General features: G+C 46.3%; 1 protein-coding gene across 1 annotated transcript; it reads left to right on the top strand.

Annotated features, from left to right (window-relative positions):
- Positions 1-58,348: 58,348 nt before the first annotated feature.
- On the top strand, positions 58,349-119,608 carry DIPK2A (divergent protein kinase domain 2A). Its single transcript, XM_044289572.1, has 3 exons — positions 58,349-59,299; positions 98,325-98,628; positions 118,585-119,608. The coding sequence occupies exons 1-3, from the start codon at positions 58,646-58,648 to the stop codon at positions 118,914-118,916; spliced, it is 1,290 nt and encodes a 429-aa protein (XP_044145507.1). The 5' UTR covers positions 58,349-58,645; the 3' UTR covers positions 118,917-119,608.
- The last annotated feature ends 24,571 nt before the right edge of the window (positions 119,609-144,179 follow it).

The following is a 144,179-nucleotide window of genomic DNA, read 5'->3' as shown; positions in this document are numbered from 1 at the left end:
ACCTCCCAAAAAACAATGTTAATCAATCAAAAAGTCATATTCACCCCAAAATGGTAGCAATAAAAACGTCACCTCATCCCGCAAAAAATGACACCCCACACAGGACCATAGCCAGAAAAATAAAAAAAAATATGGCTCTAAGAAAATTGCAACACAAAAACATTTTTTTTTTCTAAAAATGCTCTTATCGTGTAAAATGTAAAAAATAAATAAAAAATAGAGATATTTGGTATCACCGCCTCCGTAACAATTGGCTCTACAAAAATATCACATGATCGACCCATCAAGTGAACGGTGTAAAAAAACAAATAAAAATTATGCTAAAACAGCTTTTTTTAGTCACCTCACAAAAAACATATCAATGAATCAAAAAGTCGTATGTACCCCAAAATGGTAGCAATAATGTCACCTCGACCCGCAAAAGCCCTCACATGAGACTATAGCCCGAAAAATGAAAGAAATATGGCTCTAAGAAAATGGCAACACAAAACATAATTATTTTTTTCTAAAACATAAAAATAAAAACTAGACATATTTGGTATTGTTGCATCCGTAATGACCAGATCTATAAAGATATCACATGATATACCCCATCAAGTAAACGGTAACAGTTTTTTGTGACTTCACCTCCCAATACATTTGATAAAAAGCAACCAGAAAGCCAAATGAATCCCAAAATGGTTCCAGTAAAAACTACAACTTGTCTTGCACAAAATAAGCCCTCACATAGCTAATTCAACCAAAAAATAAAAAAGTTATTGCTCTTAAAAGACCTGACAGAAAATTCCATGTTAGAAAATCCAAATGCCACTCCCTCCATTCTGAGCCCTGGCGTATCCCCAAATAACAGTTTACAACCACAGTTGGGTGGTTTCTGTATTCAGGAGAAAGTAGGTAGCAAATTGTGGGGGAATATTCTCCTATCTTTTGTGAAAAAGAAAGTATGGGCCTAAAGCACCATTTTATGGGGTGTTTCTGCAAACTGCAGAATCGGGGTAATAAATATTGGTTTGTTTTGTTGTTAAGCCTTGATGTGTTCCAGGAAAAAATTGATTAAAATGGAAAATCTGCTAAAAAAGGGAAATTTTTACATTTCACCTCTATTTTGCTTTAATTCCTATGGAATACCTAAAGGGTTAACAACATTTATAAAACCAGTTTTGAATAGTTTGAGAGGTGTCGTTTCTAAAATGAGGTCATTTGTGGGTTGGTTCTATTATGTAAGCCCCACAAAGTGACTTCAGAACTGAACTGGTGCTTAAAAAAGTTGACTTTTTCTAGAAATTTAAAAAATTGCTTCTAACATTCTAAACCTTCTAACATCCTAAAATAATACAATTACATTACAAAAAATAATGCCAACATAAAGTAGACATATGGGGAATGTTAATTAATGAATATTTTATGAGGCATCACTGTCTTAAAAGCAGAGAGATTAAAACTTTGAAAACAGTACATTTTTCAAAATTTTTGTTAACTTTTGTATTTTTTTATGAATAAAGGTAAAACATATTGACTCAAAATTACCATTAACATGAAGTACAATGTGTCACGAGAAAACAATCTCTGAATGGCTTACATAAGTAAAAGAATTCCAAAGTTATTACCACATAAAGTGACACATGTCAGATTTGGGCCTGGTCAGGAAGAAGGTAAGTGGCCCGGTCTGGAAGTGGTTAAAGAAACACTCCAGATTTATTTTTATTTTTTTGAGGCCATGTTTTAGAGGCCATGTTTATAACATTGCTAAGGGTTCGGTTAGCATACTGAAAGAACTTACTAGCCACTTTATTCTGCATACAATATATATCTGTTCCTGGTGCTGCAGAATCATGTAACCTGTAGTCTGACCATCGGAGATCTGAAGTATCTGCTGTGTCAGATGCAAGTCTATGAAACTCACACAGAGACTCTCAACAACTTGCATAGACAAATTTGCTACTGGTTCACACAGCAGACACTGTATCATTTAGATAATGTTTATCCAGCTCACCTAGTCGGGATGTTGTATCCCGTGTGCACAGAGTCAAGCCAGCAAGTTCCTGGACGTAGACAAAGTGAAGGTCATCGCCAGATCTCTGAGAAGCTCTGACAGACGTTCTTCAGTACCTCTTGCTTGAGGTTCTTTTGTTTTGGTTTCGTTTTGTCATCTCGTTTCCCTCTCTCAGCTGTCATCTAGTTGCACTGATTGCATCCCTTTATATCCCCTCCCATACTGCATCACTTTGCGGTTTATACAACTTCCTGGATTGTGCTCACTGCTAGATGCTGCAACTGCTGATTCCTCAGATAAGTCTTTTCCTTTGTGTTTTCCTGTTGGCTTGATTCTAGGTGACCCTGACTCCCTCTGTATTAAGTGCAGGGACCAGTGGTCGTGTCCCCTCACTATTGTAGGGTTTTCAGGTGTCACTCAGTCTAGGTATGAGGGCATGCAATTTTCTATCATTAAGATCTTTGCATGGGCTGAGCAGTCAGGGAGAGCTCTAGGGCTAAAAGTAATTTTTTTCCATTGAGCTTTATTAAAATGTATCAAGTTTTTCCTCTACAGTTCTGTTCCATAACCTCTACAGACTATTGATATCTGAGTCACACTGAATCCATTAAGGAATGGCTTGATCTGTAGACCTTATCACTTAACTTCTGACAGCTCAGAAACTCTCATTATAGCTAAATTCTTATCAAACTGATAATAGGATGATGATAGAAAGCACATAATGCTACCACCACTACAATTTTCATCTAGTCTTCGACCTCTTTCACATGAGCGAGTATTCCACGCGGGTGGAATACGTGATGCGAACGGATTGATCCCGCACGGAATCTGGACCCATTCATTTCAATGGAGCTGTGTACATGTGTGTTGGTTTTCATGCATCACTTGTGCGTTGCGTGAAAATCTCAGCATGTTCTATATTCTGGTATTTTCACACAACGCTGGCCCCATAGAAGTGAACGGAGCTGCGGGAAAATCGCAAGCAAGTGCAGATGAGTTGTGTTTTTCACGAATGGTTGTTAAGAGATGTTGTTTGTAAACATTCCGTTTTGTATCACGCGTGTGCAAAACGCATTCAATTGCATTGCACCCGCATGAAAAAAACTGAACTGAACGTGATCGCAAACAAAACTGAACAGTTTTCACTAAACTCCTAATCCGGACATGCTTGTCTGCAAGCGGCCTTAATTAGAAGTAGGACTGACTTTACTGACCATTTAATATTTGTCAATTTACTAATGAGGCACATCTACCACAAAGTTTTGGATGATCTATAACAGCCATTATAGTTCTGTGTCTCCTCTATGGCCCTACAGCACATTCCTTACAACTTTAGCTAACTCTCTGGTAGGTTTTGCCATACGTCACTTTTCTAAAATCCCTTGTATGTAATTTCGGATTGCAAGCACTCCAGCAATATTGATCCCAAATATTATTGCTGTTGACAAAGGAAAGCAGTAAAGTATAATATAAGAACGGCATAATACGTGAAAAACAACAACACAGTCATGATAATAAAGGAAAGAGGGTTTACCATATAGTGAACGTTCATTAAACAGCATTGCCACATGTGTGCTTCCTCATGGGGTGTCTGCCATTGCAGAATTAAGTAACTCAAGAAGTCTCAGAGACAATGGACTGGCACACTGACCATAAAACACTGATATGATTGATCACTGCAGGCTGCATAGCCAGCTTGAGAGGCACAGGTCAGCATTACTCAACCAGAGCCTAGGATTCAGGTTACCAAGTGAATAAACCACCTTGTGATTTTGATGCTCAGTATTGGAAAATAGAAACTAGAACCAGATGTTTCTCTGTTGAATAAAGCAAGGTATATTGTTAAAAAAAAAAAAAAAAATTTGGAACTGGGAAGAAACCTTACTGGTCAGAGATGAAATCTAAGAAGGGGTGCAGAATGTGAGGTCTATCTAGACTTAATTTATATGTAATTAAAAAAATTACTAGAGAATTAGCAAACTGATTGTAGTTGGCAAATTCACTTGTAACATCTACAGTAGTAATTCTGGTGGACATGTCTTACACCACATTTAGGAAAAGGATTTAGATCCATTGTATCTGAAAATGATCTGCTGGAAATGTTTTTGTCCCTTTATATCTAGGAAATCTTGATTATTCAAGAAGACCCGATTATCGTGAACTAAATACTTTTCATATATGGATCAGTTCTCTTATATAGTTAGTCAGCTTTTAAAACACTGTGTAGACCCATGCTTGCTTAATACATGAGGGCAAATTTGGACATAAACACTAAGAAAACCAAACCACACGGCTCACCCTCATCAACAATACATCGAAATGTTTTTGGGGATGTAGTTCAACCTTACAGAACAAGATTGGATCACTGCCCTTAGCTGCTTGCATGCAGGTTTGCATGTAATTAAATAACCATTAGAGAAAGGATGATAGTCAGAATCTACTTTTTAGCTTCTTCCAAGCGTAAAATAATAATATCGCCTTATTCACAACACCTCGGAACCTGAGAACAGGGAGAAACTAAGTAAAGCATGACTCCACAGTGGGGTTCCACCAGCATGAGGCCTGAAGTGCAGCTGGAGCTATAATGAGGCCTACGTTGAACAGTAGTCCTAATAAGTTAGTGCTGCATAGCTACAGGTACTGATAAAACATTAGCGTGGCACATAATACATAACCAACATCTTTTCAGAGATGCTTGCACAGCGATAAGCTAATAATTGTAACGTAAGGAGGATGACGCAACCTATTAGTGTTTTTAGCTGATGTACAGATCCATGAAACACACAAATAAAGATTTAGATAAAATGTATGGCAATTTACTGCAGAAGCTAAGTGCTGTTCATTGTTCATGAAACCGCTGCAACCAATCGCTGGCATCAGTGGTCAAGTACCTTTCATGCACACATGACGAATAATAGGCTGGTCAATAACCTCAAGGACCCCACCTATTGGCAGAATAAGGGCCACCTGATCCCTGTTTTGAAAGCCAAGGCTACTGGAGGAGGCAGTACCCAGAAAAAGACCAACTAGAGAGGTAGCCATATTCCACTAAAGTAGGACAGTCTAGCAGGAAAATCCCTATAAGCAACGCAATGGAATGTAAACCTGAGGGCTTTTCCAGGCTCCTGATACTGATGACCTATCCTCAGGGCAGGTCATCAATAATCGATCCGTGGAGGTCCAACACCCTGCACCCCCACTCATCAGCTGTTCCCTGCAGTCCCTGCTGCAGGAACTAGCACTTTAAGAGGAGGTGGAAGCACAGCTCCATTAAAAGTATAGTGGTTGTGCCAGGTTACTGCAGCTCTACTCCCATTTATGGCATAGCCACTACACTTTGAATGGAGCTGTGCTTCTGTCACCTTTCAAAGTGCTAGTTGTGGTGCCAGAGGCTGCGGATATGGATGACCTTTCCGGAGTATAGGATGACCTTTCCCTTTTAGTACCAGCAAAGTGGATGAGCTTTTAGCAATTCTCAGTCAAGCAGAAAAAAAAATCGGCAGCAGAAACTGACCTGTGGTGCAGATTTTATATCTACAGCAGGTCAATTTATACTGCGGATTTCACCCTTTCCGATGTAAAGAATGAAATTGCGTCTAATCTGCAGCTTTTTTCGCACCTTTGGTGCAGATCTTTCCATTATACCTTATCTCTGAGTAGGCTTCACTACAGCGTTTGGCTCCCATTAACTGATGGAAATAACTGACCAAATAACTGAAGTGTGAACTCAGCCTAATCAGTCATTTATGAACCCAGCCTAAATATCTAAAAGTATAATCATTGAAAAAAATAAAGCAGGAGGAAAAGGGAGCTATAATAAGGGTAATGCGGTCTTAAAGGGCTTCTGTGACCCCCAAAAGTCATATTATTTTTTTGGGCTAATTAAAATCTTTATACTGTGATTTTTCAATATATAGTGCTCTTACCCTTTTCTGTTGGCTAGTTTCTTTACAAACGGCACTTTTGTAATATGTAAATTACCTCTCTACCAGCAAGTAGGGCGTCTACTTGCTGGTAGCCGCCGCATCCTCCTTTAAAAAAAAAATCCCCCTCCTCCTGCTGATTGACAGGGCCAGGGAGCGCTCTCCTCCTCCGACTGGCCCTGTCTGCAATTCAAATCCCGCGCCTGCACCTCATTCGGCGCAGGCTCTCTGAGAGAAGGACGCTCACTTCCTCAGCACTTCCTCAGTGCGCCTGCGCCGACGATGTCACCTCTAAACCCGAAAGAGAAGACGTTATCGGCGCAGGCGCACTGAGGTAGTGCTGAGGAAGCGAGCGTCCTTCTCTCAGAGAGCCTGCGCCGAATGAGGTGCAGGCGCGGGATTTGAATTGCAGACAGGGCCAGTCGGAGGAGGAGAGCGCTCCCTGGCCCTGTCAATCAGCAGGAGGAGGGGGCATTTTTTTGAAAGGAGGATGCGGCGGCTACCAGCAAGTAGACGCCCTACTTGCTGGTAGAGAGGTAATTTACATATTACAAAAGTGCCGTTTTTAAAGAAACTAGCCAACAGAAAAGGGTAAGAGCACTATATATTGAAAAATAAGGATTTTAATTAGGCCCCCCCCCCCCCAAAAAAAAAGACTTTTGGGGGGTGACAGAAGCCCTTTAATCAAGGAGCGTCACTTTAGATTATTTTCCCTGCATATGTATCAAAACGCGCATATTCCCAAATAAATTATCTTATACGTAAAGTTAATTTATGTCTTCTGATTCAGACTCTAATGTTCTTTGTCATATTCCTGTTTTGATAATGGCTTAATCCTTAATCTGTTCTAGAAGCTTTCTGCTGTAGGGAAAGCATTCCCCATCTAGTGAATAACATCAGTGCTTGTAAATCTAGCTTGTTGTTTGCAATACTGGAATAATGTCTTACGGCTACAGCACATGTATGATTGGTTATTATATAGTCTATTCTTGAAAAATGGCATCCCATTTCACAGGATTCTTTACAGGCGTATCAGAGTTCGGATATAACCCTAGGTCAACCTCATTTCCTGGGTCTCCTAAGACTTAATCACTCAGACTGCAGAGTGACAACATTCATAACCTGGTTCGCTGCCTGTGTGGTCACCCTGCCTGCATGACGGTTGTATTCAGATACATGGCTGTTGTATGTCCTTCAGTGTAGACCAACTGGGGCCTTGGGGCAACAAGCAGCCATGGGAAGGTGACCTCATATGGTGCAGCCCATGGTCATGATAAGCAGAAGAACTAAACCATTGATGTAAATATATGCAGAAAACGTAGGCTGGAGAATACATCCGTGTACAAAGGTCATATATGTGTGCATGCTTACAGCCTGACCCGGCCCTGGCTGAATGTGACGTGTGGTTCTTTCATGAATGGCCCACAGCATGTTAGGATGACCACCACTGTTGACCCAACCAATCTCAGGGCTTTACAACTTTCAATGTGATATGGCATGATTGAATGTTATTTATTACCTCAACAAGCATAAGTTACATAGTAGTAAGCTATGCCTTTTGGAATTTAGATACAGCTTTAAGTGATGGTTTCAGGATAGGTCATCACTAGTTGATAAATGGAGATCCAGCACCCCTGATCAGCCGTTCTGTGTAGCTCTGTCCTGGGAAATTGGTGCCGATACTACACAGCACAGTCAGCATAGTAGTGGACAGCAATTGTCACTGAAGCACTGCTCCCACTGAAGTCTACACAAGCAGCGCCTCAGTGATGAGCGCTGTCCACTACAATGTTGACCGCGGCACTAACATCCAGCGATAGTGCTACACAGAACAGCTGATCGGCAGGGGTGCAGGGTCCTGAAACCCCATCGATCAACTAGTGATGGTCTATCCTGAGGCCATCACTTAAAAAAGGCTGGACAACCCCTTTAAGATGAAATGCTATTTTGTCAGAATTTAAGGTAAGAATTTATACTGGGGTAATAATTAAATACTAAAACTAGTAATAATACCCTGTATTGCATAGCTGCCAAAAGCTCTGACTGTCTTACATTTTCAGAGACAGTCTTCGCCAATTAAGTCTGTCCCAACTTTAAAATGGGCAGTGCCTATGCAAGTCCCATCCACAAGTGGGTGTTCCTGGGTAGGTTTGACTTACATGCCCTGAATTTATTGCATGTTGGAGAAAGCAATCTAAAGAATCAAATGGAAGCTCATTAGTAGAAAAAGAGAAGCTCCAATTGTCCCCAAACATTCACTTATAGCTCCTCCAGCGGCTTTAGTGCGTTTTCTGCTGAAAAAATAGATGCGTTATTTCTTCATTTTCTGATATGTGTATTGGAAATCCGTGGTAGAAAAATCCATGAGCACGTGAACTATCGTGTTTCCCAGAAAATAAGACTTACCCATAAAATAAGCCGTAGCAGGATTTCTAAGTATTTGCGCAATATAAGCCATACCCCGAAATAAGACATAGTGATAGGCGTGGCTAAGCGTATCGGCGCGGAGCGGTAAAGACGGGCAGCCCTTCTCATCTGGCCCATTGGGACAGATGCTATCTTGCAGGTGACCAGAGAGGTGCAGGCAGCCCCATCAACAAGGTCGGCTCCCCCTATCAGGTCCTGGTCCTTCTGTGTGTGCTGCAAGCTGAGGCATAGAGGGAGACAGAAAGTGAAAGTAAAAGTCTCCTCAGTGAAGTGAGGAGCAGGAAGTTCTGCTATAGGTATTGTGTGTCCTCAGGGGGAAGAATGAAGCTGTGGCTGCCGCTTTACTCAGCACTGTGGGTCTCTCTCACCCAGCACCAGTCTGTGGGTCTCTCTCACCCCCCACAAACACCAGTAAAGCTGCTGCTCCCCAACACTGACCAGCAACAGTCTGTGGGTCTCTCACCCCCCACAAACACTGAGAGATTGTTGTACCATACTTAATAAAAAATAAGTCATCCCCTGAATATAAGCCATAGTGTGTCTTCTTGAGGAAAAATAAATATAAGACAGTTTTCTTATTTTCGGGGAAACGGGTACTGCGTGCATTTCCCATTGAAATTAAGGAGGAGCGGTTTGTGGGTAAATGTCACGCATGCCCACCGAAATCCATGTGAAGAAAATATAGGACATACCCTAGGAGAGCTGCATGTCACTCTGAATGGGACTCGTCAGAAGAAGAAAGCAAACTTTTGTGAAGTTGTTTAAATGCTACAATTATGTAATTCCGAGTTATGCTGCGCAGGTCGCAGAACCGGGAACAGTCACCTGCTCATATCATTTTATAATTTGGTGATATTCAGTGGAAATACGTATCTTTAGGCGGCTGCCTTTCTGCTAGTCAGGCTGGTCTGACCCCTTGTAATTGGCCCATCTCTAGCAGTTCAGTGTTTGCTAAGAGCTTGTCAATGATATTTAAGAATCATGCTCGCAGTCTACGCGTGTGCATTGCATGTCTAATGGTAGAAAATTGTTCTTCAGCTGTTCTGACTAAAGCAAGCGACTTCCCTAACCTCTGCTAGTGCTGTACGGAGGTCACGTATAATGAACTTAGCAAATAGCGAGCGCACAGGCAGTTTGGAGACTGCTATGAATATATCGACCTCCTTTTTAGCAGACAATGTTTTCAGGGATGGTTCTGCCAAGATTTAGTGGTACGAGCGGAGTGTTTTCATTGGGGCACATTTATCGAGCTTGCCTGTTCTTAGATGTAAAATCCAACAGACGTATTTGATTAGTATGTATTAAAGATCACACAGCCATTGATGAATTAGGTAATTAGATTAGGAGTATTGGTATCAGAGCTCATGCAAACAATAGGGTGACCTCTGGCTCACCCCAGAAAGCTGGACCTCACTGACCATGCCCCCAAACTGCTAAAACATGCCCCCGGCTTTGTTAAGCCACACCCCATCACTGGCACTAAAAGGTGTGGGGGGGGGGGGGGGGGGGGGGGATTTCAGACAGAAGGGTGAGCTGGGGGCAGCCCGAAGTTCCTCTCTTATTCCGGTCTCAATACCGGGAAAAAATGCTTCAGTTTTGTCCCCAATCATTGTCAATGGGAACAAAACGTAACTGAACAGAACGGAGTGCTCCAAAATGCATTCCGTTCCATTCTCATACCGGAGAGCAAACCGCAGCATGCTGCAGTTTGCTTTCTGTCCTGGGATGCGGAGCAAGACGGATCCGTCATGTCCCACAATGCAAGTCAATGGGGTTGGATCTGTTTTCTCTGACACAATCGAAAACAGATCCTTCTCCATTGATTTTCAATGGAGTTCACGACAGCTCCGTTAAATGCGGTCTGTCTGAGTGCAGGGGTGTATCTATCACAAGGCAAACAAGGCATTTCCCTAGGGCGGCACTTGCCAATGGGGCGGCAAAATGCCTTGTTTGCTTAGTGATAGTTACACAATATGCTAAATATTTTTTTTGCCCCTTGTCCGATCCGATCCTTCACTATGCGAGCGGCATCGCCGGCGCTGCATAGTGAAGGAGTTGAAAGACTTACTTCCTCCTCCTCCTGACTTCCTCCTGACCTCCCCTGCCTTTTGCATCCGCACGTTGCCGTTGTGACGTCACACGGAGGTGGATTCACTGGCCGGCAACGCTAGGGTGAGCCTTATCTCCTCCAAGTGCAGAACGGATCCTGCACACGGTCACCGTGAAAACTGAGGCCAGGCCCCGGTCACTAATGCACTGATCCCTGAGCCTGCTGTCTTCAAAAACTGTAAGTACTTAAATTACAATAATTCACTAAACATGAATTACTTAGTTGTTTTATGGGGTAAGGGGGTTGGGACCCGTTGGGTGGTTAGAGGGGGGAGAATTAGGGAGGGGTTAATACTGTACTATCGCTAGCTCGAACAGGAAAGGGTGGAGCCTAAAGAGGAAGGGATGGGGTTTACAGAGGAAGGGGTTTGGCCTTGACAGGAAGGGGTGGGTCAACTTTTTATTAGGGGGGTGCCCAAGTTTAGTCTCGCCTAGGGCAGCACAAAACCAAGATACACCACTGTCTGAGTGTGAGCTACTGAAAAGGAAGACATCCCTGCATCTGTCCAGGCCCTGTGCCGGATGGAGGACAGGAAGCCAGAAAAAGCAGACTGTCCTGCCTAAAACCGGATGTCTGGCCACCCTAGCACATGAACATGTGCTGGACGGGCCTGTATTGTGGCCCACAAACAGAGGGTCCGCAACATATGGGCCCTGGAAAATTTTCTCTGCACCAGGCCATGCCTCTAACTCCGCCCAAAACATAGCTAAACACCTAACCCCACCCAGTCCCCTAAATGTAATTATTCCCCCTTTATGCCATCACACAGTAGTTATGTCAGCATTGTGCCTCCTTCACAGTAGTTATGACCAGTTATGTGCCCCTCACAGTAATGATGCCCTGATATATGCCCCCTCACAGTGATATGCCCAGATATGTGCCCCCTCTTAGTAAGTATGGCCAGACAGGTGCCCCCTCATAGTAGTTATGCCCAGTTATGTGCCTCCTCACAGTAATGTGCCCCCTCTCCGTAGTTATGGCCAGATATGTGCCCCCTCATAGTAGTTATGCTCAGTTATGTGCCCCCTCACAGTAATGTGCCCCCTCTCTGTAGTTATGGCCAGATATGTGCCCCCTCATAGTAGTTATGCCCAGTTATGTGCCTCCTCACAGTAATGTGCCCCCTCTCCGTAGTTATGGCCAGATATGTGCCCCCTCAGTAGTTATGCTCAGTTATGTGCCCCCTCACAGTAATGTGCCCCCTCTCCGTAGTTATGGCCAGATATGTGCCCCCTCAGTAGTTATGCTCAGTTATGTGCCCCCTCACAGTAATGTGCCCCCTCTCCGTAGTTATGGCCAGATATGTGCCCCCTCATAGTAGTTATGCTCAGTTATGTGCCCCCTCACAGTAATGTGCCCCCTCTCAGTAGTTATGGCCAGATAGGTGCCCCCTCATAGTAGTTATGGCCAGATAGGTGCCCCCTCATAGTAGGTATGGCCAGATAGGTGCCCCTGACAGTAATAGTTTAATTTCACTTAGTCCCTTGACTATAGAACATCTTTATATACTTGCTAAAATAATTAAGACGTAACTTTTATTTTTGTATTTCATTTAAACCTTAACAAATACACTATGTGAGACTAATTAAAACTCTCAGTAGGTGACAGCCTTATGCCTCTTGTTGTATTTGATACATATGATGTTGAGTTGGTTGCTGTTTGTTTCTCACCAGCAACATTAGTAATAGAGCAACAAAGTGGCCAGCTTGTTGCGCACCATCATTGGTTACATTTCTATCTCATTTCCTAATCTTGAGGATCGGGCTAGACTATGTCTCCTACTGCTCTAAGGCTGCTTTCACACTAGCGTTCGCTGGTCCGCTCGTGAGCTCCGTTTGAAGGAGCTCACGAGCGGACCCGAACGCAGCCGTCCAGCCCTGATGCAGTCTGAATGGAGCGGATCCGCTCAGACTGCATCAGTCTGGCGGCGTTCAGCCTCCGCTCCGCTCGCCTCCGCACGGACAGGCGCACAGCTGAACGCTGCTTGCAGCGTTCGGGTGTCCGCCTGGCCGTGCGGAGGCGTGCGGATCCGTCCAGACTTTCAATGTAAGTCAATGGGGACGGATCCGTTTGAAGATGCCACAATGTGGCTCAATCTTCAAGCGGATCCGTCCCCCATTGACTTTACATTGAAAGTCTGGACGGATCCGTACTAGGCTATTTTCACACTTAGCTGTTCTATGCTAAAAATAATGCAGACGGATCCGTTCTGAACGGAGCCTCCGTCTGCATTATTATGAGCGGATCCGTTCAGAACGGATCCGCCCGAACGCTAGTGTGAAAGTAGCCTTAAACACACAAACACGTTCTCCTCCCGACATGTTTCACCAGTAAACTGGCATCTTCAGGGGATCGGGCAGGCATGGTTACAGAAATGTAACCGATGATGGTGCGCAACAAGCTGGCCACTTTGTTGCTCTGTTACTAATGTTGCTGGTGCAGCAACCAACTCAACATCATATGTATCAGATACAACAAGAGGCATAATAAGGCTGTCACCTACTGAGAGTTTTAATTAGTCTTGCATAGTGTGTTTGTTAAGGTTTAAATGAAATACAAAAATAAAAGTTACGTCTTAATTATTTTATCAAGTGTATAGATGCAGTTTCCCACTATGTGCTATATGTGGTCACTTTAAACTTTTGCTGCTGTCATATTTAATGTATTGTATTTCCTAATAGCAGGCTGGCGTTGTAATTACATCTATTCACCCCTAGGTGGTGCTGTCATATATAGCCTGGGGTTTGTTAATTAGGTTAGTTTAGTGTGTAGAAAGGAAACAGAGGAGAAGGAAGTGTATGGAGGAGCAGAGCAGGCTCAGTCCAATATGTAGCTGCCTTTCTTTGCTCTGGGCCCTGATCAAGCCTGGAGAGGACAGACCAAGTAGTCACAGCAGCCCAGCACAAGTGAGTCTATGTACGAATATAAAGCAAGTCTACTGAAGATTAGAGCTGAGTCTAGCCAAGGGACTTCACAAGCACCAGTGAACAGGAGGAACCTAAATGTACCTGGACACAACTGGATGATTAATGCGCAGAATTATCCTTTTTCCACAACTGCCTTTTGGGACATAGTGGACATGAATATTTCAGGAGAGCATCCTGCAAGAAATAATGTAGCAGAGAGTTTGCCTGCCACGAAGGAGAACGCCCTTATTGGATTGCTCAACATAAGTAGGAAATCATTATATTCAGTACCCGAGTGCTAGAGATTGGACTTAGTGCAAAACTATTTAAGCAAGAATTGTCATTCTGCCTGTTAAAGCTAAAGTCTTGAGAGAACTCCTCATCAACTGACAATTGCCAGACCTGTTATAGGAATTCCAGTTAAACTTACATCTGGATTATTGCTTTTGCTATTTAAATGAACTGTACCTACTGCCCTGAGACGATTGATTCAGTAAATGTTCAACTGTTTCTACTACAACTGACTCCTCATCCTTTATACTACTCTCAACATTTTCACCTTACAGTGCTGGCGTCACGAACACAGGGGCCCAGCCACCAAAATACCTTATACACCTATACAATCAAGGGCACCTCAACTTCCATCTGGCTGGTGTTCCCTGCAATAGAGAGTGTCCCAGAGGATTTAGTGCGGTCTTCCCTTCCACTGCACGACGGCCCAGGGAGCTACAGAAAAGTGAGTGCAACTACTGCACACCGCCTCTCTCACTTACTCACTACACCCCTGTGGCCTGGTACACTGCATAAAGACGTTCTATAGTCAAGGGACGAAGGCTACTTTCACACTAGCGTTTCTATTTTCCTGTATTGAGATCCATCACAGGGTCTCAATACTAGAAAAAAAACGCTTCAGTTTTGTCTCCATTCATTGTCAATGGGGACAAAACATAACTGAACAGAACAGAAAGCTCCAAAATGCATTCCGTTCCGTTCTCATACCGGAGAGCAAACTGCAGCATGCTGTGGTTTGCTTTCCGTCCTGGGATGCGGAGCAAGACAGATCCGTCATGACCCACAATGCAAGTCAATGGGGACGGATCCATTTTCTCTGACACAATAGAAAACTGATCTGTCCCCCATTTACTTTCAATGGAGTTCATGACGGATCCGTCTTGGCAATGTTAAAGATAATACAACCGGATCCGTTCATAACCGTAATAGAAGTGGAATTAAACTAATATTGTAAATGTCATACACTTTGCTGAGAGGTCCCTGTATTTGTGTTAGTACATACCTGAAAGAAATATGCCCAGCTGTGCCCCTGAGAGTAATATGCCCAGTAAAGTGCCCCCTTCACAGGCAGTAAAAAAATAATAAACTCCACAAACCCACCTCTGTCCCCAGCAGCAGGATACACATGGAGCTTCCAGTCGGCCCCACCCCCTGCCCAGACCTACAATGTGGAGTGCAGACGGATGGCTCTTGCTTCATCATTACAGGCAGCTGTCTCTGCTTCCTATGGAGCCAAACTGATCCGTCCTGACTTACAATGTAAGTTAATGGGGCCGGATCCGTTCTTCACTGACACAATATGGTGCAATTGAAAACGGATTCGTCCCCCATTGACTTTCAATGTAAGTCAAGATGGATCCCTTTTGACTTAGACTTTTTTTTTTATGAATAAGGCTTTTCACACTACCATTTTTTTTTCCGTTTTGCGGCCCATTTTTTGCGTTCCGTATACGGTCCGTATAAGGAACCATTCATTTCAATGGTTCCGCAAAAAAAAATGAATGTACTCCGTATGCATTCCGTTTCCGTATTTCCGTTATTCTGTTCCGTTGAAAGATAGAATATGTCCTATTATTGCCCTCAAATCACGTTCCGTGGCTCTATTCAAGTCAATGGGTCTGCAAAAAAAGGGAACACATACGGAAATGCATCCATATGTCTTCCGTATCCGTTCCTTTTGCGGAACGATCTATTGAAAATGTTATGCCCAACCCAATTTTTTCTATGTAATTACTGTATACTGTATATGCCATACGGAAAACGGAACGGAAACGGAAACACAACGGAAACAAAATAATGGAACGGATCCGTGAAAAACGAACCACAAAACACTGAAATAGCCATACGGTAGTGTGAAAGAGCCCTAATGCAAACGGATCCGTTATGAACGGATACAAGCGTTTGCATTATCGGTGCAGATCCGTCTGTGCAGATACAAGACGGATACGCACTGAACGCCAGTGTGAAAGTAGCCTTAGTTTCCCATAGCAACCAATCAGATTTCACCTTTTATTTTTCAGAGCTTCCTTAGAAAATGTTTCATACGTTTTGATAAAGGTTTGATTAATCTCCCCCTTTGCGTTTTCATTCTATGCGGAAATTGACCTGACATGCAGATGTTGCAATCCGCAGCACGTCTATTCTTTGTGCAGATTTCACCCTTTTCAATGCATGGGTGAGATTTGTAGAAAAACGACATCAAATATGTTTAAAAAACACAAGTAACACATTCGGTTTTTGGAAATGCACAGAGATTTGTGCTAAATTTCTGCAGAATACCCCGCTTCAATGTGCAGGTACCCTTATAGTCAGAATTCACGTGTATAGCATGGTGAGACTTTGGCGGAATAGCTCGAGTTAGATCCAGGTGGTTCTAGGAAAAATTAGCTCTATGTAAGAGCTCCTTGCCCGTGCTGCAATGCACGGGCACCAACTGTGGGGCAGCCACATGCGAATTGTGGACCCATTCATTTGAATAGGGTCCGCGATCCGTCCGTTCCGCAAAAAGATAGAACAAGTATTAAGGCTGAGGTCAGCCTGTATTTGTGGGCAGGGCGTCAGCACCCTATATATACCTGCCTCCCCTGTTCTCTAGTGTTGTGACTCACTTACTTCAGTAGGAGGAGCCACATCTAGCTGCCGTCACAAGCAAGCCACCTTTCGTCTCCACGCAAGCCTCGCATCGCAGAGCGCTACCATTCCGGACAGATTTCTTCAGGCCCCAAGTAAGTACCGGGAGCTCGGAGCCCTCAGCTTCTTCCCCGTCCCATGCCAGGGATCTCTTCCCGCGAGAAGTCTGCACGCCTCGCATGCGGGCCACGGTGGAACGCACGCACGTACGTCCGCAAGCGCTCCAGGCACTTCCAGCAGAGCGCCGAGCGACTCCCCCCACACACGTCCGCCACCCACTCCTTCAGGGACGGAGCAAGCGACGGGGGACAGCATTCCGCAGCAGGGCACAGGTCCAGGGTTCCTCCCCCCCACCTCTGAAGCACTCAGGGGTGCCGCGCACCGCCCGCACAGCCGCCAGATCCTCTCCCCAAACATAGGAGCACGTGCTATACAGCAGAGGCGGCACGGTTAGGCAGCAGGGGCACATCAGGCACCGGCGGCGAGCCGGCAACGGGCAGCCCGGCTCCCAACCGGTATCAGGAGGCACATCTCACACAACAGATGCATACCCACACACCCATCACCCTGCCAAGTCGCGGGTCAGTCCAGGCCGGGGCTGCCGCATGACATGGAGGCGGGGCCCCACGGCAGCAGTAGGCACCGGGGGCCCCGATTGCGCTTCACAAGTGTCACCGCTTCATCGCATGTCCCAGCCAGGCGGAGGGGACAGCAATGAACGAACAGTCGAACAGGCCCATAGCTTATCCGGGCCATCCATATGCAGCCCCGCGGATACCGGCCACGTCGTTAGGTCTCCCATCTGGATCATCCAGGCAAAGTTTGAAATATCAGCTGTTTTGTTACCTGGATCGATATGTGCAATATCGCATGGCTCCGGGATCGTCCGGGCCAAGTGTTATATTGAAAATTACCTGGATCGCCCAGGCCAAGTTTTAAATGTTGCATGTCACCTGGATCGTCCAGGCCGAGTGTAATGCTGCATGTCACCTGGATCGCCCAGGCCGAGTTTTAAATGCTGCATGTCACCTGGATCGCCCAGGCCGAGTTTTAAATGTTGCATGTCACCTGGATCGTCCAGGCCGAGTTCAAATGTTGCATGTCACCTGGATCGTCCAGGCCGAGTTCAAATGTTGCATGTCACCTGGATCGTCCAGGCCGAGTTCAAATGTTGCATGTCACCTGGATCGTCCAGGCCGAGTTCAAATGCTGCATGCCACCTGGATCGTCCAGGCCGAGTTTTAAATTTTGCATGTCACCTGGATCGTCCAGGCCGAGTTTTAAATGTTGCATGTCACCTGGATCGTCCAGAACGAGTTTAAATGTTGCATGTCACCTGGATCGTCCGGGCCGAGTGTAATGCTGCATATCACCTGGATCGTCCAGGCCGAACCCAATGTTGCATGTCACCTGGATCGTCCAGGCCATGTGCAATGTCGCATGGCTCCCGGATCGTCCGGGCCAGGTGTAATATTGCATGTTACCTGGATCGCCCAGGCCGAATCCAATGTTGCACGTCACCTGGATCGTCCAGGCCAAGTTGAAATGTTGCACGTCACCTGGATCGTCCAGGCCAAGTTGAAATGTTGCATGTCACCTGGATCGTCCAGGCCGAATCCAATGTTGCATGTCACCTGGATCGTCCAGGCCGAGTGTAATGCTGCATGTTACCTGGATCGTCCAGGCCGAGTGTAATGCTGCATGTTACCTGGATCGTCCAGGCCGAGTTTTAAATGTTGCATGCCACCTGGATCGTCCAGGCCGAGTTTTAAATGTTGCATGCCACCTGGATCAGTCCAGGCCGAGTTCGACGTTGCATGTCGCCTGGACCCCGCCGGGCCAGCTGCTGCAGACCTCAACTATGTCAGTTGTTTGTTACCTGGATCGTCCATACCGAGTTTTGAATGTTGTATGTCACCTAATTCTCCCAGGTCTAGCCTCCAGATACCTGTGATGTTTTTGTTCGTTACCTGGATCATCCAGGCCACGTTAAATGTTGTACGTCACCTGGATCATCCAGGTTCAGCTACCGTTGACTCCGCCATGTCATTTATTTTGTCTCCCGGGTTCCCAAGACAAACTAACTGCTTGGCCAACAACTAGGCCACCAGGTCCAGCCGCCGCGGCTACCACACTATGTCAGGCAGAGCCCTCCACACTCCCGCACGCTATCCTGACCCGCCTTTAATTAAGAACCCCCCGGACGGCAAAGGGTCTCACGGTCCGCATCTTGCCTCCATGGCTACGTTATTCAGTCTACTTAATGTTCCCCCTCAGATTCCTAGAAGTGTCTACCGACCACCATCGTCTCCAATTCAGGCAAAGCCCGCAAGGTAAGAAATGCGCAATAAGGGTAAAAGCATCGGTAGGTCCTATCCAAGCATACCCCAGTCTGTATATACTTTGTTAGTTCTTATTGTTGGTTTTTCTGATAGTGGCAAGCCTCCGGCCAGGAGAGTTCACTGGCAGCTCGCTGGGCCATGGCTGTCTCCGCAAAGAACAGCTGTCTTGGCACAATAATCATTTCATACTCAGCAACCCGCTGACCAAGACAAGCCAGTGTCCTTGACTTTTTGCCCTCTCCAGGCCTACCCACGCCCGTGGCTCCAGGCACAACCCAGCCATATAGTTCAGGTTCGGCATGCCTTACCCACGACCAAGACGCGTTCAGCCCTGCCCATAAGTTCTATTTTTTTGTGCAATGGTAGCACCGAACTCCGTGGGGTTCCGTTCCGTGCTTTCGTTATCTTGCATGAAATCCCGTGCGCGGTGACGTATGATGGATCATATTTTGTAACAGGTTTGGTTCTGTGCATTTTTCATATCCTATAAAGTCTAAAAAAACACTAAAAGAAAACTTCATGCCTAAAGTAAGCTGCATTTCTTTGTTAACAAAAAGCGCTACTGCCAACCCCCCCTAAATAAAAGTGCAACAGAAAAGCACCACAAACAGAAAAAACATGTAGTGCACTTTCGATTTCATCTAACATGCAGCATTCTTAGTAATGAGGAATGGCAAAGCCCAGTTGTCAATTTATTCACACATTTTCAGGAGGAATAACAGAAGACCAGGTGCAGTAGTAAGACAAGATGTTTCAGCATTATTAGGGCTCACGACCCTATGTATTTTGCCGTCCGCAAAAAACATGGATGATGGAAAAAAAATATGTTTGTTTGCATGAGGCCTTATTTCGTAAGGAACAAAAGGAGTCATGGCAGGTCTGTAAAAATTCAAGCATCTTGGAGTAAAAGACGCATGCTTCACTCTGTCCACTATTTTCTTTGGATTTCACGGAAGGCAGATCTTCCGTTATGGACTATGTCGATGTCTCATTATTCTGGTGAACCTGTTGTTGCTGTAATTTACCATGAAAATTATTAAATCCAGCAGAGCAGCAAAGTCATTTAACACAATTTCCACAGACTTTGATAAATGGAGTACACGACTTAAACAAATGCAATTCACCTTTTATGTGTTTCTCATAAGTAATGTAAATAATGGTTACGACTGCGCCAGAACGTAATGAAAATGAGATGCGTTACAGACAATCTCTGTCTGAACTGTTAAATGTGATTTAGCTTTGTGTCACATTTTATGTGGCTGTGTCACTTTCAAATCCAAGATTTCAGTTTTATATTGGTTTCAAGGAAAAGCCAAAGTGAAATAACCAATGAACTAAGTTTATATTAAAATGGACATCGATCTCGTTTTATATATGTATTATTGCTGTCTTTCCTTTCTTCTATTATATGTCACTGCATTACCTTGCTGCTGTACCTTAAAGAGGACCCGTCCCATCTCCGGACATGTCTACATCTATTTTTAGGACTATTTTGTGCCATTCCTTTATTATTCCTACTAGAAGTTATGATTAAAATGCTAGCAGTCTGCAATGAAGGTCCAGATGGGTGTTACCAGTTGGGGTGTTTGTCCCTGCACAGCCTGTCACCTCATGTCTGTTTTATTAACTACTTGCATTCCCCATATTATAACAATTCTGGAGCATCTAATTTTATAACTATGCTGTGCCATTCCCTTATTATTCCTACTAGAAATGATGATTAAGGCCTCATGCACACGACCGTTGTGTGCATCCGTGGCCGTTGTGCCGTTTTCCGTTTTTTTTCGCGGACCCATTGACTTTCAATGGGTCCGTGGAAAAATCGGAAAATGCACTGTTTTGCAGCCGAGACCGTGATCCCTGTATCCTGTCCGTCAAAAAAATATGACCTGTCCTATTTTTTTGACGGACAACGGTTCAAAGACCCATTCAAGTCAATGGGTCCGTGAAAGAACACGGATGCACACAAGATTGGCATCCGTGTCCGTGATCCGTGGCCGTAGGTTACTTTCATACAGACGGATCCGAAGATCCGTCTGCATAAAAGCTTTCAGATCTAAGTTTTCACTTCGTGAAAACTCATATCCGACAGTATATTCTAACACAGAGGTGTTCCCATGGTGATAGGGACGCTTCTAGTTAGAATACACTACAAACTGTGTACAAGACTGCCCCCTGCTGCCTGGCAGCACCCGGTCTCTTACAGGGGGCCGTGATCAGCACAATTAACCCCTTCAGGTGCGGCACCTGAAGGGGTTAATTGTACTATCATATCCCCCTGTAACAGATCAGGGCTGCCAGGCAGCAGGGGGAAGACCCCCCCCCCCCCTCGAAAATGTCACGAGGGTGTCAAGAGCCACGAAGGGATGTTTCCTTACTGTAACTTTCTGGGTTTGCTTTGAAAACCCTTTTGGCTCACTCAGGGATCCGTAGCTCCTTCTCCTCAGCTGTTCCTTGTCCAGCACTCCCAATCCTCCTTATATTCCCCTCTCACACTTCTCTGGTTGCCAGATATAGAGCTTCCTGCCTGGACATCTATTCTGACCCACTGGAGCTGTGTTGCTGCGTTCTCTGATTGTTGATCCAGAACGCTACCCTCCGGATCCCTGTTGGACCTTTGTGGACAGTTGTTGTCGTCCACCTGGGTGTTTGTGTTTGTCTGTCCTCTCCCTGGTGTTTCCCTCTTAGTGCAGTGGAGGACTAGCGATCCCACCGGCCCGTTCATTATCTAGGGTTCATTTCAGGGAAAGCCAGGGTTTAGGCACATGATCGCCGCACGGGTGAAGAACCCGTCTAGGGACGTCAGGGCAGTCAGGTGCCAGCCGCAAGGAGAGTTAGGGGTCACCACCTTTCCCTCTCCCTTGGGCAGGACTTTCCCTTTTTCCTCCCTGTGCGTGTTGCCGGTCGCTACAGAATATCATTGGTGGCCAGTGCGGCCCCCCCCCTCCCTCTATTGTAATAATAGGTTGGTGGCACAGTTTGATCGGGAGGGGGGGAGGCCGCACACTGGCCACCAATGTTGTTAATGCTATAGAGGGAGGGGGGGCCTATAGAGGGAGGGGGGGCCGAGATCAGGGCTGCTGCCTGGCAGCCCTGATCTCTTACAGGGGGATATGATAGTACAATTAACCCCTTCAGGTGCGGCACCTGAGGGGTTAATTGTGCTGATCACGGCCCCCTGTAAGAGATCGGGTGCTGCCAGGCAGCATGGGGCAGTCATGTACACAGTTTGTAGTATATTCTAACTAGAAGCGTCCCCATCACCATGGGAACGCCTCTGTGTTAGAATATACTGTCGGAAATGAGTTTTCACGATCTAGCTCATATCCGACAGTATATTCTAACATAGAGGCGTTCCCATGGTGATGGGGACGCTTCAAGTTAAAATATACCATCGGATTGGAGAAAACTCTGATCCGATGGTATAAAAGGGACTCCAGACCCTACATTGAAAGTCAATGGGGACGGATCCGTTTGAAATGGCACCATATTGTGTCAACGTCAAACGGATCCATCCCCATTGACTTGCATTGTAATTCAGGACGGATCCGTTTGGCTCTGCACGGCCAGGCGGACACCAAAACGACTTTTTTTTCATGTCCGTGGATCCTCCAAAAATCAAGGAAGACCCACGGACGAAAAAACGGTCACGGATCACGGACCTAAGGACTCCGTTTTTGCGGACCGTGAAAAAATACTGTCCAGATGGGTGTTACCAGTAGGGGGCATGTCCCTGCACAGTGTGACACTGGACCTGTCACCTCTCCTAACATGTCTGTTTTAGTAACTACTTGCATTCCCCATATTATAACAATTCTGGAGCATCTATTCGTATAACTATGTTGTGCCATTTCTTTATTTTTCCTATTAGAAGTTATGATTTTTGCTAGCAGTTTGAAATGAAGGTCCAGATGGGTGCTACTAGTTGGGGGCATGTCTCTGCACAGTTTGACACTGGCAGCACTGATTGGATAGGGTCAGACTTTGCAGGGACACCCCCCCTCCCAAACTGATAACTCCCAGTTGTACATAAACTTCTAGCAGGAATAATAGAGGAATTGTACAACATATAGTTATAAGAAAACATGCAGATCTCACATTCATTGGCTGCATTTGTTAAATTCAGTAAAAGTAAGGCCCCTTTCACACGAGCGAGTATTCCGCGCGGGTGCAATGCGTGATGCGAACACATTGCACACACATGGAATCCAGACCCATTCATTTCAATTGGTTTGTGTACATGAGCGTTGGTTTTCAGCCATCACTTGCGCGTTGTGTGAAAATCCCAGCATATTCTATATTCAGCGATTTTTCACTCAACGCTGGCCCCATAGAAGTGAATGGGGCTGCGTGAAAAACACATTGCATCCAGAAGTGCAGGTGCGATGCGTTTTTCACTAATGGCTCCTAAGAGATGTTGTTTATCCTTCAGTTTTTTTTATCACGCGCGTGAAAAATGCATCAAAACGCAATGCACCCGTGTGGACAAAACTGAACAACTGAGCGCAATTGCAGACAAAACTGACTGAACTTGCTTGCGAAATGGTGCGAGTTTCACTGAACGCACTCTGAACGCATCCGGACCTAATCCGTCATGCTCGTGTGAAAGAGGCCTTAGGGGGAGGGGCATCTGCCTCGGCCTCCAGTAGGGCTCACATCTAAATGTTCTCTCACACACACACACTGGGGGTCATTTATAAAGAGACTAGCGACTATTTTAGTCATACAAAGTTGCAAGTGCCTTTTTTGACCGATCATGTGACAATATTTAGTCGCACAGCCGGTTTTATGCCTTGTCCAACAGTTGGGTGGAGCGGGGGCTGTCCCTGGCAAATGTATTAACTTTTACGCCTGGAAACAGGCATGAATGTTTGAAAAAGCCTACTCCAGCCAGGGGCTCTAGTAGTTTTTACGCCAGGTGCACGGACGTAGATGCTTCTAATTTATGATGAGGTGCGCGCCTAGTCAAAAATTAGCAGAATCTTATGGCATCGTAGGGGGGAATCTAAGACCGGTGTAAAAAGCCAGTCTTAGTAAATGCCCCCCCCTGAGACCAAGCTCTTAAACCCACCCAAACACCCCTACAGCATATAGAATCCATGAAGATGCTACCCTTTGTCAGAATTGAAAGCGGGACCCCAGCACTGCAAGGCAACAATGTTAACCACTGAGCCTTCATGTTTCCCATGATTGAAGAAGAACTCCCACGAAAATGTTTATTCTCTGACCTGTTAGAAAGGTACATGATGTAAACCAGTCTGTATTTGTGAGTTATAACCTCCCTTCTGATCCTCAGCTGCGTCATTTGACTGATGCTCTAACCTTCCAAATAACAGAGCATCTTATGTGCAGACAGGAAGTGAGTTTCTCTATGCATTCCTATGGAAGCCTCAATGTCAGTCTCATAGGAATGAATAGAGAAGTAACTGACTTCCTGTCCTCTGTCAGTTGGAGATCAGAAAGTTGGTCACATGACACAGCTAAGGATCAGAAAAGAAGGCTATCACTCACAGTCGCTGGTAAGTAGCATTGAGCGAAGCGAGCTTCGGATGCTTCATCTGAAGTCGCTATGTTCAAAACTTCGGAATAATACTGTACATAGATCTGTCTCTGTACAGTATTAAAATGTATGGGCTCCGATGAGCCAAAGTTAGTTATTCGCGAAGTTGCGCATGACTAGTACCTCAGAACCGAAGCGGAGTTCAGTTTCAAGTTGTAAAATGGTTTTCTACTTTTTCAAGTACCGAAGTTTAATGAAGTCACGCGCAACTTCGTGGATAAATAACTGCGGCTAATCTAATACTGTACGGAGACGGATCTCTGTACAGTATTATTCCGAAGTTTTGAATGAAGCTCGCTTCGCTCAACACTAGTTAGAACATTACCTTCTCTACAGTTTACATCGTGTACCTTTCTAACAGGTCAGAATACTTTTTTTTGGAACGCTACTTTAAATAAAATGCAAATCACTAAATTCCCTTTAAGCGTGCATTCAACGCCTAAGGCTACTTTCACACTGGCGTTTTGGTTTCCGTTTGTGAGATCTGTTCAGGGCTCTCCCAAGCGGTCCAAAATGGATCAGTTTTGCCCTTAATGCATTCTGAATGGATAAGGATCCACTCAGAATGCCTCATTTTGGATCCGTTCCGCCTCCATTCCGCTTTGGAGGCGGACACCAAAACGCTGCTTGTAGCGTTTTGGTGTCCGTCTGACGAAACTGAGCCAGATCCGTCCTGACACACAATGTAAGTCAATGGGGACGGATCCGTTTTCACTGACACAATAGAAAACGGATCCGACCCCTGTTGACTTTCAATGGTGTTCAAGATGGATCTGTTTTGGCTATGTTAAAGATAATAAAAACTGATCCGTTCTGAACGCATGCATGTGGTTGTATTATCTGAACGCATGCATTTGTGCAGAACCATGACGGATTCGCAGCAAACGCGAGTGTGAAAGTAGTCTAAACTAAGCAATCCGTTTCATTAGTCTCCAGCAGCTGAAGTGCGTTAGGATTATGTGGATTCTTACAACACAAACAGTAATACATAAAAAAACATAATACCACAGCCAAGAAAATGTTTTCTCTAGGGGGTTTCTTCAAAGGCTTCTGAATAGATGTTCAAAAAGACAGGAAAATGCATGTAAAAATAGCACACAAACGTGTGTAAAGTCACCATTAAGAACACTTTATTTTTTACCATTATTAATATTACAATTATTGCATGAGTTTCAAAGCACAGAGGGTGAGATTTACTAAGCTAAATGAGGCCTCTTCCACACGTCAGTGATTAACATATGTGTGCTGACCACTCGCGTATACATTGACTTTAATGTGTGTATTCATACATCAGTGGTGATGTGACACCATGGAGGCATGCCCCATTTTGTCCGTGATTACGGATCCCTCACACACATTATAGTCCATAGGTCCATGAAAACCACTGACGCAACACGGATGCCATCTGTGTTTGGGCCGTACTTTTCACTGATCATTGCTAGAAGATGCTCTGGAAAGTGAGTTTTGTGGAGCTGTGACACATAGTTTTGTGTTGTGTTTTTAGCCTTTAAAAAACACCTGACTTGGTCAGTATTTTTGTAGTGATTTTTAGACTTTTTTTTTGCCAAAGTGCCATTGAGCCCAAAAAAAAAAACTGAAGGTGGAAAAATGCTTAATATTTACCATAGACTCCCATTCAACATCTGGAGATGGCATTCTTTGACTGCAAGAAAATGGCAGCCAAAAAACACAGCAAAAAATGCAAAATCCCTCAAAATCACCAAAATAATAAATAAACAGTATGTATGATACCAGCCTTAGGCAAGGGGAGCTTAGAGGGAAGGAGAATTGCTTACAATGATAAAATGCATTAAAATAGCACCAGAATTTTTGTGCAAGCAAACCAATATGTAGGTGGTGTAAAGTTAGACAAAAGTGTCTAAAGATGCAGCAAATGTAACATCCAGACTCAGCCACTGTGATGAATCGGGTGCATCTTGGGCTACATTCACACGACCGTGCTGTGCTGTGCAGTCTGCAATTTGCGGAACGGAATGTGCAGCCCATAATAGAAATGTCTATTTTTGTCCACAAAACAAGAAAAGGACGTTTTTTTTTTTTGAGGGGCCACGGAACGGAGCTCCGTGTCCTGTCCGCGTCTTTTGCTGCCTCAAAAAATATGGCTCACATGCAGACCCACACAAGGTTCATGTGCATGAGGCCTTAAGGGTACGGCCACATGGTCAGGTTTCCTGAAAGGTTTTGGAAGCCAAAACCAGAAGTTATTTTAAAAAAAAATATGTTCTATACAGCACTTTCTTTTTATGATTCACTCCTGGTTTTGACATCCAAAATGGCCTCAGGAAACCTGACTGTGTGGTCGCACCCTTAAACTGCCTAAGTTTGCCCCGTAAGTATTAGACAGGATTAGTAAATCTGCACCAGAGCTTGTGAGGAAGGCCTGAAGGATACAAACTTAGATTTGGATTACAGCTTTTTTCTGGGGTGCATGGATCTGTACTAGTGTTGATCGAGCACCAAAGTGCTCGGGTAGAACACCTCGGGATGCTCGGGTCCTCTACCGAGCACAATGGAAGTCAATGGAAGAACCCGAACATTAAACCAGGCACCCCCTGCTCTGAAGAGGGGAGAGTGGTTCATAGAAAAAGTTTAGAAATTGATAGAAACACCACCGAAATGGTTCGGAAACAGCATGGGGAGGATGTCTGGATGAATCTTAGACTCCCAGGTCGCTGGGAACAATGTTGTCCGGGTAGTACGCCACTTTTATAGACTGACAATAATACGCACAAAACCGAAGATAAAATCGATTTTAGAGGAAAAACTGTTAGGAAACATTCTTTCCTGTATATTTACTTGTATATAAAGTGCAAGTGCTGCCAAAAATTACAAGGAAGAGGCACTCTGATACAACCTATATACCACATAATAAAGGGCCTCATTCACATTGTAGTACAATTGTTCAGGTAACATAGTAACATAGTATATAAGGCCGAAAAAAGACATCTGTCCATCCAGTTCGGCCTGTCATCCTGCAAGTTGATCCAGAGGAAGGTAGTTGGATTCCTACACTCATAATGCCTATGCACTAAGTGAAAGGGCTTCCAAAAATTACAAGGAACCGGCACTCCAATACACCCTTTGGTATACATAAAGGAGGGCATCATACACCCTTGAAAAATTATGATTGATGGCCTGCTGGTGACCCTCAAAAACATTAGGAGCAAGGGCCTGCTGGTGACCCTCCAAAACATTACGGACGAGGGCCTGCTGCTGAGCTGACCATCCAAAACATTAGGGGTGAGGGTCTGTTGCAGTGCTGACTCTCTAAAACATTAGAGGTGAGTGCTTGTTGCTGATCTGAGCATGTCTGGGCATGCTGGGAGTTGTAGTTTTGCAACAGCTGGAGAGCCGCAGGTTGGCCAGCCCTGCTCTAAAAGATTGTAGGTGAGGGCCTGCTGGCGAGTTGACCCTGTAAAACATTATGGTTGATGGTCTGCTGGTAAGCTGACCCTCTAAAACATTATATGCGAGGGCCTGCAGGTAAGATGGCCCTCTAAAATATTGTAGGTGAGGGCCTGCTGGTGATCTAACCCTCTAAAACATTATATGCGAGGGCCTGCTGGTGAGCTGACCCTGTAAAACATTATATGCAAGGGCCTGCAGGTGAGCTGAACCTCTACAACATTAGGAGCGAGGGCAGGCTAATAAGCTTGTTGATATGATGGAAGAGGAGGAGGGTGAGAAAAGGAAGATTGTACCATATACCCTTTTTTGTGGTGGAAGGGATGCATTGGAATACAGTGTATTCAGTACATTATACAAAAAACATTTAAAGTGCCTTTATATTCAGCTGATTACCTCTGGTTGAGTAGAAAAGTCATGGTCAATCCAGGCCTTGATCATTTTTATAAGAGTCAACCTGTCAGCATTTTCAGTTGACAGGCGGATGCGCTTATCAGTTACTATGCCCCCAGCAGCACTAAATACCCGCTCTGACAAAACGATGGCTGCAGGGCAGGCCAGCACCTCCAAGGCATAGAGCGCCAGTTTGTGCCACGTGTCCAGCTTAGACACCCAGTAGTTTTAAGGCACAGAGGGATCATTGAGGATGCTGACACGGTCTGCTACATACTCCTTCACCAGCCTCCAAAATATTTCCCTCCTTGTGACATTAGGCCACGCATCAAGGTGAGGGTGCTGGCGGGGTGTCATGAAACTGTCCCAGGCTTTGGAGAGTGTTGCCCTGCCTCTGTCGGGACTGCTGTGCGTTCCTCTTGTCTCCCCATCTCGGTTGCTCGAGGAACTACGTAGTCTGTCGCCAGAGTCGTCGGCTGGAAATTTTTGGAGCAATTTTTCCACAAGGACCTAATGGTATTGCACCATTTTGCTCATCCTCTCCACCACAGGAATTAGAGATGAGAAGTTCTCTTTGTAGCGGGGGTCGAGAAGAGTGAACAACCAGTAAATCGTTGTTGTCCAAAATGTGTAAAATGCGTGGGTCACGGGAAAAGCAGCCTAACAAAGTAAGCCATGTGTGCCAGAGTCCCAACAGGCAAGACTTTGCTATCATTATCAGAAGGATGACTCAATCTCCTTATCCTCTTCCTCCTCTTCTGCCCATCCACGCTGAACAGATGAAATTAAACATCCATGGGTACTACCCTCTGTAGCGGAGGCAACTGTCTCCTTCTCCTCCTCATCCAATTTGCGCTGAGAAGATGGTGGTGGTGAGGTTGGTAGTGTTCACGCCCCTGCTCATTTTTGTATGGCACAGGTTGCAAATTACAATTCTTTTGTCGTCCGCACTTTTCTCAAAAAAAAAACGCCAGACTGAGGAACACCTACCCCTTGGCAAGGGAGATTTCTGCAAGGGTGTGCTCCATGGAACAGTTGCTGGCCTGTTTGGTGTGGCCGGCCTTCTCCCTTTTTCCACCCTACTGCCTCTTCCAGCCTGTTGCGGTGCTGCAAATCCCTCCCCCTCTGTACTGCTGTCCTCGCTCAGCTTGCCACCTTCACAGGTTGGGTCAGTGACTTCATCGTCCACCACCTCCTCTTCCACTTCCTCACTCTGCTCATCCCCCTGACTTGTTGACCTAACAACAACAACCTCAGTTATTGAAAACTGTCTCATCCTCAACCTCGAGACACTAATTGCCGTTGACTTATTAGCAACTGTCTCTCATTATCATCATCCACCTCGTGAAACACTAATTTCCGTTCCCCACCGTCATCTTCTTGTGACTGTGGATGCTCAAGAGTTTGTGAATCAGGGCACAAGATCTCATGTCCCTCTTCAAGCGGGCTTGTCGAGAGGCCCAAATGAAGTAATGGTGCTGAAAATAGCTCCTCGGAATATCCGAGTGTGGGATCACTTGTTTGGCAAAACTCTCCATGGTGGGATGAAGGGAGGATCAGGGTGAGGATTGTGTTGACCAGACTCTTGGCTACTGAGACTGGACTTGGTGGAAGACAGGGTGGTGCTTAACCAACTGGAAGCATTATCTGCTGCAATCCAACCGACCAGCTGGTCACACTGGTCTGACTTCGAGAGAGTTGTCCTGCGCCGCCCTGAAAACTGGGACATTAAGCTAGGTATCGTGGATGATTGTGCCTGCTGCCAGAGCACAAGAAAAACTGTTTTAACGTGCCTAGGGCCACAGCCTCTGCGTGCACCATCAGCATCACAGCCACTTTCCTGTCTTATTGCTCGCCTTCTTCGTATTAAATATTATATATGCTTGAAAGTATGCTACATGTAGAGTAGCATAGAATATGTAAGTGTATGTTAAAAAATAAATTAAAAAAGGTATTTGGGATGTGGAAACGTCACACAGGAGAGATACCGCAGATAATGTCGCTGATGTCAGCAGCGGATAATATAAAATTACAGGGATTGTCACAGGTACTGTAATTTGGATGTGGAAACGTTACACAAAAGATGTACCCCAGGTAATGTCACTGTCCGCAGCGGACACAGTCTACAGAAAAAGTACACTGGATGTCACAAATATTTTTGGGATGCGCACACGTTACACAGAAGATGTAGCGCAGATAATGTTGCTGTCTGCAGCAGCCTATTGCTGATGTCAGCAGCGGCTAATAAAAAATTACAGGGAATGTCACAGGTATTTTTGATGTGGAAACGTTACACAGGAGAACTACCGCAGATAATATCACTGATGTCACCAGTGGGTAATAAAAAATTACAGGGAATGTCACAGGTATTTTGGATGTGGAAACGTTATACAGGAGATGTATCCCAGGTAATGTCACTGTGATGCAGCGGACACCGTATACGGAAAAAGTACATTGGATATCACTGATATTTTTTGGATGCGCACATGTTACACAGGAGATGTAGCGCAGCTAATGTTACTGTCTGCAGCGGACACCGTCTACGGAAAAAGTACACTGGATGCTACAGATATTTTTGGGATGCGCACACGTTACACAGGAGATGTAGCGCAGATAATGTCGCTGTCTGCAGTGGACTAACTATTGCACGCTATTTAGCACAGGATGCGCTAAAAATAGATATTGCTGCCACACACAACAGTCCTTAAAAGGACTTTTGGGTGTGTAAACTTTTACCAATTGAGGTCAGGTTGCGCTAAAAATATATATTGATGCTGCCACACACAATAGTCCTTAAAAGGACTTTTGGGTCTCTGAAAAAATTTCCCCCCAAAAAAATCTACACTATCTTTCCCTTCAGCACAGCTCTCCCAATACTGAGCCGAACACGTGTCACACGTTTCTGAAACGTTTTTGTACAAATTTTTTTTTTATTACACTCCCTACACTCTCTGTCCCTTCCTATGCTCAGCTCTCCCTGACTACGAATGAGCCGAACATGCGTCATCGGGTGCTATAAAGCACCCAATGAGGCGTTCTGGCCAGCCAATCACTGTAATGCCAGTAACCAACATGGCTACGGCATTACAGTGAAGGCAGCCAACAAACGTGAGGGGAGGAGACTCGAGCATATGCGGTATTCGGCTAAATATCGCCATGTGCCGAGCATCGAGATGCTCGAGCTGAACTGGTGTTCGGCCGAGCATGCTCGATCAACACTAATCTCTACATAGATTGCAGGGGCACCATAAATTTGCTTAGCAATAATTGACGTTGCCTTTGTATTCTCCGATTTCATGTTTTCTTTTAATCGACACCAAAAAATTGTGTTGGGTGTCATCGCAGGCCATTGCTTCTAGAGGAGAATATCGCTGTTACAAGGTTTGTAGATTATCTTCCTGACTGGACACCCTGCTGTTCAAATGACAAACAAGCAATGCTCATTTTTCGGCTGATAGAATCTTTTATGTAGCTGCAAAAAAAATAGTTTGATGTCAGCCCACTTCTTTGTGGGGGATGTGCTGCCGACAATATGCAAGTTCTGGAGGGGACAATTTTCACACAAACGATCATTTGTCCCCCGCACAGTTTACAGTGGACCATGTAGAGGCACTTTGACTTGCTATATCGCGAACTGGCACATGTAAAAATACTTCTAAAGTAACCCATGTTGCTCCGAAAACCTCTTTCCCACAAATCATGGATGTGTGCGGTCGTGTTCTCCATGGACAGCACACGTACCCATTGACTTTAATGTGCGTATTCACACATCAGTGGCTTTCCACGAACCATGGGTCCAAAGTAACACCATGGAAGCGTGCCCTATTTTTGTCTGTGATTACTGATCCCTCATGTACATTAACCCTTTCCAGACCTTCGCTGTACATGTATGGCAGAAGTCCAGTCTTTAAAGATAGCGCCCGCCATAACTGCCGGGTTTCTGATGTTTTACACAGCAGAGGCCCAGAGATAATGTCTAGGCATTGTGTGCATGAGCCTTACAGGATGATTGTTAGTATATTCCCATGCAGGCCTGTAAGTGGCAGCACTGCATTGGAACATACGGAATTCAGTATTCTATAAAGGCATAGATATGAATTATAGAATACAAAATGCAATCTAATGGTTGTATGTTATAGTTACAATCATAAAAAAAAAAAAATCACCCTCGACCTTTCTCTAGAATAAAAAAAATACATAAACAATAAAAAATTAAACATTATGGGCATCGCTACATCGGAAAACGCCAGTACTATTAAAATATTTATCCCATATGTTGAACAGCGTAAGGGAGAAGAAAATCAAAATGGCCAATTCAAGATTTTTTTTTGTCACTACCTCTCAGAATTTTTTTTATAAAAAGTGATCAAAAAGTTGTACACACTCCAAAATGGCATAAATAATAACTACAGATCATCCTGCAAAAAAAAATCTTCAACACACCTCTGTTAACATAAGTATAAAAAAGTTATGGGGGTCAGAATATATATTTAAAAAAAATTACATTTTTTCTAAAGTTATTTTTTTATCAGTATTAAAGCACAAGAAAAACTATGTAAATGTGGTATTCCCGTAATGCAGAATGAAGGTAACAGGTTATTTTTACCACATAAGGAACGTCTTAAAACAAAACACATAAAACGGTGGCAAAATTGCATTCACCCCCCCCCCCTCCCAATTTGACCCCATTTAGAATTTTTTTCAGCTTCCCACTACATTGTATGCAATATTACCGTAACTACAAGTCCTTATATGGCTATGTGAACAGAAAAAATAAAAAAGGGTCCTGTCTACACAAGGAGATGCGCTGATGACAAATACTAATTTTTGCAGTTGCATAAAAGATCCAATCAGCCGACAAACAAGCTGTGATCAGCCCGTGCACAAGCCTGTACTGTGAGGAAACAAACACCCAATGATGAATTACAATATATGCATCATATGCATTGTTATATGGTCTAAGGCTTGGTCTACATGACGACATTTGTCGCGCGACAATAAGGCACAACTACACTGCAACATTTGTAGCGCTACATTTTGTTGCACTAATGTCGCGCGACAATTTTTATAATGGCAGTCTATGGTGTCACACTGCAACATGCAACATGCTGCAACTGCGACGCAACTTGCGCAGAAAAATCCATCTCAAATGGATTTTCTGCGACTGTTGCGTCGCAGTTGCAGCATGTTAAATGTTGCAGTGCGACACCATAGACTGCCATTATAAAAATTGTTGCGCGACATTAGTGCAACAAAATTACGTGCAACAAATGTCGGCGTGTAGACCTGGCCTAAATCCAGGATGCCCAACCTGCGGCCCTCCAGCTGTTGCAAAACTACAACTCCCAGTATGCTATTAGGGAATGCTGGGAGTTATAGTTTTGCAACAGCTAGAGGGCTGCAGGCTAAGCATCCCTGGTCTAAATAATCAGTCTGTGGATCCTAAGGGTCCATTCACACGTCCGTAGTGTATTGCGGATTCACAATACACCCGGCCGGCACTCCCAATAGAACTGCCTATTCTTGTGCGCAATTGCGGACAAGAATAGGACATGTTCTATTTTTTTCCGGAGCCGCGGATCGGAAGTTCGGGGCCGCGCTCTGGAAATGCGGATGCGGACAGCATCTATTCCTGCCCCATAGAGAATGAATGGGTCCGCACCCGTTGTGGATAATTACGGAACGGGTACGGACACATTCTACAGACGTCTGAATGGACCCTAAGGATAAGGGCTCCTGCACACGACCGTATGTATTTTGCAGTTCGCATACTACAGATCTGCAAAAAATACATATGACGTCCATGTGCATTCCGTATTTTGCGGAACGGAACAGCAGGCCCCTAATAGAATAGTACTATCCATGTCTGTAATGCGGACAATAATAGGACATGTTCTATTATTTTGCGGAAAGGAAAAACAGACACAGAAACGGAATGCACACATTTTTTTCGAACCTATTGAAATGAAAGGTTCCACATATGGTCCACAAAAAAAACTGAACGGACACGGAAAGAAAATATTTTAGTGTGCATGAGCCCTAACAAAGGCAATATTTACACGTGACTTTGAGTCCCTGCAAACACAAATTTGCTCTAGTAATTTTTCCTCACTAAAACAAACAAAAAAAAATCATAAAAACTGTTTGCCTCCTTTGCATTCTGCATGTGGTTTTTATGGCATTTTTAGTGACTGTGTGTTTCTACCCTATATACAAGATGTCAAAATGCCCCAAAAAAATGCAAAAACTTGAACATGGTGCATTTAAAAAAAATAAGCTGGATACCTAAAAAACTCCACCTATCTAATATAAAAGCATTTTACAGGAAAAAAAGGTTTTGTGTCCTGCATTTCCTACAGATGTAGCAGGGGTAACACACCTTAACTCAAATTTCTTAACTCATTGCGTTATCTTGAAACAAAAGCCACTGAAAAGCAATTGCTTAACGCATTTAGTTTAGATAACATGTCTCATAAAGCATGTGTGTTAACCCTGCTACATCTGTAATTTCAATCGGCTGCTTTCAGACGAGCGAGTTGTACACTCCGGACTCGCAGGGTGAGTATAAAGCCTCATTAACACGTCAGTGTTTCACGGATGTGTGCTGCACGCGTCCCCATTCATTTTAATGTGTGCATTCACACATCAGTGTTTTGGCACGGTCCGTGGGTCTGTGTTTGTAGCACGGATGCATGCTCTATTTTGTCCATCTGTTTCGTTCCTTCAAAATAAGGAAATCACACGGATGTCCTTCGTATTTTTTGCTGATCCGTTTTTTGCGTACTACAAAATACATACGGTCGTGTGCATGAGGCCTAAGGGTTACATAGCATCATAAATCAATATACTGCTGGAGTTCAGGACAGGAGCTGGCGCACTCCGAATCCGAGTCTACAACTCGCTCGTCTGAAAGCAGACGTAGACTTTCAGCTAATATCTAGAGCTGGAGTTAATAAAAAAAAAAAGCACACCAAAATCTGCACGTACAAAAAAATACCACAAAAAAATATATGCCCAAAACTCCATTAAACCCCCCCCCCCGTTTTGCTGTATGAATATGAAACATGCGCTAGTCTCAGGGACTGATGTTTCTCTATAAAGAACCGTCTGTAGATCCTAATCCTCGGCATGTCCTGTATCCTAATGTATAATCGTCTCAGTAACGTCTTTGTTATTCCCAGGGATCTTACTGTAAACTTTAGGAACTGCTTTCATATCGTATTATAATGGGCGCAGCAGTTTCTAGACGCCAGGTGCAAACTCCCACCCAAGGAAGCTGGTAAATAAGATATGAAGACGCTTTTCATCCTGTGCAGTAAGGCCTCTAATCTCCGGCTTCTCCTGGCCAATCGGCAGGCAGAAGGCTGTGCCGCTCCCTTTGTGTGATTGTGAGCTCCTTGGGAAGGTTTTCCACGTGTTTGCATTGTGTCTGCTCGGTGAAGCCTGGACCTGTCATGTTCAACAAGGTTCCTGAACAGAACAGCATCAAAGAACAAAAGGCTCCAGAATGGATTGATGGCCTCGCAGTAAACAGACCATGGGCAAACAGGAGAAGCCATCCGCCGCCTCATCCTACAGAAACCATATTTCACTGTAAAAAACACCGGTGTAGCTTTAGAGGTTATTAGGCAAAAGATGTAAAGCTTTATTGGCTGCAACTACTGGTAATTACACTTTGTTGTTAATGGGCGAGCAAGGATATACTGGTGTAACGGCAAACGACCTGTCTATTAATTAGCGCTCTTAGTGAGATGAAACAGGGACAACAATTACTCTCCTCCATACAAGCAGTAAATTAATATAATTTATAATACTCTGCAAAGTAATTGTTTACTGCAAAACAAGCCAGAAGGAATGAAATAAGAACTAATTCAAGGTGGCTAATGAAATGCCGAGCTGACGCTTATGGGCTCGTCTCCATAGAAAGGGAATTAAAAGGTTTACCGGAAATTACTAACAAAAAGTTCGCCTTCTCTTCTGGAAACATTGGTGCCCTTGTCCGTGGGTTGTGCCTGGTATTGGAGAAAAATTCCTTCCAGGTGAATGGGGCTGCTTTGCCATACCAGATACAGCTGATAGACGTTGGGGGTCATTTATCAAACTGGTGTAAAGTAGAACTGACTTAGTTGCCCATAGCAACCAATCAGATTCCACCTTTCATTTTTCACAGCTCCTTTGGAAAATGAAAGGTGTGATCTGATTGGTTGCGATGGGCAACTAAGCCAGTTCTACTTTACACCAGTTTGATAAATCTCCCCCTTGGTGAAGATAAGGTGCTGTTCACATTTACGTCAAAGGCTCGCAGACGTGTGAAGCCTTTATTGTAGATTTCATCATATTTGGTAACGGGGCAAAACCTGGTCGACCACACTGTAAGGGCTCTTTCACATGACCGTTTTTTTTTTCCCCGTTTACGGGCCGTTTTTTGTGTTCCGTATACGGAACCATTCATTTCAATGGTTCCGCAAAAAAAAAAAAAACAGAATGTACTCCGTATGTATTCCGTTTCAGAATTTCCGTTCCGTTGAAAGATAGAACATGTCCTATTCAAGTCAATGAGTCTGCAAAAAAAATATGAACACATACGGAAACGCATCCGTATGTCTTCTGTATCCTCCCCGTTTTTGCGGAACCATCTATTGAAAATTTTATGCCCAGCCCAATTTTTTCTATACTGTATATGCCATACGGAAAAACGGAACAGAAGAACAGAAACGGAAACACAACGGAAACAATAAATGGAACAACGGATCTGTGAAAAATGGCCCACAAAACACTGAAAAAGCCATACGGTCGTGTTTAAGAGACCTAGGGCCTCTTTCACACAAGCGAGTTTTCCATCAGGGTGCGGTACGTGGAGCAATCACATTGCTTCCGGACTGAATCCTGACCCACTGATTTCAATGCGTCTGTGCACGTTTTTTTCACGCATCATTCCTGCGTTCAGAAAAAATTGCAGCATGTTCTATATACTGCATTTTTCATGCAGTTAGGGTTTTTCACTGATGGTTGCTAGGAGATGTAGATTGTTATTCTTCAGGGTTTTTTTCACACGCGTGAAAAATGCATCAAACACTGATTGCGCCTGCGTGGAAAATTTTTTATAATTGAACGCAATCGCAGACAAAACTGACTGAACTTGCGTGCAAAACCATCCGTTTTTTCCTGAACAGAGAGAATCCGTAACACTTGTGTGAAAAAGGCCTTAGCCAGTGGGGTCTGTTGGGCACAGGTGGCGTCTGCTGGTGGGACAGAACTGGCACTACGCTCTGGTTTCAGTTGCCAATGGAAACCAGGTTCTCGTTCATTTATTCCGTATGAGTCAGATGAAGAATCATTGTTCCTTGCTTCATTATGGAGGCACTCTCCTTAGAAGCATTGCTTTTAGCGGAGACTAGGGTGCCTACAGGTCAGTCATTTTATGGTGTCCTGGAGATGTCCGTGCCTTTGCAGCGTCTATGAACCCTCACTACAGACACGCAAATGTTTGGCTCTTTCTGTGGCTCGGGAATCATAGCTTCTACATCAGCTGAAACAGGGTTAATTGATCTCTATGGAGATGTACAAGGCAGACGCGGTAATGGATGCTCCCCGCAGGGCCCTCTTCTGGGCTGTTTCCTAAATCATGACCACATGAAAAAATGGTGATGAAGGAGGAATAAAAGTCAGTTTCTGGATTTTATAAGTAACCAGCTTTTCAGGTGTTTTACAACATACATTAGGGAATATATTGTTATTAATGGCTTCCCTTCCATTAGCAGCAGGAGCGATCCGAAAATAGAGAAGGTCAAGTTGAGAAATGTCATCTTCTCTACAGCTTCCCTGCTGCCCATCAGCGGAGTACTGACTGTTTGGAGGAAGTTTAATGTGTACAGAGGGTCACTGTATGGCTGTTCAATAATCCAGAAAATGGGATAATCTGGCTGTAACGGAACGCCTGGCACCCCGACCGGGTACCTCCGTCGATAGATGCTCCTAGTGCTTTCCGAGGACTCCAAGCACTCCACTTGGCACCGTACGCACTGCAGACCCCACGAACCGCTGTAGCTTGGTTGGGGCCTCACCGTCCTCCACCCACGCTGGACCTACTACAAGGCTCCAGGCTCCAGTGGGTGAACCTCTCCTACAGCCAGAGAGCAGGACACAGCTCTTACAAGAGCTAGTAGTTATGCAGGGGGAGTATAGCAAATCTTCAGCGTATAGCAATCCCCCAGTTTTGATCAGTTATCCAAACACCAGTCTCAACATGATGAAGGATAAAACAGGAACACTTTATTGAGGGCTACCCGCCCGTATTTATGCAGGTCCCCATCTGGTGGACACGCCCCCAGGGGACAAGAATGGAGACTGCGACACACCGAACAGATACAACACATCCCCACAATGCATCATGGTTTCCTCCTCTCTGCCCCAGAGACAACCGAGGAATAATCCAATTATCTCTCAGGACAAAGGGGAGATCGCCAATACACATGTGGAGACAACAGGACAGACATCACCATTTAAACACACAATGTCACACCCTCCCAGCAACCACAGACATTTAACATATTCCCAGATAGCTCAAGTCTGAGTGCATATCATTAGGCGAATGGCACTCAGACCACACGAATACAATTAAACTAGCCATCTGGGTGCCCTCACATAACAAAATACAATTCCAAAGACAGATTTAAGCTGTGCGGCCGGCCTGTCTTCTTTAAAGTTAGTATGGGCCATAATCCTGAGGCAGGAGGCTGGCAACCAGCCCCCTCCAAAACACAGTGGCGAGGTTGGTTTCGTCACACATCTCCCCCTTCCAGGGAAGACTAACCAGATACCTGACCTCACGGTCAGTACCTGAGTTAGTCTGGCAGTCCAACCACAACCCCATACGGGACCTGTTGAATTTTGGGGCCTGGCTTTGTTCTGTATGTCCCCAGCTGTTGAGTGGGCATCTGCGACTCCTTGCTGCCTTGTGGTTCTCCAGCTTGGAGCTGTAGGTACTTGGTGGGCAGAGGCCGACTGCGCTCTGCCCAGATGCCAGCTCTTCCGCGGGGGTAGCCTGTGGAAAGTCCAGCTCTAAAGAAGAGGGTAGGAGAGGGCAGAGGCCGACTGCGCTCTGCTCAGATGCCAGCTCTTCCGCTGGGGTAGCCGGTGGGGAGTCCGGCTCTGGAGAAGAGGATAGGGGAGGGCAGAGGCCGACTGCACTCTGCCCAGATGCCAGCACTTCCGCTGGGGAAGCCTGTGGGATGTCCTGCTCTGGAGAAGAGGATAGAGGAGGGCAGAGGCCGACTGCGCTCTGCCCTGATGCCAGCTCTTCCGCTGGGAAGAAATCAGTGGGTAGCGCAGGCTCATCCCCTGCCCCCAGAACTCTGTTGGGAAGTAGCTGGGAAGGGGAGGGCTTGCTTACCTCCTCCTCCTGGTATCCCTGCGGAGATGGATGGGGATCTGGACCGACTGTCCAGCATCCCTGTAGGACTGGCACCGAGCCCGCGGTCTCATCTGCGCCCATGCAGAGGGGCTTGTGTTCCCCTTTTCCCGGTATCTCCGGCTGCTGGTGGAAGGTGAGGCCGTTTGCCTCTCCTCCCCAGGACTCTGGTTGCTGTAAGGCAGAGGGACCCCGCATCTCCTCCCCCTGGAACTCAGGTTGCCGCTGGGGAGAGAGACCGGTTGTCTCCTCTCCCTGTGATATGCACTGCCGCTGGAGATCTGGGCAGGCGGCCCAGCATCCCTGTAGGGCCAGTAGAGAGACCTCGGTCCCATCTCCACCTGCCATCTGTGGGTCCTCCCAGGACCAGTCTGTGAGGTCCCTCAACATTTGCGAGTCAGGATCACCTGCGTCCACACCTGGCAACTCCGGCTGCTGCTGAGGGTTTGGGCCAGCATCCCAGCAGAGAGCCCTCGGTCCCGTCTCCACCTGCCTGTTGTGGTTCCTCACAGGAAAAGTCTATGAGGACCACTACCTCTGTAGCTGGTACTGAAGCAGGGGATACTTCAGTCGGGTCTTCCCAGCTGTAGGGTTGTAGGTCTGGGACTGCCACCCAGCTCTCTGGCAGTGTATATTGGGACCGAATTGAGCTGAAGAAGTATTGGTAGTCCTGCTCCAGCTCCCACTCCTTTGTCACTAGAGATGCCAGGTCTTGTCTCACCTCTCTCGCTGTTGCCCAATCATGCATAGCCTCTCTGTAGTCATAGATATCCCAGAACCGGGACCCTCCAGCATCTCCGAACTCCGGTTCTGCGAAGGCCTCAAACAACAGGCCAGGGCCATCATAATCCTCACCCTCGGGTCTGTCGTGCTCAGCCATCCAGGGAGAGTGCCAAATCACATACCACCAGAGTGCCTGGTAGGCGTCATCTAGCCAAAGCTCCTTCCATACCAAGCTCTCCAGTTCTGTCACCCACTCATTCAGGGGCTCCTCTCCCAGAAGGGGCATTCGCAGGGCCACTCGCATCCACAACTGCTGCTCCTCACTGGGGAGACACTCACCCCGCCGACGCTGTACATCTTCCAGGGCCTCGTGCCAGACGCCTTTCCGGACTGCATCCCTCCAGTCCGGGTCATCATCCTCCTCGTAGTGGAACGCTGTTCGAAGACTAGCCGATTCCATCCTGCTGTAGCCAGGGGCGCTGTACGGATACTAGCGTTGCCCTCAATATACTCCACGAACGGTGTCTCCGGGCTGCTTCTCCTCACACTAGGACGCCATCCCACTGCTGCCACCAATGTAACAGAACGCCTGGCACCCCGACCGGGTACCTCTGTCGATAGATGCTCCTAGTGCTTTCCGAGGACTCCAAGCACTCCACTTTGCACCGTACGCACTGCAGACCCCACGAACCGCTGTAGCTTGGTTGGGGCCTCACCGTCCTCCACCCACGCTGGACCTACTACAAGGCTCCAGGCTCCAGTGGGTGAACCTCTCCTACAGCCAGAGAGCAGGACACAGCTCTTACAAGAGCTAGTAGTTATGCAGGGGGAGTATAGCAAATCTTCAGCGTATAGCAATCCCCCAGTTTTGATCAGTTATCCAAACACCAGTCTCAACATGATGAAGGATAAAACAGGAACACTTTATTGAGGGCTACCCGCCCGTATTTATGCAGGTCCCCATCTGGTGGACACGCCCCCAGGGGACCAGAATGGAGACTGCGACACACCGAACAGATACAACACATCCCCACAATGCATCATGGTTTCCTCCTCTCTGCCCCAGAGACAACCGAGGAATAATCCAATTATCTCTCAGGACAAAGGGGAGATCGCCAATACACATGTGGAGACAACAGGACAGACATCACCATTTAAACACACAATGTCACACCCTCCCAGCAACCACAGACATTTAACATATTCCCAGATAGCTCAAGTCTGAGTGCATATCATTAGGCGAATGGCACTCAGACCACACGAATACAATTAAACTAGCCATCTGGGTGCCCTCACATAACAAAATACAATTCCAAAGGCAGATTTAAGCTGTGCAGCCGGCCTGTCTTCTTTAAAGTTAGTATGGGCCATAATCCTGAGGCAGGAGGCTGGCAACCAGTCCCCTCCAAAACACAGTGGCGAGGTTGGTTTCGTCACACTGGCACTCCCCATGAAAGCTGGATTTATGTCTGGCTATGTCCTAACTTCTCCGGAAGCAGGCATGCCAACCATCGGACCTTATTCACACCTTTGGGAAATGTTTCCAGCATGTAAATGCAAAGTGCCTATGGGACAGACTCCGCTGGACAGACTGTGCTGTGCATCCCCTTTATGCCTCCTGCACAGCACAGGGAACTTTTCTGCAGTGTCTCATCCCCTTTATGCCTCCTGCACAGCACGGGGGACTTTTCTGCAGTGTCTCATCCCCTTTATGCCTCCTGCACAGCACGGGGGACTTTTCTGCAGTCTCATCCCCTTTATGCCTCCTGCACAGCACGGGGAACTTTTCTGCAGTGTCTCATCCCCTTTATGCCTCCTGCACAGCACGGGGAACTTTTCTGCAGTGTCTCATCCCCTTTATGCCTCCTGCACAGCACGGGGAACTTTTCTGCAGTGTCTCATCCCCTTTATGCCTCCTGCACAACGCAGGGAACTTTTCTGCAGTGTCTCATCCCCTTTATGCCTCCTGCACAACGCAGGGAACTTTTCTGCAGTGTCTCATCCCCTTTATGCCTCCTGCACAACGCAGGGAACTTTTCTGCAGTGTCTCATCCCCTTTATGCCTCCTGCACAGCACGGGGAACTTTTCTGCAGTGTCTCATCCCCTTTATGCCTCCTGCACAGCACGGGGAACTTTTCTGCAGTGTCTCATCCCCTTTATGCCTCCTGCACAGCACGGGGAATTTTTCTGCAGTGTCTCATCCCCTTTATGCCTCCTGCACAGCACAGGGAACTTTTCTACAGTGTCTCATCCCCTTTATGCCTCCTGCACAGCACGGGGAACTTTTCTGCAGTGTCTCATCCCCTTTATGCCTCCTGCACAGCACGGGGAACTTTTCTGCAGTGTCTCATCCCCTTTATGCCTCATGCACAGCACAGGGAACTTTTCTGCAGTGTCTCATCCCCTTTATGCCTCCTGCACAGCACAAGGAACTTTTCTGCAGTGTCTCATCCCCTTTATGCCTCCTGCACAGCACGGGGAACTTTTCTGCAGTGTCTCATCCCCTTTATGCCTCCTGCACAGCACGGGGAACTTTTCTGCAGTGTCTCATCCCCTTTATGCCTCCTGCACAGCACGGGAAACTTTTCTGCAGTGTCTCATCCCTTTTATGCCTCCTGCACAGCATGGGGAACTTTTCTGCAGTGTCTCATCCCCTTTATGCCTCCTGCACAGCACGGATAACTTTTCTGCAGTGTCTCATCCCCATTATGCCTCCTGCACAGCACGGGGGACTTTTCTGCAGTGTCTCATCCCCTTTATGCCTCATGCACAGCACGGGGAACTTTTTGCAGTCTCATCCCCTTTATGCCTCCTGCACAGAACGGGGAACTTTTCTGCAGTGTCTCATCCCCTTTATGCCTCCTGCACAGCACGGGGGACTTTTCTGCAGTGTCTCATCCCCTTTATGCCTCCTGCACAGCACAGGGAACTTTTCTGCAGTGTCTCATCCCCTTTATGCCTCCTGCACAACGCAGGGAACTTTTATGCAGTGTCTCATCCCCTTTATGCCTCCTGCACAGCACGGGGAACTTTTCTGCAGTGTCTCATCCCCTTTATGCCTCCTGCACAGCACGGGGAACTTTTCTGCAGTGTCTCATCCCCTTTATGCCTCCTGCACAGCACGGGGAATTTTTCTGCAGTGTCTCATCCCCTTTATGCCTCCTGCACAGCACAGGGAACTTTTCTGCAGTGTCTCATCCCCTTTATGCCTCCTGCACAGCACGGGGAACTTTTCTGCAGTGTCTCATCCCCTTTATGCCTCCTGCACAGCACGGGGAACTTTTCTGCAGTGTCTCATCCCCTTTATGCCTCATGCACAGCACAGGGAACTTTTCTGCAGTGTCTCATCCCCTTTATGCCTCCTACACAGCACAAGGAACTTTTCTGCAGTGTCTCATCCCCTTTATGCCTCCTGCACAGCACGGGGAACTTTTCTGCAGTGTCTCATCCCCTTTATGCCTCCTGCACAGCACGGGGAACTTTTCTGCAGTGTCTCATCCCCTTTATGCCTCCTGCACAGCACGGGAAACTTTTCTGCAGTGTCTCATCCCTTTTATGCCTCCTGCACAGCACGGGGAACTTTTCTGCAGTGTCTCATCCCCTTTATGCCTCCTGCACAGCACGGATAACTTTTCTGCAGTGTCTCATCCCCTTTATGCCTCCTGCACAGCACGGGGGACTTTTCTGCAGTGTCTCATCCCCTTTATGCCTCATGCACAGCACGGGGAACTTTTTGCAGTCTCATCCCCTTTATGCCTCCTGCACAGAACGGGGAACTTTTCTGCAGTGTCTCATCCCCTTTATGCCTCCTGCACAGCACGGGGAACTTTTCTGCAGTGTCTCATCCCCTTTATGCCTCCTGCACAGCACAGGGAACTTTTCTGCAGTGTCTCATCCCCTTTATGCCTCCTGCACAGCACAGGGAACCTTTCTGCAGTGTCTCATCCCTTTTATGACTCATGCACAGCACGGGGAACTTTTCTGCAGTGTCTCTTCCCCTTTATGCCTCCTGCACAGCACAGGGAACTTTTCTGCAGTGTCTCGTCCCCTTTATGCCTCCTGCACAGCACAGGGAACTTTTCTGTAGTGTCTTGTCCCCTTTATGCCTCCTGCACAGCACAGGGAACTTTTCTGCAGTGTCTCATCCCTTTTATGCCTCCTGCACAGCACGGGGGACTTTTCTGCAGTGTCTCATCCCCTTTATGCCTCATGCACAGCACAGGGAACTTTTTGCAGTCTCATCCCCTTTATGCCTCCTGCACAGAACGGGGAACTTTTCTGCAGTGTCTCATCCCCTTTATGCCTCCTGCACAGCACGGGGGACTTTTCTGCAGTGTCTCATCCCCTTTATGCCTCCTGCACAGCACAGGGAACTTTTCTGCAGTGTCTCATCCCCTTTATGCCTCCTGCACAGCACAGGGAACTTTTCTGCAGTGTCTCATCCCCTTTATGCCTCCTGCACAGCACGGGGGACTTTTCTGCAGTGTCTCATCCCCTTTATGCCTCCTGCACAGCACGGGGGACTTTTCTGCAGTGTCTCATCCCCTTTATGCCTCATGCACAGCACAGGGAACTTTTCTGCAGTGTCTCATCCCTTTTATGCCTCCTGCACAGCACGGGGGACTTTTCTGCAGTGTCTCATCCCCTTTATGCCTCCTGCACAACGCAGGGAACTTTTCTGCAGTGTCTCATCCCCTTTATGCCTCCTGCACAACGCAGGGAACTTTTCTGCAGTGTCTCATCCCCTTTATGCCTCCTGCACAGCACGGGGAACTTTTCTGCAGTGTCTCATCCCCTTTATGCCTCCTGCACAGCACGGGGAACTTTTCTGCAGTGTCTCATCCCCTTTATGCCTCCTGCACAGCACGGGGAATTTTTCTGCAGTGTCTCATCCCCTTTATGCCTCCTGCACAGCACAGGGAACTTTTCTACAGTGTCTCATCCCCTTTATGCCTCCTGCACAGCACGGGGAACTTTTCTGCAGTGTCTCATCCCCTTTATGCCTCCTGCACAGCACGGGGAACTTTTCTGCAGTGTCTCATCCCCTTTATGCCTCATGCACAGCACAGGGAACTTTTCTGCAGTGTCTCATCCCCTTTATGCCTCCTGCACAGCACAAGGAACTTTTCTGCAGTGTCTCATCCCCTTTATGCCTCCTGCACAGCACGGGGAACTTTTCTGCAGTGTCTCATCCCCTTTATGCCTCCTGCACAGCACGGGGAACTTTTCTGCAGTGTCTCATCCCCTTTATGCCTCCTGCACAGCACGGGAAACTTTTCTGCAGTGTCTCATCCCTTTTATGCCTCCTGCACAGCATGGGGAACTTTTCTGCAGTGTCTCATCCCCTTTATGCCTCCTGCACAGCACGGATAACTTTTCTGCAGTGTCTCATCCCCATTATGCCTCCTGCACAGCACGGGGGACTTTTCTGCAGTGTCTCATCCCCTTTATGCCTCATGCACAGCACGGGGAACTTTTTGCAGTCTCATCCCCTTTATGCCTCCTGCACAGAACGGGGAACTTTTCTGCAGTGTCTCATCCCCTTTATGCCTCCTGCACAGCACGGGGGACTTTTCTGCAGTGTCTCGTCCCCTTTATGCCTCCTGCACAGCACAGGGAACTTTTCTGCAGTGTCTCATCCCCTTTATGCCTCCTGCACAACGCAGGGAACTTTTATGCAGTGTCTCATCCCCTTTATGCCTCCTGCACAGCACGGGGAACTTTTCTGCAGTGTCTCATCCCCTTTATGCCTCCTGCACAGCACGGGGAACTTTTCTGCAGTGTCTCATCCCCTTTATGCCTCCTGCACAGCACGGGGAAATTTTCTGCAGTGTCTCATCCCCTTTATGCCTCCTGCACAGCACAGGGAACTTTTCTGCAGTGTCTCATCCCCTTTATGCCTCCTGCACAGCACGGGGAACTTTTCTGCAGTGTCTCATCCCCTTTATGCCTCCTGCACAGCAAGGGGAACTTTTCTGCAGTGTCTCATCCCCTTTATGCCTCATGCACAGCACAGGGAACTTTTCTGCAGTGTCTCATCCCCTTTATGCCTCCTACACAGCACAAGGAACTTTTCTGCAGTGTCTCATCCCCTTTATGCCTCCTGCACAGCATGGGGAACTTTTCTGCAGTGTCTCATCCCCTTTATGCCTCCTGCACAGCACGGGGAACTTTTCTGCAGTGTCTCATCCCCTTTATGCCTCCTGCACAGCACGGGAAACTTTTCTGCAGTGTCTCATCCCTTTTATGCCTCCTGCACAGCACGGGGAACTTTTCTGCAGTGTCTCATCCCCTTTATGCCTCCTGCACAGCACGGATAACTTTTCTGCAGTGTCTCATCCCCTTTATGCCTCCTGCACAGCACGGGGGACTTTTCTGCAGTGTCTCATCCCCTTTATGCCTCATGCACAGCACGGGGAACTTTTTGCAGTCTCATCCCCTTTATGCCTCCTGCACAGAACGGGGAACTTTTCTGCAGTGTCTCATCCCCTTTATGCCTCCTGCACAGCACGGGGAACTTTTCTGCAGTGTCTCATCCCCTTTATGCCTCCTGCACAGCACAGGGAACTTTTCTGCAGTGTCTCATCCCCTTTATGCCTCCTGCACAGCACAGGGAACCTTTCTGCAGTGTCTCATCCCTTTTATGACTCATGCACAGCACGGGGAACTTTTCTGCAGTGTCTCTTCCCCTTTATGCCTCCTGCACAGCACAGGGAACTTTTCTGCAGTGTCTCGTCCCCTTTATGCCTCCTGCACAGCACAGGGAACTTTTCTGTAGTGTCTTGTCCCCTTTATGCCTCCTGCACAGCACAGGGAACTTTTCTGCAGTGTCTCATCCCTTTTATGCCTCCTGCACAGCACGGGGGACTTTTCTGCAGTGTCTCATCCCCTTTATGCCTCATGCACAGCACAGGGAACTTTTTGCAGTCTCATCCCCTTTATGCCTCCTGCACAGAACGGGGAACTTTTCTGCAGTGTCTCATCCCCTTTATGCCTCCTGCACAGCACGGGGGACTTTTCTGCAGTGTCTCATCCCCTTTATGCCTCCTGCACAGCACAGGGAACTTTTCTGCAGTGTCTCATCCCCTTTATGCCTCCTGCACAGCACAGGGAACTTTTCTGCAGTGTCTCATCCCCTTTATGCCTCCTGCACAGCACGGGGGACTTTTCTGCAGTGTCTCATCCCCTTTATGCCTCCTGCACAGCACGGGGGACTTTTCTGCAGTGTCTCATCCCCTTTATGCCTCATGCACAGCACAGGGAACTTTTCTGCAGTGTCTCATCCCTTTTATGCCTCCTGCACAGCACGGGGGACTTTTCTGCAGTGTCTCATCCCCTTTATGCCTCATGCACAGCACGGGGAACTTTTTGCAGTCTCATCCCCTTTATGCCTCCTGCACAGAACGGGGAACTTTTCTGCAGTGTCTCATCCCCTTTATGCCTCCTGCACAGCACGGGGGACTTTTCTGCAGTGTCTCATCCCCTTTATGCCTCCTGCACAGCACAGGGAACTTTTATGCAGTGTCTCATCCCCTTTATGCCTCCTGCACAGCACAGGGAACTTTTCTGCAGTGTCTCATCCCCTTTATGCCTCCTGCACAGCACGGGGGACTTTTCTGCAGTGTCTCATCCCCTTTATGCCTCCTGCACAGCACGGGGAACTTTTCTGCAGTGTCTCATCCCCTTTATGCCTCATGCACAGCACAGGGAACTTTTCTGCAGTGTCTCATCCCCTTTATGCCTCCTGCACAGCACAAGGAACTTTTCTGCAGTGTCTCATCCCCTTTATGCCCCCTGCACAGCACGGGGAACTTTTCTGCAGTGTCTCATCCCCTTTATGCCTCCTGCACAGCACGGGGAACTTTTCTGCAGTGTCTCATCCCTTTTATGCCTCCTGCACAGCACGGGGAACTTTTCTGCAGTGTCTCATCCCCTTTATGCCTCATGCACAGCACGGGGAACTTTTTGCAGTCTCATCCCCTTTATGCCTCCTGCACAGAACGGGGAACTTTTCTGCAGTGTCTCATCCCCTTTATGCCTCCTGCACAGCACGGGGGACTTTTCTGCAGTGTCTCATCCCCTTTATGCCTCCTGCACAGCACGGGGAACTTTTCTGCAGTGTCTCATCCCCTTTATGCCTCCTGCACAGCACAGGGAACCTTTCTGCAGTGTCTCATCCCTTTTATGACTCATGCACAGCACGGGGAACTTTTATGCAGTGTCTCATCCCCTTTATGCCTCATGCACAGCACAGGGAACTTTTTGCAGTCTCATCCCCTTTATGCCTCCTGCACAGAACGGGGAACTTTTCTGCAGTGTCTCATCCCCTTTATGCCTCCTGCACAGCACGGGGGACTTTTCTGCAGTGTCTCATCCCCTTTATGCCTCCTGCACAGCACAGGGAACTTTTCTGCAGTGTCTCATCCCCTTTATGCCTCATGCACAGCACAGGGAACTTTTCTGCAGTGTCTCATCCCTTTTATGCCTCCTGCACAGCACGGGGGACTTTTCTGCAGTGTCTCATCCCCTTTATGCCTCATGCACAGCACGGGGAACTTTTTGCAGTCTCATCCCCTTTATGCCTCCTGCACAGAACGGGGAACTTTTCTGCAGTGTCTCATCCCCTTTATGCCTCCTGCACAGCACGGGGGACTTTTCTGCAGTGTCTCATCCCCTTTATGCCTCCTGCACAGCACAGGGAACTTTTATGCAGTGTCTCATCCCCTTTATGCCTCCTGCACAGCACAGGGAACTTTTCTGCAGTGTCTCATCCCCTTTATGCCTCCTGCACAGCACGGGGGACTTTTCTGCAGTGTCTCATCCCCTTTATGCCTCCTGCACAGCACGGGGAACTTTTCTGCAGTGTCTCATCCCCTTTATGCCTCATGCACAGCACAGGGAACTTTTCTGCAGTGTCTCATCCCCTTTATGCCTCCTGCACAGCACAAGGAACTTTTCTGCAGTGTCTCATCCCCTTTATGCCTCCTGCACAGCACGGGGAACTTTTCTGCAGTGTCTCATCCCCTTTATGCCTCCTGCACAGCACGGGGAACTTTTCTGCAGTGTCTCATCCCTTTTATGCCTCCTGCACAGCACGGGGAACTTTTCTGCAGTGTCTCATCCCCTTTATGCCTCCTGCACAGCACGGGGGACTTTTCTGCAGTGTCTCATCCCCTTTATGCCTCATGCACAGCACGGGGAACTTTTTGCAGTCTCATCCCCTTTATGCCTCCTGCACAGAACGGGGAACTTTTCTGCAGTGTCTCATCCCCTTTATGCCTCCTGCACAGCACGGGGGACTTTTCTGCAGTGTCTCATCCCCTTTATGCCTCCTGCACAGCACGGGGAACTTTTCTGCAGTGTCTCTTCCCCTTTATGCCTCCTGCACAGCACAGGGAACTTTTCTGCAGTGTCTCGTCCCCTTTATGCCTCCTGCACAGCACAGGGAACTTTTCTGTAGTGTCTCGTCCCCTTTATGCCTCCTGCACAGCACAGGGAACTTTTCTGCAGTGTCTCATCCCCTTTATGCCTCCTGCACAGCACGGGGGACTTTTCTGCAGTGTCTCATCCCCTTTATGCCTCATGCACAGCACAGGGAACTTTTCTGCAGTGTCTCATCCCCTTTATGCCTCCTGCACAGCACAGGGAACTTTTCTGCAGTGTCTCATCCCTTTTATGCCTCCTGCACAGCACGGGGGACTTTTCTGCAGTGTCTCATCCCCTTTATGCCTCCTGCACAGCACGGGGAACTTTTTGCAGTCTCATCCCCTTTATGCCTCCTGCACAGAACGGGGAACTTTTCTGCAGTGTCTCATCCCCTTTATGCCTCCTGCACAGCACGGGGAACTTTTCTGCAGTGTCTCATCCCCTTTATGCCTCCTGCACAGCACAGGGAACTTTTCTGCAGTGTCTCATCCCCTTTATGCCTCCTGCACAGCACGGGGAACTTTTCTGCAGTGTCTCATCCCCTTTATGCCTCATGCACAGCACGGGGGACTTTTCTGCAGTGTCTCATCCCCTTTATGCCTCCTGCACAGCACGGGGAACTTTTCTGCAGTGTCTCATCCCCTTTATGCCTCCTGCACAGCACAGGGAACTTTTCTGCAGTGTCTCATCCCCTTTATGCCTCCTGCACAGCACAGGGAACTTTTCTGCAGTGTCTCATCCCTTTTATGCCTCCTGCACAGCACGGGGGACTTTTCTGCAGTGTCTCATCCCCTTTATGCCTCCTGCACAGCACGGGGAACTTTTTGCAGTCTCATCCCCTTTATGCCTCCTGCACAGCACGGGGGACTTTTCTGCAGTGTCTCATCCCCTTTATGCCTCCTGCACAGCACGGGGAACTTTTCTGCAGTGTCTCATCCCCTTTATGCCTCATGCACAGCACAGGGAACTTTTCTGCAGTGTCTCATCCCCTTTATGCCTCCTGCACAGCACGGGGAACTTTTCTGCAGTGTCTCATCCCCTTTATGCCTCATGCACAGCACAGGGAACTTTTCTGCAGTGTCTCATCCCCTTTATGCCTCCTGCACAGCACAAGGAACTTTTCTGCAGTGTCTCATCCCCTTTATGCCTCCTGCACAGCACGGGGAACTTTTTGCAGTCTCATCCCCTTTATGCCTCCTGCACAGAACGGGGAACTTTTCTGCAGTGTCTCATCCCCTTTATGCCTCCTGCACAGCACAGGGGACTTTTCTGCAGTGTCTCATCCCCTTTATGCCTCCTGCACAGCACGGGGAACTTTTCTGCAGTGTCTCATCCCCTTTATGCCTCCTGCACAGCACAGGGAACCTTTCTGCAGTGTCTCATCCCTTTTATGACTCATGCACAGCACGGGGAACTTTTCTGCAGTGTCTCTTCCCCTTTATGCCTCCTGCACAGCACAGGGAACTTTTCTGCAGTGTCTCGTCCCCTTTATGCCTCCTGCACAGCACAGGGAACTTTTCTGTAGTGTCTCATCCCCTTTATGCCTCCTGCACAGCACGGGGGACTTTTCTGCAGTGTCTCATCCCCTTTATGCCTCCTGCACAGCACGGGGAACTTTTCTGCAGTGTCTCATCCCCTTTATGCCTCATGCACAGCACAGGGAACTTTTCTGCAGTGTCTCATCCCCTTTATGCCTCCTGCACAGCACAAGGAACTTTTCTGCAGTGTCTCATCCCCTTTATGCCTCCTGCACAGCACGGGGAACTTTTCTGCAGTGTCTCATCCCCTTTATGCCTCCTGCACAGCACGGGGAACTTTTCTGCAGTGTCTCATCCCTTTTATGCCTCCTGCACAGCACGGGGAACTTTTCTGCAGTGTCTCATCCCCTTTATGCCTCCTGCACAGCACGGGGGACTTTTCTGCAGTGTCTCATCCCCTTTATGCCTCATGCACAGCACGGGGAACTTTTTGCAGTCTCATCCCCTTTATGCCTCCTGCACAGAACGGGGAACTTTTCTGCAGTGTCTCATCCCCTTTATGCCTCCTGCACAGCACGGGGGACTTTTCTGCAGTGTCTCATCCCCTTTATGCCTCCTGCACAGCACGGGGAACTTTTCTGCAGTGTCTCTTCCCCTTTATGCCTCCTGCACAGCACAGGGAACTTTTCTGCAGTGTCTCGTCCCCTTTATGCCTCCTGCACAGCACAGGGAACTTTTCTGTAGTGTCTCGTCCCCTTTATGCCTCCTGCACAGCACAGGGAACTTTTCTGCAGTGTCTCATCCCCTTTATGCCTCCTGCACAGCACGGGGGACTTTTCTGCAGTGTCTCATCCCCTTTATGCCTCATGCACAGCACAGGGAACTTTTCTGCAGTGTCTCATCCCCTTTATGCCTCCTGCACAGCACAGGGAACTTTTCTGCAGTGTCTCATCCCTTTTATGCCTCCTGCACAGCACGGGGGACTTTTCTGCAGTGTCTCATCCCCTTTATGCCTCCTGCACAGCACGGGGAACTTTTTGCAGTCTCATCCCCTTTATGCCTCCTGCACAGAACGGGGAACTTTTCTGCAGTGTCTCATCCCCTTTATGCCTCCTGCACAGCACGGGGAACTTTTCTGCAGTGTCTCATCCCCTTTATGCCTCCTGCACAGCACAGGGAACTTTTCTGCAGTGTCTCATCCCCTTTATGCCTCCTGCACAGCACGGGGAACTTTTCTGCAGTGTCTCATCCCCTTTATGCCTCATGCACAGCACGGGGGACTTTTCTGCAGTGTCTCATCCCCTTTATGCCTCCTGCACAGCACGGGGAACTTTTCTGCAGTGTCTCATCCCCTTTATGCCTCCTGCACAGCACAGGGAACTTTTCTGCAGTGTCTCATCCCCTTTATGCCTCCTGCACAGCACAGGGAACTTTTCTGCAGTGTCTCATCCCTTTTATGCCTCCTGCACAGCACGGGGGACTTTTCTGCAGTGTCTCATCCCCTTTATGCCTCCTGCACAGCACGGGGAACTTTTTGCAGTCTCATCCCCTTTATGCCTCCTGCACAGCACGGGGGACTTTTCTGCAGTGTCTCATCCCCTTTATGCCTCCTGCACAGCACGGGGAACTTTTCTGCAGTGTCTCATCCCCTTTATGCCTCATGCACAGCACAGGGAACTTTTCTGCAGTGTCTCATCCCCTTTATGCCTCCTGCACAGCACGGGGAACTTTTCTGCAGTGTCTCATCCCCTTTATGCCTCATGCACAGCACAGGGAACTTTTCTGCAGTGTCTCATCCCCTTTATGCCTCCTGCACAGCACAAGGAACTTTTCTGCAGTGTCTCATCCCCTTTATGCCTCCTGCACAGCACGGGGAACTTTTTGCAGTCTCATCCCCTTTATGCCTCCTGCACAGAACGGGGAACTTTTCTGCAGTGTCTCATCCCCTTTATGCCTCCTGCACAGCACAGGGGACTTTTCTGCAGTGTCTCATCCCCTTTATGCCTCCTGCACAGCACGGGGAACTTTTCTGCAGTGTCTCATCCCCTTTATGCCTCCTGCACAGCACAGGGAACCTTTCTGCAGTGTCTCATCCCTTTTATGACTCATGCACAGCACGGGGAACTTTTCTGCAGTGTCTCTTCCCCTTTATGCCTCCTGCACAGCACAGGGAACTTTTCTGCAGTGTCTCGTCCCCTTTATGCCTCCTGCACAGCACAGGGAACTTTTCTGTAGTGTCTCATCCCCTTTATGCCTCCTGCACAGCACGGGGGACTTTTCTGCAGTGTCTCATCCCCTTTATGCCTCCTGCACAGCACGGGGAACTTTTCTGCAGTGTCTCATCCCCTTTATGCCTCCTGCACAGCACGGGGAACTTTTCTGCAGTGTCTCATCCCCTTTATGCCTCATGCACAGCACAGGGAACTTTTCTGCAGTGTCTCATCCCTTTTATGCCTCCTGCACAGCACGGGGGACTTTTCTGCAGTGTCTCATCCCCTTTATGCCTCCTGCACAGCACGGGGAACTTTTTGCAGTCTCATCCCCTTTATGCCTCCTGCACAGAACGGGGAACTTTTCTGCAGTGTCTCATCCCCTTTATGCCTCCTGCACAGCACGGGGGACTTTTCTGCAGTGTCTCATCCCCTTTATGCCTCCTGCACAGCACGGGGGACTTTTCTGCAGTGTCTCATCCCCTTTATGCCTCCTGCACAGCACAGGGAACTTTTCTGCAGTGTCTCATCCCCTTTATGCCTCCTGCACAGCACGGGGGACTTTTGGTTCACATGACGGATTTTGCTCAAATCCAAAAACACTTGTGGGTTTTCACTTTGAATGGTGCAGTTCTGCTCTTAGCTAGCAGGCTTCAGCTGGGGCTTTTGGGAGGTGTCCGTGCGGTAATCACACCAAGAATGGACATGAATATTTTTGGCTTGGTATACAAAACCGCAAGGGAAAAATCCTCAGCCCCATGAACAGTGAAAAGGCGGGGAAGCGGTCACTGGCTAGTGATGAGCAAAGTGTTAGAAAATCAAATTTACAAAACAATTCACTTTGTGAGGAATTACTTAGTAACGAAGCGCATTTCTTTGTAGGTAGTGGGTGCAATGACAGGGAGCGGCAATGAACGAGGCATCTGACAGTAATAACACAGTGTATAGTAAAAAAATCATCCATTTAATTGCAACGAGCCTGCTGTGAACGGGATTTCATGAGACATCTTCCATCAAATGATTGATTTTTTTTGTACCACCATTCAGGGAAAATTGATTCGCTAACACGAAGCACGAGGAAATTCGGCTTTGCGGTGAATCGGATAATCCAACAAATTCGGATCGAAGTCCACTTTGCGGACTTTGATTCGCACAACACTATCGCTGACCCTGCTCCCTGAAGTCTCGCACCAACTCGCTTCACAGCTGGGCCCAGGCAGCTCACTGATACAGCTGCCCACAGTGGGCAGTGTACGGCGCAGGCCTGGCGCCGGCAGTGACGTACAGTGAAACATGGAAGGACTGATCAGTGGCAGTTTCCAGAGGACATGGGCACTTGCATCGGTGAGAAACGCACCTGGGCACTTGCAAGTCATTACCATATATCATCAGACTCCATTTTTTCAACATCAGATACACAGAAAACTGTTAACTGTTTATGTCACCTACAGGGCAATGATGATAATGTGTGTAAAGTGGGGGACAGACCCCCATTAGAGCTACATTGAGAAGTGTAGCAGACTATCTGTTCAGTACAACCGCATCCTGGCGCAAAACGTAAATGGCAGACGTACAGTATATACCGTATTTTTCGCCCTATAAGACGCACCGATATAATAATATTTTTAACCAAAAGGTGTGCTTTTGGTGGGTTTGGAGCTAATGGTGGTCTGTGGATGGCACTATTATTGGGGATCTGTGGATGGCACTATTATTGAGGATCTGTGGATGGCACTATTATTGGGGATCTGTGGATGGCACTGTTATGGGGGAATCTGTGAAGGACACTGTTATGGGGGGATCTGGGGACGGCACTGTTATGGGGGATCTGTGGATGACGCACTGTTATGGGGGATCTGTGGATGACGCACTGTTATGGGGGATCTGTGGATGACACACTGTTATGAGGGACCTGTGGATGACGCACTGTTATGGGGGATCTGTGGATGACGCACTGTTATGGGGGGATCTGTGGATGACGCACTGTTATGGGGGGATCTGTGGATGACGCACTGTTATGGGGGGATCTGTGATGGACACTGTTATGGGGGGGATCTGTGACGGACACTGTTACAAGGGGGGTCTGTGGATGGCACTGTTACAGGGGGATCTGTGGATGGCACTGTTACAGGGGGGATCTGTGGATGGCACTTTTACAGGGGGGATCTGTGGGTGGCACTGTTACAGGGGATCTGTGGATGGCACTGTTACAGGGGGGATCTGTGGGTGGCACTGTTACAGGGGATCTGTGGGTGGCACTGTTACAGGGGATCTGTGGGTGGCACTGTTATATATGTGCCATCCACAGACCCCCCACCCCATAACAGTGCCATCCACAGACCTCACAGCCCATAACAGTGCCATCCACAGACCCCCCCAACCCTTAAAAGTGCCATCCACAGATGTTCCCCATAAAACTGTCATCCACAGATTCCCCCCCGCCGCTCCAGTGCTGCAGTATACAAATATAAAATGTCTCATTCAATTAAAAGTGATTACACATGCCCCCCCCACTCCTAATATTACCGTACATCCTAACAGCTTCTGTAGAATGCAGGCAGGCAGGCCTGGCGGGCAGCAGCGTAACTCCCTGATGTCACGTGCCTGCGCCACCTACTTTATGAATGAAGCAGGCGGCGCAGGCAAGTGACGTCAGTGAGTTACGCGCCGGCCGCCCGGCCTGCCTGCCTGGGTTGTACAGAAGCTGTTAGGATGTACGGTAATATTAGGAATGAGGGGGCATGTGTAATCACTTTTAATTGAATGAGACATTTTATATTTGTATAGTGCAGCACTGGAGTGGCGGGCCGGAGTACAGTGACTGCACAGCCCCGCCGCTATTACCGGCCCCCAGTCCCTCCCCGCTCTCGCATACATCGCAGCCAGCGATGTAAAAATGTCAGCATTCGCCCCATAAGACGCAGGGGCATTTTCCCCCCATTTTGGGGGGGTGCGTCTTATGAGCGAAAAATACGGTATGTGCGGGGGCATGATGCCTGAAACCCAGAGTGAACTGAGCTGTAATCACACATATACTGGTTCCATATCTGACATGTCAGACTAGTCCGGCCAGTGGATTAAAAGGGGTCTCCTCAGCCAAAGTCCACAAACATAATCTGGCAGACCTCTATTTTTATGTTTCTAGTCCAGTACACTAAGCTAGATGTAAACTACATACTCCACGCAGATCCAAAAATTTACTGGAGTCTAAGGGTATGTTCACATGTGGAGAGCCCGCTGCTTTCCGCCTTTGCATTGAAAAAGTTAGGTAGGATACTGGGTCTCCTTAAGGGGGTTGTCAGGGTTCAGAGCTGAACTCGGACAGACCCAGAATTTCACCCAGGCAGCCCCCCTGAATCGTGCAGGGCAAGGGCATTTTGTGGAGTTCTTGTGATGACCTGGCTCTCCATAGGGCTGCCAGGCGGAGGCTTCCGCTCAGCAGTGAGAACAGTGATGTCGCCAGCACTGATGGGCGGGCTTTAGCGCTGCCCTAGCCGTGAGTGGAGAATTACTGGAGGTGCTCCAAGGTATGAAGACTTAGTGGAGATGCTCCATGGTGTGGAGACTTACTGGAGATGCTCCATGATATGAAGACTTAGTGGAGATGCATCGTGTGGAGATGCTCCATGGTGTGAAGACTTACTGGAGGTGCTCCATGGTGTGAAGACTTACTGGAGGTGCTCCATGGTGTGGAGACTTACTGGAGGTGCTCCATGATATAAAGACTTAGTGGAGATGCTCCATGGTGTGGAGACTTAGTGGAGATGCTTCATGATATGAAGACTTAGTGGAGATGCTCCATGGTGTGGAGACTTAGTGGAGATGCTTCATGATATGAAGACTTAGTGGAGATGCTCCATGGTGTGGAGACTTAGTGGAGATGCTCCATGATATGAAGACTTAGTTGAGATGCTCCATGGTGTGGAGACGCTCCAGGGTTGGTCCCTTTAAGGCCAGCCAGCACCCTGCCAAAGCTGCCTTCAAGGCATTGCACTCAACCAGCCAGAATCCTACTCCATACTAATGAGGGGCATGCCCCCTGAAACAGCTCTCTACGGGTGGATATGTGACTTGGCTATTTTCTCTTGTCACGTCCCAAAGTTTGTCAAAATGGGATTGGAACTCATAAGGAGTCACTTCCACAAGGTAGTGCTATCGAGATGGTTTCCTTTTCTCAGGAGATACCTCTTCGCACATGGCGGCTTTCTTCAGAGTGGATATAATATCATCCCCTTTCCTGTAGTGTAAAATACTGTGGAATTACCGTAGGGACTTGGCAGCATTTCACAATACCAGCAAAGTGGCTGATTTTAGAGATTGTCTCCGCACGAAGCATGTGGGTAACACCGCCGGCACACACCGACTTGCTCTGGGGTGTCAGTTTATGATGCAGGTTTTACCCTCGGCCTGCAATGCAAAGTGGGAGACCTCCTTGACTGAATCTTGCCTATTTTCGAAGTTTTACGTGGTGGCGGTTCTCCTTCTGATCCGCTGCGATCAGACTATAAGAACAGTATATTCACACGCAGCAGATTTCTGTGACTGTTCCACATACATATCAATGGGGTTTGGCAGAAAACCGGATGCTCGCTGCCAAAACATCAATGAAACTGTATTTTTTTCTGTCAGATAACCTTTTTATTGAAAGTTATTTAAGTAATCAGTAACACGTTAAACGACCATTCATCTCTCCCCAATGCATCCAGTGGCAGAAACGGAACAAATCTGCTGCATGTGAACACGCCCTTAATACCATGTAGGCAGTGGAGAACTACATCACCCAGCTACTACATAGCCGACAGCACTATATCCCCTGCAGGCTGCAGCGCCTTCCAACACCACAAGTCCCAGCATGCCACATACCAAGAGTGAGACAAGGGGCGCACAGGCTGAAGTCTGATTGGCTGTAGAAGCGCTCCCCCGCCCCGCTTGGTACGTTCTGCCCTCCGCCTCCTCTCACGCGCCCCCCCTCCGCCCCTCCTATTTACTATTCAGAAGGAAGTTACGCTCCAATTGAAAACTTTGCCCATTCCAAGATGGCGGCGGACAGCGCTCACGTCACGTCGCTCCACACACTCACCGTCCACCTTGTCACGTGACCAAACAAAAAGTCTTTCCCCCACCTCAGTTACGAAGCTCGGCCACGCCCCCCGCTCGCGACTGTTGGCTCCGGATCTCCCGAGCCGCCTGTGTCAGTAAGTTGAGAGCTGCCCGTTGGCGGGGACCGAGGAGAGCGCGGCTTCGGGAGAGAGACTTCACCGACCCGAGCATCCACGCTAGCGGCCTCGGCTACGCGCTGGCCCCACCGGTGCTCATTCAGCGGCCGCGGGAGGGCGAAGCCGCCGCCGCTGCTCCCCTCCTTCCCCGGGAGGGAGGCTGAAGTGAGAGCGGGACCATGTTGCGCCTTGTTTCGCTCAAGTTCGGCCGCCTGTACCGCTACGTGAAGCTGCTGTTCGTGGCCAGCCTGCTGGTGTTCATGCTGCTCAACACGCACTCGCTGCTCGCCTCCTTCCAGCGCAACGAGCTCACCGAGCGCCGCTTCCTCAGCCTGAACAAGTGCCCGGCGTGCTTCGGGACCAGCTGGTGCCGCAAGTTCATGAACGGGCAGCTGAGCTTCGAGGGCTGGGGCAGGGTGCGCTTCCTGGACTTCTTCAACGTCAAGAACGTTCACTTCGCGCAGTACGGGGAGCCCCGGGAGGGCAGCCGCCGCGTCGTGCTCAAGCGCCTGGGCTCCAACCAAGAACTGGCCGAACTCGACCAGAGGATCTGCAAGAGGGCGACCGGGCGGCCCCGCTGCGACCTGCTCCAGGCCATGCACAAGACCGACTTCGCCCGGCTCAACGGGGACGTCCGCCTGCTCACCCCGGACGTGGTGGAGGGCTGGTCGGACCTGGTGCACTGCCCCTCTCAGCGGCTGCTGGACAGGCTGGTCCGCCGCTATGCCGAGACCAAGGACTCGGGCAGCTTCCTGCTCAAGAACCTCAAGGACACGGAGCGTATGCAGCTGCTGCTCACCCTGGCCTTCAACCCGGAGCCGCTGGTGCTGCAGGTGAGTGGGACTACGACACCCATCATGTGTGCCCAGGCGCTACCAGCCTCAACCACAGGAGTACAAGCCCAAGCATGTACCTGTGCCCTGCGGGTCCCGGCGTGTGCCCCTGCCCTGCGGGTCCCAGCACTGCGAGCCTCAACCACAGGAGTACAAGCCCCAGCGTTTGCTCCTGCCATGGCACTAGAAGCCCAAACATGTACCTGTGCCCTGCGGGTCCCGGCACTGCGAGCCTCAACCACAGGAGTACAAGCCCCAGCGTTTGCTCCTGCCAGGGCACTAGAAGCCCAAACATGTACCTGTGCCATAGGAGTCCCGGCGTGTGCCATAGGAGTCCCGGCGTGTGCCCCTGCCCTGCAGGTCCCGGCGTGTGCCCCTGCCCTGCAGGTCCCGGCGTGTGCCCCTGCCCTGCAGGTCCCGGCGTGTGCCCCTGCCCTGCAGGTCCCGGCGTGTGCCCCTGCCCTGCAGGTCCCGGCGTGACGAGCCTGAACCGTAGGAGTACAAGCCCCAGCTTTTGCTCCTGCTATGGCACTAGAAGCCCAAGCGTGTGCCCCTGCCCTGCGGGTCCCGGCGTTACAAGCCTGAACCACTGGAGTACAAGCCCCAGCGTTTGCTCCTGCCATGGCACTACAAGCATGTACCTGTACCATAGGAGTACGAGTCCCAGCATGTTCCCTGTGGTAAAACTTCTAGTGCCAGTATGTCCCCATGTCACAGATCTGCAAGTCTCAGCATGTGCTTCAGTCATAGAACTACAAGTCCCAGCATGCATACTGGTTTGGCTTTCCGTTTGTGAGATCCGTTCAGGGCTCTCGCAAGCGGTCCAAAACGGATCAGATTGCATTCTGAATGGAAAAGGATCCGCTCAGAATGCATCAGTTCAGTCTCCATTCTGCTTGCAGCGTTTTGGTGCGGATCCGTCTGATGAAACTGAGAGAAACGGATCTGTCCTGGCACACAATGTTAGTCAATGGGGACGGATCCGTTTTCAGTGACACAATCTGGCACAATAGAAAACGGATCCGTTCCCCATTGACTTTGTTCGTCTTGGCTATGTTAAAGATAATACAACCGTCTGCATCTGTTCAGAACGGATCCGTTTGTATTATCTGAACGGATCCGCACAAGACGCGTGTGTGAACGTAGCCTAACTCCGCTCTGGTAACAGCTCTAGCCTCAGTATGTCCATGTGTCGGAGAACTACAAGCCCCAGCTTGCCCCTGCTGGCACACGGCCTCCTCGCCCTCATATGCATGTTGTAACATTACATCAGCCGACGTGCTTATCCTGAAACCGCATGCTGTGGTACTACATGTCCCAGCATGTTAATGCTCACTTATTTCAAACTGCAGTTCCCAATATGGCAAAGGTGACATCTGTATCTTCCCGGTGGTGACAAGTCCCGGCACGCGCCGTCTGGTTTCCCAGCTGTTGCGCTAGATGTCCCAGTGCACGACCTCTAGTATTCTGGCTGATATTAAATCGTGCCTTCTTAGAAGCTGTGGAACTACAAGTCCCAGCTTCCAGTCCTGTTGTGCGAGTCCCATTGTCTGATGTTGGTATGTGGGTAAGACTGGTATTGGCGTGACTTCCTCATTAGTAAGTGGCCAGTGTGTGTCCAGCCCGTTATGTCATTTACTGATCATCTGTGCGTGGAGCTGTCAGTCAGATGGCAGCTGCCTTATGTCTGCGGGCACCTTTAGTACGTGTGAACGGCTGTGTGGATTAGTGCCTGGCACTGAGCTATTGCTGGCATCTCGTGCTCTCTTGGACTGATCACACTGGCATTCTTCTTTGCTAGGTAACGTGTGTTGCACGGTAATAAAAGCCAGATAATGGTGGATGATTCCTGTCCGTCATGGACGCCTTACGTACAGAAGCAATGATGCCAGTGTGAACAGAGGCTTATGTGCTCAGTCTGGGAACGAGTCAGGATTTGGTATTGCACGTGGAGGTGGACTCCTGCCAGTCTCCTGACTTACCTGGCACACGGTCCCTCTTAGTGCATCACCTGTACTCTATTGGGGCGGCCGATTGATTACTGGTCTTGACTGGGTTCCCCTTTACTTCTCTCCATAGAGAGCGATCAGCTGACGCCAGTCTTTAGGGCTGTGTTCACAACTAAGTCCTCGTCAGATGCGCGGACATTCTGCGTCCAAAGCGATTAAATCGGCCATTTCATAGAAAAACCATCAGCATGGATTAATGACCAGACTGCGGTTTGTAAGATCTGCCGCATACTCATTATTGCTCCGGATTCTGCGTATTAACCCCTTGAGGGTGCATGCATGCAACAGTAGTTTATACAGATTTCAGTGTTTCCGCACCAAATCCTCATGGCCGTTCACACGTTACTTGTGCATTTTGTCATGGATTTGCCCCAGATCTGCTTTGCAAAGGGCAATTGCCATGTTGCATGCTTCAGCACCGTAGATCAGGTGTGTTATGTACCGGAGACCTGGAAAACTTCATTATAAGGCCCCTTGCACACCTACATACGGCGGGTCCGCAATACACGGGACACCGGCTGTGTGCATTCCGCATCACGGGTGCAGACCCATTCACTTGACTGGATCCGATAATCCGGAGATTGCTTTCGGAAGCATGGATTGGAACCACACTGAAGTACTACGGAGTGCTCTCGTGGGGTTCCGTTCTGCAAAAAAATAGAACATGTCCTGTCTTTTTGCGGAACTGGCAGATCGCGGACCCCGTTCAAGTGAATGGGGTCGCGGTCCGCATGCGGCTGGCCCACCGTCGGTGCCTGAGCATTGCGGACCGCAGCACGGCCAGCACACGTTCATGTGCAAGAGGCCTAAGGGTTTTTCAAGATTTTATAACTGATTACCTGTCCTCAGTATCTGATCGCTGGGGGTCCGACTCCCCGGGACCCCGCTGATCAGCTGTTTGAGAAGGCGTATTAGCGCCGCAGCTTATTTCCATACATTGTATAGCGGTTGTGCTTGATATCGCCCTCCGCCCCATTCACTTGAACAGGATTGAGCTGCTCCTAGGACATGTCACCGATGAACGTGTTGTCACTGGCCTAGAGAGGGCTACTGCAAGACCCCCACCGATCAGATCCTGAGGACTGTCATCAGTTATAAAAGTCTCAGAAAACCCCTTTAGCTTTGCTGGTACTGTATCATGCTGCGGATTCTTCACTCGAAAACACGCTTAAATAAGGTTGATCCTCATGCGCATCCTCCGCGGTTCTCTTTGAGAAGTCCACCACAGATTAGCCGCCAGCGGATGTGCACCCTAAGGACTCGTGCCTTGCTGGTTTTGAGGTCTGCAGATTGCAGATCTGCAAACCTCTGATACCGGCTGTGTGCATTTTGCGTAACAGAACATTCGCCCCATAATAGAATAGTCCTATCCTAGTTCTATATTTTTGCGAGTGACCTACGGATGCGGTGTGTGAATGGGGCTGCATCTCACCCGCAAACAATGCGGATAGGATGTGAACAAAAATACATTTGTGTGTAGGAGCCCTAAGGCTAATTTCGTAGGAGCGTGTCCACTGCGGGAAACCTGCGCCTGTGAGCGCACGGCATTATAAATCCTCATCATGTCACGGGAGCAGTGTCCAGAAATCCCGCTCCTACCGTTGGGTGGAGTGGTCTGCTGCGGAGTCTGCCATCTTCATAAAAGAACCACAAAATGTCCGACTACAAATCTGCAGCATTTCCGTCACGTGGAGATGTTCACATGGAGCTTTTCTGGAGCAGGTTTCTCAGACACCGGAGTGGATTCGGCAGGAAGGAGATGTAGAAGTCCGTCCTGTGTATATTCAATTCCTTATCTCTCTCTACAATATCTGAGTATATTGGATGAGAGTCTCTACATCCGGTCAGTGTAGAGTGCCCCTCACTGGCAGCTATGTGCATGGCATCTTTTCTTGCATCCTCCCAGTAGCTGCCAGCGCTCCATGGTTGGCAGGCTGGGCGGTGTGGGGCTTAACTGGTTTTCTATAGTGCCCGTGAATGGCTGTGTTGTCTGCTGAAGATCAGAGCCTGTGTGTCTGTCACCCCAGTGTTATGGTACGGGTGACGTGATGATGGTGACCTGTACGCCGCTGTCTGTGAATGACAGATGTTTCACCATGTACAATCCCCCGGCTGTAACTACAGCTCTCCATAGACCGAGGATCAATACCTGAGTAACAATTACACTTACTGCTGGTGAGCTGACTCCTAGAGTGTGGTGTGTGACCCTGTGCTAGCAGATCAGCAGTGTGTAATATAGATTTGTGTGGGTGTCCTGGCGGCTGTCTGGCGCCCCCCCCCCCCTCCTCGGCGCTGTCCTGGCGGCTCTCTGGCCCCCTCCTCGGCGCTGTCCTGGCGGCTCTCTGGCCCCCTCCTCGGCGCTGTCCTGGCGGCTCTCTGGGCTCCCCCCCCCCCCCCCCCCGACGCTGTCCTGGCGGCTCTCTGGGCTCCCCCCCGGGCACTGTCCTGGCGACTCTCTGGCCCCCCCCCGGCGCTGTCCTGCCGGCTCTCTCCAGTGATACTTATATGGGAATATTCACTCTGCTCACTTGCAGAATGTAGTACGTGTTCAGATACCCGGGTGATTTACTGTTTTGTTTCCTTTTTGCCTAAGGTATGGTTTTTCTTTCCCTCGACTTGCTACCAGTGTTCTGTGGGGCTGGCACCAGTGCAGTAGATGGCAGCGCTGGGTCACTTTATAACTGATCACTGGGTATCGCTGAGCCTCAGTGGCCGTCACTTCCCAATATCTATGGCTTCCTGGTTGTCTGCTGTCAGCCTGTGTTCACATTATGGCATGTGATCCCACAGTGAGTTTATTGGGGGTTTAATCACCAGTCAAGCAAATATATAAACTCTAGATTTTTTTTTTTTTTTCCACCAGCAGTCGTCGGCTATTGTTAGGGCAGCATTTGGGTGACTGTCATTTGCATCTTGTGTTAATAGAGCACCAGTCCCCTCTCCTGACGTGTCTGTTATAGTAACTACTTCATTTTGCAGCATCTGTTCTTATGACTCCGTGATGTACCATTCCTTTATTATTCCTGCTACAAGTTATGAATGAGTTGCTAGCAGTTAGCGATGAAGGTCCAGATGAGTGTAACCAGTTTCGGATGTGTCCCTGCACAGTCTGACACTATCCAATCAGCTACTATATGATTGATGGATCTATAATATAATACATCTTCAACATAAAAGGTTTTGATATAGAAAAATAACTTCTCATTTTGAGTACTCGATCGATCTACTTATATTATTATGATTTTTATTCAACTAATTTATCTTATGACCATTTCATTCATTAGGAGATTTTATAAGTAGTGTTATGAGAATTAATGTATTCTTATTCTATTAGGAGACCTCTATTAACTATTTCTGTACCCCATCATGTACTTTTCTATGATTTTTTATTTTTATTATTGAATTTCTGTCTTTTTATACGAATTTCATTGTATATTTATATTTGCATGGACTATATAATTCATATATAATTCTTGTATCCTCATATGAATTCTGGTCCTACATTTGCATGTCCACCCCCAGCACCGTGCAGTCATTCCCCACAGACTATGCGCTCCAATGTGGAACGCGCATGGCTGCTGCTTCAATGTGACGCGCGTTCCACGGTGGAGCGCACGCACGTTCTGCTGCGTGCGTTCCATACTGGAGCGCGCGCACGTCTTTTAGCAATCTTGAAGCGCCTCCCCCCTGCGCTCCACCGCTGAACTAACCACAGCCTGGAGCGCAGCGGGGATACTAACGAGGTCTACTTATTGTAACTTTAATATAACCCACAATATGTAGCCAACCTATGGGAGGAAATACTGTTGGCCTATACACCCTGCACTATTTAAGTTATATTAGTGTCTGTATAGCTGGAAGTGACGTTCCTGCCTGAAATCAATTGATCAATGTATGGATATGTATATATGTGATATTATGCAGGTTTTTATTGTATCTTGCTCTTGAGAAAGGGGGATACACCCCAAAACGCGGTGAGCTTATTCACTAAAGAGTCTTCCTTTTGGGACGTGAAGGCGATATTCATACCATCTGACAAGCGACCTCGGCGGGGGAGGAGAAGGTATAGGTATTTTATGCTTGTCCTATACCTCCCTCCCTGGTGAAGTAAGTCCCCCACTCGATGCAACTTTTTTAGATGCAACACTTTGTGTGTTTTTCTGTTTATTTTTAGCTTTGCACTTTTAAGGTAACATTTTAACGTCCCAGTACCGCTTTTCACCTAACTAATCTTATAATTGGTCATGAGCTGCTTATTATTCTTTCACGTCATCTTGTTTTAGCATAATCACCGTTCACTTGGCGCCCCTGTGTTTCCCTTTTCTCCATCTGATATCATCTGGGTTCAGAAGGGGAACACGCACATCCTCTTTTCTTTATTCGTCAAAATACCTGCAGTATACCTTCATATACTGCTTTTTGCTTGGGTGCGACCTCGGGATCGGCTCTTGAACTACCTTGTACCTATTTTCCTCATCACAATTTTTCAATGATTGATGGTCTTCTTGGTGCTTCTTTATCCATCTTCTCTTTCCTCCTCCTTTCTTTCCTTTTGCTGATATACTATCCAATCAGTGCTGCCACTGTCACACCCCCAATTGATAATGCCCATCGGGACCATCATTGGATAATGCGAGTAATTCATTCATAGCCTGGCAGGAATAATGAGTGACACATCATGCTCATAGGAACAGATGCTCCAGAACTGTTACTACATGGGGAATGCAATGAGTTACTAAAACAAACATGTCAGGAGAGGTGACAGGTCCTCTGTAAAGAATTATAGGATGCCACCGCTGTAACACGTCAGTCTGTGAATTTTTCTCCCTCCTACAATAGATATTCCATGATCAACTTGTAGAGTGGAAGCATTTAGGAACCACAGCGACTTGACCATGGAGAGATGGACCATGTAAAGTTACAGAGCGGGGTCTCCAGTGCTGAGGAGCATAGTGCATGAAGGTCACCAACGCTCTGCCGACTCCATAACTGCATTAACATCAGCAAGTGTGTGCCATACAACCACAATGCCAAGTGTCAGATGGAGTGGTGTGAAGTACGTGTCACTGGACCAAACACACTTCACTATCTGGCAGTCTGATGGACAAAATAGGGTTTGGAGAATGCCAGCTGTCTTGCTGCATTGTGCCAACTGTAATGTTTGATGGAGGAGAGATAATGCTGTAGGGATGCTTTCAAGGGCTGGTGTAGGACCCTTACTTCTAATGAAGGGGAAGTATGACTGTTCCCCAGTGCTCAAAACTAGGTCCATAAAGGCATGCATGGTTGAGCTTGGTGTAGAAGACCTTGACTGGACCGCACAGCCTCCTGACCTCAACCCCATTGAACGCCTTTGGGATGAACTAGAAGAGAGATTGTGAGCCAGGACTTCTCATCCAACATCAGTGTCTGACCTCACAAATGTTCTTCTGGATGAATGGGTGAAAATACCCTCAGACACCCTCCAAAATCATGTAGAGGGCTTCTGTAGATGTAATGTGTAGGTGTCCCAATTAGGCCCCTTTCACATGGGGGCGAGTTTTTCGCGCAGGTGCAATGCGTGAAGTGAACACATTGCACCCGCACTGAATCCGGACCCATTCATTTCTATGGGGCTGTGCACATGAGCGGTGATTTTCATGCATCACTTGTGTGTTTTGTGTGAAAATCGCAGCATGCTCTATTTTGTGCATTCGGGCCCCATAGAAGTAAATGGGGCTGCGTGAAAATCGCAAGCAAGTGCGGATGCGGTGCGATTTTCATGTACGGTTGCTAGGAGACTATCGGGATGGCGACCCGATCATTATTATTTTACCTTATAACATGGTTATAAGGGAAAATAATAGCATTTTTAATACAGAACGCATAGTACAATAGGGCTGGAGGGGTTTAAAAAAAAAAGAAAAAATAATAAAGTCGACTAAATCACCATGGTAAAAGATAATGTGATGAGCGCAGTGACGTCATCAAAGGTCCTAATCAAGAGATGCCGGCTGAGCGAACAAGTGGATTAAGGGGAGTTAAAAAGGTATTAATTTTTTAACCCCTCCAGCGCTATTGTACTATGCATTCTGTATTCAGAATGCTATTATTTTCCCTTATAACCATGTTATAAATATAAGTGGAAATAATACAATCTACAGAACCTTGAACCCAAACCTGAACTTCTGTGAAGAAGTTCGGGTCTGGGTACCACATTCAGTTTTTTATCACGTGCGTGAAAAACAGATTGCACCCGCGCAATAAAAACTGAACAACGGCACACAATCGCAGTCAAAACTGACTGCAATTGGGTACGTACTCGTGCGGGTTTGCAGCAATGCATCCGGACCTTATCCGGACACGCTCGTGTGAAAGAGGCCTTAGAGTTGCACAGGGTATTGAAGTTTCGATACCCAATTGATATTTTTAGACCTGGATCGATATGATACTGGGTCTTAATATTTAACAATACTCGGCTGCGCTGCCTTGTATCTGTTAGAGAACATGGCACATGCTGCTCTCAGCGAGTGCCATGTTCTCCTCAGCAGAACAGGGGAGAAGGAGGCAGGCCCTCCCTCCTGAGCCGCTGCTGCCAATGGACTGATAGCACTGTGGAGGAGGGGCTGTGGCTCACTGCGCCACCAATGAATATAATTAACACATTAATTTAAGTGTAGGCAGTGGGTGCCGCTGCCTACACTTAAATTAATGTTATTTATATTCATCGGTGGTGCAGTACCCCCCCCCTTCCCCCCAGTATTAAAATATCTATCTATCTATCTATATCTCTATCTCATTGGTGGCCGCAGGGTCCCCTCCCCTCCTCTTCTTTGGTGGCAGTTCTGATCAGAGCCTCAGCAGTGTAATCCTGGGGCTCCGATCAGTTACTATGGCAGCCAGGATGCTACTGAAGCCCTGGCTGCCATGGTAACCTCCCTGCTGCTGTGTGCACTATGCACAGAGCAGCAGGGAGAGTGTGAAGTCCTATTCACCCTGATAGAGCTTTATTAGGGTGAATAGGACAAGGGATTAAAAGATCCAAGGTTCTAGCCTTTGTCACCTTGTCCCCCTCAAAAATAGGATAGGACTGTTCTATTATGGGACGGACATTCCATAAAATGCGCAATGTACACACTTTTTTGGTGTTTTATTTTTTCGTGTGGTATCTACCATCGCAATAAATTTTTTATGGTATCGAAATGTAATCAAAATTTTGCTATGGTGACAACCCTAGTCCCAATAATTTGTGTGTGTGTGTATATGTATATACATATATAATTTATTTGTATTAGTATGTGAGGTCTAGCTACTGTGGAAGCAGCTGGTATGGGCCAGTAAATGAGGAAGGGCCCAGGAGGAGGACAAGTGGATTTATTTTCGGGGAGCGGTGAGATGGTACTTCTAGTGCTGGTATTGCTCTCCAGGTGCCTGCACTAAGTCCTGGCAGCGCACAGCTTCAAGACTGGACGTAGTGTGTGTAGGAGTGTGGGTCCAGTCTGATGGGACCCATTCAAAACTTGCTGTGGGACCCAGTCACTTCTAGTTACGCCTGTGTGTGTATATATGAATTGATTCTTCAAGCCCCTAAATCTGCAGTGTTTCTGAATTCCCTGCAGGTTCTCTCCCAGACTTGGGACGCGTGGAGCGTGCCGTGCAGAGCCCTCTTATACTGATCTGTCTGTGCGGCTGACTGCTCAGAGCTTTTAGCTTGATGGGCGGAAGACGAGATCCATAGACTCCCATCAGCTGCTGTTATGTTGATCCGTGACATACAAAGTGTTGTGTGAACGCCAGTCCCTGGGCCGTGTGTGTGTGTGTGTGTTTGGGGGGGGGGGGGGGTACCCGTAGATGCTTTACTTCTCCATAAAGAGGACCTGTCCCGATGTTTGTTCTACTAACTACCTGCAGTCCCCATGCAATAACCATTCTGCAGCATACTTTCTTAGGATTCAATGTTGTACTGTTCGTCTGTTACTCCACCTAGAACTTGCGTACAGCTGAGTGTTACCAGTTGGGGGTGTGCCCCGGCCCGGGTTGACACTGCAGGGAGACGCCCCAAACTGGTAACACACAGTTTTACATATTCTTGATGCGAATGGAGAAATTGCACAACATAGCAGGAACTTCAGAAGCTTCTGAATGGTGATTTCATTGTTTATTAAAGCAGACATGGCAGGAGGGGTGACGGGTTTACTTCTCAGCTGTGCGTGTAGCGCCTGGTACTCCTATTCAGGTCCTCACTTGGAGGTGACATGTTAGGTCCCCCTTTTGTCTCCCATTGATCTCTGTAGTTTGTGTATTCAGCAGCAGTGGAGTTAATGGCGTACCTGCAGGCGCTTGGTCATGGCAAGCTTGTGGACGCCATATGATGACTAGAAGTAGTGCGGCGGCCTGCCCCCTGTAGAGTCTACTAATGTGCGGGATTGTCGGAGCTTAGAAGAAAGACCCTAACAAGTCAGTGCGGGATTTCAGGACGCTCTCTGAGCTCTGGAGCTTGATGTCCTCTGTCCTGCTACTATTGGGATGAATTACTGCGCAAAGCTTCCTCCTCATTGTACCTTCTTACTGCGATCCAAATGAAATCTGTCCGAATTGTTTTTTAAATTTGAAGCCCTTAAATCTATTACATGTGATTTTTAAAATAATCAGTATTCTGCCCAGTACATCTGCCTTATTAGGCCCACGCTGTTGGCTGGAGGCACCCTTTATTCATCTATTCATTTCAGTTCCTATGTTAAAGGGGTTTTCTGGAGACCCGTCCTCAGGATACTTTGTAGTGTTGGAGCAGTGTAATTATTGCTGATTGTCCCTTTCACTTGAATGTGAGGGGAAACTGTAATTACACTGCACCGCCGATGGCGTCCAGATAAACGGAGGGCGCTGCTCTCGCACCTGCGCCGCAACCTCCTCAGGCTGTGTTCACATTTCTGTTTCGGAGATCTGGCGCAAATGCCGGCTGTCGGCTGGGCAGTAAAAGTTGCATGTCATTGCAGTCAGTGGGGATCCGGTGGTGAAGTAGAGGATCCAGCAGGCTGCTCTGTGCCGGATCTCAGAACGGAGATGTGAGCGAAGCCTCAAACAGCTGATCGGCAAGGGTCAATAGACACATCTTGTCCCACAAAAGAACAGGCTTTCATGTGACCCTATGAATGTAAAAGTAAAAAAAAGTTATAGCTCTTGGATGACTGGGACGAAAATTGGTCTAGCCCCAGAGGGGTTAACATTGTTGGGAATCTTTAGGTTTTCTAAAAAATAAATATCCGATAAAATGATTGTCTTGTATACCAAGCTTTTTGAATATCTGCAATCTGCATAATTTACCGCAGTTTATTGCCTGTAATTGCTGGCACTTGACAATTCTGCTGCATCGGGAGATGATTGATTCTGCTTTTATGGCTAATGTACAAATCTTTGACATCTGCTGTCTGAGATGTTCCCGCTCTGAGAAGAGATAATCCTCTGTATATTTGTCAGGCTGGAATAATTAAAGCACAGTGTCCTGCCTTTGGTTTACCAGCTAACTTCTGTAATACACTGTACAGCTGTCACTTAATCCATAACTTATTTCTGGAGCCCCGCTTATAATGAAGGCCCCGGCGGTGCAGCCGAGGATGATTTAATAGATCGCGGATTTGTGTGCTTACTTTCTTAGCTTGTTTTCCCTCCTAACTGTAATAGCTATTTACAGGGAAATAAAGTATTGTGCCACGTGATTACAGGGGCACTCTGCTTTTTGATATATTATGTTTCCAGATCTCTCTTCAGTTTTGATAAGGAGTTGTTAAGCAGTTATAAATGTATTAGAAAGGGGGCAGAATGGGGTAGAAACCCCTCAGGCAATACTTTCATAAAGGCTTCTTTCACACCTGCAGGTGGGTGTTTTGGCCGGCAGACAATGCTGGGAAGCGGCCGGACCGCTGTGAGCTGTGATTTTGTCCAGCCGATTCTCCGGCATATTTGCCGGGTATTGGCCTGATCTCTGCCGGACCCCTTATTGTCAATGTGGTCCAGCGGGAAGGCAGTAGTATCCAGCAGCGCCTGATCTGGAGGACTGTGCTAGGCTGTTCTCTACGGGACTCCCTGCTGCAAGCATGAAACTAGGGTTGTTGCGGGTATCGAAATTTCGATACCCAATCGATACTTTTGTCCCGGTATCGATACGATACCGGGATTTCAGTTTTTTCGATACTGGGCTGCGCTTCTGCGCAGTCTAGTATCTCTGAACATGAGCGCGCTGCTATCGGCGCACTCATGTTCTCTCAGCAGCACGGGGAGAAGGAAGCTGTCCTCCCTCCCCCCTGTGCTGCTGCCGCTGCCACCAATGAGAAGAGAGGGGCGGAGGAGGGGCTGGCGCACTGCGCCACCAATGATAGGACTATGCTGAGCCCACTATATACTTCTCCTGGAGCCTAATGGCTACTGGTAGGTGCTATATAAGCAGACTCTGTTTTATACTGACTTTAAAACCAGCCTTCAGGGGGCAGATTAACTGTACAGGTGTGCATGACTGCATAGAGATCGCCACGCCTCCATTATATACTACAAAGAAAAAATATGGGAGATTCAGCCCGCACAACCCCTAGCAGGTGCAGATTGCTATGGCGAAATACAGATACAAATGTAAAAACACAAAATGTAGTGGGCTCACTATATAGTGGGCTCGGCATGCATGTTGGTACTTGCATCCCTGGATCCGATGAAAGCTGTAATGGCACCGGACGGGGTTAAAAGCAGAGTGTGCTTGGCGTGCATGCTGTACCTGCGCTCCCTGGACTTTATGTGGCTGTCATGGCCCATAAAAGGTAGGAACTAGTGTTAGGGACCACTCATGAAGGCGACCTTGACGTGGTGAGTGGCTTATTACGCTTTGGCCAAAATGTACACCAATGCCTTATTCAACATCCAGCATAAAGGCAGGGCAGAGTGCTGGTTGCAGTGTGTGATTGCATTTTGTGTTTTTACGTTTGTATCTGTATTTCGCCATAGCAATCTGCACCTGCTAGGGGTTGTGCGGGCTGAATCTCCCATATTACATATCGCCACGTCAGAAAAGTCCAAACTATTAAAATATAAAAAAAAAAAAATCTAGGTGGTGAATGCCGGAACAGAAAAAAATCAATAAAACCTGCGCGATTCGCCATTTTTAAAAATGCGGAATGCACGTGGCTTTTTTGGTTTATTTTTTCCGCGTGGTATCAAGTATCGCAATACTTTTTCATGGTATCGAAACCGAATCAAAATTTTGGTATCGCAACAACTCTACATGAAACTAGCCTAACCGATACTGCTCTACGCATCCTCGTCGCTTGCGACGCGCAGGAAATGACCGCTTAGCCTGTCGCTGGCGGCACCAGTAGCCCACCCCGGCCAGTTATCTGTGTGGTCGATAAGCCCTTAAATGCCAGCCAGTCCCTTTAACTAAAGGCTTGACGTAGAGGCTGCTTACCGAACTATAATGTAAGGAATATTTCCGCTAAGACCTCACTACTGGAACGTGCTAGGGATTCACTGGTTTATATGCAGAAGTGGAGAACGCCCGTGGTATTTTCACAACAGAATGACTGACTGGAATTTGAGAATTTTTTCTGTGTGGAAAATCTCTGCTTTAGGCCTCATGCGCACAACAGTTGTTTGGGTCCGCAAACGGCGGCTTGGATGCAGACCCATTCGCTGTCCGCATCCCTGGCTCCATTCCGCGGCCCTGCTTAAAAAAAATATAACGTCCGCGCTTTGCGGACAAGAATAGGCATTTATATTGCTGGCACCTGTTCCGTTCTGCAAATTGCGGAAGGCAACATGGTCGACTTCCGTTTTTTGTGGATCGCAAAAAACGGAACGGTCGTGTGCATGAGGCCTTATGTGATTAGTGTCTTAAACGCTTTCCACATGTATTGTGATTTGTGGTGAGGCGTCCAGACCTCTAATCTGCCACGTCTGAACGTTACACTGCTTGTAACGTGGCGTACAAAGTGATAGTTTTCATTGTATTAAAGCAAGTAGAGATCTTGAAAAAGCATTCTTTATGTTTTTATGTACTTTTTTGCTGTAAAAAAAAAAATAAAAAAAAATATAAATGCAACTGTATTGGAAGTTTGCTGATTACTGTGAAAGGATTGTGGTGGGTGATGGTTGGATGTCATGATGTTTAAGACCAAGTGGACAGTTCAGGAGATGCCTCCTTGTCTTCATTCTGATGGATTCATTCAGTTCCATTATCCTGGCAATGAGAGAGATGCAGATTGCAGGTACATGACGCGCTCTTCGGAGAGCTTTTGTTTGACATAAGCTCTGACTTAACACAGCTGCTGTCGTAGGTACTTTACGTCTGTGGCCCCATCACGTCCAGAGGTAGCAGTACAAGCCGGGGTGTGGAGGCATACTGCGGGGCTGCTGCAGGTGCCTCTTGCTGTGGATCTGCGCAGTAATTCAGGGAGCGTAAGCCTCACCGCTGTGCGCTGCAGCCTGACCAGAACGTACATCCGCCACATTCAGGCAAAATAACCTGCCATACATCACCCGTTGATTGGATGCTCATTTGGTTGTGCAGCATATTTACATGGGACAGCTATTGGCCGCTTTAGTCCACAATAATTGGCTTGATTCTTGGCCTATTTAAAAGGCCTCAAAAATCTAGTTTAAAAAAAAATAAAATAAAAAAATTATATATAAAATTCAGCTGTGCCCCTGATTTTACAGTCGGCAGGGTGCTTGTCACTTCCCAAGACTATTACCCTAAATTGGCAAGTTCTAGGGTCAACGTTTTACTGCTGCAGTCATATGCTGAAGTCGCCTCTCATCTTTTAGAAACCCCTTGGAAGATGAAAGTAGTGACCTGATTGACAGGCATGAGCAGATTTTTCTTTTCTTGCCATTTGATACATTGCAGCTTGCGCTCATTCCATTTTTATTTTTTTGTTTGCATTTGTTTGAAGGTTTTCCAGAACGGCAGCATGCTTTGTGGAAGGAGGTCTTTTTGAGGACGGTGTTCCCTCATAAACCTCTGTGGTATACAGTTTCTGTATTACTCCAAGTGCGAATGATCTGTTTTAAAGGGGCAGTCCAGTTGGTATTTTTCTGGCTCAGAGTCCTGTAAAAAATAAATAAAAAAGTCTTGCTTTCCTCTCCCATTTTGTCGGTTTCCCCCATTCTACCGCCAGTCTTTGTTTACTGGAGACGCAGGAAATGAAGCCTAGCCAATCACTGGCTCCGGCAGGGCAGCACTGCGGCCATTAATTGGCTGAGTGGTCACATTTCCTGTGTCAAGAGGGTCCAGGAAGCAGAGACCGGCGGGAAGCCATCTTTGATTTTGGCCGTGACTGCAGCGGTAATTTTGTGGACTTTTGCATGCACATCATTATATATATGTAACCTCTTAAACGGCTCTAATCTGTCGATTAGTGGAGGTCGGGCACTTCTGAAGTGACGCTATGAAGACGTTTCATCTCGGCTGGTCTAGCGCTCTGCATATTACGGAGGGCTGCTTTTTAGTAGAGCTTTGAGGTGTGAGACTGCTTGGGAGAAAACTGTCAACGTGTCGGAGAACAAACACCTAATAATTTAAGTGAAGTGTCTGCTGTGAATAGGGAGTCTTTGAGGAGCGCGCAGCCCAGACAGGTTTATTGGGTCACATCTGCTCTGTTGATGGAGTAGTCTGCAGGGTTTCACTGCTGCCGTATATTGGCTTATGCTAGCCTCATTTGTATTACGAAAATAACCCACGTTTAACCCCTTCCTGCACAATAACCCATGTACAGGTTTGCCAGCAGGACAGCAAGCCTCCGCGTTTAACTGTTTAAGTTCTTGCCATCATTGATATGGGCAAGCAGAATATTATGCTTTTGAGGCTCCGGGCGCTGCTATCTCACGTGACGCTGCCGTCCGGTTTATCTTTCAAGGTCCTAAGTATGTATAGAGGGGTTACCCCCGCTCAGGATTGCCTTCAAAGCCAAGGTAGACTGCAAAGAGCTACATGCACAATGACCCTGGTAGGTTGCCTTAAGATGCCAGTCTTGTGATGAGACCAGTGATTGTCTGCAGCGGTCACATGCTTAGTGCTATGTGACTACACAGACCGGCGTGGACCGCAGTGGCAGCGCTGCATTTGTGGCTTAAATGAGTGCTCCCAGTCTTTAAAAAAAAAAAAAGTACTGAATATGCCTTTAAAATTATCGTCCAAAGCAGTGATGACAGATTTTTGGCCCTACCAGCTACATAAGCTGATTGCTAAGTAGCCTCATCGAAGAAAGGGGGTTTCCTGTACCCCTTTAAATCACAAGGTACTGGGTTAAGGCTCCCTCTGTTACCATCACCTGGGGGGCCTATTGAAGGCCCTGAGAACCGCCGTGACTGTATGTCTATTAGTCTGTGCGGCAGACACGGCCTAATAGACTGCCTGTTACAGTGAAAGGCTATTAATGCATTGGAATACAAGATATACTAGTGCCGTAAAAAAAAACTTTCGTCTAGTGGGACAAAAAAAATTGTTACAGGCTTAGGGTACTTTCACATTTGCGTTATGAAGATCCGGCAGGCAGTTCCGTTGCTGCCTGTCGGATCCAGAAATCTGTGTGCAAACGGATAGCATTTGTAGACTGACGCGGATCCGTCTAACAAATGCATTGAAACACCGGATACGTTTTGCCAGAACACTTGGTGCCGGTTCCGGCATTAATGCATTTCAATGGAAAATCATGCTGGATCCGGCATTCCGGCAAGTGTTCTGGAATTTTGGACGGATAAAATAGCGCAGCATGCTGCAGAATTTCTCAGGTCAAATACCGTACAGTGACTGAACTGAAGACATCCTGATGCATCCTGAACGGATTACTCTCCATTCAGAATGCATGGGGATAAAACGAATCAGTTTGTTTCCGGTATTTAGCCCCTAGGACGGAACTCCATGTCGGAAAAGAATGTTAGGGTCCATTCACACGTCCGTTGTTTCTTTCCTGATCTGTTCCGTTTTTTGCGGGACAGATCTGGACCAGATCTGTACCCATTCATTTTCAATGGGTCCTGAAAAAAAAATCTGACATTGTGCTGTACGTTTTTTTTTTCAGGACCCATTGAAAATGAATGGGTCCAGATCTGTTCCGCAAAAAACGGAACAGATCAGGAAAGAAAAAACGGACGTGTGAATGGACCCTTAGTGTGATAGTACCCTTACAAAGTGTTTTTATTTTGTAAAAGTGGTAAAAACACACCTCCCATATATACATATATATATATATATATATATATATATATATATATATATATATATATATATATATATATATATATATATATATATATATATAACCCTGTTTGATGGAATCCGTGTAATAAAAAACATGTTTAAACTATCCTGTCAACAACGTAAAAACACAAGCCCTCATACAGCTACATGGCTTCTGGCCATCATCTTCCTCCTGGATCTGGTAAATCTTGCGCTGTTTCCATCTTTACATTGCAATAATCTAAGAGTACGCTTGATAGTTGGGAAATTCCACTCTGGCTCTTGGCAGGCTCCGGGCTGCGCTCTGTTATCTTATTAATGATCGGCTGTGGAAACCCTGTCAGCTATTTAAGATTTCCGCCATTGAGGTTTTCTTTTCTTTGTGTCTAATCTGATCTTCAAACCGCGCCATGAAATCTACTCCGTTTATGGAATTGGGGACCAGGATTTAAAAAAGGAAAATATTCAAATATCAGCACCTAATATGAAGAAATCTTACAAAAATGTGTATTTTGAGAACCATCCCTAGTATACCATGATCGACCATAATTATTAAAACCTGCTTAATAGTGTGCAGCGATCATCTGACCGTGTAATACTGCCGCCGATTGCCTGATGAACAAGCAAACGCTCGATCATCGGGTAATCCAAATCTTTTGACATACACAATCATTGTTTGCAGGGGGTGTCTAATAACGGCATACCACTATACAGCATGGGGAGGAGTGATGCCGTAGTGATCGCTGCTCCCCATGCTGCGGAGGAGATTGCTTCATGTAATAGCGAGCAGTCGCCTGCCGCATCAGGCTGTGTAATATAGGCTTTAGTCAATTTATCCGGTCACCTGAACTAGTTAATTGCTGACCAGGATATCTCGCCCCTGTGACAGAACTTCAAAGCCATTAGTTTCTGGCTGGTTTATATGGTGCATATCCTGTAAAGTTAACACAGACTGACAGGTTTACAGCAGGATACTGCAAAAGCCACTTCAGACCTTGTTCACACTTGATGGTTTTTGTCCATTCAGCAGTTCACGACCACATATGGGGTATTTCTGTAAACGGCAGAATCAGGGTAATAAATATTGCGTTTTATTTGGCCGTTAACCCTTGATGTGTTACAGGTAAAAAATGGAAATTCTGCCCAAAAAAAAGTGAAATTTTAAAATGTAATCATCTTTTTCCATTTAATTCTTGTGAAACACCTAAAGCAGGGATCTCAAACTGCGGCCCTCCAGCTTCTGCAAAACTACAACTCCCAGCATGCCTGGACAGCCTACAGGTATCAGCCTACAGCAGGGCATTGTGGGAGTTGTAGTTTTGCAACAGCTGGAGGGCCGCAGTTTGAGATGCCTGACCTAAAGGGTTAACAAGGTTTCTAAAATCAGTTTTGAATAACTTGAGGGGTGTAGTTTCTACAATGAGGTCACTTATGGGTGTTTTCCACTATGTAAGCCCCACAAAGTGACTTTAGAATTGAAGTGGTTCTTAAAAAGTGGGTTTCGGAAATTTTCTTTAAAAAACTTCTAATTCTGATTAAAGGGGTTGGCCACTTTCTAGCTATGTGTTTGTAAGATTATTAAAAAAATCTTTGATATTCTGCACCATTTTCTATATTGGGTATTCTCCCTGGTTGGCCAAATCTTTTGTGCTGTCCACAGAGGTAATGTCCATAAAATGGCGGCTGATGGAGGGTCATGTGACCAGACACATTACTCAAATACACTACACCTGTACTAAACTCCCAAGGCAATTGCCGGTGGCAGATGTGATGTATTAGGCCCCTTTCATACGGGGCGAGTATTCCGTGCGGGTGCAATGCGTGAGGTGAACGCATTGCACCCGCACTGAATCTGGACCCATTCATTTCTATGGGGCTGTTGTGAGCAATGATGCAGGCCCCATAGAAGTGAATGGGGATTTTCACGCACGGTTGCTAGGAGACGATCGGGATGGAGACCCGATCATTATTATTTTCCCTTATAACATGGTTATAAGGGAAAATAATATCATTCTGAATATAGAATGCATAGTACAATAGGGCTGGAGGGGTTAAAAAAATAATAATTTAACTCACCTTAGTCCACTTGATAGCGCTGCCCGGCATCTCGTCTGTCTCCTTTGCTGAACAGGACCTGTGGTGACGTCACTCCGGTCATCACATGTTCCATCACATGATCTTTTACCATAGTGATGGATCATGTGATGACCGGAGTGACGTCACCACAGGTCCTGTTCCTGAAATGAATGCTCACCACAGGTCCTATTCACCACAGGTCGACAGAAGAGATGCCGGGCTACGCGATCAAGTGGACTAAAATGAGTTAAATTATTTTTTATTAACCCCTCCAGCGCTAGTTTACTATGCATTCTGTATTCAGAATGCTATTTTCCCTTATAACCATGTTATAAGGGAAAATAATACAATCTACAGAACACCGATCCCAGACCCGAACTTCTGTGAAGAAGCTCAGGTTTGGGTACCAAACATGCCGATTTTTCTCACGCGAGTGCAAAACGCATTACAATGTTTTGCACTCGCGCGGAAAAATCGCGGGTGTTCCCGCAACACACCCGCACATTTTTTGCCCGTCTGAAAGAGGCCTTAGAGTTACGAAGGCTGGGTGACGTGTCTGGAGTTATTTTTGCCTGGTCACATGACCCTCCATCGGAAGCCATTTTATAGACAGACCTCCTGTGTGGACAGCACAGAAGATCTGCCTAACAAGGGAACATCGCTTATGTAATATAGAGAACGGCGCAGATTATCAACAGTGGCTATATTAGTGTCATAGTCATCTTATATACGCATTGGTCAAGTAGCCAGGAAGTGGCCAACCCCTTTAAGGTGAAAAATGGCAAGGTCCTTAAGGTGTTAAAGCAGTCATACTTTTTCATATTTTTAATAATGTGTTGAAGCAGCTTAAAAGTTTTGAAGTTAGAAGAGTCACGGGTCTCAACCAAGGCCCCCATGTAGCAACCCTGTTGTGTGTAGTGCAGAGCGGTGAACATTAAAGGAAAGAACGTTGGGCTTTCAACGCTCCTCTTGTATATACAGTGTAAAAAGCGGAAACCCAGGAGAATTCTGATGGTTATCTCATAAGTACTGTCTGAAGTGTAGAATTTCTGACTTCTGAAAAGGGTTACAATGACAGCAGTTATAGGGATGCAATTCAGTTTCTGCAAACAGCATGGGCTTGCAGTCCATCGTTATCCTTTCCGCTTTTCTTTTTTAATCTAGCCTGCTGTCGCCTCCAAAATAAATTTTAATGTAGGCATATATGGTGGTAGATTTGGTGCCCAAAACCATACTTGCCGTTCTAGTGAAAGTGCAGTCCTCTAATCCAGAGAAGTTCTTCCGTTTATCATTATGCTAATGAGGTGTGTGGTGGGTGGAGCTATTCAGGGCCCATCCGTTTGCAGCTTGCACCGCTCTTTGCCTTCCATTTTGATATACAGGGTCAGCCTTACCCCCGACTTTTTCACTCGTGGCACTGAAATCTTGCACCTGTGGCAGTGGTTCCCACTTCGTTCCTGACCTCTATTGATTGTATCGCACACGTGAAAAGCTTTGACTAGTCTGCATAGGTGTGGGATTCCATAGTCAGACGTGATGAGGCAGGGAAAAGCCTGGCCCTTTTAGTAAAAGGTCCATGTTATGTTTATCCCTGAAACTATAATGTCTGTGTAAAGGACCAGGAGTCCAGATGTATAGAAGGTAAGCCTATACGGTGAAGCTGCAGTTATATAAACCTCCTGTCTGTACTGTCTGCGTGTGACGACTCTCCAGTGTATTTCTATGGGATGTAGCTTCACAGTGGTCTCCCAGCCTTCTGCAGGAGAGGGAGATGACAGGACAGACAGGCTGCACGCTACATTACACAGGAGTATGTGGAAACCCTGCAGTGTGAGGGGACAGTGGTTCTGTGTCATGGCTGCTCTTACATTGTGTAGAGTGTTAAGACTCCGCCCCCTCTGCATAGCTAGGTATTATGGAAAATGTAGGATCCATTAGGATACCATATGTGAGGGGAAGGAGGAATCGCATAAAACAGGTATACACAATGCATACGGGACTACTTCTATCTTATTCTTCAATAATGGCCTATCCTGCACTATATAGGCAAAGAGAAAAAATCCTGGAGTGCTTCCATAATCCCTTAGTGACCATCCATATGTGTTTTTACGGCGGTCACTAAGGGGCCGCAGCTTTTTTACGACGGCCCAGTCTAAGCGCTGCACGGGTCCCGGCTCTCACATGAGAGCCGTGGCCCTGCTCTAACAGCCCAGACCGGACTCCCTCTGTCTCCCATCGGCACCCCACAAATGCGATCGCGTGTGAAGGCTTGCCTGGTGTCTGATGTAGGCCCCAGACCAGCCTTCAGTAATTTCCAGCAGGCTGCGCCTCTGCTAGTCAATGTTAGAATAGCATTGCCATTAAAATGCAATGCACTATGGGGGTAGTGCATTGCATTTTAAAAGCAATCAAAAAGCTGTCTGGTAAAAAAAAAAAAAAAAAAAATTTTTATGAAAAGGAAATCTTTTTCAAATGCAAAGAAAAATCTTCCCCATATGTTTGATATTGCTGTGTCCGTAACGATTATGTATTTGGTATCACTGTAATATTACTGACCCAGAGAATAAAGATATGTTTATACCGAAAAATGAACGGTGTAAAATTTGTAATGTAAAAACACAGTGGCAGCATTGCTGGTTTTCCCATCTCTGTCCAGAAAGAATTAATGAAAGTTAATCAGTTATGTGTACCCCAAAATGGCGCCATCAAAAACAAGCCCTCGTAAAGCTGTATAGACGAAAAAAATAAAAATATTTGCCCTTTCACACGAGTGAGTATTCCCAATGCGTAATGAGAACGCATTGCGTCTGCACGGAATCCGAATATTTTCATTTCAATGGGGCTGTGTACATGTGCGTTGGTTTTCAAGCATCACTTGTGAGGTGCGTAAAAATCGCAGCATGTTCTATATTCTGCTATTTTCACGCACCGCAGGCTCTATAGAAGTGAATGGAGCTGCGTGAAAATCGAATCCGCAAATTCTTGCGGTTTTCACGGATCGTTGCTAAGAGATGTTTGTTAACAATCAGGTTTTTTATCACGCATGTGCAAAACGCATTAAATCACATTGCACCGCGCGATAAAAACTGAACGCGATCGCAAACAAAACTGAATTGCCTTGCTTGCGAAATCGCACATTTTTTTTTTCACTGAACGCATCCGCAATGCATCCGCACCTAATCTAGACATGCTCGTCTGCATTTGGAACTCGACGATGAAAAATGGAAGAACGGTTGGTCAGTAAAGCAGGCTGGGCACTAAGGGGTTAAAGGGACACTGAACCAGAATCCAGACAAATATCTTTGTTAGGTAACTCCGGTAGTCTGTTCTGACAGAGGAGCAGGCTACCGGAGATATCCTATCCGGCCTCTGGCAGTGATCCAGAGAGCTCTGACAGGCTGTTCCCTGCTGGATCTATGAAGGCTAGTGTGAAACTAGCCTAAAACGTTGTATAGCGAGACAATGTTATGTAAAATAATACAGCAAGGTGTCTTTAAAGAGGACGTATAACCTCTCCTGACATGTTTAAGGCTATGTCCACATCTGCATTTGGTAAATCCATTAGTCTGGAAAAACAGCCTGGCGGATCTCCAAACACTAGTGTGAAACTAGGCTTGGATGTTTCTGGAGATCTCCATTCTCCTGGCAGACCGCAGTGTGTCTTGAGCAATTGGACACATTCCCTGCGGAGACCACTTGGGAGTGAGCATTAAAGCGTACCTCCTCTTTCAACAAACTGCATTAATACAATGTGTACAGTTTCTGGCCGTTATGACTATTTTTAGCCGTTTACTGCTATGTATGCTAGATCTTTAGTTTGTAGTTCTCACAGAATTTGTGGGTGGAGACTAGCTCCCATCAACTGCACTCTAAGTAGAGGATAATCAGTTACCTAACTTTATTACACACTCTTAGAAGCTGCACAAGGATCATGGAGGACATTACAGAGAAGTACTAACGTGTGAATATAGCATTTGGGCTCAGATGTAAACGTCTTATTTAGCTGCAGCAGTCTGTCGGTGCCTGTCTTGTCTGCCGTAGATCTTGCTCACTCCCCTCTCCATCGACTTGTATTGACATGTGTTATCTGATCCTTCAGGGAGCTGATGTGTCCTGAAAACTTAAAGAGAAATTTCAAAGCGAAAAACTTTCAGCAAATGGGGTTAGGAGGTAATCAACTCATAACGTAACTAGACGCTTCTCTCTGATGAGATATATTACAAAGTTTATTATGGCCGCCTGAACTATTGATTTATGATTTTAGTTGCTTGACAAGTTAGTGAGCAATTAATACTCTTTTTACCACAAGGCAAGGAAGACTTAGGTTACTGTCACACTAGCGTTATTCTTTTCCGGCAACGAGTTCAGTCATAGGGGCTCAATACCGGAAAAGAACTGATCAGTTTCATCCCCATGCATTCTGAATGGAGAGAAATCCGTTCAGGATGCATCAGGATGTCTTCAGTTCAGTCATTGAACGGCGCTTTGGACGGAGGAAATACCGCAGCATGCTGCAGTATTATCTCCATCCAAAATGCCGGATCAGTTGCCGGAATGCCGGATTTACATTGAAATGTATTAGTGCCGGATCTGACATTTTAAAAATACCGCAATGCTAGCCCAGTTTGGGGAGAGAGGGCGAGGCATCTCAAAATACCCTTTAATAGGCATACTGAGGTTGCAGGGTCCGAGGGGCATCATCTCTCCGCTTTATACACATCTCCTCAGTAATCGCATGGCGGTGAACCTTCTCGCTATTGAGTAAATGGAAAATTTCTGTGACGGCTGATGATTGGAATGAGGCTTTAATGGCTCCGATGAAGGTCTCAATCAATCGACAATAGATTGATTCAGCTGTTTATATTGCACAGAAGTTACCTTACACCTGCTAGGTTATCACACCATAGGTGCCTGAGAGATGATGCCGACTTTTGGCATCTAATGTGGGATTGTACTTACTTGAGAGGCTATTGGAGGGAGGTGGTAGAGGTATTGTCAACTTTGGTTCCCTCTGCAGTACCTTTTGTGTACTGGGTATATTAGATGAGGAGGCATGGGGGCATTACCATAGTGTTTCTGAGTGAGACCCTATTTCTTGCTAGAAAAGCCATTGCTTTGAGATGGATGGCAGAGCACCCACACTAAGCCAGTGGAAATCACTAGTTAATCACGCTGTGAGCCTGAGCATGGAAATAATTGTATTTATGCAGAGAAAATGTCCTAAAAAATGTCACAAGGTATGGGGAGAATGGTGCTCATCCTCCCTAACATTACACAACGCATGCATGCACTCTGGCCGATATTGATAGCCCACCTGATGTATAATCGTGTAAGTCTCATCTTCTGGGTCATAGCTTTATTATATCTGTCCCTCACTCCCCTCTGATTAAGAATGGGTTTTATGTACCTCTTGTAAGATCCTTAGGGGTCTCTCATGATTTCTGTGTATCCCCTGCGAGGGATGTCTCCTTGCTATGTTTCTTTGTCTCATGCCTTATTTGTTAAAACGAGTTGAAAAAAATATATAACGAATGCATTTCTCCAGAGGACATCCGGACAGACGGATCCGTTCTTGCAATGCATTTGTAAGACGGATCCACATCCGGGTCCGTCTACAAATGCTGTCCGTTGGCATGCAGATTGCCGGATCGCTCTGCCGCAAGTGTGAAAGTAGCCTTATATACACCAAAGCAGCCCATACACTAGAGATTTTGAACAACCAAAAAGAGCATTTTTGTGACATTTGGTTAGATATCCTTGGATTTTTCCAGTTGGCGCTATGGTTTGGATCTATTTCTCATAAATGACTGGTCCATTTATAGGAGCTCAGACTGGGTCATAGATTGGAGCTCAGCTTAGACCAGAGATTGAACTGCGATTTGTCATTTTAACTTATGGCTTTGTTGTCCAAAAAAGACCACCTTCACTGGCCAAGAGTCGTAACACCCTAACGTATGGAGCCTGTATAGAAATCAAATCTAATATGGCAGCAACCTGTTGCTCCATTGAACATTTAGTAATGGTAATCAGTGTTGGCCAGTTCACATTGTTGGTCCGCGAACATATGCGGGCAGCCATCTTTTTTCACAAGTCCAGCGAGGCACAGGTAAGCCCTTACCTGTGCGCGAACCGGTCTGAAAACATGTGCGGTCAGCGGGAGCAGGCAGTTCCGAAAACAGCCACCGGGGGCCTTCATCAGGCTGTTCTCGGAACTGCCTGCTCCCGGTGAACGCATTTGTTTTCAGACTGGTTCGCGCACAGGCACAGGTAAGGGCTTACCTGTGCCTTGCCGGACTTGTGAAAAAAGATGGCAGCCCGCATATGTTCGCAGGCGAACAATGCGAACTGGCCATCACTGATGGTCATAGATATTTCAGCTGCTGTTTTTCACAGTTGTTCGTTTGCTAGCTGCTTTTTTTTTTTTTTTGGGCTACTTTCAAACTCGCGTTTTGTGCGGATCCGTTTGTATTATCTTTAACATAGCCATTGAAAGTCAATGGAGGACGGATCAGTTTTCTATTGTGCCAGATTGCGTCATAAAAAACTGATCCGTCCCAATTGACTTACATTGTGTGCCAGGACGGATCCGTTTGGCTCAGTTCCGTCAAGCTGACGGCAAAGCGATGCAGGCAGCGTTTTGGTGTGCGCCTCCAGAGGGCAATGGAGACAGAACGGAGGAGAACTGATGCATTCCTTTTCCATTCAGAATGCATTAGGGCAAAACTGATCTGTTTTGAACGGCTTGTGAGAGCCCTGAACGGATCTTAGAAACGGAAAGCCAAAACGCAAGTGTGAAAGTAGCCTAAGATGCAGCAATTAATAGTATTGGCATTTCCCATAAATACTTGTTTACTAAGGGGATTATGCATGGTTTTCTCTTGTGTTAAGTAAAGACTTAAGTAGTTATTTGGAGATTATTGTGATCAAGGCTGAATTATAAATCAGTCCCCCCGAAAAAAAAAAAGATCTTTGAAGTTCTGGTACAGCCTTTCCTCCGTCCGTACATCAATATTACTGAAGATATTAGGCATACAGGATTGTGCGCTGAGGAATGAGATCAAGATGAAAAGTAAGAGGAAAGGCTGTTTGCGTGTTTTAACAAGTCTGCTTTCGAACTGGAGCACCAGTAAGAATCTATGAAACGGCGAAGTGCTAGGATGAAATATTAATGCATTGTCTGGAGACAAGCACTTGAAAGGGAACGGCGTACTAAAGCAGTCTTATACAGGGACTGTGACGTCCTTTGTATCCCCCAAGCGCTCCTCCATTAAACTCTCATGATACTAATACCACACTTGAAAATACAACCTTCCTAAACTGAGCATGGCTGCTTTCTATTTCTTGAAATCTTAATTCAAAGTTTTTTCTTTGTTTTTTTTCTTGTTTGCTTTAAAGGGGTTGCCCGGGTTCAGAGCTGAACCCAGACATACCCAGAATTTCACCCAGGCAGCTTCCCTGACAAGAGCATAGGAGCATTTCATGCTCCGATGCTCTCCTTTGCCCTGCACTGAATTGCAGAGGGCAAAGGCATTTTGTTGAGTTCCAGTGACGAACCGGGCTCTCCTTCGGGCTGCCAGGCGGAGGCTTGTGCCCAGCAGTTACCCCTGTAGTTCACCGGCACTGTTGGGCGGGCTTTAGCGCTGCCGTAGCCTGTAAAATGGCTAAGGCAACGCTGAAGCCTGCCGATCAGAGCCGGTGACGTCACCGAACACACTGCTGGACGAAAGCTTCCGCCCGGCAGTATGTTATAGTAAATAAAAGAACCCTTGACCTGCGCATGAACTACTCCGATGCTCAAGTCGGGGGGGGGGGGCTGCCTGGCTGAAATTATGGGTATGTCTAGGTTCAGCTCTGAACACGGACAACCGCTTTAAAAAAAAAAGGGGGGGAAATAATCCATACATTGAGCTTTTTTTTCGGCACATGAATGGGTTCCTCTATTTCATTCACATGCATTTTACTGGATTTTTCATAACCTATGAAGTGTGAGTGTGACCCTTATAGGAGAGTATACGCTTTCTCTATCAGTTAAATGGGTTGTCCAGAAATTTACAAAAGTATGGTATGAATGGAAAATGCTATCAAATAAAAAAAACTTCTTGCCTGTTAAAGGGGTTCTCTGGTATTTTGATATTTATGGCTTATCTCTAGGTAATCAATATCAGATTGGCAGGGGTCCAACACCCAGGACCCCCACTGATCAGCTGTTCAATAAGGCTGAGAGAGATTAGGTCTCTTCCCAGGCCACTGATGTAACCGCGCTGCTTAGTCACATTGAAGTGAATGGGGCTGAGCCACTTCAGATGGACAACGCTGTGAGGAGGTCATAGTGCTCACCGGCACGCCAAGGCTTTCTCAAACAGCTGATCGTGGGGTTGCCAGGAGTTGTACCCCCGTCGATCTCATATTAATGACCTATCCTGAGGGTGGGCCATCGATATGAAAATCCCGGGTAACCCCTTTAAATTCATCAAGGAGACTATGATTGCCCCTGTTTTACTTTCGTGCTGCAGTGATGGGCAATACACCCAAGTGACCGCTGCAGCTAATCACTGGCCTCTGCAGTCTTCATCAGCACTCAGGCTGCAGTGGTAATGTGGATGTGTGGCACATCATCTCTGGAAGTGGGGACTACCAGTGTGTCAGCTCTGGAGCGGTACGGTACTGAACAGGTGATATATTTTTATTTATTTTTTTGCTCAATTTTTAAACTCCTGGACAAGCTCCTTCACTGTGAGGTGACATTTCTCTTAGGCTGGGTTCACACCTGAGCGTTTTACAGCGCGTTCCTACGCGCTGTAAAACGCACAACAGGCAAGAACCAATGATTCCCTATGGGAATGGTTCTCACCTGGGCGTTTTACAGCGCGTACGATCGCGCTGTAAAACGCCCGACGCTCAAACAAGTGCTTGAGCTTTTTTTTGGGCGTTTGTCGCGCGTTCCCGCACATAGATATTCGGGAACGCGCGACAATGTGTGCACGCCTGTCTCTGTATGCGCGATTGTAAACGCCCGTACAATCGCGCATACAGAGCGCTCGTTTCAGAACGCTCAGGTCTGAACCCAGCCTTACTCATTTGTACCTGTGTTCCACTTTGGCTTGTGACCTCTTCTCCCATCACGGTTACTTCTGATGTAAATTGTTATTGGTGCTGTCGGCTCTTTGGGTTCACTGTCAGAGAGATCTACCTCTTAATGTATTTCGGTCTGTCTTCGTCAATAGGAGATAAATGAGGGAAAATAAAGATCAAATAACTTTTATTTCACTGGCTTTGTGTGTCATTTACTTGGCTTTTATTGCTTCCTTTGCTCTTTTCAGTTTCTTCCTGCCTTTGCTGCTAGTGTCCCAAATTACTCTTTTATGATTTACCCCCAGTCACCATCTGTAGATCTCAGCTCATCACTTCCTCCGTCTTCCAGTAGTGCAGACTAAGAAATGTTTTGTCACTCTACTGTAAACCCAAATTAAAGTGTCTAGTTTTAAAGGAAATGTCAACAGAAAATGACCTATTGTTTAAATCACGTTTTTTTATTTAACATATTTTTAAAGAACTTTTGGTGATATATTTTTAATTTTCAATATCTATATTTAAGATATTTAAGGGCCACCAAGCCTAATAGGCACCACTTTTTGGTCTGTGCAGATCACTTTACTGCAGTTACCTACTTATCTATACACCGAGGCAATATCATTACAGTCAGGAGTAGAATGACAGATAAGACAGGATCCACCATTTATAGTAGGTGATATCACAGCTTATTAGGGATGAGCGAACTCGAACTGTATAGTTCGGGTTCGTACCGAATTTTGGGGTGTCCGTGACACGGACCCGAACCCGGACATTTTCGTAAAAGTTCGGGTTCGGTGTTCGTCGCTTTCTTCTCGCTTTTGTGACGCTTTCTTGGCGCTTTTTGAAAGGCTGCAAAGCAGCCAATCAACAAGCGTCATACTACTTGCCCCAAGAGGCCATCACAGCCATGCCTACTATTGGCATGGCTGTGATTGGCCAGAGCACCATGTGACCCAGCCTCTATTTAAGCTGGAGTCACATAGCGCCGCCCGTCACTCTGCTCTGATTAGCGTAGGGAGAGGTTGCGGCTGCGACAGTAGGGCGAGATTAGGCAGATTAACTCCTCCAAAGGACTTGATTAACTGATCGATCTGCAGCTGTGGATCATTGAGCTGCTGATCCTCAATTGCTCACTGTTTTTAGGCTGCCCAGACCGTTTGTCAGTCACATTTTTCTGGGGTGATCGGCGGCCATTTTGTGTCTTGTGGTGCGCCAGCACAAGCTGCGACCAAGTGCATTTAACCCTCAATGGTGTGGTTGTTTTTTGGCTAAAGCCTACATCAGGGTGAAGCTGTCACACCAAGTGCATTTAACCAGCAATAGTCTGTTTATTTTTTGGCCATATACTAAATCAGGGGCAAGCTGCGCCCGTCACAAAGTGCATTTAACCAGCAATAGTCTGTTCATTTTTTGGCCATATACTACATCAGGGGCAAGCTGCGCCCGTCACCAAGTGCATTTAACCCTCAGTAGTGTGGTTGGTCAAGCTGTGACACCAAGTGCATTTAACCAGCAATAGTCTGTTCATTTTTTGGCCATATACTACATCAGGGGCAAGCTGCGCCCATCACCAAGTGCATTTAACCAGCAATAGTGTGGTTATTTTTTGGCCATATCCCAGTCTAATTCTGTCACTAAATCCATACCGGTCACCCAGCGCCTAAATACTAGGCCTCAAATTTATATCCCGCTAAATCTCTCGTTACCGCTGTCCTGTTGTGGCTGGGAAAGTTATTTAGTGTCCGTCAAAGCACATTTTTTGTTCTGGGTTGAAATACAATTCCCAATTTAGCAATTTAAAAATTTAGTGGTTTCTGCTGTATCAGAGCTATTTGAAATCTATCCCTAAAAGGGTATATAATATTCAAGGTGCACATAGGGTCATTCAGAATAACTTCACACACCCGCTACTGTGCATTTCCAAGTCTAATTCTGTCACTAAACCCATACCTGTCACCCAGCGCCTAAATACTAGGCCTCAAATTCATATCCAGCTAAATCTGTCGTTAGTGCTGTAGCTGGGCGAGTTATTTAGTGTCCGTTCAAGCACATTTCTTGTTCTGGGTTGAAATACAATTCCCAATTTAGCAATTTCATAATTTAGTGGTTTCTGCTATATCAGAGCTATTTGAAATCTATCCCTAAAAGGGTATATAATATTCAAGGTGCACATTGGGTCATTCAGAATAACTTCACACACACCCGCTACTGTGTATTTCTAAGTCTAATTCTGTCACTAAACCCATACCTGTCACCCAGCGCCTAAATACTAGGCCTCAAATTTATATCCTGCTAAATCTCTCGTTAACGCTGTCCTGTTGTGGCTGGGAAAGTTATTTAGTGTCCGTCAAAGCACATTTTTTGTTCTGGGTTGAAATACAATTCCCAATTTAGCAATTTCATAATTTAGTGGTTTCTGCTATATCAGAGCTATTTGAAATCTATCCCTAAAAGGGTATATAATATTCAAGGTGCACATTGGGTCATTCAGAATAACTTCACACACACCCGCTACTGTGTATTTCCAAGTCTAATTCTGTCACTAAACCCATACCTGTCACCCAGCGCCTAAATACTAGGCCTCAAATTTATATCCTGCTAAATCTCTCGTTAACGCTGTCCTGTTGTTGCTGGGAAAGTTATTTAGTGTCCGTCAAAGCACATTTTTTGTTCTGGGTTGAAATACAATTCCCAATTTAGCAATTTCATAATTTAGTGGTTTCTGCTATATCAGAGCTATTTGAAATCTATCCCTAAAAGGGTATATAATATTCAAGGTGCACATTGGGTCATTCAGAATAACTTCACACACACCCGCTACTGTGCATTTCCAAGTCTAATTCTGTCACTAAATCCATACCGGTCACCCAGCGCCTAAATACTAGGCCTCAAATTTATATCCCGCTGAATTTGAATACAATACATTGGGCCAAATAATATATTTGTTGTTGTGGTGAACCATAACAATGAGAAAAACATCTAGTAAGGGACGCGGACGTGGACATGGTCGTGGTGGTGTTAGTGGACCCTCTGGTGCTGGGAGAGGACGTGGCCGTTCTGCCACATCCACACGTCCTAGTGTACCAACTACCTCAGGTCCCAGTAGCCGCCAGAATTTACAGCGATATATGGTGGGGCCCAATGCCGTTCTAAGGATGGTAAGGCCTGAGCAGGTACAGGCATTAGTCAATTGGGTGGCCGACAGTGGATCCAGCACGTTCACATTATCTCCCACCCAGTCTTCTGCAGAAAGCGCACAGATGGCGCCTGAAAACCAACCCCATCAGTCTGTCACATCACCCCCATGCATACCAGGGAAACTGTCTCAGCCTCAAGTTATGCAGCAGTCTCTTATGCTGTTTGAAGACTCCGCTGGCAGGGTTTCCCAAGGGCATCCACCTAGCCCTTCCCCAGCGGTGAAAGACATAGAATGCACTGACGCACAACCACTTATGTTTCCTGATGATGAGGACATGGGAATACCACCTCAGCATGTCTCTGATGATGACGAAACACAGGTGCCAACTGCTGCGTCTTTCTGCAGTGTGCAGACTGAACAGGAGGTCAGGGATCAAGACTGGGTGGAAGACGATGCAGGGGACGATGAGGTCCTAGACCCCACATGGAATGAAGGTCGTGCCACTGACTTTCACAGTTCGGAGGAAGAGGCAGTGGTGAAACCGAGCCAACAGCGTAGCAAAAGAGGGAGCAGTGGGCAAAAGCAGAACACCCGCCGCCAAGAGACTCCGCCTGCTACTGACCGCCGCCATCTGGGACCGAGCACCCCAAAGGCAGCTTCAAGGAGTTCCCTGGCATGGCACTTCTTCAAACAATGTGCTGACGACAAGACCCGAGTGGTTTGCACGCTGTGCCATCAGAGCCTGAAGCGAGGCATTAACGTTCTCAACCTGAGCACAACCTGCATGACCAGGCACCTGCATGCAAAGCATGAACTGCAGTGGAGTAAACACCTTAAAACCAAGGAAGTCACTCAGGCTCCCCCTGCTACCTCTTCTGCTGCTGCCGCCTCGGCCTATTCTGCTGCTGCCGCCTCGGCCTCTTCCTCCGCCTCTGGAGGAACGTTGGCACCTGCCGCCCAGCAAACAGGGGATGTACCACCAACACCACCACCACCACCTCCGTCACCAAGCGTCTCAACCATGTCACACGCCAGCGTTCAGCTCTCCATCTCACAAACATTTGATAGAAAGCGTAAATTCCCACCTAGCCACCCTCGATCCCTGGCCCTGAATGCCAGCATTTCTAAACTACTGGCCTATGAAATGCTGTCATTTAGGCTGGTGGACACAGACAGCTTCAAACAGCTCATGTCGCTTGCTGTCCCACAGTATGTTGTTCCCAGCCGGCACTACTTCTCCAAGAGAGCCGTGCCTTCCCTGCACAACCAAGTATCCGATAAAATCAAGTGTGCACTGCGCAACGCCATCTGTAGCAAGGTCCACCTAACCACAGATACGTGGACCAGTAAGCACGGCCAGGGACGCTATATCTCCCTAACTGCACACTGGGTAAATGTAGTGGCAGCTGGGCCCCAGGCGGAGAGCTGTTTGGCGCACGTCCTTCCGCCGCCAAGGATCGCAGGGCAACATTCTTTGCCTCCTGTTGCCACCTCCTCCTTCTCGGCTTCCTCCTCCTCTTCTTCCACCTGCTCATCCAGTCAGCCACACACCTTCACCACCAACTTCAGCACAGCCCGGGGTAAACGTCAGCAGGCCATTCTGAAACTCATATGTTTGGGGGACAGGCCCCACACCGCACAGGAGTTGTGGCGGGGTATTGAACAACAGACCGACGAGTGGTTGCTGCCGGTGAGCCTCAAGCCCGGCCTGGTGGTGTGTGATAATGGGCGAAATCTCGTTGCAGCTCTGGGACTAGCCAATTTGACGCACATCCCTTGCTTGGCGCATGTGCTGAATTTGGTGGTGCAGAAGTTCATTCACAACTACCCCGACATGTCAGAGCTGCTGCATAAAGTGCGGGCCGTCTGTTCGCGCTTCCGGCGTTCACATCCTGCTGCTGCTCGCCTGTCTGCGCTACAGCGTAACTTCGGCCTTCCCGCTCACCGCCTCATATGCGACGTGCCCACCAGGTGGAACTCCACCTTGCACATGCTGGACAGACTGTGCGAGCAGCAGCAGGCCATAGTGGAGTTTCAGCTGCAGCACGCACGGGTCAGTCGCACTACAGAACAGCACCACTTCACCACCAATGACTGGGCCTCCATGCGAGACCTGTGTGCCCTGTTGCGCTGTTTCGAGTACTCCACCAACATGGCCAGTGGCGATGACACCGTTATCAGCGTTACAATACCACTTCTATGTCTCCTTGAGAAAACACTTAGGGCGATGATGGAAGAGGAGGTGGCCCAGGAGGAGGAGGAGGAGGAGGAGGAAGAGGGGTCATTTTTAGCACTTTCAGGCCAGTCTCTTCGAAGTGACTCAGAGGGAGGTTTTTGGCAACAGCAGAGGCCAGGTACAAATGTGGCCAGCCAGGGCCCACTACTGGAGGACGAGGAGGAGGTGGAGGAGGATGAGGATGAAGCATGGTCACAGCGGGGTGGCACCCAACGCAGCTCGGGTCCATCACTGGTGCGTGGCTGGGGGGAAAGGCAGGACGATGACGATACGCCTCCCACAGAGGACAGCTTGTCCTTACCCCTGGGCAGCCTGGCACACATGAGCGACTACATGCTGCAGTGCCTGCGCAACGACAGCAGAGTTGCCCACATTTTAACCTGTGCGGACTACTGGGTTGCCACCCTGCTGGATCCACGCTACAAAGACAATGTGCCCACCTTACTTCCTGCACTGGAGCGTGATAGGAAGATGCGCGAGTACAAGCGCACGTTGGTAGACGCGCTACTGAGAGCATTCCCAAATGTCACAGGGGAACAAGTGGAAGCCCAAGGCCAAGGCAGAGGAGGAGCAAGAGGTCGCCAAGGCAGCTGTGTCACGGCCAGCTCCTCTGAGGGCAGGGTTAGCATGGCAGAGATGTGGAAAACTTTTGTCAACACGCCACAGCTAACTGCACCACCACCTGATACGCAACGTGTTAGCAGGAGGCAACATTTCACTAACATGGTGGAACAGTACGTGTGCACACCAATCCACGTACTGACTGATGGTTCGGCCCCATTCAACTTCTGGGTCTCTAAATTGTCCACGTGGCCAGAGCTAGCCTTTTATGCCTTGGAGGTGCTGGCCTGCCCGGCAGCCAGCGTTTTGTCTGAACGTGTATTCAGCACGGCAGGGGGCGTCATTACAGACAAACGCAGCCGCCTGTCTACAGCCAATGTGGACAAGCTGACGTTCATAAAAATGAACCAGGCATGGATCCCACAGGACCTGTCCGTCCCTTGTCCAGATTAGACATTAACTACCTCCCCATAACCATATATTATTGGACTCCAGGGCACTTCCTCATTCAATCCTATTTTTATTTTCATTTTACCATTATATTGCGAGGCTACCCAAAGTTGAATGAACCTCTCCTCTGCCTGTGTGCTAGGCCTAAATATATGCCAATGGACTGTTGCAGTGGTGGCTGACATGAAGGCTGATTCTCTGCTATGACATGCAGACTAATTCTCTGCTGACATGAAGCCAGATTGTCTGTTACGGGACCTCTCTCCTCTGCCTGGGTGCTGGGCCTAAATTTATGACAATGGACTGTTGCAGTGGTGGCTGACGTGAAGCCTGATTCTCTGCTATGACATGCAGACTGATTCTCTGCTGACATGAAGCCAGATCGTCTGTTACGGGACCTCTCTGCTCTGCCTGTGTGCTAGGCCTAAATATATGCCAATGGACTGTTGCAGTGGTGGGTGACGTGAAGCCTCATTCTCTGCTATGACATGCAGACTAATTCTCTGCTGACATGAAGACAGATTCTCTGTTACGGGACCTCCCTCCTCTGCCTGGGTGATGGGCCTAAATATATGCCAATGGACTGTTGCAGTGGTGGCTGACGTGAAGCCTCATTCTCTGCTATGACATGCAGACTGATTCTCTGCTGACATGAAGACAGATTCTCTGTTACGGGACCTCTCTCCTCTGCCTGTGTGTGTGCTGGGCCTAAATATATGCCAATGGACTGTTGCAGTGGTGGCTGACGTGAAGCCTCATTCTCTGCTATGACATGCAGACTGATTCTCTGCTGACATGAAGCCAGATTCTCTGTTACGGGACCTCTCTCCTCTGCCTGTGTGTGTGCTGGGCCTAAATATATGCCAATGGACTGTTGCAGTGGTGGCTGACGTGAAGCCTCATTCTCTGCTATGACATGCAGACTAATTCTCTGCTGACATGAAGACAGATTCTCTGTTACGGGACCTCTCTCCTCTGCCTGTGTGTGTGCTGGGCCTAAATATATGCCAATGGACTGTTGCAGTGGTGGCTGACGTGAAGCCTCATTCTCTGCTATGACATGCAGACTAATTCTCTGCTGACATGAAGACAGATTCTCTGTTACGGGACCTCCCTCCTCTGCCTGGGTGCTGGGCCTAAATATATGCCAATGGACTGTTGCAGTGGTGGCTGACGTGAAGCCTCATTCTCTGCTATGACATGCAGACTAATTCTCTGCTGACATGAAGACAGATTCTCTGTTACGGGACCTCTCTCCTCTGCCTGGGTGCCGGGGCCTAAATATCTGAGAATGGACTGTTCCAGTGGTGGGTGACGGGAAGCCAGATTCTCTGCTATGGAACCTCTCTCCAATTGATTTTGGTTAATTTTTATTTATTTAATTTTTATTTTAATTCATTTCCCTATCCACATTTGTTTGCAGGGGATTTACCTACATGTTGCTGCCTTTTGCAGCCCTCTAGCTCTTTCCTGGGCTGTTTTACAGCCTTTTTAGTGCCGAAAAGTTCGGGTCCCCATTGACTTCAATGGGGTTCGGGTTCGGGACGAAGTTCGGATCGGGTTCGGATCCCGAACCCGAACATTTCCGGGATGTTCGGCCGAACTTCTCGAACCCGAACATCCAGGTGTTCGCTCAACTCTACAGCTTATCTACTCCCTCTTGACCTCTGCACAGGTCACAGATCATGCCTAGAAAACTGTCCCATAGAAGTCAATGAGGTTCCCTCCTGGACCATGGGGCTGCAAAAAAAATCTGTAATCAAAAAATAAAATCAATTAGAAAAAAAGGTATCCGAGGACAGATCCGTTATGATAGAATGTGTCTTAAAGGCATTCTGTTCTGCATTCCGTCATAGAATTCCGTTATGGCCCTTTGTATCAGAATCCATAAATGAATTGTAATAAAACCCGAACTCGACCTTGTAAAATAAAGTTCTCTCGTCCCTATAAGTGACCCTATCAATACCTCCTCATATAATGGGTAACATGGCGTTATTGTGAGGTTATTTACTATACACATGAGGCACAGAGGTCCAAATTGTCTAAACCATGTGCCTCACATTAATAGTAAGTAACTTCATAATGTACCTCAGGCAGTAACCCTATGTTACCCAGTATGTGAGGAGGTACTTGATGTTACTGTTCATGTGAGGCACATGGTTCTATCCGTTTAGACTTCCATGTGCCTCACATCCATAGTAAGTGACCTCATTAAGTACCTCATCACTTAATGGGCATAATGAGGTTTATTTGCTACAGTAACCTCAAGTTGGCTGGTAACATGGGGGCTAATGTGTAGACTTCATTTTTTGGGAATCAAATTGGTATTGAAATCAAGCTCAAAATTCTGGTGTCATGAAAACTAGGGATCGACCAATTATCGGAGTTACCGATATCGGCCGATATTCATGATTTTTTAAAGTTATCTGCATCTAGTATTTTTCGCCCTATAAGACTCATCGGCCCATAAGACGCACCTAGGTTTTTGAGGAGGAAAATCTGAAAAAAAATATTTTGAACCAAAAGGTGTTCTTTTGGTGGGTTTTGAACTAATTGTGGTCTGTGGATAACACTGTTATGGGGGGGATCTGTGGGTGACGCACTGTTATGGGGGGATCTGTGGGTGACGCACTGTTATGGGGGGGGGATCTGTGGGTGACGCACTGTTATGGGGGGGGGGAGATCTGTGGGTGACACATACATAGCATCTTATGCTATGTGTCATCCACAGATCCCCTCCATAAGTGTCCCTGTAGTGAATGACCCTCAATACAGGGGGTGGGGGTCGCATCTGCTTTTATAATGACAGTGGGGCCCATGCAGTGACTGTATTCTACTACACGGGCCACGCTCACTGTATAATCATATCTCTAATAGTTAGTTGTTATGTATATACCGTAATCGCATAATCAGTGCCTGTATACTTACAAGGGCTCAGTAGGTAGCAGAGAGCCACACCTGAGGGGTTAACTGCTGATCGGAGCTCCCTGTCAAAGGCAGGGTGCCGACACACCCGCCTTCTGTATTAAGCGTTAATTATCATTGGTGGCGCAGTGTGCCCCCCCCTGTATTAAAATGGTTGGTGGCTCAGTGTGTCCCCTCCTCTCCTCCTCATTGGTGGTGCAGTGGCAGCTTCTGATCGGAGCCCCAGCAGTGTAATCCTGGGGCTCCGATCGGTTACCATGGCAGCCAGGACGCTACTGAAGCCCTGGCTGCAGTGGTAAGCTCCCTGCTGCTGTGTGCACTATGCAAAGGGCAGCAGAGTGAGTGTGAGGTCCTATTCACCCTAATAGAGCTCAGGGTGAATAGGACAAGGGATGAAAGATCCCAGGTTCTAGCCCCTAAGGGGGCTAATGGTTATTAAATAAAAAGTAATAAAAATAAAAAAAAACACAAATGCATATAAAATATATAAACAATAAATAAACATATCATTACATATTGCCACGTCCGAAAAGTCCAAACTATTAAAATCTAGAAAAAAACTAAAAAAAACTCCTATGTAGTGAACACCATAATAGAATTATTATATATATTTTTTTTTTTTTATGAAAATGCACAGAATATAGGAATAAGTTATCGTTTATCGGCCTGAGTGTTCACATCTTATCGGTATCTGCTCTAAAAAATAATTATCGGTCGATCCCTAGTGACAGCCCTAGTTATTAGAGCCAGCAGCTCGTATGAATAGGTTACTAGAGCCATCGACTTGTATAAATTGGTTACTTGAGCCATTGTCATATAAATTGGTTACTACGGCCATTGGCTTGTATAAAAAGGTTACTAGAGGTATCGGCTCGTATAGATGTGTGTGTTACTAGAGCGATAACCATTGAAGTGTTTTTCACACGTTCAGGAAGCCTGCTGGGAATGCTAAGTAATGATTGCTCAGCATGTGAATGGCTGATGTGATGAACTGATTTTGTGCATTTTCTGAAATTGGGTCACAACACATTTGTTACTCGGAAGGATAAAAGCTAAACATTTCTCTACTCTTCAGCCCATAAAGTTTACCTGTAGCTATAACCCTACACAGCTCCTGGGCACCGGAAATCTGTAGCTCGGGTGGTCTCTCATGGTCTTCGTGCAGACCATGGTTGTGGTTCTGCAGAGAGCCACAAGGACTGTGCACAGTGTTTATGCAGTGACCTATCATCTTGTAGCTCACATGTAAAGCGGTTTTTTTGTACTGCTGCATACCACTCATATACCATCACTTATTACCGTAAATGTATGGCCACTGGTAGTTGTCTGTAATGTATTCCATTTCTTTTTTCCCCCAGAGTTTCCCATCAGATGAAGGCTGGCCTTTTGCTAAATACTTGGGAGCGTGTGGCAGAATGGTGGCCGTGAACTATGTAGGAGAAGAGCTCTGGAGTTTCTTTAATGCTCCCTGGGAGAAGCGAGTGGATCTTGCCTGGCAGCTAATGGAGATTGCGGAACAGCTCACAAACAATGACTTTGAATTTGCACTTTACCTCTTGGATGTCAGCTTTGACAACTTTGCTGTAGGACCTCGTGATGGGAAAGTAATCATTGTTGATGCAGAAAATGTCTTGGTAGCAGATAAAAAGTTAATTAAGCAACGTAAGTCTCATCATATTTTTACCTTCTACTTGATAATATAAAAAATGGACCGTTGGAAGGCGATACAATTTCTTTTGATAACTGCTACATAAATATTATTTAGGCTCTGCATGCAAATTTTAATTTCAGTTTCTGAAATGCTTGGGTAAGGCTACTTTCACGCCAGTGTTTTAGTTTTCTGGTATTGAGATTTGTTATAGGGGCTCAATACCGAAAAAAAACGCTTCCATTTTCTCCCCATTCATTGTCAATGGGGACAGAACGGAATGCTCCAAAATGCATTCCATTATGTTTAGTTGCGTTCCCAGACTGGAGAGCAAACGGCAACATGTTGTAGTTTGCTTTCCATGACCCCCAATGCAAATCAATAGGGACGGATCAGTTTTCTCTGCCACATCTTCTCCATGCGCTGCTCTGTAGTCCAGACGGCACACAGCGTCAGGTCATAGCGATGTGTCAGAGCTGAAAGTGCATCACAGTGCGGGCAGGCGGGTGACCACGGAACGGTAAGTATTAATAAGCACTTTACTCCGTGGTCACATGACACAAACGACTCCTCAATGCAGAAAATTGGCATCAAGGATTTTTTTGTGTCGAATTACTCGATGTAATCGTTTGAGCCCTACTCTCCACAACTGATTGACAGGGCCAGGCACGCGCTGTACAGCCTGTGTGCTGAACAAGCACCTGAGATACTTGAGGGCATGGCATGAAGGGCAGTGAGTGGAGACTCTGTGAGCAATGAGGTACAACTGCACCACCCTCATTACTCCTGGCAGCTCATATGCATACTGCCAAGCACACATCTACTCCTAGCAGCTCATATGCATACTGCCAAGCACACATCTACTCCTAGCAGCTCATATGCATACTGCCAAGCACACAGCCACTCCTAGCAGCTCATATGCATACTGCCAAGCACACATCTACTCCTAGCAGCTCATATGCATACTGCCAAGCACACATCTACTCCTAGCAGCTCATATGCATACTGCCAAGCACACATCTACTCCTAGCAGCTCATATGCATACTGCCAAGCACACATCTACTCCTAGCAGCTCATATGCATACTGCCAAGCACACAGCCACTCCTAGCAGCTCATATGCATACTGCCAAGCACACATCTACTCCTAGCAGCTCATATGCATACTGCCAAGTACACATCCACTCCTAGCAGCTCATATGCATACTGCCAAGCACACATCTACTCCTAGCAGCTCATATGCATACTGCCAAGCACACATCTACTCCTAGCAGCTCATATGCATACTGCCAAGCACACAGCCACTCCTAGCAGCTCATATGCATACTGCCAAGCACACATCTACTCCTAGCAGCTCATATGCATACTGCCAAGCACACATCTACTCCTAGCAGCTCATATGCATACTGCCAAGCACACATCTACTCCTAGCAGCTCATATGCATACTGCCAAGCACACATCTACTCCTAGCAGCTCATATGCATACTGCCAAGCACACAGCCACTCCTAGCAGCTCATATGCATACTGCCAAGCACACATCTACTCCTAGCAGCTCATATGCATACTGCCAAGTACACATCCACTCCTAGCAGCTCATATGCATACTGCCAAGCACACATCTACTCCTAGCAGCTCATATGCATACTGCCAAGCACACATCTACTCCTAGCAGCTCATATGCATACTGCCAAGTACACATCCACTCCTAGCAGCTCATATGCATACTGCCAAGCACACATCTCCTAACAGCTCGTATGCATACTGCCAAGCACACAGCCACTCCTAGCAGCTCGTATGCATACTGCCAAGCACACAGCCACTCCTAGCAGCTCGTATGCATACTGCCAAGCACACAGCCACTCCTAGCAGCTCGTATGCATACTGCCAAGCACACAGCCACTCCTAGCAGCTCGTATGCATACTGCCAAGCACACAGCCACTCCTAGCAGCTCGTATGCATACTGCCAAGCACACAGCCACTCCTAGCAGCTCGTATGCATACTGCCAAGCACACAGCCACTCCCAGCAGCTCGTATGCATACTGCCAAGCACACAGCCACTCCTAGCAGCTCGTATGCATACTGCCAAGCGCACACAGCCACTCCTAGCAGCTCGTATGCATACTGCCAAGCACACAGCCACTCCTAGCAGCTCGTATGCATACTGCCAAGCACACAGCCACTCCTAGCAGCTCGTATGCATACTGCCAAGCACACAGCCACTCCTAGCAGCTTGTATGCATACTGCCAAGCACCCAGCCACTCCTAGCAGCTCGTATGCATACTGCCAAGCACACAGCCACTCCTAGCAGCTCATATGCATACTGCCAAGCACACATCTACTCCTAGCAGCTCATATGCATACTGCCAAGTACACATCCACTCCTAGCAGCTCATATGCATACTGCCAAGCACACATCTCCTAACAGCTCGTATGCATACTGCCAAGCACACAGCCACTCCTAGCAGCTCGTATGCATACTGCCAAGCACACAGCCACTCCTAGCAGCTCGTATGCATACTGCCAAGCACACAGCCACTCCTAGCAGCTCGTATGCATACTGCCAAGCACACAGCCACTCCTAGCAGCTCGTATGCATACTGCCAAGCACACAGCCACTCCTAGCAGCTTGTATGCATACTGCCAAGCACACAGCCACTCCTAGCAGCTCGTATGCATACTGCCAGTGCCAAGCACACATCTCTGATTGCGACGTATCTGATGACAGAATCTCTTTACAGGATTAAAGAACCTAAACGTCACTATTATTGCTATGACCTGTTTCACATATGCAGTAAACAGTTCGGACAGAACAGCCTGATGGATCCGTGAATATCGACCGCAAGCGTGCGCTGCAACGATGGGGACTGGCGGAGATACGGCCGCTACCTGGCAAATTACAGTTGTAGGCAGGAGGGCGCTTTCTTTTGCCAGCCAGGTGCATAAGTGCCTGATGCTCCTACATTACGTACCTGTACCTGGCTGGTGGCTTGGTCGGCACTATGAGCATTGGCCCACAGGGAAATTTCCCTGTAGGGTCTATGGCCAGTCCACCCATGAAGGCCTGGAAATATGAAAGTGCTTGCTCACTCTGCACAACCCCTTGCTGGTAGAAGCTGATTGTGTGCTGTGATTTCCCTGCAGTGCCACCTGAGGGGACAATGAAGCATTGCACCATGTGTATATTTATAATCCATGTGATTGATGGACTGTATGTGTAGTCCTCATCCATTCAGTTTCTCGCATCTTCGAAGCTTAGTGTGATCTGAAGCTGCAGTTTCTCCCTCTGGCAAGCAGTACATGGACTGCTTTTGAAACATAAGAGTAGTAGAAGGATGGGAAGTGGCATTTATAATGACATTACTTTTACTAAATGCAGCAAATTCTCTAAATAAGGGCTCATCCACACACGCTTGTGTGCGCCGTTCTGCAAATAGCGTTCCGCAATGCATCGGCACCATCCGTGTGCACGCCGTTGACTGGAATGGGGCAGTGATCTGCAAGAGACAGTCCGCACAGCAAACAAAAAAAAGATATATTCTAGTACCGAAATCCCACAGAAGGGCTTTGTAGTGCTTCTGATCCGTGCCTCCACACCACTCTGTATCTTGAGGATTGTGGACCCATTCAGGTCGGCATCTGTGATACGGAGAGCACATGGCCGGTGCCCATATATTGCAGACTCGCTGTTTGCGGTCCATAATACGGGCACGGGGCCCACACTCGTGTGCATGAGCCCTAAAAGAATGGGATTCTTAAATCCCTGTACTTGTAGGCCCCTGTGCTGCATCCTTCATAAATACCCCCAATGATCCAGAATGCACTTCCACAAATAAGAGCTCCTTCTATTCTAGACATCTGGGGTGCGATCTTCTGAAGCTCCACCACTGCCTTCTCTTGAGTGCAGATTCCTGATGATGGTGTATTAACCCCTTAAGGACACAGGGCGTACAGGTACGCCCTTGTGCCCTGGTACTTAAGGACACAGGGCGTACATGTACGCCCTGTGCATTTTCAATCACCGCCGCGCGGCCGGCGGCGATCGGAACCCCGTGCCTGCTCAAATCATTGAGCAGGCACTTGGGGCAAATGCGTCGGGGGGTCCGGTGACCCCCCTATGTATGCGATCGCAGAAAACCGCAGGTCAATTCAGACCTGCGGTTTTCTGCGTTTCCGGGTTATTCGGGTCTCTGAAGACCCGATAACCCGGAACAGGATGGTGATGGTGGTGTGATTTCACTCCACCAATCACCATCCAGCGATCCTGAGTGGTGATGGTGACATCACCACTCAGGATCGCTTTCTGATTGGTCAGGGGGCGGTCCGGCGGCAGATTCAAAAGAGGCAGGCGCCCCTCTCCTCCTCCTTTTGTGTTCCAGCGCCGGAGGAGAGAGGAGCTGCCTGCACGTGTCCACCATCGCTGCCAGCACCCCTGATCTGTGCCCCCAGGACCCGATCTGTGCCCCCAGCACCCCCCATCAGGTACATAGGGACAGCTAGGGAAAGTTTGGGATAGGCAGGGAAAAAAAAGGGAAAGTTCTTTTTTTTTTACTTTTCATTGCATCACCCTAGTTAGGGTGTCTGGGGTCCACAGCACAGCTGTGTGACCCTAGACCCCCCAGGGGTGCTGCCACTTGCCCCCCTCCCCCTGCCACTTGCCCCCCCCCCCCCACCTTTTTTGGGGTGCTTTTTTTTTTTTTTTTTTGAGTTCGCTGACTGTGACCGGCACTTAGCGTCCGGCCACTGTTAGCGCATCGCACACCCCACCGCTGATCAACTTCGGACGGTTGATCAGCAGTTTTGAATTTTTTTTCCTCACTTTTTTGCCCTTTTTTTAGTTAGTTTTATTTATTTTTTTCTGTTAGTTTTAGGGTGAGTTCGTGAACACCCGTGCCCCCTCACACACGCACACCAAATAAAGAGTTACACACACGCACATATACACGCAGACACACACTCCCCTATGGCCCGCCGGACGTTCTCGGCCGGGGAGGCATACGCCCAGCTTGCCTCCGAGTCCGAGAGTCCCAGTGAGGATGAGGATGACCCCACATTCCTGTTGTCATCCGCATCCTCCTCATCATCTAGCGATGATGATGAGCCCCCAAGGCGGCGGAGACGCCGCCAGGCGGAGCAAGGGGACCGCCATGTTAGGGACCCTGTGGCCCACACTAGTACGAGCAGCTCTGGGGCTCGTACTGGTTTCCCGGCCCACCAGTTAAATCCACCGGAGCACCCTGCCGGTGAACTTGTCTGGTGTAGCCCAGAGCGATACGAGCCCGTGATTCCTGATTTTGTAGGCCAATCAGGAATCCAGATTTCCACAGTGGGCTACACTGAATATGACTTTTTTTGTCATTTTTTCAGTGACCCACTGGTAAATCTGATGGTGGAGCAGACGAATCTGTACGCCCAACAGTTCGTCGCTCAACACCCGGGCTCCTTTTTGGCCAGGCCCGGTGGCTGGACGCCGGTCAGTGCAGCCGAAATGAGGACATTTTGGGGCCTCGTGCTGCATATGGGCCTGGTCAAGAAACCCAGTGCCAGGCTGTACTGGAGTGGGGACGTCCTATATCAGACCCCACTTTACAGTACGGTTATGACACGCTCCCGGTTTGAGGCCATCAGGAAATGTCTGCATTATTCCGATAATGCAGCATGTCCACCCCGAGGTGATCCTGCCCATGACCGTCTGTACAAGATACGGCCGGTCATCGATCACTTTGGGGCCAAATTCATGGAGGCCTATGTACCTGGAAGGGAGGTCGTGGTTGATGAGTCTCTCATTGCGTTCAAGGGGAGACTCATTTTCCGCCAGTATGTGCCTTCCAAGCGGGCGAGGTATGGCGTGAAGCTATACAAAATTTGTGAGAGTACCTCAGGGTACACTTACAAATTTCGTGTATACGAGGGGCGAGATTCCCGGATTCAACCCCCAGAATGTCCCCCCACTCTGGGTGTTACCGGGAAACTTGTGTGGGACCTTATGCACCCACTGCTGGATAAGGGTTACCACTTGTACGTGGATAACTTTTATACCAGTATCCCCTTGTTCCAGTCCCTTGCCGCCAGATCCACGTCCGCTTGTGGGACCGTGCGGAAAAATCAACGCGGCCTCCCTGCCCACCCCCTCCAGGTACCTATCCCCAGGGGTGAGACCCGTGCCCTTACCACTGGAAACCTGTTGCTGGTCAGGTATAAGGACAAGAGGGATGTCCTTATGCTGTCCACAATTCATGGTAACGGCATCACCCCTGTCCCTGTGCGAGGTACCGCGGCAACGGTCCTCAAGCCCGATTGTATCGTCGCCTACAATCGGTATATGGGAGGAGTTGATCTCTCGGATCAAGTCCTCAAGCCATATAACGCCATGCGCAAAACCCGGGCATGGTACAAAAAAGTTGCGGTCTACTTGGTGCAGGTTGCCATGTACAACTCTTTTGTACTATCCCGAAGCGCTGGCAGCACAGGGACATTCCTCCAGTTCTATGAGGCAGTCCTCAAGGCCCTGATCTTTTCGGACCGGGAAAGAGCAGGCCGGAGTACCTCGGGAACTGTAGGCGCCCGGATCGTCCCTGGCCAACACTTTCCAGGTGTGGTCCCCCATACTGGAAAGAAGGGACGAACCCCAAAAAAGTGCAGAGTGTGTCGCAGGAGGGGGATACGGAAGGACACGACTACTCAGTGCGACACATGCCCCGATCATCCGGGCCTCTGCATTGACGGTTGCTTCAGGGAGTATCACACTTCCATGGAGTACTAAATTTATATCCCAATTTAGCACTGACATCAGATAAAAAAAAATGGTTCTCAGACTTGAGACACCCAAAAAAACTAAAATAATTTATTAAAAGTAGACATAGGTATTGCCGCGTCTGTAATAATCTCCTCTATAAAAATGCCCCATGACCTAACCCCCCAGATTAACACGGTCCAGAAAAAAAAAAAAGGTGCAAAAAAAGGTTTTTTTTGTCACCTTACATAATAAAAAGTTTAATAGCAAGCGATCAAAAAGCCATATAGCCCCCAAATTAGTGCCAATAAAACCGTCATCTCATCCCGCAAAAAATGAGCCCCCACATAAGATAATCAGATAAAAAAAAAAATAGAAAATGACTCTTAGACTTTAGAGATACAAAAATTTTTTTAGGGTATCAAAAAGGATAATATAGTCTAAAACCTAAATAATTGTAAAAAAAAAGTTGACTTATTAGGTATCGCCACGTCCGTAAGAATCTCCTCTATAAAAATACCCCATGACCCAACCCCCCAGATTAACACAGTAAAAAAAAAAAAAAAAATAGGTGCAAAAAATTTTTTTTTGTCACCTTACATAACAAAAAGTTTAATAGCAAGCGATCAAAAAGTCATATAGCCCCCAAAATAGTGCCAATAAAACCGTCCGCTCATCCCGCAAAAAATGAGCCCCCACATAAGATAATTGGCTAAAAGAAAATAAAAAAAATGACACTTAGACTTTAGAGATACCCAAAAAAAAAGTTGTATCAAAAAAGATAATATAGTCAAAAACCTAAATAATTGTAAAAAAAAGTAGACTTATTAGATATTGCCGCGTCCGTAAGAATCTCCTCTATAACAATATCCCATGACCTAACTACCCAGATTAACACGGTTAAAAAAAAAAAAAAAAACGGTGCCAAAACCGCTATTTTTGGCACTTTTCCATTTCAGTCCGTTTTTTCCGGTAAGAAAACAAGGGTTAACAACCAAACAAAAGTTAAAATTTATTACCCTGATACTGCAGTTTACAGAAACGCCACATTTGTGGTCGTAAACTGCTGTATCCGTAAAAGGGAGGCTGCAAAAGGAAAGGACCGACATGGTTTCTGGAAGGCCGATTTTGATGGCCTTTTTTATTGACACCATATCCCTTTTGAAGCCCCCCTGATGCCCCCCTAGAGTAAAAAATCCCTAAAATTGACCCCATCTAAGAAACTACACCCCTCAAGGTATTCAAAAATGATTATACAAACTTTATTAACCCTTTAGGTGTTCCTCAACAGTTAATGGCAAATGGAGATGAAATATCAGAATTTCAATTTTTGGTAACCTTACCTCACAAAAATGTAATATAGAGCAACCAAAAATTATATTTACCCTAAAAATACTCCCCCAAAAAATGCCACCTTATCCCGTAGTTTCCAAAATGGGGTCACTTTTAGGGAGTTTCGACTCCAGGGGTGCATCAGGGGGGTTGAAACAGGACACGGTGTAAATAAACCGGTCCATAAAAATCAGCCCTCCAAAAACCAAACGGCGCACCTTTCACTCTACGCCCCGCTGTGTGGCCGTACAGTAGTGTACGGCCACATATTGGGTATTTCTGTAAACGGCAGAGTCAGGGTAATAAAGATACAGTCTTGTTTGGCTGTTAACCCTTGCTTTGTTAGTAGAAAACATGGGTTAAAATGGAAAATAAGGCAAAAAAATGAAATTTTCCAATTTCATCCCCATTTGCCAATAACTCTTGTGCAACACCTAAAGGGTTAACGACGAATGTAAAATCAGTTTTGAATACCTTGAGGGGTGTAGTTTCTTAGATGGGGTCACTTTTAGGGAGTTTCTACTCTAGGGGTGCATCAGGGGTCTTCAAATGGGACATGGTGTAAATAAACCAGTCCATAAAAATCAGCCCGCCAAAAACCAAACGGCGCACCTTTCCCTCTACGCCCCGCTGTGTGGCCGTACAGTAGTTTACGGCCACATATTGGGTGTTTCTGTAAACGGCAGAGTCAGGGCAATAAAGATACAGTCTTGTTTGGCTGTTAACCCTTGATTTGTTAGTGGAAAAAATGGGTTAAAATGGAAAATTAGACAAAAAAATGAAATTTGCAAATTTCATCCCCATTTGCCAATAACTCTTGCGCAACACCTAAAGGGTTAACGACGAATGTAAAATCAGTTTTGAATACCTTGAGGGGTGTAGTTTCTTAGATGGGGTCACTTTTAGGGAGTTTCTACTCTAGGGGTGCATCAGGGGTCTTCAAATGGGACATGGTGTAAATAAACCAGTCCATAAAAATCAGCCCTCCAAAAACCAAACGGCGCACCTTTCACTCTATGCCCCGCTGTGTGGCCGTACAGTAGTTTACGGCCACATATTGGGTGTTTCTGTAAACGGCAGAGTCAGGGTAATAAAGATACAGTCTTGTTTGGCTGTTAACCCTTGATTTGTTAGTGGAAAAAATGGGTTAAAATGGAAAATTAGACAAAAAAATGAAATTTGCAAATTTCATCCCCATTTGCCAATAACTCTTGCGCAACACCTAAAGGGTTAACGACGAATGTAAAATCAGTTTTGAATACCTTGAGGGGTGTAGTTTCTTAGATGGGGTCACTTTTAGGGAGTTTCTACTCTAGGGGTGCATCAGGGGTCTTCAAATGGGACATGGTGTAAATAAACCAGTCCATAAAAATCAGCCCTCCAAAAACCAAACGGCGCACCTTTCACTCTATGCCCCGCTGTGTGGCCGTACAGTAGTTTACGGCCACATATTGGGTGTTTCTGTAAACGGCAGAGTCAGGGTAATAAAGATACAGTCTTGTTTGGCTGTTAACCCTTGCTTTGTTAGTGGAAAAAATGGGTTAAAATAAAAAATTTGACAAAAAAAAAATTCTCAAATTTCATCCCCATTTGCCAATAACTCTTGTGCAACACCTAAAGGGTTAACAACGTATGTAAAATCAGTTTTGAATACCTTGAGGGGTGTAGTTTCTTAGATGGGGTCATTTTTGGGTGGTTTCTATTATGTAAGCCTCGCAAAGTGACTTCAGACCTGAACTGGTCCCTAAAAATGTTGTTTTTGTAAATTGCTGAAAAATTTCAAGATTTGCTTCTAAACTTCTAAGCCTTATAACATCCCCAAAAAATAAAATATCATTCCCAAAACAATTCAAACATAAAGTAGACATATGGGGAATGTAAAGTCATCACAATTTTTGGGGGTATTACTATGTATTACAGAAGTAGAGAAACTGAAACTTTGAAATTTGCTAATTTTTCCAAAAATTTGTTAAATTAGGTATTTTTTGGTGCAAAAAAAAATATTTTTTTGACTTCATTTCACCAGTGTCATGAAGTACAATATGTGACGAAAAAACAATCTCAGAACGGCCTGGATAAGTCAAAGCGTTTTAAAGTTATGAGCACTTAAAGTGACACTGGTCAGATTTGCAAAAAATGGCCTGGTCCTAAGGTGTAAAAAGGCTGTGTCCCTAAGGGGTTAAGGAAAGTTCTACCAGGCAGATAATGTCCACATGGGTGTACGGTAAAAGTGATTTTACTAAATGAGGTGTGCTTCAGATCCTGTGATGCAGCTGTAACCACGTTCCCTATATCCTCTTCTGGTGGATCGGAGGTGAGTAATACAGGTTATTGGGTTGATATTCTGGGACATCTAGCAGTGAAGTACTGGCATGTATAAATAAACAGGCAAATGGGCACAAAACCAGGCTGCTTCCCCGAGCGTCGGGAAAGCCAGCCAGATAATAACTTGTCAGCTTGCTTCTGAATCGTGCCCATATTTATCTCCTTCTGGAAGTTCAGCACCTGTTCCTCTCTACGACAAACATGATTGATGGGTGAAGGCTCTGAAATGAATCTTAGATTTTCTTCCACACGTTCTAAGGATGATCTCGTGCCTACTCTTCCGTGTTTTTTTATGTTTGCTGCAGCTTTTGTTGTGCATTTTTTGTGTTTAAATATCTTAGAAAACTAAGTGAGCAGGAGCAATATATTTGCTACAGATATTGGAAGAAGGTCTGGGGAATATTCCAAAATGCTCTACGTTAATTTAATTTCTGATCTAGTTAATCAGTGTAACATTTGCTGCTTTTATATTGGGTGTAATTAAATTTTCTGAGATATATAGCTTCAGTAGAATAATGCCTTTTATTCTATTTAAGCTTTACCTCGTCAGGCGCCTAGATGGAATTTCCAATTATCTCCATCTACTTACAGATACGCTAATGCAAAAATAGGACATATATAACATTTACCATTTCAGAATCTGTCTTAAAGGGGGTTTCCAACTTTTTTTTTTTTTTTTTTTTTTTTTTTTTTTTTTATAATATAACCCCTTAAGGACACAGCCCTATTTCACCTTAAGGACCAGGCCATTTTTTGCAAATCTGACCACTGTCACTTTAAGTGCTGATAACTTTAAAACGCTTTGACTTACCCAGGCCGTTCTGAGATTGTTTTTTCGTCGCATATTGTACTTCATGACACTGCTAAAATTGGGTCAAAAAAGTTAATTTTTTTGCATAAAAAAATACCATATTTACCAAAAATTTTGAAAAATTTGCAAATTTCAAAGTTTCAGTTTCTCTACTTCTGTAATACATAGTAATACCCCCAAAAAGTGTGATGACTTTACATTCCCCATATGTCTACTTCATGTTTGTAGCATTTTGGGAATGATATTTTATTTTTTGGGGATGTTACAAGGCTTAGAAGTTTAGAAGCAAATTTTGAAATTTTCAGAAATCTTCAAAATCCCACTTTTTATGGACCAGTTCAGGTTTGAAGTCACTTTGTGAGGCTTACATAATAGCAACCACCCAAAAATGACCCCATTCTAGAAACTACACCCCTCAAGGTATTCAAAACTGTTTTTACAAACTTTGTTAACCCTTTAGGTCTTCCACAACACTTCGTGGCAAATGGACATACATTTTTAGAATTTAGATTTTTTGGAAAATTTTCCAATATAATAAATTTTTTCCAGGAAAAAAACAAGGGTTAACTGCCAAACAAAACTCAAAATGGGTTGCCCTGATTCTGTAGTTTGCAGAAACACCCCATATGTGGTCGTAAACTACTGTTTGGCCAAACGGGAGCACGTAGAAAGAGGGGAACGCCATATGGGTTTTGGAAGGCAGATTTTGCAGGACTGGTTTTGTTTATACCATGTCCCATTTGAAGCCCCCTGTTGCACCCCTAGAATAGAAATTTCAAAAAAGTGACTCCATCTAAGAAAGTACACCCCTCAAGGTATTCAAAACTGGGTTTACAAACTTTGTTAACCCTTTAGGTGTTCCACAAGAGTTATTGGCAGATGGAGAAACAATTTAGAAATTTCTATTTTTTGGAAAATTTTCCAATATAATCAATTTTTTCCAGGAGTAAAACAAGGGTTAACTGCCAAACAAAACTCAAAATGGGTTGCCCTGATTCTGTAGTTTGCAAAAACACCCCATATCTGGTCGTAAACTACTGTTTGGCCGAACGGGAGGACATAGGAGGGGAACACCATATGGGTTTTGGAAGGCAGATTTGGCACGACTGGTTTTGTTTATACCATGTCCCATTTGAAGCCCCCTGTTGTACCCCTAGAATAAAAATTTCAAAAAAGTGACTCCATCTAAGAAAGTACACCCCTCAAGGTATTCAAAACTGGGTTTACAAACTTTGTTAACCCTTTAGGTGTTCCACAAGAGTTAATGGCAGATGGAGAAACAATTTAGAAATTTCTATTTTTTGGAAAATTTTCCATTTTAACCCATTTTTTCCAGCAATAAAATAAGGGTTAACAGCCAAACAAAACTCAATATGGGTTGCCCTGATTCTGTAGTTTGCAAAAACACCCCATATGTGGTCGTAAACTACTGTTTGGCCAAACGGGAGCACGTAGAAAGAGGGGAACGCCATATGGGTTTTGGAAGGCAGATTTTGCAGGACTGGTTTTGTTTATACCATGTCCCATTTGAAGCCCCCTGTTGCACCCCTAGAATAGAAATTTCAAAAAAGTGACTCCATCTAAGAAAGTACACCCCTCAAGGTATTCAAAACTGGGTTTACAAACTTTGTTAACCCTTTAGGTGTTCCACAAGAGTTATTGGCAGATGGAGAAACAATTTAGAAATTTCTATTTTTTGGAAAATTTTCCAATATAATCAATTTTTTCCAGGAGTAAAACAAGGGTTAACTGCCAAACAAAACTCAAAATGGGTTGCCCTGATTCTGTAGTTTGCAAAAACACCCCATATGTGGTCGTAAACTACTGTTTGGCCGAACGGGAGGACATAGGAGGGGAACACCATATGGGTTTTGGAAGGCAGATTTGGCACGACTGGTTTTGTTTATACCATGTCCCATTTGAAGCCCCCTGTTGTACCCCTAGAATAAAAATTTCAAAAAAGTGACTCCATCTAAGAAAGTACACCCCTCAAGGTATTCAAAACTGGGTTTACAAACTTTGTTAACCCTTTAGGTGTTCCACAAGAGTTAATGGCAGATGGAGAAACAATTTAGAAATTTCTATTTTTTGGAAAATTTTCCATTTTAACCCTTACTTTATTACTGAAAAAAATGGGTTAACAGCCAAACAAAACTCAAAATGGGTTGCCCTGATTCTGTAGTTTGCAGAAACACCCCAAATGTGGTCGTAAACTACTATTTGGCTAAACGGCAGGACATAGAAGAAGGGGAACGCCATACGGTTTTTGGAAGGCAGATTTTGCTGGACTGGTTTATTTACACCATGTACCCTTTTCAAGCCCCCTGATGCTCCCCTAGAGTAGAAACTCCATAAAAGTGACCCCATCTAGGAAACTATGGGATAAGGTGGTTGTTGTTTTGGTACTATTTTAGGGGTAAATATGATTTTTGGTTGCTCTATATTACACTTTTTTGAGTCAAGGTAACAAAAAATAAAATTCTAAAATTTTTCTACATTTGCTATTTAGTTTTGTGGAACACCTAAAGGGTTAACAAAGTTTATAAAGTAACTTTTGAATACCTTGAGGGGTGTAGTTTCTTAGATGGGGTCACTTTTTTGGAGTTTCTAGTCTAGGCTACATCAGGGGGGGCTTCTAATGGGACATGGTGTCAAAAAAAAAAACTGTCCATCAAAATCTGCCTTCCAGAAACCATATGGAGTTCCCTTTGTTCTATGCCCTGCCGCGCGGCTATATAGCCATTTACGACCACATATGGGGTGTTTCTGCAAACTACAGAATCAGGGCCATAAATATTGAGTTTTTTTTGGCTGTTAACCCTTGCTTTATTACTGGAAAAAAAGGATTCAAATGGAAATTTTGCCCAAAAATTGGTGTTTTGGCACCGTTTTTATTTTATATTTTTAACACCGTTCATCCGAGGGGTTTGGTCAAATGTTATTTTTATAGCGACGACTTTTACGCACGCGACGATGCCCAATATGTATGGCTCTCAGACTTTGGAGACACTAAGCAGGCATCCTAAAACTGCGGCCCTCCAGATGTTGTAAAACTACAATTCCCACCATGCCCTGCTGATGGCTGTAGGTTGTCTGGGCATGCTGGGAGTTATAGTTTTACAACATCTGGAGGGCCGCAGTTTGAGGAAGCCTGCACTAAAACTAATATTTTTTTGGGGAAAAAAAATTGTTTCTGTGTCTCCAAAGTCTGAGAGACATAGTGTTTTATGTTCTCTAGGGGACTGTTGGAGATTATAAAAATTTAGTACTCCATGGAAGTGTGATACTCCCTGAAGCAATCGATAACGCAGAGGCCCGGATGATCGGGGCAAGTGTCACACTGAGTAGTGGTGTCCTTCCGTATCCCCCTCTTGTGACACACTCTGCATCTTTTTTGGGTTCGTCCCTTCTTTCCAGTATGGGGGACCACACCTGGAAAGTGTTGGCCAGGGACGATCCGGGCGCCTCCAGTTCCCGAGGTACTCCGGCCTGCTCTTTCCCGGTCCGAAAAGATCAGGTCTTTGAGGACTGCCTCATAGAATTGGAGGAATGTCCCTGTGCTGCCAGCGCTTCGGGATAGTACAAAAGAGTTGTACATGGCAACCTGCACCATGTAGACCGCAACTTTTTTGTACCATGCCCGGGTTTTGCGCATGGCATTATATGGCTTGAGGACTTGATCAGAGAGATCAACTCCTCCCATATACCGATTGTAGTCGACGATACAATCGGGCTTGAGGACCGTTGCCGTGGTACCTCGCACAGAGACTGGGGTGGTGCTGTTACCGTGGATTGTGGACAGCATAAGGACATCCCTCTTGTCCTTATACCTGACCAGCAACAGGCTTCCACTGGTAAGGGCACGGGTCTCACCCCTGGGGATAGGTACCTGGAGGGGGTGGGCAGGGAGGCCGCGTTGATTTTTCCGCACGGTCCCACAAGCGAACGTGGATCTGGCGGCAAGGGACCTGAACAAGGGAATGCTGGTATAAAAGTTGTCCACGTACAAGTGGTAACCCTTATCCAGCAGTGGGTACATAAGGTCCCACACGAGTTTCCCGGTAACACCCAGAGTGGGGGGACATTCTGGTGGTTGAATCCGGGAATCTCGCCCCTCGTACACACGAAATTTGTAAGTGTACCCTGAGGTACTCTCACAAATTTTGTATAGCTTCACGCCATACCTCGCCCGCTTTGTGGGAATGTATTGGCGGAAACTGAGTCTCCCCTTGAACGAAACGAGAGACTCATCAACCGCGACCTCCCTTCCAGGTACGTAGGCCTGCTGAAATGTGGCCCCAAAGTGATCGATGACCGGCCGTATCTTGTACAGCCGGTCATAGGCAGGATCACTTCGGGGGGGACATGCTGCATTATCGGAATAATGCAGACATTTCCGGATGGCCTCAAACCGGGAGCGTGTCATGACCATACTGTACAGTGGGGTCTGGTATAGGACGTCCCCACTCCAGTATTGCCTGACACTGGGTTTTTGCACTAGACCCATATGCAGCACGAGGCCCCAAAATGTCCTCATCTCGGCTGCACTGACCGGCGTCCAGCCACCGGGTCTAGCCAAAAATGAGCCCGGGTTTTGAGCGACGAACTGTTGGGCGTACAGATTCGTCTGCTCCACCATCAGATTCACCAGTGGGTTACTGAAAAAAAAACTAAAAAAGTCTATTTCAGTAAACCCCACTGTGGGAATCTGGATTCCAGGATTGCCAGCGAAATCCGGAATCTCAGGCTCAAAGTCCACTGGGGGACACCAGCTAAGTTCATCGGCAGGGGGCTCCGGTGAACTTATTTGGTGGGCCGGGAAACCAGTACGAACCCCAGGGCGGCTCGTACTAGGGTGGGCCACAGGATCCCTAGCATGTGTGGCCCCTGGCTCCGCCTGGCGGCGTCTCCGCTGCCTTGGTGGCTCATCGTCATCCGATGATGATGAGGAGGATGCGGATGACAAAAGGAACGTGGGGTCATCCTCATCCTCACTGGGGCTCTCAGAGTCGGAGGCAATCTGGGCATATGCCTCCTCGGCCGAGAACACCCGGCGGGCCATGGGTGTGTGTGTGTGCGTGCGTGTAAACCTTTATTCTATGTGCGTGTGTGTGGGGGCACGGGTGTTAACGTACTAAAAAGTCCAGGCAAAAAAAATGGGCAAGTGTTAGAAAAAAAAAAAAAAAAAAAGTTCAAACTTGCTGATCAGCGGTTCAACGCTGATCAGCGGTCGGTGGGGTGGTGGGGCGGGCGATGCGCTAACAGTGGACGGACGCTAAAAAGTGCCGGCCAGTCAGTGCACGCAGAAAAAAAAAAGTGGTGGTGGGGGAAGGGTCTGGTGGTGGGGGGGATGCGGGGGGGGGGGGCAAGTGGCAGGGGGGGTCTGGGGGTCTGGGGTCTGGTAGCTGAAACAAAAAAGTTTGGAATAAATGTGCTTTTTTTTTTTTTTTTTTTTTCTAACTTTTCCCTTCTATCCCTGCCTAAAGGTGCCTCTCCCTCACTGACCCTAACCTACCTGGGTGGCGATGGGTGCAGGAGGGTGATGGATGCCGATTAGGGGGACACAGGAGCTGGTGCTGGACGATGCTGCACGGTCAGGGTGCTGGACAGGAAGAGGAGGGGAGAGAGGAGCGCAGGAAGTTTGAATCTCGCGCCTCTCTCCCCTGCACCAATCAGCACCCTGGACAGCGGCATTCAGCACCAGGGCCAGCTCCGCCTCTGCAAATCCTCGGACTGCGATTGGTGGTGTAAAATTACGCCACCGATCGCAGTCTTTTTCCGGTTCATCGGGTCACAGGACACCCGAATGGACCGGAAACACAGAAAACCGCAGGTCTGAATTGACCTGCGGTTTTCTGCGATCGTCGATGCGGGGGGGTTAAATGACCCCCCCCTGCATTGTTACAGGATGCCGGCTGAATGATTTCAGCCGGCATCCCGTTCCGATTAACCCCCGCGGCGCCGGCATCGCTATTTAAAGCCATGACGTACCGGTACGTCATGTGTCCTTAAGGACTCGGGAAACATGCCGTACCGGTACGTCATGTGTCCTTAAGGGGTTAAAGAACTCCTGCAACAAATGTAATATTCTCTGACCTGCTAGAAAGTTACATGATGTACTCTGTAGTGAAAGTAATCTTCTTATCAGCGTCTGTATTTGTGAGTTATCTGCTCCCTTCTGTGTCTCGGCTGGGTCATGTGACAGTCAACCAGACTTGCCAAAAAACAGCATCTTATGTATGGACAGGCAGTCAGTTTCTGAATTTATTCATATGGCAGCCTCAATGTCAGTCTCATAGGAATGAATAGAAAAGTGACCGACTTCCTGTCCTGTGTCGGTTGGAGATCAGAGTTGGTCACATGACACAGCTGAGGAACACAAGGGAGGGGATAACTCACAAATACAGTCACTGATGAGAACATAACATTCACTACAGATTACATCATGCACCTTTCTAACAGGTCAGAATAAAAAAAAAATTGTAGGAGTTCTACTTGAAGTGATGCACCATGCTTAAGATGGCTCAGTAGCTGTTAGGGGTCCAGCACCTCTGCCGATCAGCTCCTGAAGACTTATCCACTTAAAGGCTAAGCAACCCATTTAAAGGCTATGGACGCCCTCAGGGCATTTTTTGTTTTGTTTATGATTGCTTTTTAATCATTTTGGGCTAAAAAAAAATCATTTTTGTAATATCGGGGTTCAGCAGTTTTTGTGATATCGGGGTTAAATTTCAGTATTTGCAGACTGTCACTTTCTGTTTAGAGTCCCCCTCAGATGACAGATCATATAGAGCTCTCATCTCTGATGTCCTGACATTTATTGTTGCTAAATTATCAAACTGATAAGAATATGGCTTAAATGATTGTTTATGAAATCATGAGATGAGCTATACAGGAGTCTCATCTGAGCTGACATTCTGCAAATATACAGGAATTTAACCCGTTTCACACAAACTGCTGAAGGTTTTTAATAAAGACCACAATGATTTTGAGCCAAATTATGTAGCATGAGATTGGTGTTCGTAGCTTTTAAAGTTATACAGGGTGTCCATTTTACTTGCTTCTACTCTTGCCCGTGTAGAGCTTATGATATATAAACACCAACATTTTTATGCTGTGCTCTGAGGGAAACCTAAACCAGTGACAACACTGTGTCACATACTTGGATTAGCCCAGTCATTTACTTAAAATCACTATTGAGCAGCTGCAGCTCAGATGAGCGCTGAAGCCGACTCAATACAGTGCCCAAGCTCGGATAGCCAAGCTAAAACCGGTGACAAGTTCCCTTTTGATGCTGTGTCCTTGGTTAGGAGGTGGCTTGAGACTGTAGAAACCTCCCCTACTGCACTGAAGCCTAACAAACCTGAAAGACTATGTCAGATGCTTGCAGAAGCCATTGCTTCTTCTTTAATTTACAAGTTTAGTGTCTAGGATTAGTTAACTGACCTTCACCAGAACTTCCATGTCAGAGCTTGAATTAACAGGATTGTATTTCTCTTTTGCCTTCTTCATTTTGTGGCGGTTATGAAGGTACTACATTTGTTTTCAGGGGATCTTCTGTTCAGACAAGGAGAGATAGGAATTGGGTCATTTTCACAAAGCCGTTTTTAGTCTTTGACATGCCTTTCCCCCCCAATTATTAAAGGGTTTTCTGACATTTATGAATGCTCATTAGGTGTTGGCACTATAGGTGAGAGTCTTCCCCCCCCCAATTATCTTGATTAGGTCTGTATCGCACCTTTGTTTTGATGCTCCCTGAGCTTCCTGTGGGTGGGATTCCTTTCTTAGATATTGCCTCCATTTTACAGCCCTTCAATTACATGGTGTAAGGTAATTCTGTAGTTGCTGTGCTACTCATTTTACCTCAGACACTGCACTCTGCTGCAGAAATGATTATGCCTGTAAACCAGTTGCACATAATATATAATGATCCCAAAACACCTTATTTTAGTTATTTTACTTGTATAGAGCCAACATATTCTGCAGCACTTTAGACCTTATCATTGCTTGCTGTCCCCAATGTAGCTCACAATTAGAGATGAGCGAATTTCATATTTAGAAATTCATTTTTGGTTTGTGTTGTGGTATTTACTGAATTGCGTTATGGATTCAGTTACGACAGACCATAATGCAATGCCTTTAGAGGCATTCCGTTATTCATTCCGTCATAATAGAAGTCTATGGGCTGCAAAACTGATCCGTCCAATTTCCGTAATCCTGGAGTCCTCTCCTGAATAACGTAAACGGGACGGATCCCTTATGCAGCTCATCGACTTCTATTATGACGGAATGCCTCTAAAGGCATTTCATTATGCATTCCGTCATAGAATTGCATTATGGCTCATCATAACGGAATCCATAACGCAATTCAGTAAATACCACAACATGAACCGAAAACGAATTTCAAAATATGAAATTCGCTCATCCCTACTTACAATTAGTATTCCCTATCGGTATGTCTCTTTTGTGTGCGTGTGTGGGAGAGAACTGGAGTACCTTGTGGAGCCCCATACAAACTCTGTAATTGTAAATTTGGTGTGCATCACATATGTGCTTCCTCTAGTCTATTGTATGCTGTGGAGAAGTTTTGTAGATGCATTTATAACTACTAGTTTTGGTTTATCCTCTTCAATTTAGTAAAGTGAAATAAACTCTGTTCTATGTGATAGGATTTACAGTGAAGCAGCGTTGGCTCTTAATTCTTTGTATGTCTCCTTGTTTTTCTTGAAATGTTACACTAAAGCCTCAAATCTTTCCTGTACTTTCAGATAAACCCGAAAACTGGGACGTGTGGTATGAAAGCAAGTTTGATGACTGTGACAAAGAAGCTTGCCTTTCTTTCTCTAAAGAAATTCTTTGCTCTCGTACTACTGTGGACCATAACTATTACGCCATTTGCCAGAACCTTCTGTCTAGACATGCTACATGGCGTGGAACTTCTGGTGGCCTCCTCCATGACCCTCCAGCAGAAGTTGCCAAAGATGGCCTCCTTGGGACATTGTTGGACGAATGTGCGAACCCAAAGAAAAGATATGGCAGATTTAAAGCTGCCAAGGAATTAAGAGAATACCTTGCACAACTAAGCAATAATGTGAGGTAGCCCATACTATTTTTGGATTTTTTTTTCCTCCTTTAGTCAATTAAAGATTTAATTAGTTAGAGGACGTACAGGTTTCAATGACTATTGTATATTCAGAAGTTCTAACTTATAAATAGAGGCGTTATGAATGCCATGGAATTGACCTAAGGTGGCACAGTGCGGTATACAATCCCTTGCAATCATGCCAGTACATGTTCTCATCTAATTAGAACTTCTGGAACTATTGATTTCTCTCTGATTACCTGAGGGAAAGATCAAATGCTGATCTCCAGGTCCCTGGGGATAATAGACTTTGGTAGCTTAATTGATTATTCATGTGTCAAAAAGTAGTTGACATGACATATTACATTGGTATCACAATTTTTGTGAAGCTAATGCCTTTACTTGGAAAGTTCAAGTTAAGACCGCTGGCCTGTTTTAAAGGCTTTTTTTCTTACGTCATTTCATATTTGTATGTAGAAAACACCAGTTTCTGGCTCTTGAGTTATATTTGGGATCTTGTCTTTGTCGCGTCCTGTTTCCAGTCGGACAAGTTCATGGAAAAAGTACTGTATTATTATTATTTTTTTCTTTTTTAATTTAAAGGGCAGGACTCCCATATTGTCTGTCTCTTTCATTTTTCTTTTGTAATGGCTTTGATTTATGCTGTAATTGTTATCCTGGTTCTACATTAAAATTTAGTCATTCTTGGGTACCTCTTGCCTTCTTCCCTTCTGTGTTTTCCTACTTTACAGAAGTACATTGCTGTTGATTCTTGTAGTTATCATGAAAATATACCTTTACCAAAAAAAACTTAATGGCAGATGTGTTATGTACAGTTCAGCAGAGAAGTTTATCCATGATGTACCATCATGCCCTGTATTTTTTTGCATTGGACTTCTAATATCTGGAGTTATTTCTTTCCATGTGAGTTATCACTGGTCTTCATTACCAATTACAGCTCGGTGTAGGTTTACATGGAGAAATCCTTCAGATGTATGGAAGGTTCTAGCACAGACTAAACAGAACCAGAAAGGCACTTAAAGGAGCCACAGTCAGTTTGTTTCATGCTTTGAACTGCAGGACTAAATACTAAAATGCCCAGCTCGATTGGATCAGTTTTGGGTCACGCTTTTGTACAGTAATTTTATTTTATTTTTTTATTTAAAAACTAGGACTAATTAAACGTTAAAGGGGTTATCCGGGAAAAGATATTGATGACTCTATCCGAAGGATAGGTCATCAATATCGGAAATGGCCATGCGTTCAGTGAGCGCCTCTGCCTAGGCCGTGTGATGTCACCATTCATCAGTCACGTGGCCTACTTGCAGCTCTGCCCTATTCAAGTCCAATACCAAGCAAGCCGTATACAGTGTAAGGCGCTGTTCTTTGTAAGTTGCCAGTGCTCCGGTGAGCAGCCTGAGGGTAGGTAGTCATCACATTGGCAGGGGGTTGAGTCCTGGCACCCCTGCCGATGTGATAATGATGACCTATCCTGAGTATATAGGCCATCATTATCATTTCCCAGATAACGCCTTTTAAGCTTTCAGTTGTAATCCTCTCTTCTGGCTACACTCCTGCTTTGGGGTGGGGGGAATGCATCAGTAAATGGGGAAAATCTGTCTAGGGTTGCTTAGTGTTGCCCATGCTGTGCAGATGTAAGTCAGTGTTTCCCCATAGACAAAAACATTGGGAATGTAGAACGATAGTATTTTTACCTCAACTTGTGGCACTGAGGCGCTAGCCTAATTTTCAACTGATAATGGGGTAGATGAGTATTGTTTGGTAACTAGGTGTGAGTGCTCTGTTGATGGATCTTATTCATTTCATCAATTTGCATCAGTCGTCATCTGTTCTGTGATGTGGTATTTTTTGTATTTTACAGTGAGGGCAATAAAGTGACAGTCTCTAGGTGCTCCAGACCAGAGATCATCTGCTGCTCCACTTTACCTTCAGTGTAATACAGTATTTTATTTGCATTAAGAACTGCTTCCATTAGTAACTGAGATTTTCAGACCTTCCATGCTCCTAATATTGTATTCATTGGTTGCTATTGCACCTCATGATTGCGAAAACTGTGTGCCATATGTGAACTGCAGCCTAATTGGCAAGAGGCATCTTGTAGTTGTGTGGTGAAATGTATTTCAGCCGTAGCCACGTGGTGCCTTTAGGCCAGTCTGGCCAGAAGTCCCTGTAGCTGGCATATGGTATGTATGACGGTTTAGAGATCCCTTTAGTCGGTGTCTGCTGAAGCACAATGCTATGAGCCATGAAATGCTCTTTATGAAAGTGATCTGTGTGGTAAAGAATCCTCTGCAGCTTATCTTTTGAATTATTAAATACTGAAGCTCGTCAGAAGCTGGCAGCCCCCATAGCTGCTTTCATCAGTCAGTATGAGGCAGGGGCTCGGATCTCGGCATTATTTCTGTGTTTCTAATAAAGGCCTAAACACGTCAGACTTTTCAGATTACATTATACACTCCCTTTACCTCCTGTAATCACATCGGTAGTTAAGCATTTATTCCTGTAGTAGGTGAGAACATGTACTCTAGTTCTCAGAGGGCTGAGTGCTCCAAGGACGCTTGTGGTGAGGAGGCCAGAAATGAATTTGTGAAAGCTCAACCCAAAGACCTTCATGTAAATCAAATAGTATGTGGAGCATATAAAAGATGCTTTGTGACTGTAGAAGTCTGCAGGACACTTACAGAACATATGTTACCACAGAATCTTTGTCAAAAGGAACCTTTCATATCCTTGATGATGAGGGTCTCGCGCTGATTTCAGCAGTCTGATCGGCAGCACCATTATATGGGCTAGGTGGACGAGAGCTCTTGTGGACCCTTGTTCCTGATAGTTGGCTCTAAATTTTCTTGGTCTAATGGGGCCTTTAGATGTCAGAATCAGGCTACACATTTTCTAGTCTGTAGACCTATTATTATTATAGATAGATAGATGGATAGATAGATATATCTTTTTAATCAAGACCATTTGCAAAGTTGCATTTACACATCTGTTGCTTTTTTAAATTATTTTTTTATACATAGTGTTTTGATTGAGTTGTGTGCCCGATGTGGGTTGGTCATATACCTGCTCAGTAGGGATGAGCGAACTCGAACTGTATAGTTCGGGTTCGTACCGAATTTTGGGGTGTCCGTGACACGGACCCGAACCCGGACATTTTCGTAAAAGTCCGGGTTCGGTGTTCGTCGCTTTCTTGGCGCTTTTGTGACGCTTTCTTGGCGCTTTTTGAAAGGCTGCAAAGCAGCCAATCAACAAGCGTCATACTACTTGCCCCAAGAGGCCATCACAGCCATGCCTACTATTGGCATGGCTGTGATTGGCCAGAGCACCATGTGACCCAGCCTCTATTTAAGCTGGAGTCACATAGCGCCGCCCGTCACTCTGCTCTGATTAGCGTAGGGAGAGGTTGCGGCTGCGACAGTAGGGCGAGATTAGGCAGATTAACTCCTCCAAAGGACTTGATTAACTGATCGATCTGCAGCTGTGGATCATTGAGCTGCTGATCCTCAATTGCTCACTGTTTTTAGGCTGCACAGACCGTTTGTCAGTCTCATTTTTCTGGGGTGATCGGCAGCCATTTTGTGTCTTGTGGTGCGCCAGCACAAGCTGCGACCAAGTGCATTTAACCCTCAATGGTGTGGTTGTTTTTTGGCTAAAGCCTACATCAGGGTGAAGCTGTCACACCAAGTGCATTTAACCAGCAATAGTCTGTTCATTTTTTGGCCATATACAAAATCAGGGGCAAGCTGCGCCTGTCACCAAGTGCATTTAACCCTCAATGGTGTGGTTGTTTTTTGGCTAAAGCCTACATCAGGGTGAAGCTGTGACACCAAGTGCATTTAACCAGCAATAGTCTGTTCATTTTTTGGCCATATACAAAATCAGGGGCAAGCTGCGCCTGTCACCAAGTGCATTTAACCCTCAATGGTGTGGTTGTTTTTTGGCTAAAGCCTACATCAGGGTGAAGCTGTCACACCAAGTGCATTTAACCAGCAATAGTCTGTTCATTTTTTGGCCATATACAAAATCAGGGGCAAGCTGCGCCTGTCACCAAGTGCATTTAACCCTCAATGGTGTGGTTGTTTTTTGGCTAAAGCCTACATCAGGGTGAAGCTGTCACACCAAGTGCATTTAACCAGCAATAGTCTGTTTATTTTTTGGCCATATCCCAGTCTAATTCTGTCACTAAATCCATACCGGTCACCCAGCGCCTAAATACTAGGCCTCAAATTTATATCCAGCTAAATCTGTCCCTAGTGCTGTAGCTGGGCGAGTTATTTAGTGTCCGTTCAAGCACATTTCTTGTTCTGGGTTGAAATACAATTCCCAATTTAGCAATTTCATAATTTAGTGGTTCCTGCTATATCAGAGCTATTTGAAATCTATCCCAAAAAGGGTATATAATATTGAAGGTGCACATTGGGTCATTCAGAATAACTTCACACACACCCGCTACTGTGTATTTCCAAGTCTAATTCTGTCACTAAACCCATACCTGTCACCCAGCGCCTAAATACTAGGCCTCAAATTTAAATCCCTCTAAATCTCTCGTTACCGCTGTACTGTTGTTGCTGGGCAAGATATTTAGTGTCCGTCAAAGCACATTTTTTGTTCTGGGTTGAAGTACAATTCCCAATTTAGCAATTTCATAATTTAGTGGTTCCTGCTATATCAGAGCTATTTGGAATCTATCCCTAAAAGGGTATATAATATTGAAGGTGCACATTGGGTCATTCAGAATAACTTCACACACACCCGCTACTGTGTATTTCCAAGTCTAATTCTGTCACTAAACCCATACCTGTCACCCAGCGCCTAAATACTAGGCCTCAAATTTAAATCCCTCTAAATCTCTCGTTACCGCTGTACTGTTGTTGCTGGGCAAGATATTTAGTGTCCGTCAAAGCACATTTTTTGTTCTGGGTTGAAGTACAATTCCCAATTTAGCAATTTCATAATTTAGTGGTTCCTGCTATATCAGAGCTATTTGGAATCTATCCCTAAAAGGGTATATAATATTGAAGGTGCACATTGGGTCATTCAGAATAACTTCACACACACCCGCTACTGTGTATTTCCAAGTCTAATTCTGTCACTAAACCCATACCTGTCACCCAGCGCCTAAATACTAGGCCTCAAATTTAAATCCCTCTAAATCTCTCGTTACCGCTGTACTGTTGTTGCTGGGCAAGATATTTAGTGTCCGTCAAAGCACATTTTTTGTTCTGGGTTGAAGTACAATTCCCAATTTAGCAATTTCATAATTTAGTGGTTCCTGCTATATCAGAGCTATTTGGAATCTATCCCTAAAAGGGTATATAATATTGAAGGTGCACATAGGGTCATTCAGAATAACTTCACACACACCCGCTACTGTGTATTTCCAAGTCTAATTCTGTCACTAAACCCATACCTGTCACCCAGCGCCTAAATACTAGGCCTCAAATTTAAATCCCTCTAAATCTCTCGTTACCGCTGTACTGTTGTTGCTGGGCAAGATATTTAGTGTCCGTCAAAGCACATTTTTTGTTCTGGGTTGAAGTACAATTCCCAATTTAGCAATTTCATAATTTAGTGGTTTCTGCTATATCAGAGCTATTTGAAATCTATCCCTAAAAGGGTATATAATATTGAAGGTGCACATTGGGTCATTCAGAATAACTTCACACACACGCTTCTGTGCATTTCCAAGTCTAATTCTGTCACTAAATCCATACCGGTGACCCAGCGCCTAAATACTAGGCCTCAAATTTAAATCCCTCTAAATCTCTCGTTACCCACCGCTGTACTGTTGTTGCTGGGCAAGATATTTAGTGTCCGTCAAAGCACATTTTTTGTTCTGGGTTGAAGTACAATTCCCAATTTAGCAATTTCATAATTTAGTGGTTTCTGCTATATCAGAGCTATTTGAAATCTATCCCTAAAAGGGTATATAATATTGAAGGTGCACATTGGGTCATTCAGAATAACTTCACACACACGCTTCTGTGCATTTCCAAGTCTAATTCTGTCACTAAATCCATACCGGTGACCCAGCGCCTAAATACTAGGCCTCAAATTTAAATCCCTCTAAATCTCTCGTTACCCACCGCTGTACTGTTGTTGCTGGGCAAGATATTTAGTGTCCGTCAAAGCACATTTTTTGTTCTGGGTTGAAGTACAATTCCCAATTTAGCAATTTCATAATTTAGTGGTTTCTGCTATATCAGAGCTATTTGAAATCTATCCCTAAAAGGGTATATAATATTGAAGGTGCACATAGGGTCATTCAGAATAACTTCACACACACGCTTCTGTGCATTTCCAAGTCTAATTCTGTCACTAAATCCATACCGGTGACCCAGCGCCTAAATACTAGGCCTCAAATTTAAATCCCTCTAAATCTCTCGTTACCCACCGCTGTACTGTTGTTGCTGGGCAAGATATTTAGTGTCCGTCAAAGCACATTTTTTGTTCTGGGTTGAAGTACAATTCCCAATTTAGCAATTTCATAATTTAGTGGTTTCTGCTATATCAGAGCTATTTGAAATCTATCCCTAAAAGGGTATATAATATTGAAGGTGCACATAGGGTCATTCAGAATAACTTCACACACACGCTTCTGTGCATTTCCAAGTCTAATTCTGTCACTAAATCCATACCGGTGACCCAGCGCCTAAATACTAGGCCTCAAATTTAAATCCCTCTAAATCTCTCGTTACCCACCGCTGTACTGTTGTTGCTGGGCAAGATATTTAGTGTCCGTCAAAGCACATTTTTTGTTCTGGGTTGAAGTACAATTCCCAATTTAGCAATTTCATAATTTAGTGGTTTCTGCTATATCAGAGCTATTTGAAATCTATCCCTAAAAGGGTATATAATATTGAAGGTGCACATAGGGTCATTCAGAATAACTTCACACACACGCTTCTGTGCATTTCCAAGTCTAATTCTGTCACTAAACCCATACCTGTCACCCAGCGCCTAAATACTAGGCCTCAAATTTAAATCCCTCTAAATCTCTCGTTACCGCTGTCCTGTTGTAGCTGGGAAAGTTATTTAGTGCCCGTCAAAGCACATTTTTTGTTCTGGGTTGAAGTACAATTCCCAATTTAGCAATTTCATAATTTAGTGGTTCCTGCTATATCAGAGCTATTTGAAATCTATCCCAAAAAGGGTATATAATATTCAAGGTGCACATTGGGTCATTCAGAATAACTTCACACACACGCTTCTGTGCATTTCCAAGTCTAATTCTGTCACTAAATCCATACCGGTCACCCAGCGCCTAAATACTAGGCCTCAAATTTATATCCCGCTGAATTTGAATACAATACATTGGGCCAAATAATATATTTGTTGTTGTGGTGAACCATAACAATGAGAAAAACATCTAGTAAGGGACGCGGACGTGGACATGGTCGTGGTGGTGTTAGTGGACCCTCTGGTGCTGGGAGAGGACGTGGCCGTTCTGCCACATCCACACGTCCTAGTGTACCAACTACCTCAGGTCCCAGTAGCCGCCAGAATTTACAGCGATATATGGTGGGGCCCAATGCCGTTCTAAGGATGGTAAGGCCTGAGCAGGTACAGGCATTAGTCAATTGGGTGGCCGACAGTGGATCCAGCACGTTCACATTATCTCCCACCCAGTCTTCTGCAGAAAGCGCACAGATGGCGCCTGAAAACCAACCCCATCAGTCTGTCACATCACCCCCATGCATACCAGGGAAACTGTCTCAGCCTCAAGTTATGCAGCAGTCTCTTATGCTGTTTGAAGACTCCGCTGGCAGGGTTTCCCAAGGGCATCCACCTAGCCCTTCCCCAGCGGTGAAAGACATAGAATGCACTGACGCACAACCACTTATGTTTCCTGATGATGAGGACATGGGAATACCACCTCAGCATGTCTCTGATGATGACGAAACACAGGTGCCAACTGCTGCGTCTTTCTGCAGTGTGCAGACTGAACAGGAGGTCAGGGATCAAGACTGGGTGGAAGACGATGCAGGGGACGATGAGGTCCTAGACCCCACATGGAATGAAGGTCGTGCCACTGACTTTCACAGTTCGGAGGAAGAGGCAGTGGTGAGACCGAGCCAACAGCGTAGCAAAAGAGGGAGCAGTGGGCAAAAGCAGAACACCCGCCGCCAAGAGACTCCGCCTGCTACTGACCGCCGCCATCTGGGACCGAGCACCCCAAAGGCAGCTTCAAGGAGTTCCCTGGCATGGCACTTCTTCAAACAATGTGCTGACGACAAGACCCGAGTGGTTTGCACGCTGTGCCATCAGAGCCTGAAGCGAGGCATTAACGTTCTGAACCTGAGCACAACCTGCATGACCAGGCACCTGCATGCAAAGCATGAACTGCAGTGGAGTAAACACCTTAAAACCAAGGAAGTCACTCAGGCTCCCCCTGCTACCTCTTCTGCTGCTGCCGCCTCGGCCTATTCTGCTGCTGCCGCCTCGGCCTCTTCCTCCGCCTCTGGAGGAACGTTGGCACCTGCCGCCCAGCAAACAGGGGATGTACCACCAACACCACCACCACCACCTCCGTCACCAAGCGTCTCAACCATGTCACACGCCAGCGTTCAGCTCTCCATCTCACAAACATTTGATAGAAAGCGTAAATTCCCACCTAGCCACCATCGATCCCTGGCCCTGAATGCCAGCATTTCTAAACTACTGGCCTATGAAATGCTGTCATTTAGGCTGGTGGACACAGACAGCTTCAAACAGCTCATGTCGCTTGCTGTCCCACAGTATGTTGTTCCCAGCCGGCACTACTTCTCCAAGAGAGCCGTGCCTTCCCTGCACAACCAAGTATCCGATAAAATCAAGTGTGCACTGCGCAACGCCATCTGTAGCAAGGTCCACCTAACCACAGATACGTGGACCAGTAAGCACGGCCAGGGACGCTATATCTCCCTAACTGCACACTGGGTAAATGTAGTGGCAGCTGGGCCCCAGGCGGAGAGCTGTTTGGCGCACGTCCTGCCGCCGCCAAGGATCGCAGGGCAACATTCTTTGCCTCCTGTTGCCACCTCCTCCTTCTCGGCTTCCTCCTCCTCTTCTTCCACCTGCTCATCCAGTCAGCCACACACCTTCACCACCAACTTCAGCACAGCCCGGGGTAAACGTCAGCAGGCCATTCTGAAACTCATATGTTTGGGGGACAGGCCCCACACCGCACAGGAGTTGTGGCGGGGTATTGAACAACAGACCGACGAGTGGTTGCTGCCGGTGAGCCTCAAGCCCGGCCTGGTGGTGTGTGATAATGGGCGAAATCTCGTTGCAGCTCTGGGACTAGCCAATTTGACGCACATCCCTTGCTTGGCGCATGTGCTGAATTTGGTGGTGCAGAAGTTCATTCACAACTACCCCGACATGTCAGAGCTGCTGCATAAAGTGCGGGCCGTCTGTTCGCGCTTCCGGCGTTCACATCCTGCCGCTGCTCGCCTGTCTGCGCTACAGCGTAACTTCGGCCTTCCCGCTCACCGCCTCATATGCGACGTGCCCACCAGGTGGAACTCCACCTTGCACATGCTGGACAGACTGTGCGAGCAGCAGCAGGCCATAGTGGAGTTTCAGCTGCAGCACGCACGGGTCAGTCGCACTACAGAACAGCACCACTTCACCACCAATGACTGGGCCTCCATGCGAGACCTGTGTGCCCTGTTGCGCTGTTTCGAGTACTCCACCAACATGGCCAGTGGCGATGACACCGTTATCAGCGTTACACGTCACCCACCACTGTAAGAGTCAATTTTCATAAATTTAGGCCCAGAACCCAGGCAGAGGAGAAAGGTCCCGTAACAGACAATCTGGCTTCATGTCAGCAGAGAATCAGTCTTCATATCATAGCAGAGAATCAGGCTTCACGTCACCCACCACTGTAAGAGTCAATTTTCATAAATTTAGGCCCAGAACCCAGGCAGAGGAGAAAGGTCCCGTAACAGACAATCTGGCTTCATGTCAGCAGAGAATCAGTCTTCATATCATAGCAGAGAATCAGGCTTCACGTCACCCACCACTGTAAGAGTCAATTTTCATAAATTTAGGCCCAGAACCCAGGTAGAGGAGAAAGGTCCCGTAACAGACAATCTGGCTTCATGACAGCAGAGAATCAGTCTGCATGTCATAGCAGAGAATCAGGCTTCACGTCAGCCACCACTGCAACAGTCCATTGTCATAAATTTAGGCCCAGCACCCAGGCAGAGGAGAGAGGTCCCGTAACAGAGGATCTGGCTTCATGTCAGCAGAGAATCAGTCTGCATGTCATAGCAGAGAATGAGGCTTCACGTCAGCCACCACTGCAACAGTCCATTGGCATATATTTAGGCCCAGCACACACACAGGCAGAGGAGAGAGGTCCCGTAACAGACAATCTGGCTTCATGTCAGCAGAGAATTAGTCTGCATGTCATAGCAGAGAATGAGGCTTCACGTCACCCACCACTGCAACAGTCCATTGGCATATATTCAGGCCCAGCACCCAGGCAGAGGAGAGAGGTCCCGTAACAGAGGATCTGGCTTCATGTCAGCAGAGAATCAGTCTGCATGTCATAGCAGAGAATCAGGCTTCACGTCAGCCACCACTGCAACAGTCCATTGTCATAAATTTAGGCCCAGCACCCAGGCAGAGGAGAGAGGTCCCGTAACAGAGGATCTGGCTTCATGTCAGCAGAGAATCAGTCTGCATGTCATAGCAGAGAATCAGGCTTCACGTCAGCCACCACTGCAACAGTCCATTGTCATAAATTTAGGCCCAGCACCCAGGCAGAGGAGAGAGGTCCCGTAACAGACAATCTGGCTTCATGTCAGCAGAGAATTAGTCTGCATGTCATAGCAGAGAATCAGGCTTCATGTCAGCCACCACTGCAACAGTCCATTGGCATATATTTAGGCCTAGCACACAGGCAGAGGAGAGGTTCATTCAACTTTGGGTAGCATCGCAATATAATGGTAAAATGAAAATAAAAATAGGATTGAATGAGGAAGTGCCCTGGAGTCCAATAATATATGGTTATGGGGAGGTAGTTAATGTCTAATCTGGACAAGGGACGGACAGGTCCTGTGGGATCCATGCCTGGTTCATTTTTATGAACGTCAGCTTGTCCACATTGGCTGTAGACAGGCGGCTGCGTTTGTCTGTAATGACGCCCCCTGCCGTGCTGAATACACGTTCAGACAAAACGCTGGCTGCCGGGCAGGCCAGCACCTCCAAGGCATAAAAGGCTAGCTCTGGCCACGTGGACAATTTAGAGACCCAGAAGTTGAATGGGGCCGAACCATCAGTCAGTACGTGGAGGGGTGTGCACACGTACTGTTCCACCATGTTAGTGAAATGTTGCCTCCTGCTAACACGTTGCGTATCAGGTGGTGGTGCAGTTAGCTGTGGCGTGTTGACAAAAGTTTTCCACATCTCTGCCATGCTAACCCTGCCCTCAGAGGAGCTGGCCGTGACACAGCTGCCTTGGCGACCTCTTGCTCCTCCTCTGCCTTGGCCTTGGGCTTCCACTTGTTCCCCTGTGACATTTGGGAATGCTCTCAGTAGCGCGTCTACCAACGTGCGCTTGTACTCGCGCATCTTCCTATCACGCTCCAGTGCAGGAAGTAAGGTGGGCACATTGTCTTTGTAGCGTGGATCCAGCAGGGTGGCAACCCAGTAGTCCGCACAGGTTAAAATGTGGGCAACTCTGCTGTCGTTGCGCAGGCACTGCAGCATGTAGTCGCTCATGTGTGCCAGGCTGCCCAGGGGTAAGGACAAGCTGTCCTCTGTGGGAGGCGTATCGTCATCGTCCTGCCTTTCCCCCCAGCCACGCACCAGTGATGGACCCGACGTGAAGTCAATACCATTTGCATGAGGAGCTGCAGATGGAATGCTTGCTATTTTTCCTATTCCTTTGAAAGAAAACTATTCTTGTGTTTGTATGATCTATGAAAACAAGTGTATTCATATTGATACGGATTGAAAGGTTTGGTTTTAAGGGAATCTGTCAGCAGTGACCCCCTAATGGTTAGCGTAGAGACATAGCTGTGGTTCACTTCACCTGATTAAAATGCTGTTTTTCTTTTGCTGACCCAAGGCTCCAATCTTGAGTTTTAATTTTTCTTATTTGCCAATTAGGCTTTTGGTACAATGAGGTTGTCACCATTGCTCTTGTCGTACACAAGCTCCACTCTTTTCTGTGGCCTGCCCCTCCATGGATGCCTGGATTGACAGAGCCATACAGTGGCGAAGCAGCGAGGAAGGGGTTGGCCAAAGAAAGAAGCAGAGCTTGGGTGCAACAAGAACAATGGTAACGCCCTAATTGCCCCAAAGGCCTAATTTGCATATTAACTTGGGAACAGAGCCTCAAATTAATGAGGGAGAAAACTGTATTTCAATCAGGAGAGCCACAGTTGTCTATGTAAATAGTTGCATACGGAGGTCGCTGGTGACAGATTCCCTTTAACATGTGTGTAACCCTACAACGATAAGTGTCTTCAGCCTTTGCTATATGGGAAGCCTTGACATTCCTACCTGAACGTTATCTGCTTCTGAACACTAGTCACATTACAGCAGTTATAAAGCATCTTCTCTGCTGGCCATACAGGCAGAGTGGACGTTCAACTCCCAACACCCCCACAATCACCGGCATCCATGCTCATTCTCTGTTTACCGTATCCGTGCTGCACTGGTTTTTGTCCGTCCGAAACTATGCACTCATGCCATAAACCAGCTTTATCCCATTATAATCAATGGGGTCCCTCAGTGAATGGCATTATCCGGCTGAAATCTAGCAGGCTTTTCCCCTGTCAGATTTAAAAAAGCAGGTAGGAATCTAGCCGAGATCAAAGCAGAAGGTTAGAGACAAAACTTGCACAGCATGTAGGAAATGATCTTCCAACCATTCCAATTAAGTCTGTAGGGCAAAAATGGCACCAAATGTATTAATCTCCTAATGACTGTTAATATGTAATTTTATGGTGGTCATTAATGGGCATTATTCTAGTCCAGTGGTGGGCAAACTTTTTTGTCAACTGAGCCAAATATCGCCAAAGCCACGATTGAAATTTCTTTCGAGAGACACATTTTTAAAACCTAAAATATTGCGTCAACAGTACCAGTGAGGACTATTAGGGCTCATGCACACGACCGTGTGCCCGCCGTTGCCATATTGCAGGCTGCATACGGCGGGTCCGCAATACACGGGCACTGGCTGTGTGCAGCCCGCATCAAGGACCTATTCACTTCAAAGGGTCCAGGATCTGGGATATGAGTGCTAGTGTGCTTCCGTGGTGCTTCTGGCTGTGCCTCCGCACCGCAAAAAAGTAGCGCGTGCATTGCGGACCGCTATTTGCAGTCCGCAGCACAGGCACGGCGCCCTTACATTCGTGGGCATGATCCCAGAGTGTGTATTTACATACTTTTATATGTTACAAAGAAAAAAATGTGGGGGGTTCAGTCAGCACAACCCTATGCAGGTGCACATTGCTATGGCGAAATACAGATACAAACGCAAAAACACAAATGCAATCGCACTCTGCAAACCAGCACTCTGCCCTGCCTCTATGCTGGTTGTTGAATGAGGCATTGGTGTACATTTACACAGTGTGGCTGTCGTGGCCCATAACAGGTAGGAACTAGTGTTGGGGACCACTCATGGAGGCGACCTTGACGTGGTGAGTGGCTTATTACGCTTTGGCCAAAATGTACACCAATGCCTCATTCAACATCCAGCATAGAGGCAGGGCAGAGTGCTGGTTGCAGAGTGTGATTGCATTTGTGTTTTTGCGTTTATACTTTTATGTACTTTCTTTGGATCTTGATTATTTCATTTTATCTTTATCATTTTTTACTTTTATTAAACTTGTCTGCAGATGTGGATGTAATGTGGATGACGCATTTATGGGAGATATCTGTGGATGACTCATATATAGCACAATAAGCTATCATGTGCCCTCCACAGATATCCATCCCCCCACAAGTGCCCTCTACAGATATCCATCCCCCCACAAGTGCCCTCTACAGATATCCCCCCCCCCCCACAAGTGCCCTCTACAGATATCCCCCCCCCCACAAGTGCCCTCTACAGATATCCCCCTCCCACACAAGTGCCCTCTACAGATATTCCCCCCCCCCACAAGTGCCCTCTACAGATATCCCCCCCCCCCCCACAAGTGCCCTCTAGATATCCCCCTCCCACACAAGTGCCCTCTACAGATATTCCCCCCCCACAAGTGCCCTCTACAGATATCCCCCCCCCACAAGTGCCCTCTACAGATATCCCCCCCCCACAAGTGCCCTCTAGAGATATCCCCCCCCACAAGTGCCCTCTACAGATATCCCCCCCACAAGTGCCCTCTACAGATATCCCCCCCACAAGTGCCCTCTACAGATATCCCCCCCCCACAAGTGCCCTCTACAGATATCCCCCCCCCCACAAGTGCCCTCTACAGATATCCCCCCCCCCCCACAAGTGCCCTCTAGAGATATCCCCCCCCCCACAAGTGCCCTCTACAGATATCCCCCCCCCCCCACAAGTGCCCTCTACAGATATCCCCCCCCCCCACAAGTGCCCTCTACAGATATCCCCCCCCCCCCACAAGTGCCCTCTACAGATATCCCCCCCCCCCCCACAAGTGCCCTCCACTGAGTAAGGTAATGTATTAGTGGGGAGAAGGGAGGAGGCAGTGACACTTGCGGCGGGGTCGGTGAAGCTCCTACCTTTCTGCTGCAGGACATTTCGCTCCAAGTCTTCTGAGCTCGGCCTCTTCACCACTCCACCACTCCTCACATGGCTGGCAGTGGGCAGCCGAACTAGAGCGCCGCTGCCCGCCCTTCTGCTGCTGTGCGCAGAGTGACATCTCACCCTCCGTCATGCGCCTCCTGCCCCGCCTGCCTGCTTCATTCATAAAGTGGAAGGAGCAGACAGGGGCAGGAGGTGCATGACAGACATTTTGCAAGCGGCTTGAGCGGCTCGATATGGCTGCGTGGCCGCCCGCCCACCCGCCAGCCCGCACCAAAGAGCCGCATTGAAGGTTTTGCGAGCCGCACTTTGCCGACCACTGTTTTAGTCTACTGCTTTTTTTAAGGCAGCCTAGAATAAGGGTCTCCCAAGCTTCAGAGAGCAGGAGCCTGGCCTCATACAAACATACCATGCACCACCTTGATGGATTAATATAAGGAATGGCATAACAGTGCTGTCTTATCTTGGATTATTGGCATGTACTTCGATCCCATGGTGCGATGTGGAAGCAAGACTTGCACCCACTGAAAGCCTTCTCTCTTAGGAATGTGCTGTTGTCACTGGAATTTAGAAAGAGCTCAGTGGCAATATTGTTTTTTTCCGATTCCCCCCCCCCCACCCCCTGAAACAGTTAATACAAATGAGGTATATGTACCCCAAAATGGTGGCATAAAAACAAACCCTCATACAGCTACATCAATGGAAAAAAAGCGTTATAGCTTTTGAAAGGCAACTATGAATTGCATGTTCACTAGTTCCTAAAATACATACAGGTGGTAGGGGTTAAATGAAATGATGCTGAGGATAGTAGTAAGAAAAGAGGATGGTCACCACTATTCTGGAAAGGCTTTCCACTAATATGGTTGCAGTCTTAAGAACATTAGTGAGGTCAGACACGTCTGTCAGCTGATAAGATCTGTCTGTATTAAAGTCTTAGGGTTAAGGACAACATGCTGTATTGGCCACAGGTTCTCCGACAGCAACAACCCAGTTTTGGAACGAGGCATGGCCTGTAAAATTCTGGCCCAAGAATAAAGTACAGTCTTCTAGATTATTTTTAAATAAAACTGCCCCGTTCATGCTAGGCCATTGTTGGCTGAAAAATCACTTTTTGGTGGGGTCAGCGTATGGGGAGCTCCTAACAGATGTTGGAGACAAGAATCTGGGTGCTTTGAACTTCAACTCCCAATTAGTGATGAGCGAACTTCTGTTTTAAGTTCGGCGTCTAAAAGTTCGGCTTCCGGTTAGCGGAGAATCCCGATATGGTTCTCGATATGGATTCCGACTTCCGTTGTGGTCCGTGGTAGCGGAATCAATAATCGGCCATTATTGATTCCGCTACCACGGACCACAACGGAAGTCGGAATCCATATCGGGAACCATATCGGGATTCTCCGCTAACCGGAAGCCGAACTTTAGACGCCGAACTTAAAACAGAAGTTCGCTCATCACTACTCCCAATACTTTTGTTCTCCTTGTAGAGAACACACGCTTGTTTGGGTGTCAGGAGAGACTAGTCATCCCAATGAGCTTGTTTAACTAAAAGCTATTGAAAGTCCAAACCATGTTAGTGTTCTTCTGGCATCCACTCATACTAAATGTTTCCACTAACCAACCAGATGGCAAAATGTGATCCAGAGAGAGAATTTCCATGCATCGGTGGTATCCATTACACACTTCGAATTGCGGTGTGCTATACAGGATTTCTTTCCCACATTCTCTGCTCCGATATTCTTGATGTCTTGGTAAGCATCTCCACGGCTCCTACAGTTTACGGGAGGTACTTGTTGAGATCTGAATGATCGAGGGATATAAACACTAATTGTCCACTGTAAATGAGAAATGATTAGCGGTTAATGCAACATTTCTTATTGGTGAATGATTGATTTGCCACAAGAGTATTTAAGTTTATTATTGCAAACAGTGGGTGTAATGAGACTCTAACAAGCAAATACATGTATTCCTGCTAGGCGTCTGAGTTGTGTGAACAGCAGTCACATACCAGTTTGTGTTCTTGAGTAGTGGTCCTTTAAGGATTCACACTAATGCTTTTAACTTTATGCAGTACAAGTAAGCTTATTACTTGCAGTCTTTACTCATTACCTTTTAATGCTGCGTTGAAGATTTAAAATGCAGCATGTTTTATTTTCCAAGCCTTAATGTATGTTTTTTTTTCTGTTCCAGACAATTGAGTCCTGCATAAAGGAAGAAAAAGTCATAAAAATAAAGTATGTGCTGTATGTCTTCCTGCCATAGAAAAGAGGCCATGCATTTTACAATGGCTTCTTTTCATTTCTGTGTTTATATTTCTGCAGGCTTCCAGACTAGTGCTACCTTTCTATTGTAAAGCCAATGTACAGTGATTTCATTATTTACTGATTAGAATTTTTACCAGAAACATCAGTCTTATCAAGTCCCCAGTGTTTTAATCCAATTATTTTCATTTGTATACGTTTAAAAAGAATATATAAAAAAAAATGCAATGCTTTTTTAAATGTCTATAACAAAATGTATTTAGTTTTTAATGCAAGTTCTGTTCTCAAAGTGTGTGCGCATTCTGCTGTTGGCAGTTGAAAGATGGAACTGAGCATGTGCGTCCACCTCAGGGAGGTGGACAGACACATTAGACATGGAACAAACACTTGGCATGATACAGATGGATTTAATTAAATAATTAGTTGCTATTCTAAGTTTCTAGTTATATACAATTGCAAAAATATTCAGGTCCAGATGGTCTGAAAACTGTAGAACATTTTTTGCAGAACCACCTCTTCTATAGACTGCTTTGATCAGTAACTCCCTTTGATTTTAGTTGGCTTACAGCATGCAGACAATACAGGAAGCATGTGTCTGTTGTATGGTAGCCATTAATGGCAACAGCATTTTATGAAAATAAAGTGCATGAGAAATTCCTTTTTAATCTATATGAATACTTTGTTATAGTACTTGGAGAAAGAGTAAAGTACTCAGCTCAAGGACAATATCTTGCTCAGTTCTCAAGTCGCTCATTACTATGTTCATTACCTAAAACTGCAATCAGGATCCCACAAGAAAACAACAAGGGGAAAATGTTCCTCTTTCCTTCAGTAATGCATGAGAAATTTGGTACGAATGAGAGTTAGGATTTCATTCCAGGGTCTACAAATCAGTTACCTATTTACTGATCGTCTTAATATTAGCTTAGTTGCTATAACATCATAGTGTTTGTAGCTATTCATCTTTTGGATAGCACAGCTGCATTCCTTCTGGTTGCCCCCTTCCCCCACCCACCTTAGTCAGTGTTCTGGAATTCTCCAAACTGTAAATGTGCAGAGCTCGTTTTACCAGGCAATATGAGAGTGTCTGGGAAACCTTGTTTTATCACATCAGCTGATTGAAAATTAAATGTGCTCCTTTTCTGATGAACGGGTTTGAACATTTTGTGTGATTGCTAAACCACAGAAGAGAAAACACTGCCAACACTGATTACTAGTCAAAGCAGGTTTGTAACTGCTCGGCGTTCAGCTAAATGTGATGTGTATGCCATAGACGACATTCAAATATTCAAATAAAAATGGTTCTGCAAGCAATTTGGGGCAGTAATAGAAACCTACAGGGAGAGGAGTGTACGTGAAAAGCAATAAATTTCTTATACACCTTTTTATTCATTTTTCTCCGGATAGTATATTGTTTAATATGCAGGATGAGATACAGTTTCATATTTTGTCACTTTTCAGAAACACACTTTTTTTGTAGAATATTTTTGAATGACCAATTCTAAACAGGCCTGTATGTTCAGTCATTGTCTTTGTAAATGAATATTTGCATTCAATATTTAACCAGAATGGTCTTCCTGTGCCTTTAAATCGAAAGTCATTTTTACTACATTTAATGCATTTGAATAATAAAGATTAATTTCATTTGTCTATTTCTATTCTGTTCATAATTTTATTTTTTATTAGTTTTTCCATTGTCAAATCATAATCATCAAATACAGATTGAATCAGTGTTACATTTCATGACAGCAGTGATGGCTAACCTTGGCACTCCAGCTGTGGTTAAACTACGACTCCCAGCATGCTCCATTTATTTCTATAGAGTTCTGAGAGCAGCCAAGCAAGGGGGACTTCTTGGGAGTTGTAGTTTTACCACAGCTGGAGTGTCAAGGTTAGCCATCACTGACATAGAGAATATAATAGTTACAAAGTTTCTGGAAGGCTAACAGATTTAACAGATAAAGAGAGCCTCAATACAAAAAAAAATATAGATATATATATCATTGTTTAAGATTTTGACTATGAAGATATTGTCCATACCCCATATTTTTCGCTTCATAAGATGTATCAGAACGTAAGACTGACCCAGGATTTTAGAAGAAAATAAGAAAATATTTTTCATCAGAACCCCATTACTCATCAGACACATTAAATCTCGTATCAGACCCCCATCAAACATAAAATAAATAAATGAACTTGCCTCTCTAGCTCTGGACTGTGCCACCACTCTGCAGATCCAGGAGCCATTTCTGCACTCGCCACTCCCTGGTCTTCCCCAGACGCCCCACTACACTGTGACCTGACGTTACACAGCATCAGGTCATAGTGCACCCACTATGTCCAGATGCTGTACACAGGACAGAGTGGCGAGTACAGCCAGCACCAGGAGCGCTGTATTCACCACTCCCACTTATCCCACTGTGTACTAGTGGGCGCTTCCATAATTGAAGTGCTCCCTTGTATTCGCTCCATAAGATGCACTGCCACCCCCCTTCCCCCACACACTCTTTTGGAGAAAGAAGAGTGGCTTAAGGAGCAAAAAATACAGTACATTGCAGGTCTCTCAGCGAGCACCATGGGATTGTTGCTACAAATCCACTTTATGTCTGTTAATTTTGTGTAAATATTGTTGTAAATGCTTATTTCCCAGTACAATGAAATTGTAACTTCCACTGGTCAGTCTCCAGAGCCAAAAGTTGTGCTTGAAACATATTTTTCTGCATCATAATAGGGCTCCTGATTGAATCGAAATTATAGTAAAATGGCTTGTTTCAAAAACTTGTAAATAGTGGTGTTAAAGATATTAACTGGAATTCTCAGCACAATTTCAAGCACAAATGAAAAGCTGCATGTAAAGCGGGATTGATGTATCAGTCATACACATATTACCCTGAATGGAGGTCAGTTAAAGGGGTTCTCTGGGCTTTTACTATTAATGACCTATTCTCAATATCAAATTGTCAGGGGACCAACACCCTCGCCGATCAGCTGTATGAGGAGACAGCGCACGCAGTGGACACGTGCCATCTCTCTTCCTGTCCGCTGCTGCTGCCAGGTGTCTGACCCCCCCACCGATCTGATATTGATGACCCATGCTGAGGATTAGTCATTAGTAGTAAAAGCCCGGACCATGGTAAAGTTAAGGCTCTCTTCACATCGCGTTCATGGTTTCTATTGGATGTATACATTAAAAGGGGCACCTAAACCTATGTTTAAAAAAATATAATTGTGCAAAAACACTGCTCAGAGACTGCTTCTTCAGCTTTCATCGGCCCTACTCGGCTTTTCAATTGTTTGTACTACGCATCCATAGTCCGTATGTGGGACCCCTACTCGACACACAAGTCCTTCAATCCATACATTTTTTATTTTTTAGTTACCCTTTAAAGGGCATCTGTCAGCAGATTTGTGCCTATGAAACTGGCTGATCTGTTGCATGTGCTCTGGGCAGCTGAAGGTTTTCTGTGTTTTTGTCCCATGTTCATAAGTGCTCACATTGCTGAGAATTTTTTTATATATGCAAATAAGCCTCTAGAAGCAACAGGGGAGTTGCTGTTACACCTAGAGGCTCTGCTTTCTCTGTAGTTGCTGCTCTTCAGCACTTTGACAGGGCCAGGCCATAAAAATGTTAAATTAGTTTTTATTTGTCCAAACCTGTGAAGAAATTTGATTTCTATGAAAGAGTCACCTGCGTGAGGAGTCTTATAGGCCAGACAAGCCTCCTCTGGGTATGCAAATTAGCTTTCCTTTCAAAAGGAATAGAAAACTAAGGCTTCATTGCCACTATATGTTGGTTATCAAGAATAACTTAGATTGCCCCTAGTCAGTGCAAAAAGAACTGACTTAGCTAGGTGGGAGGCCTTGGTTGGGATCCTGGGTGTACTGTTTCTCTTTAGGGAGAGCACCTAGTATACGTAAGGCATCTTATAGGGCTGGCAACGCTCCTCTTGGTTTCTGGAAGAAATTTATAAAGATTAGCTAACCTTCCTTAGGCCTCTTTCACACTACCGTTTTTTTTTTTTTCGTTTTGCGGTCCGTTTTTTGCGTTCCGTATACGGTCCTTATACGGAACCATTCATTTCAATGGTTCCGCAAAAAAACGGAATGTGTTCCGTATGCATTCCGTTTCCGTATTTCCGTTTTTCCGTTCCGTTGAAAAGATAGAACATGTCCTATATTTGGCCGCAAATCACAGTCCGTGGCTCCATTCAAGTCAATGGGTCCGCAAAAAAAACGGAACACATACGGAAATGCATCCGTATGTCTTCCGTATCCGTTCCGTTTTTTGTGGAACCATCAATTGAAAATGTTATGCCCAGCCCAATTTTTTCTATGTAATTACTGTATACTGTATATGCCATACGGAAAAACGGAACGGAAACGGAACCACAACGGAAGCAAAAAAACGGAACAACGGATCCGTGAAAAACGGAACGCAAAACACTGAATTCAACATACTGTAGTGTGAAAGAGGCCTTAAGGAGAAAAAAGGTTAAGGGTGGATTTCTTTGTGTTCTACATCCCCTGTTGAAATGAATGAGCACATTTAGCCTCAAAGAATCAGCCACAAACCAGTGCCTTCATTATATAAAACAAAATGCAAAACATTATGCGGAACCGGTGGCGTGCCTAAGGTGTTTGGCACCCAGAGCGGGTGCTTTCTCTGGCACCCCCAAAAAAAATTGTGCCCCCTTTCAGTAGTATTGCCCTCATTTTACAACCTTCACAGTAGTTATGGTTATGTTTAAATATGTGCCCCCTAATAATATCCACATTGTTCCCCCCTCACAGTATTTATGCCCACATTGTGCCCCCTAACCCATTAAGGACATGGCCATATTTTACCTTAAGGACCAGGCCATTTTTTGCAAATCTGACCAGTGTCATTTTATGTGTGCATAACTTTAAAACACTTTTACTTATCCAGGCCATTCTGAGATTGTTTTTTCATCACATAATGTACTTCATGACACTAGTAAAATGGAGTAAAAAAAATCATTTTTATTTATAAAAAAAATACCAAAATTACCAAACATTTGGAAAAACTAGCAAATTTCAATTTCTCTACTTTTATAATAGATAGTAATACCTCCAAAAATAGTTATTATTTTGCATTCCCCATATGTCTACTTCATATTTGGATCATTTTGGGAATGCCATTTTATTTTTTGGGGACGTTACAAGGCTTAGAAGTTCAGAAGCAAATCTTGAGATTTTTCCGAAAATTTCTAAAACCCACTTTTTCAGGACCAGTTCAGGTCTGAAGTCACTTTGTGAGGCTTACATAATAGAAACCACCCCCAAAATGACCCCATTTTACAAACTACACCCATTAAGGTATTCAAAACGGATTTTACAAACTTTGTTAACCCTTTAGGTGTTCCACAAGAATTAATGGAAAATAGTTAAAATTTCACTTTTTTGGCAGATTTTCCATTTGAATCAATTTTTTCCAGTTACAAAGCAAGGGTTAACAGCCAAACAAAACTCCATATTTATGGCCCTGATTCTGTAGTTTAATGTAAACTACTGTACGGGCACACGGCAGGGCGCAGAAGGAAAGGAATTCCATACGGTTTTTGGAAAGCAGATTTTTCTGGGCTGTTTTTTTGACACCATGTCCCATTTGAAGCCCCCCTGATGCACCCCTAGAGTAGAAACTCCAAAAAAGTGACCCCATTTTGGAAACTACGGGATAGGGTGGCGGTTTTGTTGGTACTATTTTAGGGTACATATGATTTTTGGCTGCTCTACATTACACTTTTTGTAAGGCAAGGTAACAATAAATAGCAGTTTTGGCACCGTTTTAAATTTTCGCTATTTACAATATTCATCTGACAGGTTAGATCATGTGGTATTTTTATAGAGCAGGTTGTTACGGATGCGACAATACCAAATATTGGTATATTTGTTTCAGTTTTACATAACAAAGCATAAAAAAAAAAATGATTCTTTAGTGTCTCCACATTCTGAAAGCCATAGTTTTGTTTATTTTTTGGGCGACTGTTTTGTGTAGGGGCTCATTTTTTTCGGGATGAGAGGACGGTTTGATTGGCAGTATTTTGGGGTATGTGCGACTTTTTGATCGCTTGCTATTACACTTTTTGTGATGTAAGGTGACAAAAAAATGGAATTTTTTACGGTATTCTTCTGAGGGGTTAGATCATGTGATAATTTCATATAGCAGGTTATTACGGACGTGGCGATACCTAATATGTCAACCTTTTTATTTATTTATGCAAGTTTTACACAATGATTTCATTTAGTCTGAGAGCCATAGTTTTTTCAGTTTTTGGGCGATTATCTTGGGTAGGGTATGATTTTTGCGGGATGATTGGCACTATTTTGGGATGCGTATGACTTTTTGATCACTTACCATTACACTTTTCGTGATGTAAGGTAACAAAAATTGCTTTTTTTTTAGACCGTTTTTATTTTAATTTTTATTATGGTATTTATCAAACAGGGTTGATCATGTGATATATTTATAGAGCCGGTCATTACAGATGCAGCAATAACTAATATGTTTGTTTGTTTTTTATTATAAAATAAGGGGAAAGGGGCGTTTTTTTTCCTTTTTTTTATTTTATTAATTTTATTACTTTATTCATTTTATTAAAAACTTTTTTTCTTTACTTTTTTTTTCTTTACTTTTTTTTTTCTTTACTTTTTTTCTGATGTTCACTTTTGGGGGTCTCCACCCCTCTGCAATGCATTACAATACATCTGTGTAATACACTAACAGGTTGCCTAGGAGACCCAGCCTGAGGCTGGATCTCCTCTGCTCCCGTAGAAGGCAGTTACGATGCCGTGCAAGGCGATTCATTTCTTTTTTTCTCTCATTATTTAATACATAGAATTCTGTCCCTGGATCTGCACTCCTTCGACTAGCCAGGTGATTTTAATTAGCCTAGTATTCAGTAGTAGGGGTTAAATTAGCCTATCATGCTCTCAGTTGGAGTTCCTGTGAGCTTCAGGCCCCCTGCACACGATCAGGATTGCGTGCGGATTTTCCTCGCGGATTTGCATGCGGAAAATCCGCACCGTAGGTCATGTACATTGTATTCTATGAGAATTTGAAATTCTCAATGCACACGATGCAGATTTTTTCTGCGCGGATTTTGACCTGCGGTGCGGATTTTAAAATCCGCGACATGTCAATTATTTTTTTTTTTTCCTGACCGGATTTTCTTCATTCACTTAGTGAAATCCTCATGTGGAAAATCCGCACCAAATCCGCACGCAAATCCGCACCAATTAATGCGGATTGACCGCACAGATTTGCCTGTGAACACCTGCGGATTTCAGTGCGGATTCTCCGCACATGAATCCTGAACGTGTGCATGTAGCCTCAGAGCAGGTGAGCTTTGACAACTGTTCACATGGTGCGGTGCTGCATGGGGGCCACTGTGCTGTTTTTCTGGCTGGTTGGTGGGGCCCAGAGCTAAGTATGGCATGGTTAGGCAGCAGGGGTGCTGTTTGGCCACTGGGTCCCGCCGCCAGCCGGGGTGGCGCCACAGCGCTGGTGGTTGCCGTGTAGCGCTGCACCAATTTTAGGTTAGGACCCACTCATAGAGGCAACCTTGGCGTGGTGAGTGGGCTTATTGCCTTTTGATCAAAATGTACACAAATGCCTCATTTAGGCTACTTTCACACTAGGGTTCTGCTGTCCGCTCGTGAGCTCCGTTTGAAGGAGCTCACGAGCGGAGCAGAACGCTTCCGTCCAGCCCTGATGCAGTCTAAATGGATGCGGATCCGCTCAGACTGCATCAGTCTGGCGGCGTTCAGCCTCCGCTGCGCTCGCCTCCGCACGGCCAGGCGGACAGCTGAACGCTGCTTGCAGCGTTCAGCTGTCCGCCTGGCCGTGCGGATCCGTCCAGACTTACAATGTAAGTCAATGGGAACGGATCCGCTTGAAGATGACACCATATGGCTCAATCTTCAAGCGGATCCGTCCCCCATTGACTTTACATTGAAAGTCTGAACGGATCCGCTCAGGCTACTTGCGCACTTAGAAATTTTTCTAAGTTATTAATGCAGACGGATCCGTACTGAACGGAGCCTCCGTCTGCATTAATATGAACGTTCAGAACGGATCAGATCAAGCGCAAGTGTGAAAGTAGCCTAAGCATGTAGCATGGAGGTAGTACACATGCGCTATTTAGTGCTGTCTCCTGCAGGAATGCAGGGATGAGATCATAGCATTAGCAGTGGATATGCGACTCATTTCTTTTTTTCTCTCTTTTTTTTCTCTCATTATTTAATTGGGCAGCCTTCTGAGACATTGAGTCCCCG

This window comes from Bufo gargarizans, chromosome 4, assembly GCF_014858855.1.
Source record: "Bufo gargarizans isolate SCDJY-AF-19 chromosome 4, ASM1485885v1, whole genome shotgun sequence".
NCBI lineage: Eukaryota > Metazoa > Chordata > Amphibia > Anura > Bufonidae > Bufo > Bufo gargarizans.
This window is presented reverse-complemented; position numbering and strand designations above follow the sequence as displayed.

Bases quoted from the DNA above. Each gene is read 5' to 3' on its own strand.
- DIPK2A (XM_044289572.1), top strand. From the start codon at position 58,646: ATGTTGCGCCTTGTTTCGCTCAAGTTCGGCCGCCTGTACCGCTACGTG. The intron at 59,300-98,324 runs GTGAGTGGGACT...TTTTTCCCCCAG, and splicing joins CGGAGCCGCTGGTGCTGCAG to AGTTTCCCATCAGATGAAGG. The intron at 98,629-118,584 runs GTAAGTCTCATC...CTGTACTTTCAG, and splicing joins TAAAAAGTTAATTAAGCAAC to ATAAACCCGAAAACTGGGAC.